The sequence below is a fragment of the Theobroma cacao genome, chromosome 3 (assembly GCF_053813885.1).
Source record: "Theobroma cacao isolate CCN51 chromosome 3, ASM5381388v1, whole genome shotgun sequence".
Classification (NCBI taxonomy): Eukaryota; Viridiplantae; Streptophyta; class Magnoliopsida; order Malvales; family Malvaceae; genus Theobroma; species Theobroma cacao.
The window spans coordinates 20489864-20634042 of NC_142641.1; positions in this window are offsets into that span (position 1 = coordinate 20489864).

Consider the following 144179-nt stretch of genomic DNA (forward strand, 5'->3'; position numbering starts at 1 on the left):
GGCTTCTCTAGGCATGAGTGACTATAAATGAACTTTTCTTGACAATGGATGGCTTTTGCTCCACGTTTCCCGAGCCAAACAATCAATTACAATATGTTTTAATCAAAAAATGTAAAAACAATTCAAAATAAATTCAATAATGGGATTATAAAGGCATTTAAATCGAGTAATAAGGCTTTTCTAGGCATGAGTGACTATAAATGAACTTTTCTTGACAATGGATGGCTTTTTGCTCCACGTTTCCCGAGGTAAACAATCAATTACAATCTGTTTTAATCAAAAAATGTAAAAATAATTCAAAATAAATTCAATAATGGGATTATAAGGGCATTTAAACCGAGTAATAAGGCTTTTCTAGGCATGAGTGACTATAAATGATCTTTTCTTGACAATGGATGGCTTTCGTTCCATGTTTCCCGAGATAAATAATCTATTACAACCTGTTTTAATCAAAAAATGTAAAAAAAATTCAAAATAAATTCAATAATGGGATTGTAAAGGCATTTAAACCGAGTAATAAGGCTTTTCTAGGCATGAGTGACTATAAATGAACTTTTCTTGACAATGGATGGCTTTTGCTCCACGTTTCCCGAGCCAAACAATCAATTACAATATGTTTTAATCAAAAAATGTAAAAACAATTCAAAATAAATTCAATAATGGGATTATAAAGGCATTTAAATCGAGTAATAAGGCTTTTCCAGGCATGAGTGACTATAAATGAACTTTTCTTGACAATGGATGGCTTTTGCTCCACGTTTCCCGAGGCAAACAATCAATTACAATCTGTTTTAAAAAAAAAATGTAAAAACAATTCAAAATAATTTCAATAATGGGATTATAAAGGCATTTAAATCGAGTAATAAGGCTTCTGTAGGCATGAGTGACTATAAATGATCTTTTCTTGGCAATGGATGGCTTTCGTTCCATGTTTCCCGAGATAAACAATCTATTACAACCTGCTTTAATCAAAAAATGTAAAAACAATTCAAAATAAATTCAATAATGGGATTATAAAGGCATTTAAATCGAGTAATAAGGCTTTTCTAGGCATGAGTGACTATAAATGATCTTTTCTTGACAATGGATGGCTTTCGTTCCATGTTTCCCAAGATAAACAATCTATTACAATCTGATTTAATGAAAAACTGTAAAAAAAAATCAAAATAAATTCAATAATGGGATTATAAAGGCATTTAAACCGAGTAATAAGGCTTCTCTAGGCATGAGTGACTATAAATGAACTTTTCTTGACAATGGATGGCTTTTGCTCCACGTTTCCCGAGCCAAACAATCAATTACAATATGTTTTAATCAAAAAATGTAAAAACAATTCAAAATAAATTCAATAATGGGATTATAAAGGCATTTAAATCGAGTAATAAGGCTTTTCCAGGCATGAGTGACTATAAATGAACTTTTCTTGACAATGGATGGCTTTTGCTCCACGTTTCCCGAGGCAAACAATCAATTACAATCTGTTTTAAACAAAAAATGTAAAAACAATTCAAAATAAATTCAATAATGGGATTATAAAGGCATTTAAATCGAGTAATAAGGCTTCTGTAGGCATGAGTGACTATAAATGATCTTTTCTTGGCAATGGATGGCTTTCGTTCCATGTTTCCCGAGATAAACAATCTATTACAACCTGCTTTAATCAAAAAATGTAAAAACAATTCAAAATAAATTCAATAATGGGATTATAAAGGCATTTAAATCGAGTAATAAGGCTTTTCTAGGCATGAGTGACTATAAATGATCTTTTCTTGACAATGGATGGCTTTCGTTCCATGTTTCCCAAGATAAACAATCTATTACAATCTGATTTAATGAAAAACTGTAAAAAAAAATCAAAATAAATTCAATAATGGGATTATAAAGGCATTTAAACCGAGTAATAAGGCTTCTCGAGGCATGAGTGACTATAAATGAACTTTTCTTGACAATGGATGGCTTTTGCTCCACGTTTCCCGAGCCAAACAATCAATTACAATATGTTTTAATCAAAAAATGTAAAAACAATTCAAAATAAATTCAATAATGGGATTATAAAGGCATTTAAATCGAGTAATAAGGCTTTTCTAGGCATGAGTGACTATAAATGAACTTTTCTTGACAATGGATGGCTTTTTGCTCCACGTTTCCCGAGGTAAACAATCAATTACAATCTGTTTTAATCAAAAAATGTAAAAATAATTCAAAATAAATTCAATAATGGGATTATAAGGGCATTTAAACCGAGTAATAAGGCTTTTCTAGGCATGAGTGACTATAAATGATCTTTTCTTGACAATGGATGGCTTTCGTTCCATGTTTCCCGAGATAAATAATCTATTACAACCTGTTTTAATCAAAAAATGTAAAAAAAATTCAAAATAAATTCAATAATGGGATTGTAAAGGCATTTAAACCGAGTAATAAGGCTTTTCTAGGCATGAGTGACTATAAATGAACTTTTCTTGACAATGGATGGCTTTTGCTCCACGTTTCCCGAGCCAAACAATCAATTACAATATGTTTTAATCAAAAAATGTAAAAACAATTCAAAATAAATTCAATAATGGGATTATAAAGGCATTTAAATCGAGTAATAAGGCTTTTCCAGGCATGAGTGACTATAAATGAACTTTTCTTGACAATGGATGGCTTTTGCTCCACGTTTCCCGAGGCAAACAATCAATTACAATCTGTTTTAAACAAAAAATGTAAAAACAATTCAAAATAAATTCAATAATGGGATTATAAAGGCATTTAAATCGAGTAATAAGGCTTCTGTAGGCATGAGTGACTATAAATGATCTTTTCTTGGCAATGGATGGCTTTCGTTCCATGTTTCCCGAGATAAACAATCTATTACAACCTGCTTTAATCAAAAAATGTAAAAACAATTCAAAATAAATTCAATAATGGGATTATAAAGGCATTTAAATCGAGTAATAAGGCTTTTCTAGGCATGAGTGACTATAAATGATCTTTTCTTGACAATGGATGGCTTTCGTTCCATGTTTCCCAAGATAAACAATCTATTACAATCTGATTTAATGAAAAACTGTAAAAAAAAATCAAAATAAATTCAATAATGGGATTATAAAGGCATTTAAACCGAGTAATAAGGCTTCTCTAGGCATGAGTGACTATAAATGAACTTTTCTTGACAATGGATGGCTTTTGCTCCACGTTTCCCGAGCCAAACAATCAATTACAATATGTTTTAATCAAAAAATGTAAAAACAATTCAAAATAAATTCAATAATGGGATTATAAAGGCATTTAAATCGAGTAATAAGGCTTTTCTAGGCATGAGTGACTATAAATGAACTTTTCTTGACAATGGATGGCTTTTTGCTCCACGTTTCCCGAGGTAAACAATCAATTACAATCTGTTTTAATCAAAAAATGTAAAAATAATTCAAAATAAATTCAATAATGGGATTATAAGGGCATTTAAACCGAGTAATAAGGCTTTTCTAGGCATGAGTGACTATAAATGATCTTTTCTTGACAATGGATGGCTTTCGTTCCATGTTTCCCGAGATAAATAATCTATTACAACCTGTTTTAATCAAAAAATGTAAAAAAAATTCAAAATAAATTCAATAATGGGATTGTAAAGGCATTTAAACCGAGTAATAAGGCTTTTCTAGGCATGAGTGACTATAAATGAACTTTTCTTGACAATGGATGGCTTTTGCTCCACGTTTCCCGAGGCAAACAATCAATTACAATATGTTTTAATCAAAAAATGTAAAAACAATTCAAAATAAATTCAATAATGGGATTATAAAGGCATTTAAATCGAGTAATAAGGCTTTTCCAGGCATGAGTGACTATAAATGAACTTTTCTTGACAATGGATGGCTTTTGCTCCACGTTTCCCGAGGCAAACAATCAATTACAATCTGTTTTAAACAAAAAATGTAAAAACAATTCAAAATAATTTCAATAATGGGATTATAAAGGCATTTAAATCGAGTAATAAGGCTTCTGTAGGCATGAGTGACTATAAATGATCTTTTCTTGGCAATGGATGGCTTTCGTTCCATGTTTCCCGAGATAAACAATCTATTACAACCTGCTTTAATCAAAAAATGTAAAAACAATTCAAAATAAATTCAATAATGGGATTATAAAGGCATTTAAATCGAGTAATAAGGCTTTTCTAGGCATGAGTGACTATAAATGATCTTTTCTTGACAATGGATGGCTTTCGTTCCATGTTTCCCAAGATAAACAATCTATTACAATCTGATTTAATGAAAAACTGTAAAAAAAAATCAAAATAAATTCAATAATGGGATTATAAAGGCATTTAAACCGAGTAATAAGGCTTCTCTAGGCATGAGTGACTATAAATGAACTTTTCTTGACAATGGATGGCTTTTGCTCCACGTTTCCCGAGCCAAACAATCAATTACAATATGTTTTAATCAAAAAATGTAAAAACAATTCAAAATAAATTCAATAATGGGATTATAAAGGCATTTAAATCGAGTAATAAGGCTTTTCTAGGCATGAGTGACTATAAATGAACTTTTCTTGACAATGGATGGCTTTTTGCTCCACGTTTCCCGAGGTAAACAATCAATTACAATCTGTTTTAATCAAAAAATGTAAAAATAATTCAAAATAAATTCAATAATGGGATTATAAGGGCATTTAAACCGAGTAATAAGGCTTTTCTAGGCATGAGTGACTATAAATGATCTTTTCTTGACAATGGATGGCTTTCGTTCCATGTTTCCCGAGATAAATAATCTATTACAACCTGTTTTAATCAAAAAATGTAAAAAAAATTCAAAATAAATTCAATAATGGGATTGTAAAGGCATTTAAACCGAGTAATAAGGCTTTTCTAGGCATGAGTGACTATAAATGAACTTTTCTTGACAATGGATGGCTTTTGCTCCACGTTTCCCGAGCCAAACAATCAATTACAATATGTTTTAATCAAAAAATGTAAAAACAATTCAAAATAAATTCAATAATGGGATTATAAAGGCATTTAAATCGAGTAATAAGGCTTTTCCAGGCATGAGTGACTATAAATGAACTTTTCTTGACAATGGATGGCTTTTGCTCCACGTTTCCCGAGGCAAACAATCAATTACAATCTGTTTTAAAAAAAAAAATGTAAAAACAATTCAAAATAATTTCAATAATGGGATTATAAAGGCATTTAAATCGAGTAATAAGGCTTCTGTAGGCATGAGTGACTATAAATGATCTTTTCTTGGCAATGGATGGCTTTCGTTCCATGTTTCCCGAGATAAACAATCTATTACAACCTGCTTTAATCAAAAAATGTAAAAACAATTCAAAATAAATTCAATAATGGGATTATAAAGGCATTTAAATCGAGTAATAAGGCTTTTCTAGGCATGAGTGACTATAAATGATCTTTTCTTGACAATGGATGGCTTTCGTTCCATGTTTCCCAAGATAAACAATCTATTACAATCTGATTTAATGAAAAACTGTAAAAAAAAATCAAAATAAATTCAATAATGGGATTATAAAGGCATTTAAACCGAGTAATAAGGCTTCTCTAGGCATGAGTGACTATAAATGAACTTTTCTTGACAATGGATGGCTTTTGCTCCACGTTTCCCGAGCCAAACAATCAATTACAATATGTTTTAATCAAAAAATGTAAAAACAATTCAAAATAAATTCAATAATGGGATTATAAAGGCATTTAAATCGAGTAATAAGGCTTTTCCAGGCATGAGTGACTATAAATGAACTTTTCTTGACAATGGATGGCTTTTGCTCCACGTTTCCCGAGGCAAACAATCAATTACAATCTGTTTTAAACAAAAAATGTAAAAACAATTCAAAATAAATTCAATAATGGGATTATAAAGGCATTTAAATCGAGTAATAAGGCTTCTGTAGGCATGAGTGACTATAAATGATCTTTTCTTGGCAATGGATGGCTTTCGTTCCATGTTTCCCGAGATAAACAATCTATTACAACCTGCTTTAATCAAAAAATGTAAAAACAATTCAAAATAAATTCAATAATGGGATTATAAAGGCATTTAAATCGAGTAATAAGGCTTTTCTAGGCATGAGTGACTATAAATGATCTTTTCTTGACAATGGATGGCTTTCGTTCCATGTTTCCCAAGATAAACAATCTATTACAATCTGATTTAATGAAAAACTGTAAAAAAAAATCAAAATAAATTCAATAATGGGATTATAAAGGCATTTAAACCGAGTAATAAGGCTTCTCTAGGCATGAGTGACTATAAATGAACTTTTCTTGACAATGGATGGCTTTTGCTCCACGTTTCCCGAGCCAAACAATCAATTACAATATGTTTTAATCAAAAAATGTAAAAACAATTCAAAATAAATTCAATAATGGGATTATAAAGGCATTTAAATCGAGTAATAAGGCTTTTCTAGGCATGAGTGACTATAAATGAACTTTTCTTGACAATGGATGGCTTTTTGCTCCACGTTTCCCGAGGTAAACAATCAATTACAATCTGTTTTAATCAAAAAATGTAAAAATAATTCAAAATAAATTCAATAATGGGATTATAAGGGCATTTAAACCGAGTAATAAGGCTTTTCTAGGCATGAGTGACTATAAATGATCTTTTCTTGACAATGGATGGCTTTCGTTCCATGTTTCCCGAGATAAATAATCTATTACAACCTGTTTTAATCAAAAAATGTAAAAAAAATTCAAAATAAATTCAATAATGGGATTGTAAAGGCATTTAAACCGAGTAATAAGGCTTTTCTAGGCATGAGTGACTATAAATGAACTTTTCTTGACAATGGATGGCTTTTGCTCCACGTTTCCCGAGCCAAACAATCAATTACAATATGTTTTAATCAAAAAATGTAAAAACAATTCAAAATAAATTCAATAATGGGATTATAAAGGCATTTAAATCGAGTAATAAGGCTTTTCCAGGCATGAGTGACTATAAATGAACTTTTCTTGACAATGGATGGCTTTTGCTCCACGTTTCCCGAGGCAAACAATCAATTACAATCTGTTTTAAACAAAAAATGTAAAAACAATTCAAAATAAATTCAATAATGGGATTATAAAGGCATTTAAATCGAGTAATAAGGCTTCTGTAGGCATGAGTGACTATAAATGATCTTTTCTTGGCAATGGATGGCTTTCGTTCCATGTTTCCCGAGATAAACAATCTATTACAACCTGCTTTAATCAAAAAATGTAAAAACAATTCAAAATAAATTCAATAATGGGATTATAAAGGCATTTAAATCGAGTAATAAGGCTTTTCTAGGCATGAGTGACTATAAATGATCTTTTCTTGACAATGGATGGCTTTCGTTCCATGTTTCCCAAGATAAACAATCTATTACAATCTGATTTAATGAAAAACTGTAAAAAAAAATCAAAATAAATTCAATAATGGGATTATAAAGGCATTTAAACCGAGTAATAAGGCTTCTCTAGGCATGAGTGACTATAAATGAACTTTTCTTGACAATGGATGGCTTTTGCTCCACGTTTCCCGAGCCAAACAATCAATTACAATATGTTTTAATCAAAAAATGTAAAAACAATTCAAAATAAATTCAATAATGGGATTATAAAGGCATTTAAATCGAGTAATAAGGCTTTTCTAGGCATGAGTGACTATAAATGAACTTTTCTTGACAATGGATGGCTTTTTGCTCCACGTTTCCCGAGGTAAACAATCAATTACAATCTGTTTTAATCAAAAAATGTAAAAATAATTCAAAATAAATTCAATAATGGGATTATAAGGGCATTTAAACCGAGTAATAAGGCTTTTCTAGGCATGAGTGACTATAAATGATCTTTTCTTGACAATGGATGGCTTTCGTTCCATGTTTCCCGAGATAAATAATCTATTACAACCTGTTTTAATCAAAAAATGTAAAAAAAATTCAAAATAAATTCAATAATGGGATTGTAAAGGCATTTAAACCGAGTAATAAGGCTTTTCTAGGCATGAGTGACTATAAATGAACTTTTCTTGACAATGGATGGCTTTTGCTCCACGTTTCCCGAGGCAAACAATCAATTACAATATGTTTTAATCAAAAAATGTAAAAACAATTCAAAATAAATTCAATAATGGGATTATAAAGGCATTTAAATCGAGTAATAAGGCTTTTCCAGGCATGAGTGACTATAAATGAACTTTTCTTGACAATGGATGGCTTTTGCTCCACGTTTCCCGAGGCAAACAATCAATTACAATCTGTTTTAAACAAAAAATGTAAAAACAATTCAAAATAATTTCAATAATGGGATTATAAAGGCATTTAAATCGAGTAATAAGGCTTCTGTAGGCATGAGTGACTATAAATGATCTTTTCTTGGCAATGGATGGCTTTCGTTCCATGTTTCCCGAGATAAACAATCTATTACAACCTGCTTTAATCAAAAAATGTAAAAACAATTCAAAATAAATTCAATAATGGGATTATAAAGGCATTTAAATCGAGTAATAAGGCTTTTCTAGGCATGAGTGACTATAAATGATCTTTTCTTGACAATGGATGGCTTTCGTTCCATGTTTCCCAAGATAAACAATCTATTACAATCTGATTTAATGAAAAACTGTAAAAAAAAATCAAAATAAATTCAATAATGGGATTATAAAGGCATTTAAACCGAGTAATAAGGCTTCTCTAGGCATGAGTGACTATAAATGAACTTTTCTTGACAATGGATGGCTTTTGCTCCACGTTTCCCGAGCCAAACAATCAATTACAATATGTTTTAATCAAAAAATGTAAAAACAATTCAAAATAAATTCAATAATGGGATTATAAAGGCATTTAAATCGAGTAATAAGGCTTTTCTAGGCATGAGTGACTATAAATGAACTTTTCTTGACAATGGATGGCTTTTTGCTCCACGTTTCCCGAGGTAAACAATCAATTACAATCTGTTTTAATCAAAAAATGTAAAAATAATTCAAAATAAATTCAATAATGGGATTATAAGGGCATTTAAACCGAGTAATAAGGCTTTTCTAGGCATGAGTGACTATAAATGATCTTTTCTTGACAATGGATGGCTTTCGTTCCATGTTTCCCGAGATAAATAATCTATTACAACCTGTTTTAATCAAAAAATGTAAAAAAAATTCAAAATAAATTCAATAATGGGATTGTAAAGGCATTTAAACCGAGTAATAAGGCTTTTCTAGGCATGAGTGACTATAAATGAACTTTTCTTGACAATGGATGGCTTTTGCTCCACGTTTCCCGAGGCAAACAATCAATTACAATCTGTTTTAATCAAAAAATGTAAAAACAATTCAAAATAAATTCAATAATGGGATTATAAAGGCATTTAAATCGAGTAATAAGGCTTTTCCAGGCATGAGTGACTATAAATGAACTTTTCTTGACAATGGATGGCTTTTGCTCCACGTTTCCCGAGGCAAACAATCAATTACAATCTGTTTTAAACAAAAAATGTAAAAACAATTCAAAATAATTTCAATAATGGGATTATAAAGGCATTTAAATCGAGTAATAAGGCTTCTGTAGGCATGAGTGACTATAAATGATCTTTTCTTGGCAATGGATGGCTTTCGTTCCATGTTTCCCGAGATAAACAATCTATTACAACCTGCTTTAATCAAAAAATGTAAAAACAATTCAAAATAAATTCAATAATGGGATTATAAAGGCATTTAAATCGAGTAATAAGGCTTTTCTAGGCATGAGTGACTATAAATGATCTTTTCTTGACAATGGATGGCTTTCGTTCCATGTTTCCCAAGATAAACAATCTATTACAATCTGATTTAATGAAAAACTGTAAAAAAAAATCAAAATAAATTCAATAATGGGATTATAAAGGCATTTAAACCGAGTAATAAGGCTTCTCTAGGCATGAGTGACTATAAATGAACTTTTCTTGACAATGGATGGCTTTTGCTCCACGTTTCCCGAGCCAAACAATCAATTACAATATGTTTTAATCAAAAAATGTAAAAACAATTCAAAATAAATTCAATAATGGGATTATAAAGGCATTTAAATCGAGTAATAAGGCTTTTCTAGGCATGAGTGACTATAAATGAACTTTTCTTGACAATGGATGGCTTTTTGCTCCACGTTTCCCGAGGTAAACAATCAATTACAATCTGTTTTAATCAAAAAATGTAAAAATAATTCAAAATAAATTCAATAATGGGATTATAAGGGCATTTAAACCGAGTAATAAGGCTTTTCGAGGCATGAGTGACTATAAATGATCTTTTCTTGACAATGGATGGCTTTCGTTCCATGTTTCCCGAGATAAATAATCTATTACAACCTGTTTTAATCAAAAAATGTAAAAAAAATTCAAAATAAATTCAATAATGGGATTGTAAAGGCATTTAAACCGAGTAATAAGGCTTTTCTAGGCATGAGTGACTATAAATGAACTTTTCTTGACAATGGATGGCTTTTGCTCCACGTTTCCCGAGGCAAACAATCAATTACAATCTGTTTTAATAAAAAAATGTAAAAACAATTCAAAATAAATTCAATAATGGGATTATAAAGGCATTTAAATCGAGTAATAAGGCTTTTCCAGGCATGAGTGACTATAAATGAACTTTTCTTGACAATGGATGGCTTTTGCTCCACGTTTCCCGAGGCAAACAATCAATTACAATCTGTTTTAAACAAAAAATGTAAAAACAATTCAAAATAATTTCAATAATGGGATTATAAAGGCATTTAAATCGAGTAATAAGGCTTCTGTAGGCATGAGTGACTATAAATGATCTTTTCTTGGCAATGGATGGCTTTCGTTCCATGTTTCCCGAGATAAACAATCTATTACAACCTGCTTTAATCAAAAAATGTAAAAACAATTCAAAATAAATTCAATAATGGGATTATAAAGGCATTTAAATCGAGTAATAAGGCTTTTCTAGGCATGAGTGACTATAAATGATCTTTTCTTGACAATGGATGGCTTTCGTTCCATGTTTCCCAAGATAAACAATCTATTACAATCTGATTTAATGAAAAACTGTAAAAAAAAATCAAAATAAATTCAATAATGGGATTATAAAGGCATTTAAACCGAGTAATAAGGCTTCTCTAGGCATGAGTGACTATAAATGAACTTTTCTTGACAATGGATGGCTTTTGCTCCACGTTTCCCGAGCCAAACAATCAATTACAATATGTTTTAATCAAAAAATGTAAAAACAATTCAAAATAAATTCAATAATGGGATTATAAAGGCATTTAAATCGAGTAATAAGGCTTTTCTAGGCATGAGTGACTATAAATGAACTTTTCTTGACAATGGATGGCTTTTTGCTCCACGTTTCCCGAGGTAAACAATCAATTACAATCTGTTTTAATCAAAAAATGTAAAAATAATTCAAAATAAATTCAATAATGGGATTATAAGGGCATTTAAACCGAGTAATAAGGCTTTTCTAGGCATGAGTGACTATAAATGATCTTTTCTTGACAATGGATGGCTTTCGTTCCATGTTTCCCGAGATAAATAATCTATTACAACCTGTTTTAATCAAAAAATGTAAAAAAAATTCAAAATAAATTCAATAATGGGATTGTAAAGGCATTTAAACCGAGTAATAAGGCTTTTCTAGGCATGAGTGACTATAAATGAACTTTTCTTGACAATGGATGGCTTTTGCTCCACGTTTCCCGAGCCAAACAATCAATTACAATATGTTTTAATCAAAAAATGTAAAAACAATTCAAAATAAATTCAATAATGGGATTATAAAGGCATTTAAATCGAGTAATAAGGCTTTTCCAGGCATGAGTGACTATAAATGAACTTTTCTTGACAATGGATGGCTTTTGCTCCACGTTTCCCGAGGCAAACAATCAATTACAATCTGTTTTAAACAAAAAATGTAAAAACAATTCAAAATAATTTCAATAATGGGATTATAAAGGCATTTAAATCGAGTAATAAGGCTTCTGTAGGCATGAGTGACTATAAATGATCTTTTCTTGGCAATGGATGGCTTTCGTTCCATGTTTCCCGAGATAAACAATCTATTACAACCTGCTTTAATCAAAAAATGTAAAAAAAATTCAAAATAAATTCAATAATGGGATTATAAAAGCATTTAAACCGAGTAATAAGGCTTTTCTAGGCATGAGTGACTATAAATGGTCTTTCTTGACAATGGATGGCTTTCGTTCCATGTTTCCCGAGATAAACAATCTATTACAATCTGTTTTAATCAAAAAATGTAAAAACAATTCAAAATAAATTCAATAATGGGATTATAAAGGCATTTAAATCGAGTAATAAGGCTTTTCTAGGCATGAGTGACTATAAATGAACTTTTCTTGACAATGGATGGCTTTTGCTCCACGTTTCCCGAGGCAAACAATCAATTACAATATGTTTTAATCAAAAAATGTAAAAACAATTCAAAATAAATTCAATAATGGGATTATAAGGGCATTTAAATCGAGTAATAAGGCTTTTCTAGGCATGAGTGACTATAAATGATCTTTTCTTGACAATGGATGGCTTTCGTTCCATGTTTCTCGAGATAAACAGTCTATTACAATCTGATTTAATGAAAAACTATAAAAAAAATCAAAATAAATTCAATAATGGGATTATAAAGGCATTTAAACCGAGTAATAAGGCTTCTCTAGGCATGAGTGACTGTAAATGAACTTTTCTTGACAATGGATGGCTTTTGCTCCACGCTTCCCGAGGCAAACATTCAATTACAATCTGTTTAATCAAAAAATGTCAAAAAAGTTCAAAATAAATTCAATAATGGGATTATAAAGGCATTTAAACGGAGTAATAAGGCTTCCCTAGGCATGAGTGACTATAAATGAACTTTTCTTGACAATGGATGGCTTTTGCTCCACGTTTCCCGAGGCAAACAATCAATTAAAATATGTTTTAATCAAAAAATGTAAAAACAATTCAAAATAAATTCAATAATGGGATTATAAAGGCATTTAAATCGAGTAATAAGGCTTTTCTAGGCATGAGTGACTATAAATGATCTTTTCTTGACAATGGATGGCTTTCGTTCCATGTTTCCCAAGATAAACAATCTATTACAATCTGATTTAATGAAAAACTGTAAAAAAAAATCAAAATAAATTCAATAATGGGATTATAAAGGCATTTAAACCGAGTAATAAGGCTTCTCTAGGCATGAGTGACTATAAATGAACTTTTCTTGACAATGGATGGCTTTTGCTCCACGTTTCCCGAGCCAAACAATCAATTACAATATGTTTTAATCAAAAAATGTAAAAACAATTCAAAATAAATTCAATAATGGGATTATAAAGGCATTTAAATCGAGTAATAAGGCTTTTCTAGGCATGAGTGACTATAAATGAACTTTTCTTGACAATGGATGGCTTTTTGCTCCACGTTTCCCGAGGTAAACAATCAATTACAATCTGTTTTAATCAAAAAATGTAAAAATAATTCAAAATAAATTCAATAATGGGATTATAAGGGCATTTAAACCGAGTAATAAGGCTTTTCTAGGCATGAGTGACTATAAATGATCTTTTCTTGACAATGGATGGCTTTCGTTCCATGTTTCCCGAGATAAATAATCTATTACAACCTGTTTTAATCAAAAAATGTAAAAAAAATTCAAAATAAATTCAATAATGGGATTGTAAAGGCATTTAAACCGAGTAATAAGGCTTTTCTAGGCATGAGTGACTATAAATGAACTTTTCTTGACAATGGATGGCTTTTGCTCCACGTTTCCCGAGGCAAACAATCAATTACAATATGTTTTAATCAAAAAATGTAAAAACAATTCAAAATAAATTCAATAATGGGATTATAAAGGCATTTAAATCGAGTAATAAGGCTTTTCCAGGCATGAGTGACTATAAATGAACTTTTCTTGACAATGGATGGCTTTTGCTCCACGTTTCCCGAGGCAAACAATCAATTACAATCTGTTTTAAACAAAAAATGTAAAAACAATTCAAAATAATTTCAATAATGGGATTATAAAGGCATTTAAATCGAGTAATAAGGCTTCTGTAGGCATGAGTGACTATAAATGATCTTTTCTTGGCAATGGATGGCTTTCGTTCCATGTTTCCCGAGATAAACAATCTATTACAACCTGCTTTAATCAAAAAATGTAAAAAAAATTCAAAATAAATTCAATAATGGGATTATAAAAGCATTTAAACCGAGTAATAAGGCTTTTCTAGGCATGAGTGACTATAAATGGTCTTTCTTGACAATGGATGGCTTTCGTTCCATGTTTCCCGAGATAAACAATCTATTACAATCTGTTTTAATCAAAAAATGTAAAAACAATTCAAAATAAATTCAATAATGGGATTATAAAGGCATTTAAATCGAGTAATAAGGCTTTTCTAGGCATGAGTGACTATAAATGAACTTTTCTTGACAATGGATGGCTTTTGCTCCACGTTTCCCGAGGCAAACAATCAATTACAATATGTTTTAATCAAAAAATGTAAAAACAATTCAAAATAAATTCAATAATGGGATTATAAAGGCATTTAAATCGAGTAATAAGGCTTTTCTAGGCATGAGTGACTATAAATGAACTTTTCTTGACAATGGATGGCTTTTGCTCCACGTTTCCCGAGGCAAACAATCAATTACAATATGTTTTAATCAAAAAATGTAAAAACAATTCAAAATAAATTCAATAATGGGATTATAAAGGCATTTAAACCGAGTAATAAGGCTTTTCTAGGCATGAGTGACTATAAATGATGTTTTCTTGACAATGGATGGCTTTCGTTCCATGTTTCCCGAGATAAACAATCTATTATAATCTGTTTTAATCAAAAAATGTAAAAAAAATTCAAAATAAATTCAATAATGGGATTATAAAAGCATTTAAACCGAGTAATAAGGCTTTTCTAGGCATGAGTGACTATAAATGAACTTTTCTTGACAATGGATGGCTTTCGCTCTATGTTTCCCGAGGCAAACAATCAATTACAATATGTTTTAATCAAAAAATTTCAAAAAAGTTCAAAATAAATTCAATAATGGGATTATAAAGGCATTTAAACCGAGTAATAAGGCTTTTCTAGGCATGAGTGACTATAAATGATGTTTTCTTGACAATGGATGGCTTTCGTTCCATGTTTCCCGAGATAAACAATGTATTAGAATCTGTTTTAATAAAAAAATGTAAAAATAATTCAAAATAAATTCGATAATGGGATTATAAGGGCATTTAAATCGAGTAATAAGGCTTTTCTAGGCATGAGTGACTATAAATGATCTTTTCTTGACAATGGATGGCTTTCGTTCCATGTTTCTCGAGATAAACAGTCTATTACAATCTGATTTAATGAAAAACTATAAAAAAAATCAAAATAAATTCAATAATGGGATTATAAAGGCATTTAAACCGAGTAATAAGGCTTCTCTAGGCATGAGTGACTGTAAATGAACTTTTCTTGACAATGGATGGCTTTTGCTCCACGCTTCCCGAGGCAAACATTCAATTACAATCTGTTTAATCAAAAAATGTCAAAAAAGTTCAAAATAAATTCAATAATGGGATTATAAAGGCATTTAAACGGAGTAATAAGGCTTCCCTAGGCATGAGTGACTATAAATGAACTTTTCTTGACAATGGATGGCTTTTGCTCCACGTTTCCCGAGGCAAACAATCAATTAAAATATGTTTTAATCAAAAAATGTAAAAACAATTCAAAATAAATTCAATAATGGGATGATAAAGGCATTTAAATCGAGTAATAAGGCTTTTCTAGGCATGAGTGACTATAAATGATCTTTTCTTGACAATGGATGGCTTTCGTTCCATGTTTCCCAAGATAAACAATCTATTACAATCTGATTTAATGAAAAACTGTAAAAAAAAATCAAAATAAATTCAATAATGGGATTATAAAGGCATTTAAACCGAGTAATAAGGCTTCTCTAGGCATGAGTGACTATAAATGAACTTTTCTTGACAATGGATGGCTTTTGCTACACGTTTCCCGAGGCAAACAATCAATTACAATATGTTTTAATCAAAAAATGTAAAAACAATTCAAAATAAATTCAATAATGGGATTATAAAGGCGTTTAAATCGAGTAATAAGGCTTTTCTAGGCATGAGTGACTATAAATGAACTTTTCTTAACAATGGATGGCTTTTTGCTCCACGTTTCCCGAGGTAAACAATCAATTACAATCTGTTTTAATCAAAAAATGTAAAAATAATTCAAAATAAATTCAATAATGGGATTATAAGGGCATTTAAACCGAGTAATAAGGCTTTTCTAGGCATGAGTGACTATAAATGATCTTTTCTTGACAATGGATGGCTTTCGTTCCATGTTTCCCGAGATAAATAATCTATTACAACCTGTTTTAATCAAAAAATGTAAAAAAAATTCAAAATAAATTCAATAATGGGATTGTAAAGGCATTTAAACCGAGTAATAAGTCTTTTCTAGGCATGAGTGACTATAAATGAACTTTTCTTGACAATGGATGGCTTTTGCTCCACGTTTCCCGAGGCAAACAATCAATTACAATATGTTTTAATCAAAAAATGTAAAAACAATTCAAAATAAATTCAATAATGGGATTATAAAGGCATTTAAATCGAGTAATAAGGCTTTTCCAGGCATGAGTGACTATAAATGAACTTTTCTTGACAATGGATGGCTTTTGCTCCACGTTTCCCGAGGCAAACAATCAATTACAATCTGTTTTAAACAAAAAATGTAAAAACAATTCAAAATAAATTCAATAATGGGATTATAAAGGCATTTAAATCGAGTAATAAGGCTTCTGTAGGCATGAGTGACTATAAATGATCTTTTCTTGGCAATGGATGGCTTTCGTTCCATGTTTCCCGAGATAAACAATCTATTACAACCTGTTTTAATCAAAAAATGTAAAAAAAATTCAAAATAAATTCAATAATGGGATTATAAAAGCATTTAAACCGAGTAATAAGGCTTTTCTAGGCATGAGTGACTATAAATGATCTTTTCTTGACAATGGATGGCTTTCGTTCCATGTTTCCCGAGATAAACAATCTATTACAATCTGTTTTAATCAAAAACTGTAAAAAAAATCAAAATAAATTCAATAATGGGATTATAGAGGCATTTACACCGAGTAATAAGGCTTCTCTAGGCATGAGTGACTATAAATGAACTTTTCTTGACAATGGATGGCTTTTGCTCCACGTTTCCCGATGCAAACAATCAATTACAATATGTTTTAATCAAAAAATGTAAAAACAATTCAAAATAAATTCAATAATGGGATTATAAAGGCATTTAAATCGAGTAATAAGGCTTTTCTAGGCATGAGTGACTATAAATGAACTTTTCTTGACAATGGATGGCTTTTGCTCCACGTTTCCCGAGGCAAACAATCAATTACAATATGTTTTAATCAAAAAATGTAAAAACAATTCAAAATAAATTCAATAATGGGATTATAAAGGCATTTAAACCGAGTAATAAGGCTTTTCTAGGCTTGAGTGACTATAAATGATGTTTTCTTGACAATGGATGGCTTTCGTTCCATGTTTCCCGAGATAAACAATCTATTATAATCTGTTTTAATCAAAAAATGTAAAAAAAATTCAAAATAAATTCAATAATGGGATTATAAAAGCATTTAAACCGAGTAATAAGGCTTTTCTAGGCATGAGTGACTATAAATGAACTTTTCTTGACAATGGATGGCTTTCGCTCTATGTTTCCCGAGGCAAACAATCAATTACAATATGTTTTAATCAAAAAATTTCAAAAAAGTTCAAAATAAATTCAATAATGGGATTATAAAAGGCATTTAAACCGAGTAATAAGGCTTTTCTAGGCATGAGTGACTATAAATGATGTTTTCTTGACAATGGATGGCTTTCGTTCCATGTTTCCCGAGATAAACAATGTATTAGAATCTGTTTTAATAAAAAAATGTAAAAATAATTCAAAATAAATTCGATAATGGGATTATAAGGGCATTTAAATCGAGTAATAAGGCTTTTCTAGGCATGAGTGACTATAAATGATCTTTTCTTGACAATGGATGGCTTTCGTTCCATGTTTCTCGAGATAAACAATCTATTACAATCTGATTTAATGAAAAACTATAAAAAAAATCAAAATAAATTCAATAATGGGATTATAAAGGCATTTAAACCGAGTAATAAGGCTTCTCTAGGCATGAGTGACTGTAAATGAACTTTTCTTGACAATGGATGGCTTTTGCTCCACGCTTCCCGAGGCAAACATTCAATTACAATCTGTTTAATCAAAAAATGTCAAAAAAGTTCAAAATAAATTCAATAATGGGATTATAAAGGCATTTAAACGGAGTAATAAGGCTTCCCTAGGCATGAGTGACTATAAATGAACTTTTCTTGACAATGGATGGCTTTTGCTCCACGTTTCCCGAGGCAAACAATCAATTAAAATATGTTTTAATCAAAAAATGTAAAAACAATTCAAAATAAATTCAATAATGGGATTATAAAGGCATTTAAATCGAGTAATAAGGCTTTTCTAGGCATGAGTGACTATAAATGATCTTTTCTTGACAATGGATGGCTTTCGTTCCATGTTTCCCAAGATAAACAATCTATTACAATCTGATTTAATGAAAAACTGTAAAAAAAAATCAAAATAAATTCAATAATGGGATTATAAAGGCATTTAAACCGAGTAATAAGGCTTCTCTAGGCATGAGTGACTATAAATGAACTTTTCTTGACAATGGATGGCTTTTGCTACACGTTTCCCGAGCCAAACAATCAATTACAATATGTTTTAATCAAAAAATGTAAAAACAATTCAAAATAAATTCAATAATTGGATTATAAAGGCATTTAAATCGAGTAATAAGGCTTTTCTAGGCATGAGTGACTATAAATGAACTTTTCTTAACAATGGATGGCTTTTTGCTCCACGTTTCCCGAGGTAAACAATCAATTACAATCTGTTTTAATCAAAAAATGTAAAAATAATTCAAAATAAATTCAATAATGGGATTATAAGGGCAATTAAACTGAGTAATAAGGCTTTTCTAGGCATGAGTGACTATAAATGATCTTTTCTTGACAATGGATGGCTTTCGTTCCATGTTTCCCGAGATAAATAATCTATTACTACCTGTTTTAATCAAAAAATGTAAAAAAAATTCAAAATAAATTCAATAATGGGATTGTAAAGGCATTTAAACCGAGTAATAAGTCTTTTCTAGGCATGAGTGACTATAAATGAACTTTTCTTGACAATGGATGGCTTTTGCTCCACGTTTCCCGAGGCAAACAATCAATTACAATATGTTTTAATCAAAAAATGTAAAAACAATTCAAAATAAATTCAATAATGGGATTATAAAGGCATTTAAATCGAGTAATAAGGCTTTTCTAGGCATGAGTGACTATAAATGAACTTTTCTTGACAATGGATGGCTTTTGCTCCACGTTTCCCGAGGCAAACAATCAATTACAATATGTTTTAATCAAAAAATGTAAAAACAATTCAAAATAAATTCAATAATGGGATTATAAAGGCATTTAAACCGAGTAATAAGGCTTTTCTAGGCATGAGTGACTATAAATGATGTTTTCTTGACAATGGATGGCTTTCGTTCCATGTTTCCCGAGATAAACAATCTATTATAATCTGTTTTAATCAAAAAATGTAAAAAAAATTCAAAATAAATTCAATAATGGGATTATAAAAGCATTTAAACCGAGTAATAAGGCTTTTCTAGGCATGAGTGACTATAAATGAACTTTTCTTGACAATGGATGGCTTTCGCTCTATGTTTCCCGAGGCAAACAATCAATTACAATATGTTTTAATCAAAAAATTTCAAAAAAGTTCAAAATAAATTCAATAATGGGATTATAAAGGCATTTAAACCGAGTAATAAGGCTTTTCTAGGCATGAGTGACTATAAATGATGTTTTCTTGACAATGGATGGCTTTCGTTCCATGTTTCCCGAGATAAACAATGTATTAGAATCTGTTTTAATAAAAAAATGTAAAAATAATTCAAAATAAATTCGATAATGGGATTATAAGGGCATTTAAATCGAGTAATAAGGCTTTTCTAGGCATGAGTGACTATAAATGATCTTTTCTTGACAATGGATGGCTTTCGTTCCATGTTTCTCGAGATAAACAGTCTATTACAATCTGATTTAATGAAAAACTATAAAAAAAATCAAAATAAATTCAATAATGGGATTATAAAGGCATTTAAACCGAGTAATAAGGCTTCTCTAGGCATGAGTGACTGTAAATGAACTTTTCTTGACAATGGATGGCTTTTGCTCCACGCTTCCCGAGGCAAACATTCAATTACAATCTGTTTAATCAAAAAATGTCAAAAAAGTTCAAAATAAATTCAATAATGGGATTATAAAGGCATTTAAACGGAGTAATAAGGCTTCCCTAGGCATGAGTGACTATAAATGAACTTTTCTTGACAATGGATGGCTTTTGCTCCACGTTTCCCGAGGCAAACAATCAATTAAAATATGTTTTAATCAAAAAATGTAAAAACAATTCAAAATAAATTCAATAATGGGATTATAAAGGCATTTAAATCGAGTAATAAGGCTTTTCTAGGCATGAGTGACTATAAATGATCTTTTCTTGACAATGGATGGCTTTCGTTCCATGTTTCCCAAGATAAACAATCTATTACAATCTGATTTAATGAAAAACTGTAAAAAAAAATCAAAATAAATTCAATAATGGGATTATAAAGGCATTTAAACCGAGTAATAAGGCTTCTCTAGGCATGAGTGACTATAAATGAACTTTTCTTGACAATGGATGGCTTTTGCTACACGTTTCCCGAGGCAAACAATCAATTACAATATGTTTTAATCAAAAAATGTAAAAACAATTCAAAATAAATTCAATAATGGGATTATAAAGGCGTTTAAATCGAGTAATAAGGCTTTTCTAGGCATGAGTGACTATAAATGAACTTTTCTTAACAATGGATGGCTTTTTGCTCCACGTTTCCCGAGGTAAACAATCAATTACAATCTGTTTTAATCAAAAAATGTAAAAATAATTCAAAATAAATTCAATAATGGGATTATAAGGGCATTTAAACCGAGTAATAAGGCTTTTCTAGGCATGAGTGACTATAAATGATCTTTTCTTGACAATGGATGGCTTTCGTTCCATGTTTCCCGAGATAAATAATCTATTACAACCTGTTTTAATCAAAAAATGTAAAAAAAATTCAAAATAAATTCAATAATGGGATTGTAAAGGCATTTAAACCGAGTAATAAGTCTTTTCTAGGCATGAGTGACTATAAATGAACTTTTCTTGACAATGGATGGCTTTTGCTCCACGTTTCCCGAGGCAAACAATCAATTACAATATGTTTTAATCAAAAAATGTAAAAACAATTCAAAATAAATTCAATAATGGGATTATAAAGGCATTTAAATCGAGTAATAAGGCTTTTCCAGGCATGAGTGACTATAAATGAACTTTTCTTGACAATGGATGGCTTTTGCTCCACGTTTCCCGAGGCAAACAATCAATTACAATCTGTTTTAAACAAAAAATGTAAAAACAATTCAAAATAAATTCAATAATGGGATTATAAAGGCATTTAAATCGAGTAATAAGGCTTCTGTAGGCATGAGTGACTATAAATGATCTTTTCTTGGCAATGGATGGCTTTCGTTCCATGTTTCCCGAGATAAACAATCTATTACAACCTGTTTTAATCAAAAAATGTAAAAAAAATTCAAAATAAATTCAATAATGGGATTATAAAAGCATTTAAACCGAGTAATAAGGCTTTTCTAGGCATGAGTGACTATAAATGATCTTTTCTTGACAATGGATGGCTTTCGTTCCATGTTTCCCGAGATAAACAATCTATTACAATCTGTTTTAATCAAAAACTGTAAAAAAAATCAAAATAAATTCAATAATGGGATTATAGAGGCATTTACACCGAGTAATAAGGCTTCTCTAGGCATGAGTGACTATAAATGAACTTTTCTTGACAATGGATGGCTTTTGCTCCACGTTTCCCGATGCAAACAATCAATTACAATATGTTTTAATCAAAAAATGTAAAAACAATTCAAAATAAATTCAATAATGGGATTATAAAGGCATTTAAATCGAGTAATAAGGCTTTTCTAGGCATGAGTGACTATAAATGAACTTTTCTTGACAATGGATGGCTTTTGCTCCACGTTTCCCGAGGCAAACAATCAATTACAATATGTTTTAATCAAAAAATGTAAAAACAATTCAAAATAAATTCAATAATGGGATTATAAAGGCATTTAAACCGAGTAATAAGGCTTTTCTAGGCTTGAGTGACTATAAATGATGTTTTCTTGACAATGGATGGCTTTCGTTCCATGTTTCCCGAGATAAACAATCTATTATAATCTGTTTTAATCAAAAAATGTAAAAAAAATTCAAAATAAATTCAATAATGGGATTATAAAAGCATTTAAACCGAGTAATAAGGCTTTTCTAGGCATGAGTGACTATAAATGAACTTTTCTTGACAATGGATGGCTTTCGCTCTATGTTTCCCGAGGCAAACAATCAATTACAATATGTTTTAATCAAAAAATTTCAAAAAAGTTCAAAATAAATTCAATAATGGGATTATAAAAGGCATTTAAACCGAGTAATAAGGCTTTTCTAGGCATGAGTGACTATAAATGATGTTTTCTTGACAATGGATGGCTTTCGTTCCATGTTTCCCGAGATAAACAATGTATTAGAATCTGTTTTAATAAAAAAATGTAAAAATAATTCAAAATAAATTCGATAATGGGATTATAAGGGCATTTAAATCGAGTAATAAGGCTTTTCTAGGCATGAGTGACTATAAATGATCTTTTCTTGACAATGGATGGCTTTCGTTCCATGTTTCTCGAGATAAACAATCTATTACAATCTGATTTAATGAAAAACTATAAAAAAAATCAAAATAAATTCAATAATGGGATTATAAAGGCATTTAAACCGAGTAATAAGGCTTCTCTAGGCATGAGTGACTGTAAATGAACTTTTCTTGACAATGGATGGCTTTTGCTCCACGCTTCCCGAGGCAAACATTCAATTACAATCTGTTTAATCAAAAAATGTCAAAAAAGTTCAAAATAAATTCAATAATGGGATTATAAAGGCATTTAAACGGAGTAATAAGGCTTCCCTAGGCATGAGTGACTATAAATGAACTTTTCTTGACAATGGATGGCTTTTGCTCCACGTTTCCCGAGGCAAACAATCAATTAAAATATGTTTTAATCAAAAAATGTAAAAACAATTCAAAATAAATTCAATAATGGGATTATAAAGGCATTTAAATCGAGTAATAAGGCTTTTCTAGGCATGAGTGACTATAAATGATCTTTTCTTGACAATGGATGGCTTTCGTTCCATGTTTCCCAAGATAAACAATCTATTACAATCTGATTTAATGAAAAACTGTAAAAAAAAATCAAAATAAATTCAATAATGGGATTATAAAGGCATTTAAACCGAGTAATAAGGCTTCTCTAGGCATGAGTGACTATAAATGAACTTTTCTTGACAATGGATGGCTTTTGCTACACGTTTCCCGAGCCAAACAATCAATTACAATATGTTTTAATCAAAAAATGTAAAAACAATTCAAAATAAATTCAATAATTGGATTATAAAGGCATTTAAATCGAGTAATAAGGCTTTTCTAGGCATGAGTGACTATAAATGAACTTTTCTTAACAATGGATGGCTTTTTGCTCCACGTTTCCCGAGGTAAACAATCAATTACAATCTGTTTTAATCAAAAAATGTAAAAATAATTCAAAATAAATTCAATAATGGGATTATAAGGGCAATTAAACTGAGTAATAAGGCTTTTCTAGGCATGAGTGACTATAAATGATCTTTTCTTGACAATGGATGGCTTTCGTTCCATGTTTCCCGAGATAAATAATCTATTACTACCTGTTTTAATCAAAAAATGTAAAAAAAATTCAAAATAAATTCAATAATGGGATTGTAAAGGCATTTAAACCGAGTAATAAGTCTTTTCTAGGCATGAGTGACTATAAATGAACTTTTCTTGACAATGGATGGCTTTTGCTCCACGTTTCCCGAGGCAAACAATCAATTACAATATGTTTTAATCAAAAAATGTAAAAACAATTCAAAATAAATTCAATAATGGGATTATAAAGGCATTTAAATCGAGTAATAAGGCTTTTCCAGGCATGAGTGACTATAAATGAACTTTTCTTGACAATGGATGGCTTTTGCTCCACGTTTCCCGAGGCAAACAATCAATTACAATCTGTTTTAAACAAAAAATGTAAAAACAATTCAAAATAAATTCAATAATGGGATTATAAAGGCATTTAAATCGAGTAATAAGGCTTCTGTAGGCATGAGTGACTATAAATGATCTTTTCTTGGCAATGGATGGCTTTCGTTCCATGTTTCCCGAGATAAACAATCTATTACAACCTGTTTTAATCAAAAAATGTAAAAAAAATTCAAAATAAATTCAATAATGGGATTATAAAAGCATTTAAACCGAGTAATAAGGCTTTTCTAGGCATGAGTGACTATAAATGGTCTTTCTTGACAATGGATGGCTTTCGTTCCATGTTTCCCGAGATAAACAATCTATTACAATCTGTTTTAATCAAAAAATGTAAAAACAATTCAAAATAAATTCAATAATGGGATTATAAAGGCATTTAAATCGAGTAATAAGGCTTTTCTAGGCATGAGTGACTATAAATGAACTTTTCTTGACAATGGATGGCTTTTGCTCCACGTTTCCCGGGGCAAACAATCAATTACAATATGTTTTAATCAAAAAATGTAAAAACAATTCAAAATAAATTCAATAATGGGATTATAAAGGCATTTAAATCGAGTAATAAGGCTTTTCTAGGCATGAGTGACTATAAATGAACTTTTCTTGACAATGGATGGCTTTTGCTCCACGTTTCCCGAGGCAAACAATCAATTACAATATGTTTTAATCAAAAAATGTAAAAACAATTCAAAATAAATTCAATAATGGGATTATAAAGGCATTTAAACCGAGTAATAAGGCTTTTCTAGGCATGAGTGACTATAAATGATGTTTTCTTGACAATGGATGGCTTTCGTTCCATGTTTCCCGAGATAAACAATCTATTATAATCTGTTTTAATCAAAAAATGTAAAAAAAATTCAAAATAAATTCAATAATGGGATTATAAAAGCATTTAAACCGAGTAATAAGGCTTTTCTAGGCATGAGTGACTATAAATGTTATTTTCTTGACAATGGATGGCTTTCGTTCCATGTTTCCCGAGATAAACAATCTGTTACAATCTGTTTTAATCAAAAAATGTAAAAACAATTCAAAATAAATTCAATAATGGGATTATAAGGGCATTTAAATCGAGTAATAAGGCTTTTCTAGGCATGAGTGACTATAAATGAACTTTTCTTGACAATGGATGGCTTTTGCTCCACGTTTCCCGAGGCAAACAATCAATTACAATCTGTTTTAATAAAAAAATGTAAAAATAATTCAAAATAAATTAAATAATGGGATTATAAAGGCATTTAAACCGAGTAATAAGGCTTTTCTAGGCATGAGTGACTATAAATGATGTTTTCTTGACAATGGATGGCTTTCGTTCCATGTTTCCCGAGATAAACAATCTATTACAATCTGTTTTAATCAAAAAATGTAAAAAAAATTCAAAATAAATTCAATAATGGGATTATAAAAGCATTTAAACCGAGTAATAAGGCTTTTCTAGGCATGAGTGACTATAAATGATCTTTTCTTGACAATGGATGGCTTTCGTTCCATGTTTCCCGAGATAAACAATCTATTACAATCTGTTTTAATCAAAAACTGTAAAAAAAATCAAAATAAATTCAATAATGGGATTATAAAGGCATTTAAACCGAGTAATAAGGCTTCTGTAGGCATGGTGACTATAAATGAACTTTTCTTGACAATGGATGGCTTTTGCTCCACGTTTCCCGAGGCAAACAATCAATTACAATATGTTTTAATAAAAAAATGTAAAAATAATTCAAAATAAATTCAATAATGGGATTATAAGGGCATTTAAACCGAGTAATAAGGCTTTTCTAGACATGAGTGACTATAAATGATCTTTTCTTGACAATGGATGGCTTTCGTTCCATTTTTCCCGAGATAAACAATCTATTACAATCTGTTTTAATCAAAAAATGTAAAAAAAATTCAAAATTAATTCAATAATGGGATTATAAAAGCATTTAAACCGAGTAATAAGGCTTTTCTAGGAATGAGTGACTATAAATGAACTTTTCTTGACAATGGATGGCTTTTGCTGCACGTTTCCCGAGGCAAACAATCAATTACAATCTGTTTTAATAAAAAAATGTAAAAATAATTCAAATTAAATTCAATAATGGGATTATAAAGGCATTTAAACCGAGTAATAAGGCTTTTCTAGGCATGAGTGACTATAAATGATGTTTTCTTGACAATGGATGGCTTTCGTTCCATGTTTCCCGAGATAAACAATCTATTACAATCTGTTTTAATCAAAAAATGTAAAAAAAATTCAAAATAAATTCAATAATGGGATTATAAAAGCATTTAAACCGAGTAATAAGGCTTTTCTAGGCATGAGTGACTATAAATGATCTTTTCTTGACAATGGATGGCTTTCGTTCCATGTTTCCCGGGATAAACAATCTATTACAATCTGTTTTAATCAAAAACTGTAAAAAAAATGAAAATAAATTCAATAATGGGATTATAAAGGCATTTAAACCGAGTAATAAGGCTTCTCTAGGCATGAGTGACTATAAATGAACTTTTCTTGACAATGGATGGCTTTTGCTCCACGCTTCCCGAGGCAAACAATCAATTACAATATGTTTTAATCAAAAAATGTAAAAACAATTCAAAATAAATTCAATAATGGGATTATAAAGGCATTTAAACCGAGTAATAAGGCTTTTCTAGGCATGAGTGACTATAAATGAACTTTTCTTGACAATGGATGGCTTTTGCTCCACGTTTCCCGAGGCAAACAATCAATTACAATCTGTTTTAATCAAAAAATGTAAAAATAATTCAAAATAAATTCAATAATGGGATTATAAGGGCATTTAAACCGAGTTATAAGGCTTTTCTAGGCATGAGTGACTATAAATGAACTTTTCTTGACAATGGATGGCTTTCGCTCTATGTTTCCCGAGGCAAACAATCAATTATAATCTGTTTTAATCAAAAAATGTCAAAAAAGTTCAAAATAAATTCAATAATGGGATTATAAAGGCATTTAAACCGAGTAATAAGGCTTTTCTAGGCATGAGTGACTATAAATGATGTTTTCTTGACAATTGATGGCTTTCGTTCCATGTTTCCCGAGATAAACAATGTATTAGAATCTGTTTTAATAAAAAAATGTAAAAATAATTCAAAATAAATTCGATAATGGGATTATAAGGGCATTTAAATCGAGTAATAAGGCTTTTCTAGGCATGAGTGACTATAAATGTTCTTTTCTTGACAATGGATGGCTTTCGTTCCATGTTTCTCGAGATAAACAATCTATTACAATCTGATTTAATGAAAAACTGTAAAAAAAAATCAAAATAAATTCAATAATGGGATTATAAAGGCATTTAAACCGAGTAATAAGGCTTCTCTAGGCATGAGTGACTGTAAATGAACTTTTCTTGACAATGGATGGCTTTTGCTCCACGCTTCCCGAGGCAAACAATCAATTACAATCTGTTTAATCAAAAAATATCAAAAAAGTTAAAAATAAATTCAATAATGGGATTATAAAGGCATTTAAACCGAGTAATAAGGCTTTTCTAGGCATGAGTGACTATAAATGATGTTTTCTTGACAATGGATGGTTTTCGTTCCATGTTTCCCGAGATAAACAATGTATTAGAATCTTTTTTAATAAAAAAATGTAAAAATAATTCAAAATAAATTCAATAATGGGATTATAACGGCATTTAAATCGAGTAATAAGGCTTTTCTAGGCATGAGTGACTATAAATGATCTTTTCTTGACAATGGATGGCTTTCCTTCCATGTTTCCCGAGATAAACAATCTATTACAATCTGATTAAATGAAAAACTGATAAAAAAAATCAAAATAAATTCAATAATGGGATTATAAAGGCATTTAAACCGAGTAATAAGGCTTCTCTAGGCATGAGTGACTGTAAATGAACTTTTCTTGACAATGGATGGCTTTTGCTCCACGCTTCCCGAGGCAAACAATCAATTACAATCTGTTTATTCAAAAAATGTCAAAAAAGTTCAAAATAAATTCAATAATGGGATTATAAAGGCATTTAAACCGAGTAATAAGGCTTTTCTAGGCATGAGTGACTATAAATGATGTTTTCTTGACAATGGATGGCTTTCGTTACATGTTTCCCGAGATAAACAATGTATTAGAATCTGTTTTAATAAAAAAATGTAAAAATAATTCAAAATAAATTCAATAATGGGATTATAAGGGCATTTAAACCGAGTAATAAGGCTTCTCTAGGCATGAGTGACTATAAATGACCTTTTCTTGACAATGGATGGCTTTTGCTCCATGTTTCCCAAGGCAAACAATCAATTACAATCTAATTTAATCAAAAAATGTAAAAACAATTCAAAATAAATTCAATAATGGGATTATAAAGGCATTTAAACCGAGTAATAAGGCTTTTCTAGGCATGAGTGACTATAAATGATGTTTTCTTGACAATGGATGGCTTTCGTTCCATGTTTCCCAAGATAAACAATGTATTAGAATCTGTTTTAATCAAAAAATGTAAAAAAACTTCAAAATAAATTCAATAATGGGATTATAAAGGCATTTAAACCGAGTAATAAGGCTTCTCTAGGCATGAGTGACTATAAATGAACTTTTCTTGACAATGGATGGCTTTTGCTCCACGCTTCCCGAGGCAAACAATCAATTACAATATGTTTTAATCAAAAAATGTAAAAACAATTCAAAATAAATTCAATAATGGGATGATAAAGGCATTTAAATCGAGTAATAAGGCTTTTCTAGGCATGAGTGACTATAAATGAACTTTTCTTAACAATGGATGGCTTTTGCTCCACGTTTCCCGAGGCAAACAATCAATTACAATCTGTTTTAATCAAAAAATGTAAAAACAATTCAAAATAAATTCAATAATGGGATTATAAGGGCATTTAAACCGAGTTATAAGGCTTTTCTAGGCATGAGTGACTATAAATGAACTTTTCTTGACAATGGATGGCTTTCGCTCTATGTTTCCCGAGGCAAACAATCAATTACAATCTGTTTTAATCAAAAAATGTCAAAAAAGTTCAAAATAAATTCAATAATGGGATTATAAAGGCATTTAAACCGAGTAATAAGGCTTTTCTACGCATGAGTGACTATAAATGATGTTTTCTTGACAATGGATGGCTTTCGTTCCATGTTTCCCGAGATAAACAATGTATTAGAATCTGTTTTAATAAAAAAATGTAAAAATAATTCAAAATAAATTCAATAATGGGATTATAAGGGCATTTAAATCGAGTAATAAGGCTTTTCTAGGCATGAGTGTTTATAAATGATCTTTTCTTGACAATGGATGGCTTTCGTTCCATGTTTCTCGAGATAAACAATCTATTACAATCTGATTTAATGAAAAACTATAAAAAAAAATCAAAATAAATTCAATAATGGGATTATAAAGGCATTTAAACCGAGTAATAAGGCTTCTCTAGGCATGAGTGACTGTAAATGAACTTTTCTTGACAATGGATGGCTTTTGCTCCATGCTTCCCGAGGCAAACAATCAATTACAATCTGTTTAATCAAAAAATGTCAAAAAAGTTCAAAATAAATTCAATAATGGGATTATAAAGGCATTTAAACCGAGTAATAAGGCTTTTCTAGGCATGAGTGACTATAAATGATGTTTTCTTGACAACGGATGGCTTTCGTTCCATGTTTCCCGAGATAAACAATGTATTAGAATCTGTTTTAATAAAAAAATGTAAAAATAATTCAAAATAAATTCAATAATGGGATTATAAGGGCATTTAAATCGAGTAATAAGGCTTTTCTAGGCATGAGTGACTATAAATGATCTTTTCTTGACAATGGATGGCTTTCGTTCCATGTTTCCCGAGATAAACAATCTATTACAATCTGATTTAATGAAAAACTGTAAAAAAAAATCAAAATAAATTCAATAATGGGATTATAAAGGCATTTAAACCGAGTAATAAGGCTTCTCTAGGCATGAGTGACTATAAATGAACTTTTCTTGACAATGGATGGCTTTTGCTCCACGCTTCCCGAGGCAAACAATCAATTACAATCTGTTTAATCAAAAAATGTCAAAAAAGTTCAAAATAAATTCAATAATGGGATTATAAAGGAATTTAAACCGAGTAATAAGGCTTTTCTAGGCATGAGTGACTATAAATGATGTTTTCTTGACAATGGATGGCTTTCGTTCCATGTTTCCCAAGATAAACAATGTATTAGAATCTGTTTTAATCAAAAAATGTAAAAAAACTTCAAAATAAATTCAATAATGGGATTATAAAGGCATTTAAACCGAGTAATAAGGCTTTTCTAGGCATGAGTGACTATAAATGAACTTTTCTTGACAATGGATGGCTTTTGCTCCACGTTTCCCGAGGCAAACAATCAATTACAATATGTTTTAATCAAAAAATGTAAAAACAATTCAAAATAAATTCAATAGTGGGATTATAAAGGCATTTAAATCGAGTAATAAGGCTTTTCTAGGCATGAGTGACTATAAATGATCTTTTCTTGACAATGGATGGTTTTCTTTCCATGTTTCCCGAGATAAACAATCTATTACAATCTGATTTAATGAAAAACTGTAAAAAAAAATCAAAATAAATTCAATAATGGGATTATAAAGGCATTTAAACCGAGTAATAAGGCTTCTCTAGGCATGAGTGACTACAAATGAACTTTTCTTGACAATGGATGGCTTTTGCTCCACGTTTCCCGAGGCAAACAATCAATTACAATATGTTTTAATAAAAAAATGTAAAAACAATTCAAAATAAATTCAATAATGGGATTATAAAGGCATTTAAACCGAGTAATAAGGCTTCTCTAGGCATGAGTGACTATAAATGAACTTTTCTTGACAATAGATGGCTTTTGCTCCACGTTTCCCGAGGCAAACAATCAATTACAATATGTTTTAATCAAAAAATGTAAAAACAGTTCAAAATAAATTCAATAATGGGATTATAAAGGCATTTAAATCGAGTAATAAGGCTTTTCTAGGCATGAGTGACTATAAATGAACCTTTCTTGACAATGGATGGCTTTTGCTCCACGTTTCCCGAGGCAAACAATTAATTACAATCTGTTTTAATCAGAAAATGTAAAAACAATTCAAAATAAATTCAATAATGGGATTATAAAGGCATTTAAACCGAGTTATAAGGCTTTTCTAGGCATGAGTGACTATAAATGAACTTTTCTTGACAATGGATGGCTTTTGCTCCACGTTTCCCGAGGCAAACAATCAATTACAATATGTTTTAATCAGAAAATGTAAAAACAATTCAAAATAAATTCAATAATGGGATTATAAAGGCATTTAAACCGAGTAATAAGGCTTTTCTAGGCATGAGTGACTATAAATGATCTTTTCTTGACAATGGATGGCTTTCGTTCCATGTTTCTCGAGATAAACAATCTATTACAATCTGATTTAATGAAAAACTGTAAAAAAAAATCAAAATAAATTCAATAATGGGATTATAAAGGCATTTAAACCGAGTAATAAGGCTTCTCTAGGCATGAGTGACTATAAATGAACTTTTCTTGACAATGGATGGCTTTTGCTCCACGTTTCCCGAGGCAAACAATCAATTACAATATGTTTTAATAAAAAAATGTAAAAACAATTCAAAATAAATTCAATAATGGGATTATAAAGGCATTTAAACCGAGTAATAAGGCTTCTCTAGGCATGAGTGACTATAAATGAACTTTTCTTGACAATAGATGGCTTTTGCTCCACGTTTCCCGAGGCAAACAATCAATTACAATATGTTTTAATCAAAAAATGTAAAAACAGTTCAAAATAAATTCAATAATGGGATTATAAAGGCATTTAAATCGAGTAATAAGGCTTTTCTAGGCATGAGTGACTATAAATGAACTTTTCTTGACAATGGATGGCTTTTGCTCCACGTTTCCCGAGGCAAACAATCAATTACAATCTGTTTTAATCAGAAAATGTAAAAACAATTCAAAATAAATTCAATAATGGGATTATAAAGGCATTTAAACCGAGTTATAAGGCTTTTCTAGGCATGAGTGACTATAAATGAACTTTTCTTGACAATGGATGGCTTTTGCTCCACGTTTCCCGAGGCAAACAATCAAATACAATCTGTTTTAATCAAAAAATGTAAAAACAATTCAAAATAAATTCGATAATGGGATTATAAAAGCATTTAAACTGACTAATAAGGCTTTTCTAGGCATGAGTGACTATAAATGGACTTTTCTTGACAATGGATGGCTTTCGCTCCATGTTTCCCGAGGCAAACAATCAAATACAATCTGTTTAATCAAAAAATGTCAAAAAAGTTCAAAATAAATTCAATAATGGGATTATAAAGGCATTTAAACCGAGTAATAAGGCTTTTCTAGGCATGAGTGTATATAAATGATGTTTTCTTGACAATGGATGGCTTTCGTTCCATGTTTCCCGAGATAAACAATGTATTAGAATCTGTTTTAATCAAAAAATGTAAAAAAAATTCAAAATAAATTCAATAATGGGATTATAAAGGCATTTAAATCGAGTAATAAGGCTTTTCTAGGCATGAGTGACTATAAATGAACTTTTCTTGACAATGGATGGCTTTTGCTCCACGTTTCCCGAGGCAAACAATCAATTACAGTATGTTTTAATAAAAAAATGTAAAAATAATTCAAAATAAATTCAATAATGGGATTATAAGGGCATTTAAACCGAGTAATAAGGCTTTTCTAGGCATGACTGACTATAAATGATCTTTTCTTGACAATGGATGGCTTTCGTTCCATGTTTCCCGAGATAAATAATCTATTACAACCTGTTTTAATCAAAAAATGTAAAAAAAATTCAAAATAAATTCAATAATGGGATTGTAAAGGCATTTAAACCGAGTAATAAGGCTTTTCTAGGCATGAGTGACTATAAATGAACTTTTCTTGACAATGGATGGCTTTTGCTCCACGTTTCCCGAGGCAAACAATCAATTACAATATGTTTTAATCAAAAAATGTAAAAACAATTCAAAATAAATTCAATAATGGGATTATAAAGGCATTTAAATCGAGTAATAAGGCTTTTCTAGGCATGAGTGACTATAAATGATCTTTTCTTGACAATGGATGGCTTTCGTTCCATGTTTCCCGAGATAAACAATCTATTACAATCTGATTTAATGAAAAACTGTAAAAAAAAAAATCAAAATAAATTCAATAATGGGATTATAAAGGCATTTAAACCGAGTAATAAGGCTTCTCTAGGCATGAGTGACTATAAATGAACTTTTCTTGACAATGGATGGCTTTTGCTCCACGCTTCCCGAGGCAAACAATCAATTACAATCTGTTTAATCAAAAAATGTCAAAAAAGTTCAAAATAAATTCAATAATGGGATTATAAAGGCATTTAAACCGAGTAATAAGGCTTTTCTAGGCATGAGTGACTATAAATGATGTTTTCTTGACAATGGATGGCTTTCGTTCCATGTTTCCCAAGATAAACAATGTATTAGAATCTGTTTTAATCAAAAAATGTAAAAAAACTTCAAAATAAATTCAATAATGGGATTATAAAGGCATTTAAATCGAGTAATAAGGCTTTTCTAGGCATGGGTGACTATAAATGAACTTTTCTTGACAATGGATGGCTTTTGCTCCACGTTTCCCGAGGCAAACAATCAATTACAATATGTTTTAATCAAAAAATGTAAAAACAATTCAAAATAAATTCAATAGTGGGATTATAAAGGCATTTAAATCGAGTAATAAGGCTTTTCTAGGCATGAGTGACTATAAATGATCTTTTCTTGACAATGGATGGTTTTCTTTCCATGTTTCCCGAGATAAACAATCTATTACAATCTGATTTAATGAAAAACTGTAAAAAAAAATCAAAATAAATTCAATAATGGGATTATAAAGGCATTTAAACCGAGTAATAAGGCTTCTCTAGGCATGAGTGACTACAAATGAACTTTTCTTGACAATGGATGGCTTTTGCTCCACGTTTCCCGAGGCAAACAATCAATTACAATATGTTTTAATAAAAAAATGTAAAAACAATTCAAAATAAATTCAATAATGGGATTATAAAGGCATTTAAACCGAGTAATAAGGCTTCTCTAGGCATGAGTGACTATAAATGAACTTTTCTTGACAATAGATGGCTTTTGCTCCACGTTTCCCGAGGCAAACAATCAATTACAATATGTTTTAATCAAAAAATGTAAAAACAGTTCAAAATAAATTCAATAATGGGATTATAAAGGCATTTAAATCGAGTAATAAGGCTTTTCTAGGCATGAGTGACTATAAATGAACCTTTCTTGACAATGGATGGCTTTTGCTCCACGTTTCCCGAGGCAAACAATTAATTACAATCTGTTTTAATCAGAAAATGTAAAAACAATTCAAAATAAATTCAATAATGGGATTATAAAGGCATTTAAACCGAGTTATAAGGCTTTTCTAGGCATGAGTGACTATAAATGAACTTTTCTTGACAATGGATGGCTTTTGCTCCACGTTTCCCGAGGCAAACAATCAATTACAATATGTTTTAATCAGAAAATGTAAAAACAATTCAAAATAAATTCAATAATGGGATTATAAAGGCATTTAAACCGAGTAATAAGGCTTTTCTAGGCATGAGTGACTATAAATGATCTTTTCTTGACAATGGATGGCTTTCGTTCCATGTTTCTCGAGATAAACAATCTATTACAATCTGATTTAATGAAAAACTGTAAAAAAAAATCAAAATAAATTCAATAATGGGATTATAAAGGCATTTAAACCGAGTAATAAGGCTTCTCTAGGCATGAGTGACTATAAATGAACTTTTCTTGACAATGGATGGCTTTTGCTCCACGTTTCCCGAGGCAAACAATCAATTACAATATGTTTTAATAAAAAAATGTAAAAACAATTCAAAATAAATTCAATAATGGGATTATAAAGGCATTTAAACCGAGTAATAAGGCTTCTCTAGGCATGAGTGACTATAAATGAACTTTTCTTGACAATAGATGGCTTTTGCTCCACGTTTCCCGAGGCAAACAATCAATTACAATATGTTTTAATCAAAAAATGTAAAAACAGTTCAAAATAAATTCAATAATGGGATTATAAAGGCATTTAAATCGAGTAATAAGGCTTTTCTAGGCATGAGTGACTATAAATGAACTTTTCTTGACAATGGATGGCTTTTGCTCCACGTTTCCCGAGGCAAACAATCAATTACAATCTGTTTTAATCAGAAAATGTAAAAACAATTCAAAATAAATTCAATAATGGGATTATAAAGGCATTTAAACCGAGTTATAAGGCTTTTCTAGGCATGAGTGACTATAAATGAACTTTTCTTGACAATGGATGGCTTTTGCTCCACGTTTCCCGAGGCAAACAATCAAATACAATCTGTTTTAATCAAAAAATGTAAAAACAATTCAAAATAAATTCGATAATGGGATTATAAAAGCATTTAAACTGACTAATAAGGCTTTTCTAGGCATGAGTGACTATAAATGGACTTTTCTTGACAATGGATGGCTTTCGCTCCATGTTTCCCGAGGCAAACAATCAAATACAATCTGTTTAATCAAAAAATGTCAAAAAAGTTCAAAATAAATTCAATAATGGGATTATAAAGGCATTTAAACCGAGTAATAAGGCTTTTCTAGGCATGAGTGTATATAAATGATGTTTTCTTGACAATGGATGGCTTTCGTTCCATGTTTCCCGAGATAAACAATGTATTAGAATCTGTTTTAATCAAAAAATGTAAAAAAAATTCAAAATAAATTCAATAATGGGATTATAAAGGCATTTAAATCGAGTAATAAGGCTTTTCTAGGCATGAGTGACTATAAATGAACTTTTCTTGACAATGGATGGCTTTTGCTCCACGTTTCCCGAGGCAAACAATCAATTACAGTATGTTTTAATAAAAAAATGTAAAAATAATTCAAAATAAATTCAATAATGGGATTATAAGGGCATTTAAACCGAGTAATAAGGCTTTTCTAGGCATGACTGACTATAAATGATCTTTTCTTGACAATGGATGGCTTTCGTTCCATGTTTCCCGAGATAAATAATCTATTACAACCTGTTTTAATCAAAAAATGTAAAAAAAATTCAAAATAAATTCAATAATGGGATTGTAAAGGCATTTAAACCGAGTAATAAGGCTTTTCTAGGCATGAGTGACTATAAATGAACTTTTCTTGACAATGGATGGCTTTTGCTCCACGTTTCCCGAGGCAAACAATCAATTACAATATGTTTTAATCAAAAAATGTAAAAACAATTCAAAATAAATTCAATAATGGGATTATAAAGGCATTTAAATCGAGTAATAAGGCTTTTCTAGGCATGAGTGACTATAAATGATCTTTTCTTGACAATGGATGGCTTTCGTTCCATGTTTCCCGAGATAAACAATCTATTACAATCTGATTTAATGAAAAACTGTAAGAAAAAATCAAAATAAATTCAATAATGGGATTATAAAGGCATTTAAACCGAGTAATAAGGCTTCTCTAGGCATGAGTGACTATAAATGAACTTTTCTTGACAATGGATGGCTTTTGCTCCACGTTTCCCGAGCCAAACAATCAATTACAATATGTTTTAATCAAAAAATGTAAAAACAATTCAAAATAAATTCAATAATGGGATTATAAAGGCATTTAAATCGAGTAATAAGGCTTTTCTAGGCATGAGTGACTATAAATGAACTTTTCTTGACAATGGATGGCTTTTGCTCCACGTTTCCCGAGGCAAACAATCAATTACAATCTGTTTTAATCAAAAAATTTAAAAACAATTCAAAATAAATTCAATAATGGGATTATAAAGGCATTTAAACCGAGTTATAAGGCTTTTCTAGGCATGAGTGACTATAAATGAACTTTTCTTGACAATGGATGGCTTTTGCTCCACGTTTCCCGAGGCAAACAATGAAATACAATCTGTTTTAATCAAAAAATGTAAAAACAATTCAAAATAAATTTGATAATGGGATTATAAAAGCATTTAAACCGACTAATAAGGCGTTTCTAGGCATGAGTGACTATAAATGAACTTTTCTTGATAATGGATGGCTTTCGCTCCATGTTTCCCGAGGCAAGCAATCAAATACAATCTGTTTAATCAAAAAATGTCAAAAAAGTTCAAAATAAATTCAATAATGGGATTATAAAGGCATTTAAACCGAGTAATAAGGCTTTTCTAGGCATGAGTGTATATAAATGATGTTTTCTTGACAATGGATGGCTTTCGTTCCATGTTTCCCGAGATAAACAATGTATTAGAATCTGTTTTAATCAAAAAATGTAAAAAAAATTCAAAATAAATTCAATAATGGGATTATAAAGGCATTTAAATCGAGTAATAAGGCTTTTCTAGGCATGAGTGACTATAAATGAACTTTTCTTGACAATGGATGGCTTTTGCTCCACGTTTCCCGAGGCAAACAATCAATTACAGTATGTTTTAATAAAAAAATGTAAAAATAATTCAAAATAAATTCAATAATGGGATTATAAGGGCATTTAAACCGAGTAATAAGGCTTTTCTAGGCATGAGTGACTATAAATGATCTTTTCTTGACAATGGATGGCTTTCGTTCCATGTTTCCCGAGATAAATAATCTATTACAACCTGTTTTAATCAAAAAATGTAAAAAAAATTCAAAATAAATTCAATAATGGGATTGTAAAGGCATTTAAACCGAGTAATAAGGCTTTTCTAGCCATGAGTGACTATAAATGAACTTTTCTTGACAATGGATGTCTTTTGCTCCACGTTTCCCGAGGCAAACAATCAATTACAATATGTTTTAATCAAAAAATATAAAAACAATTCAAAATAAATTCAATAATGGGATTATAAAGGCATTTAAATCGAGTAATAAGGCTTTTCTAGGCATGAGTGACTATAAATGATCTTTTCTTGACAATGGATGGCTTTCGTTCCATGTTTCCCGAGATAAACAATCTATTACAATCTGATTTAATGAAAAACTGTAAAAAAAAATCAAAATAAATTCAATAATGGGATCATAAAGGCATTTAAACCGAGTAATAAGGCTTCTCTAGGCATGAGTGACTATAAATGAACTTTTCTTGACAATGGATGGCTTTTGCTCCACGCTTCCCGAGGCAAACAATCAATTACAATCTGTTTAATCAAAAAATGTCAAAAAAGTTCAAAATAAATTCAATAATGGGATTATAAAGGCATTGAAACCGAGTAATAAGGCTTTTCTAGGCATGAGTCACTATAAATGATGTTTTCTTGACAATGGATGGCTTTCGTTCCATGTTTCCCAAGATAAACAATGTATTAGAATCTGTTTTAATCAAAAAATGTAAAAAAACTTCAAAATAAATTCAATAATGGGATTATAAAGGCATTTAAACCGAGTAATAAGGCTTTTCTAGGCATGAGTGACTATAAATGAACTTTTCTTGACAATGGATGGCTTTTGCTCCACGTTTCCCGAGGCAAACGACCAATTACAATATGTTTTAATTAAAAAATGTAAAAACAATTCAAAATAAATTCAATAATGGGATTATAAAGACATTTAAATCGAGTAATAAGGCTTTTCTAGGCATGAGTGACTATAAATGAACTTTTCTTGACAATGGATGGCTTTTGCTCAACGTTTCCCGAGCCAAACAATCAATTACAATATGTTTTAATCAAAAAATGTAAAAACAATTCAAAATAAATTCAATAATGGGATTATAAAGGCATTTAAACCGAGTAATAAGGCTTCTCTAGGCATGAGTGACTATAAATGAACTTTTCTTGACAATGGATGGCTTTTGCTCCACGTTTCCCGAGGCAAACAATCAATTACAATATGTTTTAATCAAAAAATGTAAAAACAATTCAAAATAAATTCAATAATGGGATTATAAAGGCATTTAAACCGAGTAATAAGGCTTCTCTAGGCATGAGTGACTATAAATGAACTTTTCTTGACAATGGATGGCTTTTGCTCCACGTTTCCCGAGGCAAACAATCAATTACAATATGTTTTAATAAAAAAATGTAAAAACAGTTCAAAATAAATTCAATAATGGGATTATAAAGGCATTTAAATCGAGTAATAAGGCTTTTCTAGGCATGAGTGACTATAAATGAACTTTTCTTGACAATGGATGGCTTTTGCTCCACGTTTCCCGAGGCAAACAATCAATTACAATCTGTTTTAATCAAAAAATGTAAAAACAATTCAAAATAAATTCAATAATGGGATTATAAAGGCATATAAACCGAGTTATAAGGCTTTTCTAGGCATGAGTGACTATAAATGAACTTTTCTTGACAATGGATGGCTTTTGCTCCACGTTTCCCGAGGCAAACAATCAAATACAATCTGTTTTAATCAAAAAATGTAAAAACAATTCAAAATAAATTCGATAATGGGATTATAAAAGCATTTAAACCGACTAATAAGGCTTTTCTAGGCATGAGTGACTATAAATGAACTTTTCTTGACAATGGATGGCTTTCACTCCATGTTTCCCGAGGCAAACAATCAAATACAATCTGTTTAATCAAAAAATGTCAAAAAAGTTCAAAATAAATTCAATAATGGGATTATAAAGGCATTTAAACCGAGTAATAAGGCTTTTCTAGGCATGAGTGTATATAAATGATGTTTTCTTGACAATTGATGGCTTTCGTTCCATGTTTCCCGAGATAAACAATGTATTAGAATCTGTTTTAATCAAAAAATGTAAAAAAAATTCAAAATAAATTCAATAATGGGATTATAAAGGCACTTAAATCGAGTAATAAGGCTTTTCTAGGCATGAGTGACTATAAATGAACTTTTCTTGACAATGGATGGCTTTTGCTCCACGTTTCCCGAGGGAAACAATCAATTACAGTATGTTTTAATCAAAAAATGTAAAAATAATTCAAAATAAATTCAATAATGGGATTATAAGGGCATTTAAACCGAGTAATAAGGCTTTTCAAGGCATGAGTGACTATAAATGATCTTTTCTTGACAATGGATGGCTTTCGTTCCATGTTTCCCGAGATAAATAATCTATTACAACCTGTTTTAATCAAAAAATGTAAAAAAAATTCAAAATAAATTCAATAATGGGATTGTAAAGGCATTTAAACCGAGTAATAAGGCTTTTCTAGCCATGAGTGACTATAAATGAACTTTTCTTGACAATGGATGTCTTTTGCTCCACGTTTCCTGAGGCAAACAATCAATTACAATATGTTTTAATCAAAAAATATAAAAACAATTCAAAATAAATTCAATAATGGGATTATAAAGGCATTTAAATCGAGTAATAAGGCTTTTCTAGGCATGAGTGACTATAAATGATCTTTTCTTGACAATGGATGGCTTTCGTTCCATGTTTCCCGAGATAAACAATCTATTACAATCTGATTTAATGAAAAACTGTAAAAAAAAATCAAAATAAATTCAATAATGGGATTATAAAGGCATTTAAACCGAGTAATAAGGCTTCTCTAGGCATGAGTGACTATAAATGAACTTTTCTTGACAATGGATGGCTTTTGCTCCACGCTTCCCGAGGCAAACAATCAATTACAATCTGTTTAATCAAAAAATGTCAAAAAAGTTCAAAATAAATTCAATAATGGGATTATAAAGGCATTGAAACCGAGTAATAAGGCTTTTCTAGGCATGAGTCACTATAAATGATGTTTTCTTGACAATGGATGGCTTTCGTTCCATGTTTCCCAAGATAAACAATGTATTAGAATCTGTTTTAATCAAAAAATGTAAAAAAACTTCAAAATAAATTCAATAATGGGATTATAAAGGCATTTAAACCGAGTAATAAGGCTTTTCTAGGCATGAGTGACTATAAATGAACTTTTCTTGACAATGGATGGCTTTTGCTCCACGTTTCCCGAGGCAAACAATCAATTACAATATGTTTTAATTAAAAAATGTAAAAACAATTCAAAATAAATTCAATAATGGGATTATAAAGACATTTAAATCGAGTAATAAGGCTTTTCTAGGCATGAGTGACTATAAATGAACTTTTCTTGACAATGGATGGCTTTTGCTCAACGTTTCCCGAGCCAAACAATCAATTACAATATGTTTTAATCAAAAAATGTAAAAACAATTCAAAATAAATTCAATAATGGGATTATAAAGGCATTTAAACCGAGTAATAAGGCTTCTCTAGGCATGAGTGACTATAAATGAACTTTTCTTGACAATGGATGGCTTTTGCTCCACGTTTCCCGAGACAAACAATCAATTACAATATGTTTTAATCAAAAAATGTAAAAACAATTCAAAATAAATTCAATAATGGGATTATAAAGGCATTTAAACCGAGTAATAAGGCTTCTCTAGGCATGAGTGACTATAAATGAACTTTTCTTGACAATGGATGGCTTTTGCTCCACGTTTCCCGAGGCAAACAATCAACTACAATATGTTTTAATAAAAAAATGTAAAAACAGTTCAAAATAAATTCAATAATGGGATTATAAAGGCATTTAAATCGAGTAATAAGGCTTTTCTAGGCATGAGTGACTATAAATGAACTTTTCTTGACAATGGATGGCTTTTGCTCCACGTTTCCCGAGGCAAACAATCAATTACAATCTGTTTTAATCAAAAAATGTAAAAACAATTCAAAATAAATTCAATAATGGGATTATAAAGGCATATAAACCGAGTTATAAGGCTTTTCTAGGCATGAGTGACTATAAATGAACTTTTCTTGACAATGGATGGCTTTTGCTCCACGTTTCCCGAGGCAAACAATCAAATACAATCTGTTTTAATCAAAAAATGTAAAAACAATTCAAAATAAATTCGATAATGGGATTATAAAAGCATTTAAACCGACTAATAAGGCTTTTCTAGGCATGAGTGACTATAAATGAACTTTTCTTGACAATGGATGGCTTTCGCTCCATGTTTCCCGAGGCAAACAATCAAATACAATCTGTTTAATCAAAAAATGTCAAAAAAGTTCAAAATAAATTCAATAATGGGATTATAAAGGCATTTAAACCGAGTAATAAGGCTTTTCTAGGCATGAGTGTATATAAATGATGTTTTCTTGACAATTGATGGCTTTCGTTCCATGTTTCCCGAGATAAACAATGTATTAGAATCTGTTTTAATCAAAAAATGTAAAAAAAATTCAAAATAAATTCAATAATGGGATTATAAAGGCACTTAAATCGAGTAATAAGGCTTTTCTAGGCATGAGTGACTATAAATGAACTTTTCTTGACAATGGATGGCTTTTGCTCCACGTTTCCCGAGGCAAACAATCAATTACAGTATGTCTTAATAAAAAAATGTAAAAATAATTCAAAATAAATTCAATAATGGGATTATAAGGGCATTTAAACCGAGTAATAAGGCTTTTCTAGGCATGAGTGACTATAAATGATCTTTTCTTGACAATGGATGGCTTTCGTTCCATGTTTCCCGAGATAAACAATATATTACAATCTGATTTAATGAAAAACTGTAAAAAAAAATCAAAATAAATTCAATAATGGGATTATAAAGGCATTTAAACCGAGTAATAAGGCTTCTCTAGGCATGAGTGACTATAAATGAACTTTTCTTGACAATGGATGGCTTTTGCTCCACGCTTCCCGAGGCAAACAATCAATTACAATCTGTTTAATCAAAAAATGTCAAAAAAGTTCAAAATAAATTCATTAATGGGATTATAAAGGCATTTAAACCGAGTAATAAGGCTTTTCTAGGCATGAGTGACTATAAATGAACTTTTCTTGACAATGGATGGCTTTTGCTCCACGTTTCCCGAGGCAAACAATCAAATACATCTTGTTTTAATCAAAAAATGTAAAAACAATTCAAAATAAATTCGATAATGGGATTATAAAAGCATTTAAACCGAGTAATAAGGCTTCTCTAGGCATGAGTGACTATAAATGAACTTTTCTTGACAATGGATGGCTTTTGCTCCACGTTTCCCGAGGCAAACAATCAATTACAGTATGTTTTAATAAAAAAATGTAAAAATAATTCAAAATAAATTCAATAATGGGATTATAAGGGCATTTAAACCGAGTAATAAGGCTTTTCTAGGCATGAGTGACTATAAATGATCTTTTCTTGACAATGGATGGCTTTCGTTCCATGTTTCCCGAGATAAATAATCTATTACAACCTGTTTTAATCAAAAAATGTAAAAAAAATTCAAAATAAATTCAATAATGGGATTGTAAAGGCATTTAAACCGAGTAATAAGGCTTTTCTAGCCATGAGTGACTATAAATGAACTTTTCTTGACAATGGATGTCTTTTGCTCCACGTTTCCCGAGGCAAACAATCAATTACAGTATGTTTTAATAAAAAAATGTAAAAATAATTCAAAATAAATTCAATAATGGGATTATAAGGGCATTTAAACCGAGTAATAAGGCTTTTCTAGGCATGAGTGACTATAAATGATCTTTTCTTGACAATGGATGGCTTTCGTTCCATGTTTCCCGAGATAAATAATCTATTACAACCTGTTTTAATCAAAAAATGTAAAAAAAATTCAAAATAAATTCAATAATGGGATTGTAAAGGCATTTAAACCGAGTAATAAGGCTTTTCTAGGCATGAGTGACTATAAATGAACTTTTCTTGACAATGGATGGCTTTTGCTCCACGTTTCCCGAGGCAAACAATCAATTACAATATGTTTTAATCAAAAAATGTAAAAACAATTCAAAATAAATTCAATAATGGGATTATAAAGGCATTTAAATCGAGTAATAAGGCTTTTCTAGGCATGAGTGACTATAAATGATCTTTTCTTGACAATGGATGGCTTTCGTTCCATGTTTCCCGAGATAAACAATCTATTACAATCTGATTTAATGAAAAACTGTAAAAAAAAATCAAAATAAATTCAATAATGGGATTATAAAGGCATTTAAACCGAGTAATAAGGCTTCTCTAGGCATGAGTGACTATAAATGAACTTTTCTTGACAATGGATGGCTTTTGCTCCACGCTTCCCGAGGCAAACAATCAATTACAATCTGTTTAATCAAAAAATGTCAAAAAAGTTCAAAATAAATTCAATAATGGGATTATAAAGGCATTTAACCCGAGTAATAAGGCTTTTCTAGGCATGAGTGACTATAAATGATGTTTTCTTGACAATGGATGGCTTTCGTTCCATGTTTCCCAAGATAAACAATGTATTAGAATCTGTTTTAATCAAAAAATGTAAAAAAACTTCAAAATAAATTCAATAAGGGGATTATAAAGGCATTTAAATCGAGTAATAAGGCTTTTCTAGGCATGGGTGACTATAAATGAACTTTTCTTGACAATGGATGGCTTTTGCTCCACGTTTCCCGAGGCAAACAATCAATTACAATATGTTTTAATCAAAAAATGTAAAAACAATTCAAAATAAATTCAATGGTGGGATTATAAAGGCATTTAAATCGAGTAATAAGGCTTTTCTAGGCATGAGTGACTATAAATGATCTTTTCTTGACAATGGATTGGTTTCGTTCCATGTTTCCCGAGATAAACAATCTATTACAATCTGATTTAATGAAAAACTGTAAAAAAAAATCAAAATAAATTCAATAATGGGATTATAAAGGATTTAAACCGAGTAATAAGGCTTCTCTAGGCATGAGTGACTATAAATGAACTTTTCTTGACAATGGATGGCTTTTGCTCCACGTTTCCCGAGGCAAACAATCAATTACAATATGTTTTAATCAAAAAATGTAAAAACAATTCAAAATAAATTCAATAATGGGATTATAAAGGCATTTAAATCGAGTAATAAGGCTTTTCTAGGCATGAGTGACTATAAATGAACTTTTCTTGACAATGGATGGCTTTTGCTCCACGTTTCCCGAGGCAAACAATCAATTACAATATGTTTTAATCAAAAAATGTAAAAACAATTCAAAATAAATTCAATAATGGGATTATAAAGGCATTTAAATCGAGTAATAAGGCTTTTCTAGGCATGAGTGACTATAAATGAACTTTTCTTGACAATGGATGGCTTTTGCTCCACGTTTCCCGAGGCAAACAATCAATTACAATCTGTTTTAATCAAAAAATGTAAAAACAATTCAAAATAAATTCAATAATGGGATTATAAAGGCATTTAAACCGAGTTATAAGGCTTTTCTAGGCATGAGTGACTATAAATGAACTTTTCTTGACAATGGATGGCTTTTGCTCCACGTTTCCCGAGGCAAACAATCAAATACAATCTGTTTTAATCAAAAAATGTAAAAACAATTCAAAATAAATTCGATAATGGGATTATAAAAGCATTTAAACCGACTAATAAGGCGTTTCTAGGCATGAGTGACTATAAATGAACTTTTCTTGATAATGGATGGCTTTCGCTCCATGTTTCCCGAGGCAAGCAATCAAATACAATCTGTTTAATCAAAAAATGTCAAAAAAGTTCAAAATAAATTCAATAATGGGATTATAAAGGCATTTAAACCGAGTAATAAGGCTTTTCTAGGCATGAGTGTATATAAATGATGTTTTCTTGACAATGGATGGCTTTCGTTCCATGTTTCCCGAGATAAACAATGTATTAGAATCTGTTTTAATCAAAAAATGTAAAAAAAATTCAAAAAAAATTCAATAATGGGATTATAAAGGCATTTAAATCGAGTAATAAGGCTTTTCTAGGCATGAGTGACTATAAATGAACTTTTCTTGACAATGGATGGCTTTTGCTCCACGTTTCCCGAGGCAAACAATCAATTACAGTATGTTTTAATAAAAAAATGTAAAAATAATTCAAAATAAATTCAATAATGGGATTATAAGGGCATTTAAACCGAGTAATAAGGCTTTTCTAGGCATGAGTGACTATAAATGATCTTTTCTTGACAATGGATGGCTTTCGTTCCATGTTTCCCGAGATAAATAATCTATTACAACCTGTTTTAATCAAAAAATGTAAAAAAAATTCAAAATAAATTCAATAATGGGATCGTAAAGGCATTTAAACCGAGTAATAAGGCTTTTCTAGCCATGAGTGACTATAAATGAACTTTTCTTGACAATGGATGGCTTTTGCTCCACGTTTCCCGAGGCAAACAATCAATTACAATATGTTTTAATCAAAAAATATAAAAACAATTCAAAATAAATTCAATAATGGGATTATAAAGGCATTTAAATCGAGTAATAAGGCTTTTCTAGGCATGAGTGACTATAAATGATCTTTTCTTGACAATGGATGGCTTTCATTCCATGTTTCCCGAGATAAACAATCTATTACAATCTGATTTAATGAAAAACTGTAAAAAAAAATCAAAATAAATTCAATAATGGGATTATAAAGGCATTTAAACCGAGTAATAAGGCTTCTCTAGGCATGAGTGACTATAAATGAACTTTTCTTGACAATGGATGGCTTTTGCTCCACGCTTCCCGAGGCAAACAATCAATCACAATCTGTTTAATCAAAAAATGTCAAAAAAGTTCAAAATAAATTCAATAATGGGATTATAAAGGCATTTAAACCGAGTAATAAGGCTTTTCTAGGCATGAGTCACTATAAATGATGTTTTCTTGACAATGGATGGCTTTCGTTCCATGTTTCCCAAGATAAACAATGTATTAGAATCTGTTTTAATCAAAAAATGTAAAAAAACTTCAAAATAACTTCAATAATGGGATTATAAAGGCATTTAAACCGAGTAATAAGGCTTTTCTAGGCATGAGTGACTATAAATGAACTTTTCTTGACAATGGATGGCTTTTGCTCCACGTTTCCCGAGGCAAACAACCAATTACAATATGTTTTAATTAAAAAATGTAAAAACAATTCAAAATAAATTCAATAATGGGATTATAAAGACATTTAAATCGAGTAATAAGGCTTTTCTAGGCATGAGTGACTATAAATGAACTTTTCTTGACAATGGATGGCTTTTGCTCCACGTTTCCCGAGGCAAACAATCAATTACAATATGTTTTAATCAAAAAATGTAAAAACAATTCAAAATAAATTCAATAATGGGATTATAAAGGCATTTAAACCGAGTAATAAGGCTTCTCTAGGCATGAGTGACTATAAATGAACTTTTCTTGACAATGGATGGCTTTTGCTCCACGTTTCCCGAGGCAAACAATCAATTACAATATGTTTTAATCAAAAAATGTAAAAACAATTCAAAATAAATTCAATAATGGGATTATAAAGGCATTTAAATCGAGTAATAAGGCTTTTCTAGGCATGAGTGACTATAAATGAACTTTTCTTGACAATGGATGGCTTTTGCTCCACGTTTCCCGAGGCAAACAATCAATTACAGTATGTTTTAATAAAAAAATGTAAAAATAATTCAAAATAAATTCAATAATGGGATTATAAGGGCATTTAAACCGAGTAATAAGGCTTTTCTAGGCATGAGTGACTATAAATGATCTTTTCTTGACAATGGATGGCTTTCGTTCCATGTTTCCCGAGATAAATAATCTATTACAACCTGTTTTAATCAAAAAATGTAAAAAAAATTCAAAATAAATTCAATAATGGGATCGTAAAGGCATTTAAACCGAGTAATAAGGCTTTTCTAGCCATGAGTGACTATAAATGAACTTTTCTTGACAATGGATGGCTTTTGCTCCACGTTTCCCGAGGCAAACAATCAATTACAATATGTTTTAATCAAAAAATGTAAAAACAATTCAAAATAAATTCAATAATGGGATTATAAAGGCATTTAAATCGAGTAATAAGGCTTTTCTAGGCATGAGTGACTATAAATGAACTTTTCTTGATAATGGATGGCTTTTGCTCCACGTTTCCCGAGGCAAACAATCAATTACAATCTGTTTTAATCAAAAAATGTAAAAACAATTCAAAATAAATTCAATAATGGGATTATAAAGGCATTTAAACCGAGTTATAAGGCTTTTCTAGGCATGAGTGACTATAAATGAACTTTTCTTGACAATGGATGGCTTTTGCTCCACGTTTCCCGAGGCAAACAATCAATTACAGTATGTTTTAATAAAAAAATGTAAAAATAATTCAAAATAAATTCAATAATGGGATTATAAGGGCATTTAAACCGAGTAATAAGGCTTTTCTAGGCATGAGTGACTATAAATGATCTTTTCTTGACAATGGATGGCTTTCGTTCCATGTTTCCCGAGATAAATAATCTATTACAACCTGTTTTAATCAAAAAATGTAAAAAAAATTCAAAATAAATTCAATAATGGGATCGTAAAGGCATTTAAACCGAGTAATAAGGCTTTTCTAGCCATGAGTGACTATAAATGAACTTTTCTTGACAATGGATGGCTTTTGCTCCACGTTTCCCGAGGCAAACAATCAATTACAATATGTTTTAATCAAAAAATATAAAAACAATTCAAAATAAATTCAATAATGGGATTATAAAGGCATTTAAATCGAGTAATAAGGCTTTTCTAGGCATGAGTGACTATAAATGATCTTTTCTTGACAATGGATGGCTTTCATTCCATGTTTCCCGAGATAAACAATCTATTACAATCTGATTTAATGAAAAACTGTAAAAAAAAATCAAAATAAATTCAATAATGGGATTATAAAGGCATTTAAACCGAGTAATAAGGCTTCTCTAGGCATGAGTGACTATAAATGAACTTTTCTTGACAATGGATGGCTTTTGCTCCACGCTTCCCGAGGCAAACAATCAATCACAATCTGTTTAATCAAAAAATGTCAAAAAAGTTCAAAATAAATTCAATAATGGGATTATAAAGGCATTTAAACCGAGTAATAAGGCTTTTCTAGGCATGAGTCACTATAAATGATGTTTTCTTGACAATGGATGGCTTTCGTTCCATGTTTCCCAAGATAAACAATGTATTAGAATCTGTTTTAATCAAAAAATGTAAAAAAACTTCAAAATAACTTCAATAATGGGATTATAAAGGCATTTAAACCGAGTAATAAGGCTTTTCTAGGCATGAGTGACTATAAATGAACTTTTCTTGACAATGGATGGCTTTTGCTCCACGTTTCCCGAGGCAAACAACCAATTACAATATGTTTTAATTAAAAAATGTAAAAACAATTCAAAATAAATTCAATAATGGGATTATAAAGACATTTAAATCGAGTAATAAGGCTTTTCTAGGCATGAGTGACTATAAATGAACTTTTCTTGACAATGGATGGCTTTTGCTCCACGTTTCCCGAGGCAAACAATCAATTACAATATGTTTTAATCAAAAAATGTAAAAACAATTCAAAATAAATTCAATAATGGGATTATAAAGGCATTTAAACCGAGTAATAAGGCTTCTCTAGGCATGAGTGACTATAAATGAACTTTTCTTGACAATGGATGGCTTTTGCTCCACGTTTCCCGAGGCAAACAATCAATTACAATATGTTTTAATCAAAAAATGTAAAAACAATTCAAAATAAATTCAATAATGGGATTATAAAGGCATTTAAATCGAGTAATAAGGCTTTTCTAGGCATGAGTGACTATAAATGAACTTTTCTTGACAATGGATGGCTTTTACTCCACGTTTCCCGAGGCAAACAATCAATTACAATATGTTTTAATCAAAAAATGTAAAAACAATTCAAAATAAATTCAATAATGGGATTATAAAGGCATTTAAATCGAGTAATAAGGCTTTTCTAGGCATGAGTGACTATAAATGAACTTTTCTTGACAATGGATGGCTTTTGCTCCACGTTTCCCGAGGCAAACAATCAATTACAATCTGTTTTAATCAAAAAATGTAAAAACAATTCAAAATAAATTCAATAATGGGATTATAAAGGCATTTAAACCGAGTTATAAGGCTTTTCTAGGCATGAGTGACTATAAATGAACTTTTCTTGACAATGGATGGCTTTTGCTCCACGTTTCCCGAGGCAAACGATCAAATACAATCTGTTTTAATCAAAAAATGTAAAAACAATTCAAAATAAATTCGATAATGGGATTATAAAAGCATTTAAACCGACTAATAAGGCTTTTCTAGGCATGAGTGACTATAAATGAACTTTTCTTGATAATGGATGGCTTTCGCTCCATGTTTCCCGAGGCAAGCAATCAAATACAATCTGTTTAATCAAAAAATGTCAAAAAAGTTCAAAATAAATTCAATAATGGGATTATAAAGGCATTTAAACCGAGTAATAAGGCTTTTCTAGGCATGAGTGTATATAAATGATGTTTTCTTGACAATGGATGGCTTTCGTTCCATGTTTCCCGAGATAAACAATGTATTAGAATCTGTTTTAATCAAAAAATGTAAAAAAAATTCAAAATAAATTCAATAATGGGATTATAAAGGCATTTAAATCGAGTAATAAGGCTTTTCTAGGCATGAGTGACTATAAATGAACTTTTCTTGACAATGGATGGCTTTTGCTCCACGTTTCCCGAGGCAAACAATCAATTACAGTATGTTTTAATAAAAAAATGTAAAAATAATTCAAAATAAATTCAATAATGGGATTATAAGGGCATTTAAACCGAGTAATAAGGCTTTTCTAGGCATGAGTGACTATAAATGATCTTTTCTTGACAATGGATGGCTTTCGTTCCATGTTTCCCGAGATAAATAATCTATTACAACCTGTTTTAATCAAAAAATGTAAAAAAAATTCAAAATAAATTCAATAATGGGATTGTAAAGGCATTTAAACCGAGTAATAAGGCTTTTCTAGGCATGAGTGACTATAAATGAACTTTTCTTGACAATGGATGGCTTTTGCTCCACGTTTCCCGAGGCAAACAATCAATTACAATATGTTTTAATCAAAAAATGTAAAAACAATTCAAAATAAATTCAATAATGGGATTATAAAGGCATTTAAATCGAGTAATAAGGCTTTTCTAGGCATGAGTGACTATAAATGATCTTTTCTTGACAATGGATGGCTTTCGTTCCATGTTTCCCGAGATAAACAATCTATTACAATCTGATTTAATGAAAAACTGTAAAAAAAAATCAAAATAAATTCAATAATGGGATTATAAAGGCATTTAAACCGAGTAATAAGGCTTCTCTAGGCATGAGTGACTATAAATGAACTTTTCTTGACAATGGATGGCTTTTGCTCCACGCTTCCCGAGGCAAACAATCAATTACAATCTGTTTAATCAAAAAATGTCAAAAAAGTTCAAAATAAATTCAATAATGGGATTATAAAGGCATTTAAACCGAGTAATAAGGCTTTTCTAGGCATGAGTGACTATAAATGATGTTTTCTTGACAATGGATGGCTTTCGTTCCATGTTTCCCAAGATAAACAATGTATTAGAATCTGTTTTAATCAAAAAATGTAAAAAAACTTCAAAATAAATTCAATAATGGGATTATAAAGGCATTTAAATCGAGTAATAAGGCTTTTCTAGGCATGGGTGACTATAAATGAACTTTTCTTGACAATGGATGGCTTTTGCTCCACGTTTCCCGAGGCAAACAATCAATTACAATATGTTTTAATCAAAAAATGTAAAAACAATTCAAAATAAATTCAATGGTGGGATTATAAAGGCATTTAAATCGAGTAATAAGGCTTTTCTAGGCATGAGTGACTATAAATGATGTTTTCTTGACAATGGATGGCTTTCGTTCCATGTTTCCCGAGATAAACAATGTATTAGAATCTGTTTTAATCAAAAAATGTAAAAAAAATTCAAAATAAATTCAATAATGGGATTATAAAGGCATTTAAATCGAGTAATAAGGCTTTTCTAGGCATGAGTGACTATAAATGAACTTTTCTTGACAATGGATGGCTTTTGCTCCACGTTTCCCGAGGCAAACAATCAATTACAGTATGTTTTAATAAAAAAATGTAAAAATAATTCAAAATAAATTCAATAATGGGATTATAAGGGCATTTAAACCGAGTAATAAGGCTTTTCTAGGCATGAGTGACTATAAATGATCTTTTCTTGACAATGGATGGCTTTCGTTCCATGTTTCCCGAGATAAATAATCTATTACAACCTGTTTTAATCAAAAAATGTAAAAAAAATTCAAAATAAATTCAATAATGGGATTGTAAAGGCATTTAAACCGAGTAATAAGGCTTTTCTAGGCATGAGTGACTATAAATGAACTTTTCTTGACAATGGATGGCTTTTGCTCCACGTTTCCCGAGGCAAACAATCAATTACAATATGTTTTAATCAAAAAATGTAAAAACAATTCAAAATAAATTCAATAATGGGATTATAAAGGCATTTAAATCGAGTAATAAGGCTTTTCTAGGCATGAGTGACTATAAATGATCTTTTCTTGACAATGGATGGCTTTCGTTCCATGTTTCCCGAGATAAACAATCTATTACAATTTGATTTAATGAAAAACTGTAAAAAAAAATCAAAATAAATTCAATAATGGGATTATAAAGGCATTTAAACCGAGTAATAAGGCTTCTCTAGGCATGAGTGACTATAAATGAACTTTTCTTGACAATGGATGGCTTTTGCTCCACGCTTCCCGAGGCAAACAATCAATTACAATCTGTTTAATCAAAAAATGTCAAAAAAGTTCAAAATAAATTCAATAATGGGATTATAAAGGCATTTAAACCGAGTAATAAGGCTTTTCTAGGCATGAGTGACTATAAATGATGTTTTCTTGACAATGGATGGCTTTCGTTCCATGTTTCCCAAGATAAACAATGTATTAGAATCTGTTTTAATCAAAAAATGTAAAAAAACTTCAAAATAAATTCAATAATGGGATTATAAAGGCATTTAAATCGAGTAATAAGGCTTTTCTAGGCATGGGTGACTATAAATGAACTTTTCTTGACAATGGATGGCTTTTGCTCCACGTTTCCCGAGGCAAACAATCAATTACAATATGTTTTAATCAAAAAATGTAAAAACAATTCAAAATAAATTCAATGGTGGGATTATAAAGGCATTTAAATCGAGTAATAAGGCTTTTCTAGGCATGAGTGACTATAAATGATCTTTTCTTGACAATGGATTGGTTTCGTTCCATGTTTCCCGAGATAAACAATCTATTACAATCTGATTTAATGAAAAACTGTAAAAAAAAATCAAAATAAATTCAATAATGGGATTATAAAGGATTTAAACCGAGTAATAAGGCTTCTCTAGGCATGAGTGACTATAAATGAACTTTTCTTGACAATGGATGGCTTTTGCTCCACGTTTCCCGAGGCAAACAATCAATTACAATATGTTTTAATCAAAAAATGTAAAAACAATTCAAAATAAATTCAATAATGGGATTATAAAGGCATTTAAATCGAGTAATAAGGCTTTTCTAGGCATGAGTGACTATAAATGAACTTTTCTTGACAATGGATGGCTTTTGCTCCACGTTTCCCGAGGCAAACAATCAATTACAATATGTTTTAATCAAAAAATGTAAAAACAATTCAAAATAAATTCAATAATGGGATTATAAAGGCATTTAAATCGAGTAATAAGGCTTTTCTAGGCATGAGTGACTATAAATGAACTTTTCTTGACAATGGATGGCTTTTGCTCCACGTTTCCCGAGGCAAACAATCAAATACAATCTGTTTTAATCAAAAAATGTAAAAACAATTCAAAATAAATTCGATAATGGGATTATAAAAGCATTTAAACCGACTAATAAGGCGTTTCTAGGCATGAGTGACTATAAATGAACTTTTCTTGATAATGGATGGCTTTCGCTCCATGTTTCCCGAGGCAAGCAATCAAATACAATCTGTTTAATCAAAAAATGTCAAAAAAGTTCAAAATAAATTCAATAATGGGATTATAAAGGCATTTAAACCGAGTAATAAGGCTTTTCTAGGCATGAGTGTATATAAATGATGTTTTCTTGACAATGGATGGCTTTCGTTCCATGTTTCCCGAGATAAACAATGTATTAGAATCTGTTTTAATCAAAAAATGTAAAAAAAATTCAAAATAAATTCAATAATGGGATTATAAAGGCATTTAAATCGAGTAATAAGGCTTTTCTAGGCATGAGTGACTATAAATGAACTTTTCTTGACAATGGATGGCTTTTGCTCCACGTTTCCCGAGGCAAACAATCAATTACAGTATGTTTTAATAAAAAAATGTAAAAATAATTCAAAATAAATTCAATAATGGGATTATAAGGGCATTTAAACCGAGTAATAAGGCTTTTCTAGGCATGAGTGACTATAAATGATCTTTTCTTGACAATGGATGGCTTTCGTTCCATGTTTCCCGAGATAAATAATCTATTACAACCTGTTTTAATCAAAAAATGTAAAAAAAATTCAAAATAAATTCAATAATGGGATCGTAAAGGCATTTAAACCGAGTAATAAGGCTTTTCTAGCCATGAGTGACTATAAATGAACTTTTCTTGACAATGGATGGCTTTTGCTCCACGTTTCCCGAGGCAAACAATCAATTACAATATGTTTTAATCAAAAAATATAAAAACAATTCAAAATAAATTCAATAATGGGATTATAAAGGCATTTAAATCGAGTAATAAGGCTTTTCTAGGCATGAGTGACTATAAATGATCTTTTCTTGACAATGGATGGCTTTCATTCCATGTTTCCCGAGATAAACAATCTATTACAATCTGATTTAATGAAAAACTGTAAAAAAAAATCAAAATAAATTCAATAATGGGATTATAAAGGCATTTAAACCGAGTAATAAGGCTTCTCTAGGCATGAGTGACTATAAATGAACTTTTCTTGACAATGGATGGCTTTTGCTCCACGCTTCCCGAGGCAAACAATCAATCACAATCTGTTTAATCAAAAAATGTCAAAAAAGTTCAAAATAAATTCAATAATGGGATTATAAAGGCATTTAAACCGAGTAATAAGGCTTTTCTAGGCATGAGTCACTATAAATGATGTTTTCTTGACAATGGATGGCTTTCGTTCCATGTTTCCCAAGATAAACAATGTATTAGAATCTGTTTTAATCAAAAAATGTAAAAAAACTTCAAAATAACTTCAATAATGGGATTATAAAGGCATTTAAACCGAGTAATAAGGCTTTTCTAGGCATGAGTGACTATAAATGAACTTTTCTTGACAATGGATGGCTTTTGCTCCACGTTTCCCGAGGCAAACAACCAATTACAATATGTTTTAATTAAAAAATGTAAAAACAATTCAAAATAAATTCAATAATGGGATTATAAAGACATTTAAATCGAGTAATAAGGCTTTTCTAGGCATGAGTGACTATAAATGAACTTTTCTTGACAATGGATGGCTTTTGCTCCACGTTTCCCGAGGCAAACAATCAATTACAATATGTTTTAATCAAAAAATGTAAAAACAATTCAAAATAAATTCAATAATGGGATTATAAAGGCATTTAAACCGAGTAATAAGGCTTCTCTAGGCATGAGTGACTATAAATGAACTTTTCTTGACAATGGATGGCTTTTGCTCCACGTTTCCCGAGGCAAACAATCAATTACAATATGTTTTAATCAAAAAATGTAAAAACAATTCAAAATAAATTCAATGGTGGGATTATAAAGGCATTTAAATCGAGTAATAAGGCTTTTCTAGGCATGAGTGACTATAAATGATCTTTTCTTGACAATGGATTGGTTTCGTTCCATGTTTCCCGAGATAAACAATCTATTACAATCTGATTTAATGAAAAACTGTAAAAAAAAATCAAAATAAATTCAATAATGGGATTATAAAGGATTTAAACCGAGTAATAAGGCTTCTCTAGGCATGAGTGACTATAAATGAACTTTTCTTGACAATGGATGGCTTTTGCTCCACGTTTCCCGAGGCAAACAATCAATTACAATATGTTTTAATCAAAAAATGTAAAAACAATTCAAAATAAATTCAATAATGGGATTATAAAGGCATTTAAATCGAGTAATAAGGCTTTTCTAGGCATGAGTGACTATAAATGAACTTTTCTTGACAATGGATGGCTTTTGCTCCACGTTTCCCGAGGCAAACAATCAATTACAATATGTTTTAATCAAAAAATGTAAAAACAATTCAAAATAAATTCAATAATGGGATTATAAAGGCATTTAAATCGAGTAATAAGGCTTTTCTAGGCATGAGTGACTATAAATGAACTTTTCTTGACAATGGATGGCTTTTGCTCCACGTTTCCCGAGGCAAACAATCAATTACAATCTGTTTTAATCAAAAAATGTAAAAACAATTCAAAATAAATTCAATAATGGGATTATAAAGGCATTTAAACCGAGTTATAAGGCTTTTCTAGGCATGAGTGACTATAAATGAACTTTTCTTGACAATGGATGGCTTTTGCTCCACGTTTCCCGAGGCAAACAATCAAATACAATCTGTTTTAATCAAAAAATGTAAAAACAATTCAAAATAAATTCGATAATGGGATTATAAAAGCTCTTAAACCGACTAATAAGGCGTTTCTAGGCATGAGTGACTATAAATGAACTTTTCTTGATAATGGATGGCTTTCGCTCCATGTTTCCCGAGGCAAGCAATCAAATACAATCTGTTTAATCAAAAAATGTCAAAAAAGTTCAAAATAAATTCAATAATGGGATTATAAAGGCATTTAAACCGAGTAATAAGGCTTTTCTAGGCATGAGTGTATATAAATGATGTTTTCTTGACAATGGATGGCTTTCGTTCCATGTTTCCCGAGATAAACAATGTATTAGAATCTGTTTTAATCAAAAAATGTAAAAAAAATTCAAAATAAATTCAATAATGGGATTATAAAGGCATTTAAATCGAGTAATAAGGCTTTTCTAGGCATGAGTGACTATAAATGAACTTTTCTTGACAATGGATGGCTTTTGCTCCACGTTTCCCGAGGCAAACAATCAATTACAGTATGTTTTAATAAAAAAATGTAAAAATAATTCAAAATAAATTCAATAATGGGATTATAAGGGCATTTAAACCGAGTAATAAGGCTTTTCTAGGCATGAGTGACTATAAATGATCTTTTCTTGACAATGGATGGCTTTCGTTCCATGTTTCCCGAGATAAATAATCTATTACAACCTGTTTTAATCAAAAAATGTAAAAAAAATTCAAAATAAATTCAATAATGGGATCGTAAAGGCATTTAAACCGAGTAATAAGGCTTTTCTAGCCATGAGTGACTATAAATGAACTTTTCTTGACAATGGATGGCTTTTGCTCCACGTTTCCCGAGGCAAACAATCAATTACAATATGTTTTAATCAAAAAATATAAAAACAATTCAAAATAAATTCAATAATGGGATTATAAAGGCATTTAAATCGAGTAATAAGGCTTTTCTAGGCATGAGTGACTATAAATGATCTTTTCTTGACAATGGATGGCTTTCATTCCATGTTTCCCGAGATAAACAATCTATTACAATCTGATTTAATGAAAAACTGTAAAAAAAAATCAAAATAAATTCAATAATGGGATTATAAAGGCATTTAAACCGAGTAATAAGGCTTCTCTAGGCATGAGTGACTATAAATGAACTTTTCTTGACAATGGATGGCTTTTGCTCCACGCTTCCCGAGGCAAACAATCAATCACAATCTGTTTAATCAAAAAATGTCAAAAAAGTTCAAAATAAATTCAATAATGGGATTATAAAGGCATTTAAACCGAGTAATAAGGCTTTTCTAGGCATGAGTCACTATAAATGATGTTTTCTTGACAATGGATGGCTTTCGTTCCATGTTTCCCAAGATAAACAATGTATTAGAATCTGTTTTAATCAAAAAATGTAAAAAAACTTCAAAATAACTTCAATAATGGGATTATAAAGGCATTTAAACCGAGTAATAAGGCTTTTCTAGGCATGAGTGACTATAAATGAACTTTTCTTGACAATGGATGGCTTTTGCTCCACGTTTCCCGAGGCAAACAACCAATTACAATATGTTTTAATTAAAAAATGTAAAAACAATTCAAAATAAATTCAATAATGGGATTATAAAGACATTTAAATCGAGTAATAAGGCTTTTCTAGGCATGAGTGACTATAAATGAACTTTTCTTGACAATGGATGGCTTTTGCTCCACGTTTCCCGAGGCAAACAATCAATTACAATATGTTTTAATCAAAAAATGTAAAAACAATTCAAAATAAATTCAATAATGGGATTATAAAGGCATTTAAACCGAGTAATAAGGCTTCTCTAGGCATGAGTGACTATAAATGAACTTTTCTTGACAATGGATGGCTTTTGCTCCACGTTTCCCGAGGCAAACAATCAATTACAATATGTTTTAATCAAAAAATGTAAAAACAATTCAAAATAAATTCAATAATGGGATTATAAAGGCATTTAAATCGAGTAATAAGGCTTTTCTAGGCATGAGTGACTATAAATGAACTTTTCTTGACAATGGATGGCTTTTACTCCACGTTTCCCGAGGCAAACAATCAATTACAATATGTTTTAATCAAAAAATGTAAAAACAATTCAAAATAAATTCAATAATGGGATTATAAAGGCATTTAAATCGAGTAATAAGGCTTTTCTAGGCATGAGTGACTATAAATGAACTTTTCTTGACAATGGATGGCTTTTGCTCCACGTTTCCCGAGGCAAACAATCAATTACAATCTGTTTTAATCAAAAAATGTAAAAACAATTCAAAATAAATTCAATAATGGGATTATAAAGGCATTTAAACCGAGTTATAAGGCTTTTCTAGGCATGAGTGACTATAAATGAACTTTTCTTGACAATGGATGGCTTTTGCTCCACGTTTCCCGAGGCAAACAATCAAATACAATCTGTTTTAATCAAAAAATGTAAAAACAATTCAAAATAAATTCGATAATGGGATTATAAAAGCATTTAAACCGACTAATAAGGCTTTTCTAGGCATGAGTGACTATAAATGAACTTTTCTTGATAATGGATGGCTTTCGCTCCATGTTTCCCGAGGCAAGCAATCAAATACAATCTGTTTAATCAAAAAATGTCAAAAAAGTTCAAAATAAATTCAATAATGGGATTATAAAGGCATTTAAACCGAGTAATAAGGCTTTTCTAGGCATGAGTGTATATAAATGATGTTTTCTTGACAATGGATGGCTTTCGTTCCATGTTTCCCGAGATAAACAATGTATTAGAATCTGTTTTAATCAAAAAATGTAAAAAAAATTCAAAATAAATTCAATAATGGGATTATAAAGGCATTTAAATCGAGTAATAAGGCTTTTCTAGGCATGAGTGACTATAAATGAACTTTTCTTGACAATGGATGGCTTTTGCTCCACGTTTCCCGAGGCAAACAATCAATTACAGTATGTTTTAATAAAAAAATGTAAAAATAATTCAAAATAAATTCAATAATGGGATTATAAGGGCATTTAAACCGAGTAATAAGGCTTTTCTAGGCATGAGTGACTATAAATGATCTTTTCTTGACAATGGATGGCTTTCGTTCCATGTTTCCCGAGATAAATAATCTATTACAACCTGTTTTAATCAAAAAATGTAAAAAAAATTCAAAATAAATTCAATAATGGGATTGTAAAGGCATTTAAACCGAGTAATAAGGCTTTTCTAGGCATGAGTGACTATAAATGAACTTTTCTTGACAATGGATGGCTTTTGCTCCACGTTTCCCGAGGCAAACAATCAATTACAATATGTTTTAATCAAAAAATGTAAAAACAATTCAAAATAAATTCAATAATGGGATTATAAAGGCATTTAAATCGAGTAATAAGGCTTTTCTAGGCATGAGTGACTATAAATGATCTTTTCTTGACAATGGATGGCTTTCGTTTTATGTTTCCCGAGATAAACAATCTATTACAATCTGATTTAATGAAAAACTGTAAAAAAAAATCAAAATAAATTCAATAATGGGATTATAAAGGCATTTAAACCGAGTAATAAGGCTTCTCTAGGCATGAGTGACTATAAATGAACTTTTCTTGACAATGGATGGCTTTTGCTCCACGCTTCCCGAGGCAAACAATCAATTACAATCTGTTTAATCAAAAAATGTCAAAAAAGTTCAAAATAAATTCAATAATGGGATTATAAAGGCATTTAAACCGAGTAATAAGGCTTTTCTAGGCATGAGTGACTATAAATGATGTTTTCTTGACAATGGATGGCTTTCGTTCCATGTTTCCCAAGATAAACAATGTATTAGAATCTGTTTTAATCAAAAAATGTAAAAAAACTTCAAAATAAATTCAATAATGGGATTATAAAGGCATTTAAATCGAGTAATAAGGCTTTTCTAGGCATGGGTGACTATAAATGAACTTTTCTTGACAATGGATGGCTTTTGCTCCACGCTTCCCGAGGCAAACAATCAATTACAATCTGTTTAATCAAAAAATGTCAAAAAAGTTCAAAATAAATTCAATAATGGGATTATAAAGGCATTTAAACCGAGTAATAAGGCTTTTCTAGGCATGAGTGACTATAAATGATGTTTTCTTGACAATGGATGGCTTTCGTTCCATGTTTCCCAAGATAAACAATGTATTAGAATCTGTTTTAATCAAAAAATGTAAAAAAACTTCAAAATAAATTCAATAATGGGATTATAAAGGCATTTAAATCGAGTAATAAGGCTTTTCTAGGCATGGGTGACTATAAATGAACTTTTCTTGACAATGGATGGCTTTTGCTCCACGTTTCCCGAGGCAAACAATCAATTACAATATGTTTTAATCAAAAAATGTAAAAACAATTCAAAATAAATTCAATGGTGGGATTATAAAGGCATTTAAATCGAGTAATAAGGCTTTTCTAGGCATGAGTGACTATATATGAACTTTTCTTGACAATGGATGGCTTTTGCTCCACGTTTCCCGAGGCAAACAACCAATTACAATATGTTTTAATTAAAAAATGTAAAAACAATTCAAAATAAATTCAATAATGGGATTATAAAGACATTTAAATCGAGTAATAAGGCTTTTCTAGGCATGAGTGACTATAAATGAACTTTTCTTGACAATGGATGGCTTTTGCTCCACGTTTCCCGAGGCAAACAATCAATTACAATATGTTTTAATCAAAAAATGTAAAAACAATTCAAAATAAATTCAATAATGGGATTATAAAGGCATTTAAACCGAGTAATAAGGCTTCTCTAGGCATGAGTGACTATAAATGAACTTTTCTTGACAATGGATGGCTTTTGCTCCACGTTTCCCGAGGCAAACAATCAATTACAATATGTTTTAATCAAAAAATGTAAAAACAATTCAAAATAAATTCAATAATGGGATTATAAAGGCATTTAAATCGAGTAATAAGGCTTTTCTAGGCATGAGTGACTATAAATGAACTTTTCTTGACAATGGATGGCTTTTACTCCACGTTTCCCGAGGCAAACAATCAATTACAATATGTTTTAATCAAAAAATGTAAAAACAATTCAAAATAAATTCAATAATGGGATTATAAAGGCATTTAAATCGAGTAATAAGGCTTTTCTAGGCATGAGTGACTATAAATGAACTTTTCTTGACAATGGATGGCTTTTGCTCCACGTTTCCCGAGGCAAACAATCAATTACAATCTGTTTTAATCAAAAAATGTAAAAACAATTCAAAATAAATTCAATAATGGGATTATAAAGGCATTTAAACCGAGTTATAAGGCTTTTCTAGGCATGAGTGACTATAAATGAACTTTTCTTGACAATGGATGGCTTTTGCTCCACGTTTCCCGAGGCAAACAATCAAATACAATCTGTTTTAATCAAAAAATGTAAAAACAATTCAAAATAAATTCGATAATGGGATTATAAAAGCATTTAAACCGACTAATAAGGCTTTTCTAGGCATGAGTGACTATAAATGAACTTTTCTTGATAATGGATGGCTTTCGCTCCATGTTTCCCGAGGCAAGCAATCAAATACAATCTGTTTAATCAAAAAATGTCAAAAAAGTTCAAAATAAATTCAATAATGGGATTATAAAGGCATTTAAACCGAGTAATAAGGCTTTTCTAGGCATGAGTGTATATAAATGATGTTTTCTTGACAATGGATGGCTTTCGTTCCATGTTTCCCGAGATAAACAATGTATTAGAATCTGTTTTAATCAAAAAATGTAAAAAAAATTCAAAATAAATTCAATAATGGGATTATAAAGGCATTTAAATCGAGTAATAAGGCTTTTCTAGGCATGAGTGACTATAAATGAACTTTTCTTGACAATGGATGGCTTTTGCTCCACGTTTCCCGAGGCAAACAATCAATTACATTATGTTTTAATAAAAAAATGTAAAAATAATTCAAAATAAATTCAATAATGGGATTATAAGGGCATTTAAACCGAGTAATAAGGCTTTTCTAGGCATGAGTGACTATAAATGATCTTTTCTTGACAATGGATGGCTTTCGTTCCATGTTTCCCGAGATAAATAATCTATTACAACCTGTTTTAATCAAAAAATGTAAAAAAAATTCAAAATAAATTCAATAATGGGATTGTAAAGGCATTTAAACCGAGTAATAAGGCTTTTCTAGGCATGAGTGACTATAAATGAACTTTTCTTGACAATGGATGGCTTTTGCTCCACGTTTCCCGAGGCAAACAATCAATTACAATATGTTTTAATCAAAAAATGTAAAAACAATTCAAAATAAATTCAATAATGGGATTATAAAGGCATTTAAATCGAGTAATAAGGCTTTTCTAGGCATGAGTGACTATAAATGATCTTTTCTTGACAATGGATGGCTTTCGTTCCATGTTTCCCGAGATAAACAATCTATTACAATCTGATTTAATGAAAAACTGTAAAAAAAAATCAAAATAAATTCAATAATGGGATTATAAAGGCATTTAAACCGAGTAATAAGGCTTCTCTAGGCATGAGTGACTATAAATGAACTTTTCTTGACAATGGATGGCTTTTGCTCCACGCTTCCCGAGGCAAACAATCAATTACAATCTGTTTAATCAAAAAATGTCAAAAAAGTTCAAAATAAATTCAATAATGGGATTATAAAGGCATTTAAACCGAGTAATAAGGCTTTTCTAGGCATGAGTGACTATAAATGATGTTTTCTTGACAATGGATGGCTTTCGTTCCATGTTTCCCAAGATAAACAATGTATTAGAATCTGTTTTAATCAAAAAATGTAAAAAAACTTCAAAATAAATTCAATAATGGGATTATAAAGGCATTTAAATCGAGTAATAAGGCTTTTCTAGGCATGGGTGACTATAAATGAACTTTTCTTGACAATGGATGGCTTTTGCTCCACGTTTCCCGAGGTAAACAATCAATTACAATATGTTTTAATCAAAAAATGTAAAAACAATTCAAAATAAATTCAATGGTGGGATTATAAAGGCATTTAAATCGAGTAATAAGGCTTTTCTAGGCATGAGTGACTATAAATGATCTTTTCTTGACAATGGATTGGTTTCGTTCCATGTTTCCCGAGATAAACAATCTATTACAATCTGATTTAATGAAAAACTGTAAAAAAAAATCAAAATAAATTCAATAATGGGATTATAAAGGATTTAAACCGAGTAATAAGGCTTCTCTAGGCATGAGTGACTATAAATGAACTTTTCTTGACAATGGATGGCTTTTGCTCCACGTTTCCCGAGGCAAACAATCAATTACAATATGTTTTAATCAAAAAATGTAAAAACAATTCAAAATAAATTCAATAATGGGATTATAAAGGCATTTAAATCGAGTAATAAGGCTTTTCTAGGCATGAGTGACTATAAATGAACTTTTCTTGACAATGGATGGCTTTTGCTCCACGTTTCCCGAGGCAAACAATCAATTACAATATGTTTTAATCAAAAAATGTAAAAACAATTCAAAATAAATTCAATAATGGGATTATAAAGGCATTTAAATCGAGTAATAAGGCTTTTCTAGGCATGAGTGACTATAAATGAACTTTTCTTGACAATGGATGGCTTTTGCTCCACGTTTCCCGAGGCAAACAATCAATTACAATCTGTTTTAATCAAAAAATGTAAAAACAATTCAAAATAAATTCAATAATGGGATTATAAAGGCATTTAAACCGAGTTATAAGGCTTTTCTAGGCATGAGTGACTATAAATGAACTTTTCTTGACAATGGATGGCTTTTGCTCCACGTTTCCCGAGGCAAACAATCAAATACAATCTGTTTTAATCAAAAAATGTAAAAACAATTCAAAATAAATTCGATAATGGGATTATAAAAGCATTTAAACCGACTAATAAGGCGTTTCTAGGCATGAGTGACTATAAATGAACTTTTCTTGATAATGGATGGCTTTCGCTCCATGTTTCCCGAGGCAAGCAATCAAATACAATCTGTTTAATCAAAAAATGTCAAAAAAGTTCAAAATAAATTCAATAATGGGATTATAAAGGCATTTAAACCGAGTAATAAGGCTTTTCTAGGCATGAGTGTATATAAATGATGTTTTCTTGACAATGGATGGCTTTCGTTCCATGTTTCCCGAGATAAACAATGTATTAGAATCTGTTTTAATCAAAAAATGTAAAAAAAATTCAAAATAAATTCAATAATGGGATTATAAAGGCATTTAAATCGAGTAATAAGGCTTTTCTAGGCATGAGTGACTATAAATGAACTTTTCTTGACAATGGATGGCTTTTGCTCCACGTTTCCCGAGGCAAACAATCAATTACAGTATGTTTTAATAAAAAAATGTAAAAATAATTCAAAATAAATTCAATAATGGGATTATAAGGGCATTTAAACCGAGTAATAAGGCTTTTCTAGGCATGAGTGACTATAAATGATCTTTTCTTGACAATGGATGGCTTTCGTTCCATGTTTCCCGAGATAAATAATCTATTACAACCTGTTTTAATCAAAAAATGTAAAAAAAATTCAAAATAAATTCAATAATGGGATTGTAAAGGCATTTAAACCGAGTAATAAGGCTTTTCTAGGCATGAGTGACTATAAATGAACTTTTCTTGACAATGGATGGCTTTTGCTCCACGTTTCCCGAGGCAAACAATCAATTACAATATGTTTTAATCAAAAAATGTAAAAACAATTCAAAATAAATTCAATAATGGGATTATAAAGGCATTTAAATCGAGTAATAAGGCTTTTCTAGGCATGAGTGACTATAAATGATCTTTTCTTGACAATGGATGGCTTTCGTTCCATGTTTCCCGAGATAAACAATCTATTACAATCTGATTTAATGAAAAACTGTAAAAAAAAATCAAAATAAATTCAATAATGGGATTATAAAGGCATTTAAACCGAGTAATAAGGCTTCTCTAGGCATGAGTGACTATAAATGAACTTTTCTTGACAATGGATGGCTTTTGCTCCACGCTTCCCGAGGCAAACAATCAATTACAATCTGTTTAATCAAAAAATGTCAAAAAAGTTCAAAATAAATTCAATAATGGGATTATAAAGGCATTTAAACCGAGTAATAAGGCTTTTCTAGGCATGAGTGACTATAAATGATGTTTTCTTGACAATGGATGGCTTTCGTTCCATGTTTCCCAAGATAAACAATGTATTAGAATCTGTTTTAATCAAAAAATGTAAAAAAACTTCAAAATAAATTCAATAATGGGATTATAAAGGCATTTAAATCGAGTAATAAGGCTTTTCTAGGCATGGGTGACTATAAATGAACTTTTCTTGACAATGGATGGCTTTTGCTCCACGTTTCCCGAGGCAAACAATCAATTACAATATGTTTTAATCAAAAAATGTAAAAACAATTCAAAATAAATTCAATGGTGGGATTATAAAGGCATTTAAATCGAGTAATAAGGCTTTTCTAGGCATGAGTGACTATAAATGATCTTTTCTTGACAATGGATTGGTTTCGTTCCATGTTTCCCGAGATAAACAATCTATTACAATCTGATTTAATGAAAAACTGTAAAAAAAAATCAAAATAAATTCAATAATGGGATTATAAAGGATTTAAACCGAGTAATAAGGCTTCTCTAGGCATGAGTGACTATAAATGAACTTTTCTTGACAATGGATGGCTTTTGCTCCACGCTTCCCGAGGCAAACAATCAATTACAATCTGTTTAATCAAAAAATGTCAAAAAAGTTCAAAATAAATTCAATAATGGGATTATAAAGGCATTTAAACCGAGTAATAAGGCTTTTCTAGGCATGAGTGTATATAAATGATGTTTTCTTGACAATGGATGGCTTTTGCTCCACGTTTCCCGAGGCAAACAATCAATTACAGTATGTCTTAATAAAAAAATGTAAAAATAATTCAAAATAAATTCAATAATGGGATTATAAGGGCATTTAAACCGAGTAATAAGGCTTTTCTAGGCATGAGTGACTATAAATGATCTTTTCTTGACAATGGATGTCTTTCGTTCCATGTTTCCCGAGATAAACAATATATTACAATATGATTTAATGAAAAACTATAAAAAAAAATCAAAATAAATTCAATAATGGGATTATAAAGGCATTTAAACCGAGTAATAAGGCTTCTCTAGGCATGAGTGACTATAAATGATGTTTTCTTGACAACGGATGGCTTTCGTTCCATGTTTCCCGAGATAAACAATGTATTAGAATCTGTTTTAATAAAAAAATGTAAAAATAATTCAAAATAAATTCAATAATGGGATTATAAGGGCATTTAAATCGAGTAATAAGGCTTTTCTAGGCATGAGTGACTATAAATGATCTTTTCTTGACAATGGATGGCTTTCGTTCCATGTTTCCCGAGATAAACAATCTATTACAATCTGATTTAATGAAAAACTGTAAAAAAAAATCAAAATAAATTCAATAATGGGATTATAAAGGCATTTAAACCGAGTAATAAGGCTTCTCTAGGCATGAGTGACTATAAATGAACTTTTCTTGACAATGGATGGCTTTTGCTCCACGCTTCCCGAGGCAAACAATCAATTACAATCTGTTTAATCAAAAAATGTCAAAAAAGTTCAAAATAAATTCAATAATGGGATTATAAAGGAATTTAAACCGAGTAATAAGGCTTTTCTAGGCATGAGTGACTATAAATGATGTTTTCTTGAGAATGGATGGCTTTCGTTCCATGTTTCCCAAGATAAACAATGTATTAGAATCTGTTTTAATCAAAAAATGTAAAAAAACTTCAAAATAAATTCAATAATGGGATTATAAAGGCATTTAAACCGAGTAATAAGGCTTTTCTAGGCATGAGTGACTATAAATGAACTTTTCTTGACAATGGATGGCTTTTGCTCCACGTTTCCCGAGGCAAACAATCAATTACAATATGTTTTAATCAAAAAATGTAAAAACAATTCAAAATAAATTCAATAGTGGGATTATAAAGGCATTTAAATCGAGTAATAAGGCTTTTCTAGGCATGAGTGACTATAAATGATCTTTTCTTGACAATGGATGGTTTTCGTTCCATGTTTCCCGAGATAAACAATCTATTACAATCTGATTTAATGAAAAACTGTAAAAAAAAATCAAAATAAATTCAATAATGGGATTATAAAGGCATTTAAACCGAGTAATAAGGCTTCTCTAGGCATGAGTGACTACAAATGAACTTTTCTTGACAATGGATGGCTTTTGCTCCACGTTTCCCGAGGCAAACAATCAATTACAATATGTTTTAATAAAAAAATGTAAAAACAATTCAAAATAAATTCAATAATGGGATTATAAAGGCATTTAAACCGAGTAATAAGGCTTCTCTAGGCATGAGTGACTATAAATGAACTTTTCTTGACAATAGATGGCTTTTGCTCCACGTTTCCCGAGGCAAACAATCAATTACAATATGTTTTAATCAAAAAATGTAAAAACAGTTCAAAATAAATTCAATAATGGGATTATAAAGGCATTTAAATCGAGTAATAAGGCTTTTCTAGGCATGAGTGACTATAAATGAACCTTTCTTGACAATGGATGGCTTTTGCTCCACGTTTCCCGAGGCAAACAATCAATTACAATCTGTTTTAATCAGAAAATGTAAAAACAATTCAAAATAAATTCAATAATGGGATTATAAAGGCATTTAAACCGAGTTATAAGGCTTTTCTAGGCATGAGTGACTATAAATGAACTTTTCTTGACAATGGATGGCTTTTGCTCCACGTTTCCCGAGGCAAACAATCAATTACAATATGTTTTAATCAGAAAATGTAAAAACAATTCAAAATAAATTCAATAATGGGATTATAAAGGCATTTAAACCGAGTAATAAGGCTTTTCTAGGCATGAGTGACTATAAATGACCTTTTCTTGACAATGGATGGCTTTCGTTCCATGTTTCTCGAGATAAACAATCTATTACAATCTGATTTAATGAAAAACTGTAAAAAAAAATCAAAATAAATTCAATAATGGGATTATAAAGGCATTTAAACCGAGTAATAAGGCTTCTCTAGGCATGAGTGACTATAAATGAACTTTTCTTGACAATGGATGGCTTTTGCTCCACGTTTCCCGAGGCAAACAATCAATTACAATATGTTTTAATAAAAAAATGTAAAAACAATTCAAAATAAATTCAATAATGGGATTATAAAGGCATTTAAACCGAGTAATAAGGCTTCTCTAGGCATGAGTGACTATAAATGAACTTTTCTTGACAATAGATGGCTTTTGCTCCACGTTTCCCGAGGCAAACAATCAATTACAATATGTTTTAATCAAAAAATGTAAAAACAGTTCAAAATAAATTCAATAATGGGATTATAAAGGCATTTAAATCGAGTAATAAGGCTTTTCTAGGCATGAGTGACTATAAATGAACTTTTCTTGACAATGGATGGCTTTTGCTCCACGTTTCCCGAGGCAAACAATCAATTACAATCTGTTTTAATCAGAAAATGTAAAAACAATTCAAAATAAATTCAATAATGGGATTATAAAGGCATTTAAACCGAGTTATAAGGCTTTTCTAGGCATGAGTGACTATAAATGAACTTTTCTTGACAATGGATGGCTTTTGCTCCACGTTTCCCGAGGCAAACAATCAAATACAATCTGTTTTAATCAAAAAATGTAAAAACAATTCAAAATAAATTCGATAATGGGATTATAAAAGCATTTAAACTGACTAATAAGGCTTTTCTAGGCATGAGTGACTATAAATGAACTTTTCTTGACAATGGATGGCTTTCGCTCCATGTTTCCCGAGGCAAACAATCAAATACAATCTGTTTAATCAAAAAATGTCAAAAAAGTTCAAAATAAATTCAATAATGGGATTATAAAGGCATTTAAACCGAGTAATAAGGCTTCTCTAGGCATGAGTGACTATAAATGAACTTTTCTTGACAATAGATGGCTTTTGCTCCACGTTTCCCGAGGCAAACAATCAATTACAATATGTTTTAATCAAAAAATGTAAAAACAGTTCAAAATAAATTCAATAATGAGATTATAAAGGCATTTAAATCGAGTAATAAGGCTTTTCTAGGCATGAGTGACTATAAATGATCTTTTCTTGACAATGGATGGCTTTTGCTCCACGTTTCCCGAGGCAAACAATCAATTACAATATGTTTTAATAAAAAAATGTAAAAACAATTCAAAATAAATTCAATAATGGGATTATAAAGGCATTTAAACCGAGTAATAAGGCTTCTCTAGGCATGAGTGACTATAAATGAACTTTTCTTGACAATAGATGGCTTTTGCTCCACGTTTCCCGAGGCAAACAATCAATTACAATATGTTTTAATCAAAAAATGTAAAAACAGTTCAAAATAAATTCAATAATGGGATTATAAAGGCATTTAAATCGAGTAATAAGGCTTTTCTAGGCATGAGTGACTATAAATGAACCTTTCTTGACAATGGATGGCTTTTGCTCCACGTTTCCCGAGGCAAACAATCAATTACAATCTGTTTTAATCAGAAAATGTAAAAACAATTCAAAATAAATTCAATAATGGGATTATAAAGGCATTTAAACCGAGTTATAAGGCTTTTCTAGGCATGAGTGACTATAAATGAACTTTTCTTGACAATGGATGGCTTTTGCTCCACGTTTCCCGAGGCAAACAATCAATTACAATATGTTTTAATCAGAAAATGTAAAAACAATTCAAAATAAATTCAATAATGGGATTATAAAGGCATTTAAACCGAGTAATAAGGCTTTTCTAGGCATGAGTGACTATAAATGACCTTTTCTTGACAATGGATGGCTTTCGTTCCATGTTTCTCGAGATAAACAATCTATTACAATCTGATTTAATGAAAAACTGTAAAAAAAAATCAAAATAAATTCAATAATGGGATTATAAAGGCATTTAAACCGAGTAATAAGGCTTCTCTAGGCATGAGTGACTATAAATGAACTTTTCTTGACAATGGATGGCTTTTGCTCCACGTTTCCCGAGGCAAACAATCAATTACAATATGTTTTAATAAAAAAATGTAAAAACAATTCAAAATAAATTCAATAATGGGATTATAAAGGCATTTAAACCGAGTAATAAGGCTTCTCTAGGCATGAGTGACTATAAATGAACTTTTCTTGACAATAGATGGCTTTTGCTCCACGTTTCCCGAGGCAAACAATCAATTACAATATGTTTTAATCAAAAAATGTAAAAACAGTTCAAAATAAATTCAATAATGGGATTATAAAGGCATTTAAATCGAGTAATAAGGCTTTTCTAGGCATGAGTGACTATAAATGAACTTTTCTTAACAATGGATGGCTTTTGCTCCACGTTTCCCGAGGCAAACAATCAATTACAATATGTTTTAATCAAAAAATGTAAAAACAATTCAAAATAAATTCAATAATGGGATTATAAAGGCATTTAAATCGAGTAATAAGGCTTTTCTAGGCATGAGTGACTATAAATGAACTTTTCTTGATAATGGATGGCTTTTGCTCCACGTTTCCCGAGGCAAACAATCAATTACAATCTGTTTTAATCAAAAAATGTAAAAACAATTCAAAATAAATTCAATAATGGGATTATAAAGGCATTTAAACCGAGTTATAAGGCTTTTCTAGGCATGAGTGACTATAAATGAACTTTTCTTGACAATGGATGGCTTTTGCTCCACGTTTCCCGAGGCAAACAATCAAATACAATCTGTTTTAATCAAAAAATGTAAAAACAATTCAAAATAAATTCGATAATGGGATTATAAAAGCATTTAAACTGACTAATAAGGCTTTTCTAGGCATGAGTGACTATAAATGAACTTTTCTTGACAATGGATGGCTTTCGCTCCATGTTTCCCGAGGCAAACAATCAAATACAATCTGTTTAATCAAAAAATGTCAAAAAAGTTCAAAATAAATTCAATAATGGGATTATAAAGGCATTTAAACCGAGTAATAAGGCTTTTCTAGGCATGAGTGTATATAAATGATGTTTTCTTGACAATGGATGGCTTTCATTCCATGTTTCCCGAGATAAACAATGTATTAGAATCTGTTTTAATCAAAAATTGTAAAAAAAAATTCAAAATAAATTCAATAATGGGATTATAAAGGCATTTAAATCGAGTAATAAGGCTTTTCTAGGCATGAGTGACTATAAATGAACTTTTCTTGACAATGGATGGCTTTTGCTCCACGTTTCCCGAGGCAAACAATCAATTACAGTATGTTTTAATAAAAAAATGTAAAAATAATTCAAAATAAATTCAATAATGGGATTATAAGGGAATTTAAACCGAGTAATAAGGCTTTTCTAGGCATGAGTGACTATAAATGATCTTTTCTTGACAATGGATGGCTTTCGTTCCATGTTTCCCGAGATAAATAATCTATTACAACCTGTTTTAATCAAAAAATGTAAAAAAAATTCAAAATAAATTCAATAATGGGATTGTAAAGGCATTTAAACCGAGTAATAAGGCTTTTCTAGGCATGAGTGACTATAAATGATGTTTTCTTGACAATGGATGGCTTTCGTTCCATGTTTCCCAAGATAAACAATGTATTAGAATCTGTTTTAATCAAAAAATGTAAAAAAACTTCAAAATAAATTCAATAATGGGATTATAAAGGCATTTAAATCGAGTAATAAGGCTTTTCTAGGCATGGGTGACTATAAATGAACTTTTCTTGACAATGGATGGCTTTTGCTCCACGTTTCCCGAGGCAAACAATCAATTACAATATGTTTTAATCAAAAAATGTAAAAACAATTCAAAATAAATTCAATGGTGGGATTATAAAGGCATTTAAATCGAGTAATAAGGCTTTTCTAGGCATGAGTGACTATAAATGAACTTTTCTTGACAATGGATGGCTTTCGTTCCATGTTTCCCGAGATAAATAATCTATTACAACCTGTTTTAATCAAAAAATGTAAAAAAAATTCAAAATAAATTCAATAATGGGATTGTAAAGGCATTTAAACCGAGTAATAAGGCTTTTCTAGGCATGAGTGACTATAAATGAACTTTTCTTGACAATGGATGGCTTTTGCTCCACGTTTCCCGAGGCAAACAATCAATTACAATATGTTTTAATCAAAAAATGTAAAAACAATTCAAAATAAATTCAATAATGGGATTATAAAGGCATTTAAATCGAGTAATAAGGCTTTTCTAGGCATGAGTGACTATAAATGATCTTTTCTTGACAATGGATGGCTTTCGTTCCATGTTTCCCGAGATAAACAATCTATTACAATCTGATTTAATGAAAAACTGTAAAAAAAAATCAAAATAAATTCAATAATGGGATTATAAAGGCATTTAAACCGAGTAATAAGGCTTCTCTAGGCATGAGTGACTATAAATGAACTTTTCTTGACAATGGATGGCTTTTGCTCCACGCTTCCCGAGGCAAACAATCAATTACAATCTGTTTAATCAAAAAATGTCAAAAAAGTTCAAAATAAATTCAATAATGGGATTATAAAGGCATTTAAACCGAGTAATAAGGCTTTTCTAGGCATGAGTGACTATAAATGATGTTTTCTTGACAATGGATGGCTTTCGTTCCATGTTTCCCAAGATAAACAATGTATTAGAATCTGTTTTAATCAAAAAATGTAAAAAAACTTCAAAATAAATTCAATAATGGGATTATAAAGGCATTTAAATCGAGTAATAAGGCTTTTCTAGGCATGAGTGACTATAAATGATCTTTTCTTGACAATGGATGGCTTTTGCTCCACGTTTCCCGAGGCAAACAATCAATTACAATATGTTTTAATAAAAAAATGTAAAAACAATTCAAAATAAATTCAATAATGGGATTATAAAGGCATTTAAACCGAGTAATAAGGCTTCTCTAGGCATGAGTGACTATAAATGAACTTTTCTTGACAATAGATGGCTTTTGCTTCACGTTTCCCGAGGCAAACAATCAATTACAATATGTTTTAATCAAAAAATGTAAAAACAGTTCAAAATAAATTCAATAATGGGATTATAAAGGCATTTAAATCGAGTAATAAGGCTTTTCTAGGCATGAGTGACTATAAATGAACCTTTCTTGACAATGGATGGCTTTTGCTCCACGTTTCCCGAGGCAAACAATCAATTACAATCTGTTTTAATCAGAAAATGTAAAAACAATTCAAAATAAATTCAATAATGGGATTATAAAGGCATTTAAACCGAGTTATAAGGCTTTTCTAGGCATGAGTGACTATAAATGAACTTTTCTTGACAATGGATGGCTTTTGCTCCACGTTTCCCGAGGCAAACAATCAATTACAATATGTTTTAATCAGAAAATGTAAAAACAATTCAAAATAAATTCAATAATGGGATTATAAAGGCATTTAAACCGAGTAATAAGGCTTTTCTAGGCATGAGTGACTATAAATGACCTTTTCTTGACAATGGATGGCTTTCGTTCCATGTTTCTCGAGATAAACAATCTATTACAATCTGATTTAATGAAAAACTGTAAAAAAAAATCAAAATAAATTCAATAATGGGATTATAAAGGCATTTAAACCGAGTAATAAGGCTTCTCTAGGCATGAGTGACTATAAATGAACTTTTCTTGACAATGGATGGCTTTTGCTCCACGTTTCCCGAGGCAAACAATCAATTACAATATGTTTTAATAAAAAAATGTAAAAACAATTCAAAATAAATTCAATAATGGGATTATAAAGGCATTTAAACCGAGTAATAAGGCTTCTCTAGGCATGAGTGACTATAAATGAACTTTTCTTGACAATAGATGGCTTTTGCTCCACGTTTCCCGAGGCAAACAATCAATTACAATATGTTTTAATCAAAAAATGTAAAAACAGTTCAAAATAAATTCAATAATGGGATTATAAAGGCATTTAAATCGAGTAATAAGGCTTTTCTAGGCATGAGTGACTATAAATGAACTTTTCTTAACAATGGATGGCTTTTGCTCCACGTTTCCCGAGGCAAACAATCAATTACAATCTGTTTTAATCAGAAAATGTAAAAACAATTCAAAATAAATTCAATAATGGGATTATAAAGGCATTTAAACCGAGTTATAAGGCTTTTCTAGGCATGAGTGACTATAAATGAACTTTTCTTGACAATGGATGGCTTTTGCTCCACGTTTCCCGAGGCAAACAATCAAATACAATCTGTTTTAATCAAAAAATGTAAAAACAATTCAAAATAAATTCGATAATGGGATTATAAAAGCATTTAAACTGACTAATAAGGCTTTTCTAGGCATGAGTGACTATAAATGAACTTTTCTTGACAATGGATGGCTTTCGCTCCATGTTTCCCGAGGCAAACAATCAAATACAATCTGTTTAATCAAAAAATGTCAAAAAAGTTCAAAATAAATTCAATAATGGGATTATAAAGGCATTTAAACCGAGTAATAAGGCTTTTCTAGGCATGAGTGTATATAAATGATGTTTTCTTGACAATGGATGGCTTTCGTTCCATGTTTCCCGAGATAAACAATGTATTAGAATCTGTTTTAATCAAAAAATGTAAAAAAAAATTCAAAATAAATTCAATAATGGGATTATAAAGGCATTTAAATCGAGTAATAAGGCTTTTCTAGGCATGAGTGACTATAAATGAACTTTTCTTGACAATGGATGGCTTTTGCTCCACGTTTCCCGAGGCAAACAATCAATTACAGTATGTTTTAATAAAAAAATGTAAAAATAATTCAAAATAAATTCAATAATGGGATTATAAGGGCATTTAAACCGAGTAATAAGGCTTTTCTAGGCATGAGTGACTATAAATGATCTTTTCTTGACAATGGATGGCTTTCGTTCCATGTTTCCCGAGATAAATAATCTATTACAACCTGTTTTAATCAAAAAATGTAAAAAAAATTCAAAATAAATTCAATAATGGGATTGTAAAGGCATTTAAACCGAGTAATAAGGCTTTTCTAGGCATGAGTGACTATAAATGAACTTTTCTTGACAATGGATGGCTTTTGCTCCACGTTTCCCGAGGCAAACAATCAATTACAATATGTTTTAATCAAAAAATGTAAAAACAATTCAAAATAAATTCAATAATGGGATTATAAAGGCATTTAAATCGAGTAATAAGGCTTTTCTAGGCATGAGTGACTATAAATGATCTTTTCTTGACAATGGATGGCTTTCGTTCCATGTTTCCCGAGATAAACAATCTATTACAATCTGATTTAATGAAAAACTGTAAAAAAAAAATCAAAATAAATTCAATAATGGGATTATAAAGGCATTTAAACCGAGTAATAAGGCTTCTCTAGGCATGAGTGACTATAAATGAACTTTTCTTGACAATGGATGGCTTTTGCTCCACGCTTCCCGAGGCAAACAATCAATTACAATCTGTTTAATGAAAAAATGTCAAAAAAGTTCAAAATAAATTCAATAATGGGATTATAAAGGCATTTAAACCGAGTAATAAGGCTTTTCTAGGCATGAGTGACTATAAATGATGTTTTCTTGACAATGGATGGCTTTCGTTCCATGTTTCCCAAGATAAACAATGTATTAGAATCTGTTTTAATCAAAAAATGTAAAAAAACTTCAAAATAAATTCAATAATGGGATTATAAAGGCATTTAAATCGAGTAATAAGGCTTTTCTAGGCATGGGTGACTATAAATGAACTTTTCTTGACAATGGATGGCTTTTGCTCCACGTTTCCCGAGGCAAACAATCAATTACAATATGTTTTAATCAAAAAATGTAAAAACAATTCAAAATAAATTCAATAGTGGGATTATAAAGGCATTTAAATCGAGTAATAAGGCTTTTCTAGGCATGAGTGACTATAAATGATCTTTTCTTGACAATGGATGGCTTTCGTTCCATGTTTCCCGAGATAAACAATCTATTACAATCTGATTTAATGAAAAACTGTAAAAAAAAATCAAAATAAATTCAATAATGGGATTATAAAGGCATTTAAACCGAGTAATAAGGCTTCTCTAGGCATGAGTGACTATAAATGAACTTTTCTTGACAATGGATGGCTTTTGCTCCACGTTTCCCGAGGCAAACAATCAATTACAATATGTTTTAATCAAAAAATGTAAAAACAATTCAAAATAAATTCAATAATGGGATTATAAAGGCATTTAAATCGAGTAATAAGGCTTTTCTAGGCATGAGTGACTATAAATGAACTTTTCTTGACAATGGATGGCTTTTGCTCCACGTTTCCCGAGGCAAACAATCAATTACAATATGTTTTAATCAAAAAATGTAAAAACAATTCAAAATAAATTCAATAATGGGATTATAAAGGCATTTAAATCGAGTAATAAGGCTTTTCTAGGCATGAGTGACTATAAATGAACTTTTCTTGATAATGGATGGCTTTTGCTCCACGTTTCCCGAGGCAAACAATCAATTACAATCTGTTTTAATCAAAAAATGTAAAAACAATTCAAAATAAATTCAATAATGGGATTATAAAGGCATTTAAACCGAGTTATAAGGCTTTTCTAGGCATGAGTGACTATAAATGAACTTTTCTTGACAATGGATGGCTTTTCCTCCACGTTTCCCGAGGCAAACAATGAAATACAATCTGTTTTAATCAAAAAATGTAAAAACAATTCAAAATAAATTCGATAATGGGATTATAAAAGCATTTAAACCGACTAATAAGGCGTTTCTAGGCATGAGTGACTATAAATGAACTTTTCTTGATAATGGATGGCTTTCGCTCCATGTTTCCCGAGGCAAGCAATCAAATACAATCTGTTTAATCAAAAAATGTCAAAAAAGTTCAAAATAAATTCAATAATGGGATTATAAAGGCATTTAAACCGAGTAATAAGGCTTTTCTAGGCATGAGTGTATATAAATGATGTTTTCTTGACAATGGATGGCTTTCGTTCCATGTTTCCCGAGATAAACAATGTATTAGAATCTGTTTTAATCAAAAAATGTAAAAAAAATTCAAAATAAATTCAATAATGGGATTATAAAGGCATTTAAATCGAGTAATAAGGCTTTTCTAGGCATGAGTGACTATAAATGAACTTTTCTTGACAATGGATGGCTTTTGCTCCACGTTTCCCGAGGGAAACAATCAATTACAGTATGTTTTAATAAAAAAATGTAAAAATAATTCAAAATAAATTCAATAATGGGATTATAAGGGCATTTAAACCGAGTAATAAGGCTTTTCTAGGCATGAGTGACTATAAATGATCTTTTCTTGACAATGGATGGCTTTCGTTCCATGTTTCCCGAGATAAATAATCTATTACAACCTGTTTTAATCAAAAAATGTAAAAAAAATTCAAAATAAATTCAATAATGGGATTGTAAAGGCATTTAAACCGAGTAATAAGGCTTTTCTAGCCATGAGTGACTATAAATGAACTTTTCTTGACAATGGATGGCTTTTGCTCCACGTTTCCCGAGGCAAACAATCAATTACAATATGTTTTAATCAAAAAATATAAAAACAATTCAAAATAAATTCAATAATGGGATTATAAAGGCATTTAAATCGAGTAATAAGGCTTTTCTAGGCATGAGTGACTATAAATGATCTTTTCTTGACAATGGATGGCTTTCGTTCCATGTTTCCCGAGATAAACAATCTATTACAATCTGATTTAATGAAAAACTGTAAAAAAAAATCAAAATAAATTCAATAATGGGATTATAAAGGCATTTAAACCGAGTAATAAGGCTTCTCTAGGCATGAGTGACTATAAATGAACTTTTCTTGACAATGGATGGCTTTTGCTCCACGCTTCCCGAGGCAAACAATCAATTACAATCTGTTTAATCAAAAAATGTCAAAAAAGTTCAAAATAAATTCAATAATGGGATTATAAAGGCATTGAAACCGAGTAATAAGGCTTTTCTAGGCATGAGTCACTATAAATGATGTTTTCTTGACAATGGATGGCTTTCGTTCCATGTTTCCCAAGATAAACAATGTATTAGAATCTGTTTTAATCAAAAAATGTAAAAAAACTTCAAAATAAATTCAATAATGGGATTATAAAGGCATTTAAACCGAGTAATAAGGCTTTTCTAGGCATGAGTGACTATAAATGAACTTTTCTTGACAATGGATGGCTTTTGCTCCACGTTTCCCGAGGCAAACAACCAATTACAATATGTTTTAATTAAAAAATGTAAAAACAATTCAAAATAAATTCAATAATGGGATTATAAAGACATTTAAATCGAGTAATAAGGCTTTTCTAGGCATGAGTGACTATAAATGAACTTTTCTTGACAATGGATGGCTTTTGCTCAACGTTTCCCGAGCCAAACAATCAATTACAATATGTTTTAATCAAAAAATGTAAAAACAATTCAAAATAAATTCAATAATGGGATTATAAAGGCATTTAAACCGAGTAATAAGGCTTCTCTAGGCATGAGTGACTATAAATGAACTTTTCTTGACAATGGATGGCTTTTGCTCCACGTTTCCCGAGGCAAACAATGAAATACAATCTGTTTTAATCAAAAAATGTAAAAACAATTCAAAATAAATTCGATAATGGGATTATAAAAGCATTTAAACCGACTAATAAGGCGTTTCTAGGCATGAGTGACTATAAATGAACTTTTCTTGATAATGGATGGCTTTCGCTCCATGTTTCCCGAGGCAAGCAATCAAATACAATCTGTTTAATCAAAAAATGTCAAAAAAGTTCAAAATAAATTCAATAATGGGATTATAAAGGCATTTAAACCGAGTAATAAGGCTTTTCTAGGCATGAGTGACTATAAATGAACTTTTCTTGACAATGGATGGCTTTTGCTCCACGTTTCCCGAGGCAAACAATCAATTACAATATGTTTTAATCAAAAAATGTAAAAACAATTCAAAATAAATTCAATAATGGGATTATAAAGGCATTTAAATCGAGTAATAAGGCTTTTCTAGGCATGAGTGACTATAAATGATCTTTTCTTGACAATGGATGGCTTTCGTTCCATGTTTCCCGAGATAAACAATCTATTACAATCTGATTTAATGAAAAACTGTAAAAAAAAATCAAAATAAATTCAATAATGGGATTATAAAGGCATTTAAACCGAGTAATAAGGCTTCTCTAGGCATGAGTGACTATAAATGAACTTTTCTTGACAATGGATGGCTTTTGCTCCACGCTTCCCGAGGCAAACAATCAATTACAATCTGTTTAATCAAAAAATGTAAAAAAAGTTCAAAATAAATTCAATAATGGGATTATAAAGGCATTTAAACCGAGTAATAAGGCTTTTCTAGGCATGAGTGTATATAAATGATGTTTTCTTGACAATTGATGGCTTTCGTTCCATGTTTCCCGAGATAAACAATGTATTAGAATCTGTTTTAATCAAAAAATGTAAAAAAAATTCAAAATAAATTCAATAATGGGATTATAAAGGCACTTAAATCGAGTAATAAGGCTTTTCTAGGCATGAGTGACTATAAATGAACTTTTCTTGACAATGGATAGCTTTTGCTCCACGTTTCCCGAGGCAAACAATCAATTACAGTATGTCTTAATAAAAAAATGTAAAAATAATTCAAAATAAATTCAATAATGGGATTATAAGGGCATTTAAACCGAGTAATAAGGCTTTTCTAGGCATGAGTGACTATAAATGATCTTTTCTTGACAATGGATGGCTTTCGTTCCATGTTTCCCTAGATAAACAATCTATTACAATCTGATTTAATGAAAAACTGTAAAAAAAAATCAAAATAAATTCAATAATGGGATTATAAAGGCTTTTAAACCGAGTAATAAGGCTTCTCTAGGCATGAGTGACTATAAATGAACTTTTCTTGACAATGGATGGCTTTTGCTCCACGCTTCCCGAGGCAAACAATCAATTACAATCTGTTTAATCAAAAAATGTCAAAAAAGTTCAAAATAAATTCAATAATGGGATTATAAAGGCATTTAAACCGAGTAATAAGGCTTTTCTAGGCATGAGTGACTATAAATGATGTTTTCTTGACAATGGATGGCTTTCGTTCCATGTTTCTCAAGATAAACAATGTATTAGAATCTGTTTTAATCAAAAAATGTAAAAAAACTTCAAAATAAATTCAATAATGGGATTATAAAGGCATTTAAATCGAGTAATAAGGCTTTTCTAGGCATGGGTGACTATAAATGAACTTTTCTTGACAATGGATGGCTTTTGCTCCACGTTTCCCGAGGCAAACAATCAATTACAATATGTTTTAATCAAAAAATGTAAAAACAATTCAAAATAAATTCAATAATGGGATTATAAAGGCATTTAAATCGAGTAATAAGGCTTTTCTAGGCATGAGTGACTATAAATGAACTTTTCTTGACAATGGATGGCTTTTGCTCCACGTTTCCCGAGGCAAACAATCAATTACAATCTGTTTTAATCAAAAAATGTAAAAACAATTCAAAATAAATTCAATAATGGGATTATAAAGGCATTTAAACCGAGTTATAAGGCTTTTCTAGGCATGAGTGACTATAAATGAACTTTTCTTGACAATGGACGACTTTTGCTCCACGTTTCCCGAGGCAAACAATCAAATACAATCTGTTTTAATCAAAAAATGTAAAAACAATTCAAAATAAATTCGATAATGGGATTATAAAAGCATTTAAACCGACTAATAAGGCTTTTCTAGGCATGAGTGACTATAAATGAACTTTTCTTGATAATGGATGGCTTTCGCTCCATGTTTCCCGAGGCAAGCAATCAAATACAATCTGTTTAATCAAAAAATGTCAAAAAAGTTCAAAATAAATTCAATAATGGGATTATAAAGGCATTTAAACCGAGTAATAAGGCTTTTCTAGGCATGAGTGTATATAAATGATGTTTTCTTGACAATGGATGGCTTTCGTTCCATGTTTCCCGAGATAAACAATGTATTAGAATCTGTTTTAATCAAAAAATGTAAAAAAAATTCAAAATAAATTCAATAATGGGATTATAAAGGCATTTAAATCGAGTAATAAGGCTTTTCTAGGCATGAGTGACTATAAATGAACTTTTCTTGACAATGGATGGCTTTTGCTCCACGTTTCCCGAGGCAAACAATCAATTACAGTATGTTTTAATAAAAAAATGTAAAAATAATTTAAAATAAATTCAATAATGGGATTATAAGGGCATTTAAACCGAGTAATAAGGCTTTTCTAGACATGAGTGACTATAAATGATCTTTTCTTGACAATGGATGGCTTTCGTTCCATGTTTCCCGAGATAAATAATCTATTACAACCTGTTTTAAACAAAAAATGTAAAAAAAATTCAAAATAAATTCAATAATGGGATTGTAAAGGCATTTAAACCGAGTAATAAGGCTTTTCTAGGCATGAGTGACTATAAATGAACTTTTCTTGACAATGGATGGCTTTTGCTCCACGTTTCCCAAGGCAAACAATCAATTACAATATGTTTTAATCAAAAAATGTAAAAACAATTCAAAATAAATTCAATAATGGGATTATAAAGGCATTTAAATCGAGTAATAAGGCTTTTCTAGGCATGAGTGACTATAAATGATCTTTTCTTGACAATGGATGGCTTTCGTTCCATGTTTCCCGAGATAAACAATCTATTACAATCTGATTTAATGAAAAACTGTAAAAAAAAATCAAAATAAATTCAATAATGGGATTATAAAGGCATTTAAACCGAGTAATAAGGCTTCTCTAGGCATGAGTGACTATAAATGAACTTTTCTTGACAATGGATGGCTTTTGCTCCACGCTTCCCGAGGCAAACAATCAATTACAATCTGTTTAATCAAAAAATGTCAAAAAAGTTCAAAATAAATTCAATAATGGGATTATAAAGGCATTTAAACCGAGTAATAAGGCTTTTCTAGGCATGAGTGACTATAAATGATGTTTTCTTGACAATGGATGGCTTTCGTTCCATGTTTCCCAAGATAAACAATGTATTAGAATCTGTTTTAATCAAAAAATGTAAAAAAACTTCAAACTAAATTCAATAATGGGATTATAAAGGCATTTAAATCGAGTAATAAGGCTTTTCTAGGCATGGGTGACTATAAATGAACTTTTCTTGACAATGGATGGCTTTTGCTCCACGTTTCCCGAGGCAAACAATCAATTACAATATGTTTTAATCAAAAAATGTAAAAACAATTCAAAATAAATTCAATGGTGGGATTATAAAGGCATTTAAATCGAGTAATAAGGCTTTTCTAGGCATGAGTGACTATAAATGATCTTTTCTTGACAATGGATTGGTTTCGTTCCATGTTTCCCGAGATAAACAATCTATTACAATCTGATTTAATGAAAAACTGTAAAAAAAAATCAAAATAAATTCAATAATGGGATTATAAAGGCATTTAAACCGAGTAATAAGGCTTCTCTAGGCATGAGTGACTATAAATGAACTTTTCTTGACAATGGATGGCTTTTGCTCCACGTTTCCCGAGGCAAACAATCAATTACAATATGTTTTAATCAAAAAATGTAAAAACAATTCAAAATAAATTCAATAATGGGATTATAAAGGCATTTAAATCGAGTAATAAGGCTTTTCTAGGCATGAGTGACTATAAATGAACTTTTCTTGACAATGGATGGCTTTTGCTCCACGTTTCCCGAGGCAAACAATCAATTACAATATGTTTTAATCAAAAAATGTAAAAACAATTCAAAATAAATTCAATAATGGGATTATAAAGGCATTTAAATCGAGTAATAAGGCTTTTCTAGGCATGAGTGACTATAAATGAACTTTTCTTGACAATGGATGGCTTTTGCTCCACGTTTCCCGAGGCAAACAATCAATTACAATCTGTTTTAATCAAAAAATGTAAAAACAATTCAAAATAAATTCAATAATGGGATTATAAAGGCATTTAAACCGAGTTATAAGGCTTTTCTAGGCATGAGTGTCTATAAATGAACTTTTCTTGACAATGGATGGCTTTTGCTCCACGTTTCCCGAGGCAAACAATGAAATACAATCTGTTTTAATCAAAAAATGTAAAAACAATTCAAAATAAATTCGATAATGGGATTATAAAAGCATTTAAACCGACTAATAAGGCGTTTCTAGGCATGAGTGACTATAAATGAACTTTTCTTGATAATGGATGGCTTTCGCTCCATGTTTCCCGAGGCAAGCAATCAAATACAATCTGTTTAATCAAAAAATGTCAAAAAAGTTCAAAATAAATTCAATAATGGGATTATAAAGGCATTTAAACCGAGTAATAAGGCTTTTCTAGGCATGAGTGTATATAAATGATGTTTTCTTGACAATGGATGGCTTTCGTTCCATGTTTCCCGAGATAAACAATGTATTAGAATCTGTTTTAATCAAAAAATGTAAAAAAAATTCAAAATAAATTCAATAATGGGATTATAAAGGCATTTAAATCGAGTAATAAGGCTTTTCTAGGCATGAGTGACTATAAATGAACTTTTCTTGACAATGGATGGCTTTTGCTCCACGTTTCCCGAGGCAAACAATCAATTACAGTATGTTTTAATAAAAAAATGTAAAAATAATTCAAAATAAATTCAATAATGGGATTATAAGGGCATTTAAACCGAGTAATAAGGCTTTTCTAGGCATGAGTGACTATAAATGATCTTTTCTTGACAATGGATGGCTTTCGTTCCATGTTTCCCGAGATAAATAATCTATTACAACCTGTTTTAATCAAAAAATGTAAAAAAAATTCAAAATAAATTCAATAATGGGATCGTAAAGGCATTTAAACCGAGTAATAAGGCTTTTCTAGCCATGAGTGACTATAAATGAACTTTTCTTGACAATGGATGGCTTTTGCTCCACGTTTCCCGAGGCAAACAATCAATTACAATATGTTTTAATCAAAAAATATAAAAACAATTCAAAATAAATTCAATAATGGGATTATAAAGGCATTTAAATCGAGTAATAAGGCTTTTCTAGGCATGAGTGACTATAAATGATCTTTTCTTGACAATGGATGGCTTTCATTCCATGTTTCCCGAGATAAACAATCTATTACAATCTGATTTAATGAAAAACTGTAAAAAAAAATCAAAATAAATTCAATAATGGGATTATAAAGGCATTTAAACCGAGTAATAAGGCTTCTCTAGGCATGAGTGACTATAAATGAACTTTTCTTGACAATGGATGGCTTTTGCTCCACGCTTCCCGAGGCAAACAATCAATCACAATCTGTTTAATCAAAAAATGTCAAAAAAGTTCAAAATAAATTCAATAATGGGATTATAATGGCATTTAAACCGAGTAATAAGGCTTTTCTAGGCATGAGTCACTATAAATGATGTTTTCTTGACAATGGATGGCTTTCGTTCCATGTTTCCCAAGATAAACAATGTATTAGAATCTGTTTTAATCAAAAAATGTAAAAAAACTTCAAAATAACTTCAATAATGGGATTATAAAGGCATTTAAACCGAGTAATAAGGCTTTTCTAGGCATGAGTGACTATAAATGAACTTTTCTTGACAATGGATGGCTTTTGCTCCACGTTTCCCGAGGCAAACAACCAATTACAATATGTTTTAATTAAAAAATGTAAAAACAATTCAAAATAAATTCAATAATGGGATTATAAAGACATTTAAATCGAGTAATAAGGCTTTTCTAGGCATGAGTGACTATAAATGAACTTTTCTTGACAATGGATGGCTTTTGCTCCACGTTTCCCGAGGCAAACAATCAATTACAATATGTTTTAATCAAAAAATGTAAAAACAATTCAAAATAAATTCAATAATGGGATTATAAAGGCATTTAAACCGAGTAATAAGGCTTCTCTAGGCATGAGTGACTATAAATGAACTTTTCTTGACAATGGATGGCTTTTGCTCCACGTTTCCCGAGGCAAACAATCAATTACAATATGTTTTAATCAAAAAATGTAAAAACAATTCAAAATAAATTCAATAATGGGATTATAAAGGCATTTAAACCGAGTAATAAGGCTTCTCTACGCATGAGTGACTATAAATGAACTTTTCTTGACAATGGATGGCTTTTGCTCCACCTTTTTCGAGGCAAACAATCAATTACAATATGTTTTAATAAAAAAATGTAAAAACAGTTCAAAATAAATTCAATAATGGGATTATAAAGGCATTTAAATCGAGTAATAAGGCTTTTCTAGGCATGAGTGACAATAAATGAACTTTTCTTGACAATGGATGGCTTTTGCTCCACGTTTCCCGAGGCAAACAATCAAATACAATCTGTTTTAATCAAAAAATGTAAAAACAATTCAAAATAAATTCGATAATGGGATTATAAAAGCATTTAAACCGACTAATAAGGCTTTTCTAGGCATGAGTGACTATAAATGAACTTTTCTTGACAATGGATGGCTTTCGCTCCATGTTTCCCAAGGCAAACAATCAAATACAATCTGTTTAATCAAAAAATGTCAAAAAAGTTCAAAAAAAATTCCATAATGGGATTATAAAGGCATTTAAACCGAGTAATAAGGCTTTTCTAGGCATGAGTGTATATAAATGATGTTTTCTTGACAATGGATGGCTTTCGTTCCATGTTTCCCGAGATAAACAATGTATTAGAATCTGTTTTAATCAAAAAATGTAAAAAAAATTCAAAATAAATTCAATAATGGGATTATAAAGGCATTTAAATCGAGTAATAAGGCTTTTCTAGGCATGAGTGACTATAAATGAACTTTTCTTGACAATGGATGGCTTTTGCTCCACGTTTCCCGAGGCAAACAATCAATTACAGTATGTTTTAATAAAAAAATGTAAAAATAATTCAAAATAAATTCAATAATGGGATTATAAGGGCATTTAAACCGAGGAATAAGGCTTTTCTAGGCATGAGTGACTATAAATGATCTTTTCTTGACAATGGATGGCTTTCGTTCCATGTTTCCCGAGATAAATAATCTATTACAACCTGTTTTAATCAAAAAATGTAAAAAAAATTCAAAATAAATTCAATAATGGGATTGTAAAGGCATTTAAACCGAGTAATAAGGCTTTTCTAGGCATGAGTGACTATAAATGAACTTTTCTTGACAATGGATGGCTTTTGCTCTACGTTTCCCGAGGCAAACAAGCAATTACAATATGTTTTAATCAAAAAATGTAAAAACAATTCAAAATAAATTCAATAATGGGATTATAAAGGCATTTAAATCGAGTAATAAGGCTTTTCTAGGCATGAGTGACTATAAATGATCTTTTCTTGACAATGGATGGCTTTCGTTCCATGTTTCCCGAGATAAACAATCTATTACAATCTGATTTAATGAAAAACTGTAAAAAAAAATCAAAATAAATTCAATAATGGGATTATAAAGGCATTTAAACCGAGTAATAAGGCTTCTCTAGGCATGAGTGACTATAAATGAACTTTTCTTGACAATGGATGGCTTTTGCTCCACGCTTCCCGAGGCAAACAATCAATTACAATCTGTTTAATCAAAAAATGTCAAAAAAGTTCAAAATAAATTCAATAATGGGATTATAAAGGCATTTAAACCGAGTAATAAGGCTTTTCTAGGCATGAGTGACTATAAATGATGTTTTCTTGACAATGGATGGCTTTCGTTCCATGTTTCCCAAGATAAACAATGTATTAGAATCTGTTTTAATCAAAAAATGTAAAAAAACTTCAAAATAAATTCAATAATGGGATTATAAAGGCATTTAAATCGAGTAATAAGGCTTTTCTAGGCATGGGTGACTATAAATGAACTTTTCTTGACAATGGATGGCTTTTGCTCCACGTTTCCCGAGGCAAACAATCAATTACAATATGTTTTAATCAAAAAATGTAAAAACAATTCAAAATAAATTCAATAGTGGGATTATAAAGGCATTTAAATCGAGTAATAAGGCTTTTCTAGGCATGAGTGACTATAAATGATCTTTTCTTGACAATGGATGGCTTTCGTTCCATGTTTCCCGAGATAAACAATCTATTACAATCTGATTTAATGAAAAACTGTAAAAAAAAATCAAAATAAATTCAATAATGGGATTATAAAGGCATTTAAACCGAGTAATAAGGCTTCTCTAGGCATGAGTGACTATAAATGAACTTTTCTTGACAATGGATGGCTTTTGCTCCACGTTTCCCGAGGCAAAGAATCAATTACAATATGTTTTAATCAAAAAATGTAAAAACAATTCAAAATAAATTCAATAATGGGATTATAAAGGCATTTAAATCGAGTAATAAGGCTTTTCTAGGCATGAGTGACTATAAATGAACTTTTCTTGACAATGGATGGCTTTTGCTCCACGTTTCCCGAGGCAAACAATCAATTACAATATGTTTTAATCAAACAATGTAAAAACAATTCAAAATAAATTCAATAATGGGATTATAAAGGCATTTAAATCGAGTAATAAGGCTTTTCTAGGCATGAGTGACTATAAATGAACTTTTCTTGACAATGGATGGCTTTTGCTCCACGTTTCCCGAGGCAAACAATCAATTACAATCTGTTTTAATCAAAAAATGTAAAAACAATTCAAAATAAATTCAATAATGGGATTATAAAGGCATTTAAACCGAGTTATAAGGCTTTTCTAGGCATGAGTGACTATAAATGAACTTTTCTTGACAATGGATGGCTTTTGCTCCACGTTTCCCGAGGCAAACAATGAAATACAATCTGTTTTAATCAAAAAATGTAAAAACAATTCAAAATAAATTCGATAATGGGATTATAAAAGCATTTAAACCGACTAATAAGGCGTTTCTAGGCATGAGTGACTATAAATGAACTTTTCTTGATAATGGATGGCTTTCGCTCCATGTTTCCCGAGGCAAGCAATCAAATACAATCTGTTTAATCAAAAAATGTCAAAAAAGTTCAAAATAAATTCAATAATGGGATTATAAAGGCATTTAAACCGAGTAATAAGGCTTTTCTAGGCATGAGTGTATATAAATGATGTTTTCTTGACAATGGATGGCTTTCGTTCCATGTTTCCCGAGATAAACAATGTATTAGAATCTGTTTTAATCAAAAAATGTAAAAAAAATTCAAAATAAATTCAATAATGGGATTATAAAGGCATTTAAATCGAGTAATAAGGCTTTTCTAGGCATGAGTGACTATAAATGAACTTTTCTTGACAATGGATGGCTTTTGCTCCACGTTTCCCGAGGGAAACAATCAATTACAGTATGTTTTAATAAAAAAATGTAAAAATAATTCAAAATAAATTCAATAATGGGATTATAAGGGCATTTAAACCGAGTAATAAGGCTTTTCTAGGCATGAGTGACTATAAATGATCTTTTCTTGACAATGGATGGCTTTCGTTCCATGTTTCCCGAGATAAATAATCTATTACAACCTGTTTTAATCAAAAAATGTAAAAAAAATTCAAAATAAATTCAATAATGGGATTGTAAAGGCATTTAAACCGAGTAATAAGGCTTTTCTAGCCATGAGTGACTATAAATGAACTTTTCTTGACAATGGATGGCTTTTGCTCCACGTTTCCCGAGGCAAACAATCAATTACAATATGTTTTAATCAAAAAATATAAAAACAATTCAAAATAAATTCAATAATGGGATTATAAAGGCATTTAAATCGAGTAATAAGGCTTTTCTAGGCATGAGTGACTATAAATGATCTTTTCTTGACAATGGATGGCTTTCGTTCCATGTTTCCCGAGATAAACAATCTATTACAATCTGATTTAATGAAAAACTGTAAAAAAAAATCAAAATAAATTCAATAATGGGATTATAAAGGCATTTAAACCGAGTAATAAGGCTTCTCTAGGCATGAGTGACTATAAATGAACTTTTCTTGACAATGGATGGCTTTTGCTCCACGCTTCCCGAGGCAAACAATCAATTACAATCTGTTTAATCAAAAAATGTCAAAAAAGTTCAAAATAAATTCAATAATGGGATTATAAAGGCATTGAAACCGAGTAATAAGGCTTTTCTAGGCATGAGTCACTATAAATGATGTTTTCTTGACAATGGATGGCTTTCGTTCCATGTTTCCCAAGATAAACAATGTATTAGAATCTGTTTTAATCAAAAAATGTAAAAAAACTTCAAAATAAATTCAATAATGGGATTATAAAGGCATTTAAACCGAATAATAAGGCTTTTCTAGGCATGAGTGACTATAAATGAACTTTTCTTGACAATGGATGGCTTTTGCTCCACGTTTCCCGAGGCAAACAACCAATTACAATATGTTTTAATTCAAAAATGTAAAAACAATTCAAAATAAATTCAATAATGGGATTATAAAGACATTTAAATCGAGTAATAAGGCTTTTCTAGGCATGAGTGACTATAAATGAACTTTTCTTAACAATGGATGGCTTTTGCTCAACGTTTCCCGAGCCAAACAATCAATTACAATATGTTTTAATCAAAAAATGTAAAAACAATTCAAAATAAATTCAATAATGGGATTATAAAGGCATTTAAACCGAGTAATAAGGCTTCTCTAGGCATGAGTGACTATAAATGAACTTTTCTTGACAATGGATGGCTTTTGCTCCACGTTTCCCGAGGCAAACAATCAATTACAATATGTTTTAATCAAAAAATGTAAAAACAATTCAAAATAAATTCAATAATGGGATTATAAAGGCATTTAAACCGAGTAATAAGGCTTCTCTAGGCATGAGTGACTATAAATGAACTTTTCTTGACAATGGATGGCTTTTGCTCCACGTTTCCCGAGGCAAACAATGAATTACAATATGTTTTAATAAAAAAATGTAAAAACAGTTCAAAATAAATTCAATAATGGGATTATAAAGGCATTTAAATCGAGTAATAAGGCTTTTCTAGGCATGAGTGACTATAAATGAACTTTTCTTGACAATGGATGGCTTTTGCTCCACGTTTCCCGAGGCAAACAATCAATTACAATCTGTTTTAATCAAAAAATGTAAAAACAATTCAAAATAAATTCAATAATGGGATTATAAAGGCATATAAACCGAGTTATAAGGCTTTTCTAGGCATGAGTGACTATAAATGAACTTTTCTTGACAATGGATGGCTTTTGCTCCACGTTTCCCGAGGCAAACAATGAAATACAATCTGTTTTAATCAAAAAATGTAAAAACAATTCAAAATAAATTCGATAATGGGATTATAAAAGCATTTAAACCGACTAATAAGGCTTTTCTAGGCATGAGTGACTATAAATGAACTTTTCTTGACAATGGATGGCTTTCGCTCCATGTTTCCCGAGGCAAACAATCAAATACAATCTGTTTAATCAAAAAATGTCAAAAAAGTTCAAAATAAATTCAATAATGGGATTATAAAGGCATTTAAACCGAGTAATAAGGCTTTTCTAGGCATGAGTGTATATAAATGATGTTTTCTTGACAATGGATGGCTTTCGTTCCATGTTTCCCGAGATAAACAATGTATTAGAATCTGTTTTAATCAAAAAATGTAAAAAAAATTCAAAATAAATTCAATAATGGGATTATAAAGGCATTTAAATCGAGTAATAAGGCTTTTCTAGGCATGAGTGACTATAAATGAACTTTTCTTGACAATGGATGGCTTTTGCTCCACGTTTCCCGAGGCAAACAATCAATTACAGTATGTTTTAATAAAAAAATGTAAAAATAATTCAAAATAAATTCAATAATGGGATTATAAGGGCATTTAAACCGAGGAATAAGGCTTTTCTAGGCATGAGTGACTATAAATGATCTTTTCTTGACAATGGATGGCTTTCGTTCCATGTTTCCCGAGATAAATAATCTATTACAACCTGTTTTAATCAAAAAATGTAAAAAAAATTCAAAATAAATTCAATAATGGGATTGTAAAGGCATTTAAACCGAGTAATAAGGCTTTTCTAGGCATGAGTGACTATAAATGAACTTTTCTTGACAATGGATGGCTTTTGCTCTACGTTTCCCGAGGCAAACAAGCAATTACAATATGTTTTAATCAAAAAATGTAAAAACAATTCAAAATAAATTCAATAATGGGATTATAAAGGCATTTAAATCGAGTAATAAGGCTTTTCTAGGCATGAGTGACTATAAATGATCTTTTCTTGACAATGGATGGCTTTCGTTCCATGTTTCCCGAGATAAACAATCTATTACAATCTGATTTAATGAAAAACTGTAAAAAAAAATCAAAATAAATTCAATAATGGGATTATAAAGGCATTTAAACCGAGTAATAAGGCTTCTCTAGGCATGAGTGACTATAAATGAACTTTTCTTGACAATGGATGGCTTTTGCTCCACGCTTCCCGAGGCAAACAATCAATTACAATCTGTTTAATCAAAAAATGTCAAAAAAGTTCAAAATAAATTCAATAATGGGATTATAAAGGCATTTAAACCGAGTAATAAGGCTTTTCTAGGCATGAGTGACTATAAATGATGTTTTCTTGACAATGGATGGCTTTCGTTCCATGTTTCCCAAGATAAACAATGTATTAGAATCTGTTTTAATCAAAAAATGTAAAAAAACTTCAAAATAAATTCAATAATGGGATTATAAAGGCATTTAAATCGAGTAATAAGGCTTTTCTAGGCATGGGTGACTATAAATGAACTTTTCTTGACAATGGATGGCTTTTGCTCCACGTTTCCCGAGGCAAACAATCAATTACAATATGTTTTAATCAAAAAATATAAAAACAATTCAAAATAAATTCAATAGTGGGATTATAAAGGCATTTAAATCGAGTAATAAGGCTTTTCTAGGCATGAGTGACTATAAATGATCTTTTCTTGACAATGGATGGCTTTCGTTCCATGTTTCCCGAGATAAACAATCTATTACAATCTGATTTAATGAAAAACTGTAAAAAAAAATCAAAATAAATTCAATAATGGGATTATAAAGGCATTTAAACCGAGTAATAAGGCTTCTCTAGGCATGAGTGACTATAAATGAACTTTTCTTGACAATGGATGGCTTTTGCTCCACGTTTCCCGAGGCAAACAATCAATTACAATATGTTTTAATCAAAAAATGTAAAAACAATTCAAAATAAATTCAATAATGGGATTATAAAGGCATTTAAATCGAGTAATAAGGCTTTTCTAGGCATGAGTGACTATAAATGAACTTTTCTTGACAATGGATGGCTTTTGCTCCACGTTTCCCGAGGCAAACAATCAATTACAATATGTTTTAATCAAACAATGTAAAAACAATTCAAAATAAATTCAATAATGGGATTATAAAGGCATTTAAATCGAGTAATAAGGCTTTTCTAGGCATGAGTGACTATAAATGAACTTTTCTTGACAATGGATGGCTTTTGCTCCACGTTTCCCGAGGCAAACAATCAATTACAATCTGTTTTAATCAAAAAATGTAAAAACAATTCAAAATAAATTCAATAATGGGATTATAAAGGCATTTAAACCGAGTTATAAGGCTTTTCTAGGCATGAGTGACTATAAATGAACTTTTCTTGACAATGGATGGCTTTTGCTCCACGTTTCCCGAGGCAAACAATGAAATACAATCTGTTTTAATCAAAAAATGTAAAAACAATTCAAAATAAATTCGATAATGGGATTATAAAAGCATTTAAACCGACTAATAAGGCGTTTCTAGGCATGAGTGACTATAAATGAACTTTTCTTGATAATGGATGGCTTTCGCTCCATGTTTCCCGAGGCAAGCAATCAAATACAATCTGTTTAATCAAAAAATGTCAAAAAAGTTCAAAATAAATTCAATAATGGGATTATAAAGGCATTTAAACCGAGTAATAAGGCTTTTCTAGGCATGAGTGTATATAAATGATGTTTTCTTGACAATGGATGGCTTTCGTTCCATGTTTCCCGAGATAAACAATGTATTAGAATCTGTTTTAATCAAAAAATGTAAAAAAAATTCAAAATAAATTCAATAATGGGATTATAAAGGCATTTAAATCGAGTAATAAGGCTTTTCTAGGCATGAGTGACTATAAATGAACTTTTCTTGACAATGGATGGCTTTTGCTCCACGTTTCCCGAGGGAAACAATCAATTACAGTATGTTTTAATAAAAAAATGTAAAAATAATTCAAAATAAATTCAATAATGGGATTATAAGGGCATTTAAACCGAGTAATAAGGCTTTTCTAGGCATGAGTGACTATAAATGATCTTTTCTTGACAATGGATGGCTTTCGTTCCATGTTTCCCGAGATAAATAATCTATTACAACCTGTTTTAATCAAAAAATGTAAAAAAAATTCAAAATAAATTCAATAATGGGATTGTAAAGGCATTTAAACCGAGTAATAAGGCTTTTCTAGCCATGAGTGACTATAAATGAACTTTTCTTGACAATGGATGGCTTTTGCTCCACGTTTCCCGAGGCAAACAATCAATTACAATATGTTTTAATCAAAAAATATAAAAACAATTCAAAATAAATTCAATAATGGGATTATAAAGGCATTTAAATCGAGTAATAAGGCTTTTCTAGGCATGAGTGACTATAAATGATCTTTTCTTGACAATGGATGGCTTTCGTTCCATGTTTCCCGAGATAAACAATCTATTACAATCTGATTTAATGAAAAACTGTAAAAAAAAATCAAAATAAATTCAATAATGGGATTATAAAGGCATTTAAACCGAGTAATAAGGCTTCTCTAGGCATGAGTGACTATAAATGAACTTTTCTTGACAATGGATGGCTTTTGCTCCACGCTTCCCGAGGCAAACAATCAATTACAATCTGTTTAATAAAAAAATGTCAAAAAAGTTCAAAATAAATTCAATAATGGGATTATAAAGGCATTGAAACCGAGTAATAAGGCTTTTCTAGGCATGAGTCACTATAAATGATGTTTTCTTAACAATGGATGGCTTTCGTTCCATGTTTCCCAAGATAAACAATGTATTAGAATCTGTTTTAATCAAAAAATGTAAAAAAACTTCAAAATAAATTCAATAATGGGATTATAAAGGCATTTAAATCGAGTAATAAGGCTTTTCTAGGCATGGGTGACTATAAATGAACTTTTCTTGACAATGGATGGCTTTTGCTCCACGTTTCCCGAGGCAAACAATCAATTACAATATGTTTTAATCAAAAAATATAAAAACAATTCAAAATAAATTCAATAGTGGGATTATAAAGGCATTTAAATCGAGTAATAAGGCTTTTCTAGGCATGAGTGACTATAAATGAACTTTTCTTGACAATGGATGGCTTTCGTTCCATGTTTCCCGAGATAAACAATCTATTACAATCTGATTTAATGAAAAACTGTAAAAAAAAATCAAAATAAATTCAATAATGGGATTATAAAGGCATTTAAACCGAGTAATAAGGCTTCTCTAGGCATGAGTGACTATAAATGAACTTTTCTTGACAATGGATGGCTTTTGCTCCACGTTTCCCGAGGCAAACAATCAATTACAATATGTTTTAATCAAAAAATGTAAAAACAATTCAAAATAAATTCAATAATGGGATTATAAAGGCATTTAAACCGAGTAATAAGGCTTCTCTAGGCATGAGTGACTATAAATGAACTTTTCTTGACAATGGATGGCTTTTGCTCCACGTTTCCCGAGGCAAACAATCAATTACAATATGTTTTAATCAAACAATGTAAAAACAATTCAAAATAAATTCAATAATGGGATTATAAAGGCATTTAAATCGAGTAATAAGGCTTTTCTAGGCATGAGTGACTATAAATGAACTTTTCTTGACAATGGATGGCTTTTGCTCCACGTTTCCCGAGGCAAACAATCAATTACAATCTGTTTTAATCAAAAAATGTAAAAACAATTCAAAATAAATTCAATAATGGGATTATAAAGGCATTTAAACCGAGTTATAAGGCTTTTCTAGGCATGAGTGACTATAAATGAACTTTTCTTGACAATGGATGGCTTTTGCTCCACGTTTCCCGAGGCAAACAATGAAATACAATCTGTTTTAATCAAAAAATGTAAAAACAATTCAAAATAAATTCGATAATGGGATTATAAAAGCATTTAAACCGACTAATAAGGCGTTTCTAGGCATGAGTGACTATAAATGAACTTTTCTTGATAATGGATGGCTTTCGCTCCATGTTTCCCGAGGCAAGCAATCAAATACAATCTGTTTAATCAAAAAATGTCAAAAAAGTTCAAAATAAATTCAATAATGGGATTATAAAGGCATTTAAACCGAGTAATAAGGCTTTTCTAGGCATGAGTGTATATAAATGATGTTTTCTTGACAATGGATGGCTTTCGTTCCATGTTTCCCGAGATAAACAATGTATTAGAATCTGTTTTAATCAAAAAATGTAAAAAAAATTCAAAATAAATTCAATAATGGGATTATAAAGGCATTTAAATCGAGTAATAAGGCTTTTCTAGGCATGAGTGACTATAAATGAACTTTTCTTGACAATGGATGGCTTTTGCTCCACGTTTCCCGAGGGAAACAATCAATTACAGTATGTTTTAATAAAAAAATGTAAAAATAATTCAAAATAAATTCAATAATGGGATTATAAGGGCATTTAAACCGAGTAATAAGGCTTTTCTAGGCATGAGTGACTATAAATGATCTTTTCTTGACAATGGATGGCTTTCGTTCCATGTTTCCCGAGATAAATAATCTATTACAACCTGTTTTAATCAAAAAATGTAAAAAAAATTCAAAATAAATTCAATAATGGGATTGTAAAGGCATTTAAACCGAGTAATAAGGCTTTTCTAGCCATGAGTGACTATAAATGAACTTTTCTTGACAATGGATGGCTTTTGCTCCACGTTTCCCGAGGCAAACAATCAATTACAATATGTTTTAATCAAAAAATATAAAAACAATTCAAAATAAATTCAATAATGGGATTATAAAGGCATTTAAATCGAGTAATAAGGCTTTTCTAGGCATGAGTGACTATAAATGATCTTTTCTTGACAATGGATGGCTTTCGTTCCATGTTTCCCGAGATAAACAATCTATTACAATCTGATTTAATGAAAAACTGTAAAAAAAAATCAAAATAAATTCAATAATGGGATTATAAAGGCATTTAAACCGAGTAATAAGGCTTCTCTAGGCATGAGTGACTATAAATGAACTTTTCTTGACAATGGATGGCTTTTGCTCCACGCTTCCCGAGGCAAACAATCAATTACAATCTGTTTAATAAAAAAATGTCAAAAAAGTTCAAAATAAATTCAATAATGGGATTATAAAGGCATTGAAACCGAGTAATAAGGCTTTTCTAGGCATGAGTCACTATAAATGATGTTTTCTTAACAATGGATGGCTTTCGTTCCATGTTTCCCAAGATAAACAATGTATTAGAATCTGTTTTAATCAAAAAATGTAAAAAAACTTCAAAATAAATTCAATAATGGGATTATAAAGGCATTTAAACCGAGTAATAAGGCTTTTCTAGGCATGAGTGACTATAAATGAACTTTTCTTGACAATGGATGGCTTTTGCTCCACGTTTCCCGAGGCAAACAACCAATTACAATATGTTTTAATTAAAAAATGTAAAAACAATTCAAAATAAATTCAATAATGGGATTATAAAGACATTTAAATCGAGTAATAAGGCTTTTCTAGGCATGAGTGACTATAAATGAACTTTTCTTGACAATGGATGGCTTTTGCTCAACGTTTCCCGAGCCAAACAATCAATTACAATATGTTTTAATCAAAAAATATAAAAACAATTCAAAACAAATTCAATAATGGGATTATAAAGGCATTTAAACCGAGTAATAAGGCTTCCCTAGGCATGAGTGACTATAAATGAACTTTTCTTGACAATGGATGGCTTTTGCTCCACGTTTCCCGAGGCAAACAATCAATTACAATATGTTTTAATCAAAAAATGTAAAAACAATTCAAAATAAATTCAATAATGGGATTATAAAGGCATTTAAACCGAGTAATAAGGCTTCTCTAGGCATGAGTGACTATAAATGAACTTTTCTTGACAATGGATGGCTTTTGCTCCACGTTTCCCGAGGCAAACAATCAATTACAATATGTTTTAATAAAAAAATGTAAAAACAGTTCAAAATAAATTCAATAATGGGATTATAAAGGCATTTAAATCGAGTAATAAGGCTTTTCTAGGCATGAGTGACTATAAATGAACTTTTCTTGACAATGGATGGCTTTTGCTCCACGTTTCCCGAGGCAAACAATCAATTACAATCTGTTTTAATCAAAAAATGTAAAAACAATTCAAAATAAATTCAATAATGGGATTATAAAGGCATATAAACCGAGTTATAAGGCTTTTCTAGGCATGAGTGACTATAAATGAACTTTTCTTGACAATGGATGGCTTTTGCTCCACGTTTCCCGAGGCAAACAATCAAATACAATCTGTTTTAATCAAAAAATGTAAAAACAATTCAAAATAAATTCGATAATGGGATTATAAAAGCATTTAAACCGACTAATAAGGCTTTTCTAGGCATGAGTGACTATAAATGAACTTTTCTTGACAATGGATGGCTTTCGCTCCATGTTTCCCGAGGCAAACAATCAAATACAATCTGTTTAATCAAAAAATGTCAAAAAAGTTCAAAATAAATTCAATAATGGGATTATAAAGGCATTTAAACCGAGTAATAAGGCTTTTCTAGGCATGAGTGTATATAAATGATGTTTTCTTGACAATTGATGGCTTTCGTTCCAAGTTTCCCGAGATAAACAATGTATTAGAATCTGTTTTAATCAAAAAATGTAAAAAAAATTCAAAATAAATTCAATAATGGGATTATAAAGGCACTTAAATCGAGTAATAAGGCTTTTCTAGGCATGAGTGACTATAAATGAACTTTTCTTGACAATGGATGGCTTTTGCTCCACGTTTCCCGAGGCAAACAATCAATTACAGTATGTCTTAATAAAAAAATGTAAAAATAATTCAAAATAAATTCAATAATGGGATTATAAGGGCATTTAAACCGAGTAATAAGGCTTTTCTAGGCATGAGTGACTATAAATGATCTTTTCTTGACAATGGATGGCTTTCGTTCCATGTTTCCCGAGATAAACAATATATTACAATCTGATTTAATGAAAAACTGTAAAAAAAAATCAAAATAAATTCAATAATGGGATTATAAAGGCATTTAAACCGAGTAATAAGGCTTCTCTAGGCATGAGTGACTATAAATGAACTTTTCTTGACAATGGATGGCTTTTGCTCCACGCTTCCCGAGGCAAACAATCAATTACAATCTGTTTAATCAAAAAATGTCAAAAAAGTTCAAAATAAATTCATTAATGGGATTATAAAGGCATTTAAACCGAGTAATAAGGCTTTTCTAGGCATGAGTGACTATAAATGATGTTTTCTTGACAATGGATGGCTTTCGTTCCATGTTTCCAAAGATAAACAATGTATTAGAATCTGTTTTAATCAAAAAATGTAAAAAAACTTCAAAATAAATTCAATAATGGGATTATAAAGGCATTTAAACCGAGTAATAAGGCTTTTCTAGGCATGAGTGACTATAAATGAACTTTTCTTGACAATGGATGGCTTTTGCTCCACGTTTCCCGAGGCAAACAATCAATTACAATATGTTTTAATCAAAAAATGTAAAAACAATTCAAAATAAATTCAATAGTGGGATTATAAAGGCATTTAAATCGAGTAATAAGGCTTTTCTAGGCATGAGTGACTATAAATGATCTTTTCTTGACAATGCATGGCTTTCGTTCCATGTTTCCCGAGATAAACAATCTATTACAATCTGATTTAATGAAAAACTGTAAAAAAAAATCAAAATAAATTCAATAATGGGATTATAAAGGCATTTAAACCGAGTAATAAGGCTTCTCTAGGCATGAGTGACTATAAATGAACTTTTCTTGACAATGGATGGCTTTTGCTCCACGTTTCCCGAGGCAAACAATCAATTACAATATGTTTTAATAAAAAAATGTAAAAACAATTCAAAATAAATTCAATAATGGGATTATAAAGGCATTTAAACCGAGTAATAAGGCTTCTCTAGGCATGGGTGACTATAAATGAACTTTTCTTGACAATAGATGGCTTTTGCTCCATGTTTCCCGAGGCAAACAATCAATTACAATATGTTTTAATCAAAAAATGTAAAAACAGTTCAAAATAAATTCAATAATGGGATTATAAAGGCATTTAAATCGAGTAATAAGGCTTTTCTAGGCATGAGTGACTATAAATGAACTTTTCTTGACAATGGATGGCTTTTGCTCCACGTTTCCCGAGGCAAACAATCAATTACAATATGTTTTAATCAAAAAATGTAAAAACAATTCAAAATAAATTCAATAATGGGATTATAAAGGCATTTAAACCGAGTAATAAGGCTTCTCTAGGCATGAGTGACTATAAATGAACTTTTCTTGACAATGGATGGCTTTTGCTCCACGCTTCCCGAGGCAAACAATCAATTACAATCTGTTTAATCAAAAAATGTCAAAAAAGTTCAAAATAAATTCAATAATGGGATTATAAAGGCATTTAAACCGAGTAATAAGGCTTTTCTAGGCATGAGTGACTATAAATGATGTTTTCTTGACAATGGATGGCTTTCGTTCCATGTTTCCCAAGATAAACAATGTATTAGAATCTGTTTTAATCAAAAAATGTAAAAAAACTTCAAAATAAATTCAATAATGGGATTATAAAGGCATTTAAATCGAGTAATAAGGCTTTTCTAGGCATGGGTGACTATAAATGAACTTTTCTTGACAATGGATGGCTTTTGCTCCACGTTTCCCGAGGCAAACAATCAATTACAATATGTTTTAATCAAAAAATATAAAAACAATTCAAAATAAATTCAATAGTGGGATTATAAAGGCATTTAAATCGAGTAATAAGGCTTTTCTAGGCATGAGTGACTATAAATGATCTTTTCTTGACAATGGATGGCTTTCGTTCCATGTTTCCCGAGATAAACAATCTATTACAATCTGATTTAATGAAAAACTGTAAAAAAAAATCAAAATAAATTCAATAATGGGATTATAAAGGCATTTAAACCGAGTAATAAGGCTTCTCTAGGCATGAGTGACTATAAATGAACTTTTCTTGACAATGGATGGCTTTTGCTCCACGTTTCCCGAGGCAAACAATCAATTACAATATGTTTTAATCAAAAAATGTAAAAACAATTCAAAATAAATTCAATAATGGGATTATAAAGGCATTTAAATCGAGTAATAAGGCTTTTCTAGGCATGAGTGACTATAAATGAACTTTTCTTGACAATGGATGGCTTTTGCTCCACGTTTCCCGAGGCAAACAATCAATTACAATATGTTTTAATCAAACAATGTAAAAACAATTCAAAATAAATTCAATAATGGGATTATAAAGGCATTTAAATCGAGTAATAAGGCTTTTCTAGGCATGAGTGACTATAAATGAACTTTTCTTGACAATGGATGGCTTTTGCTCCACGTTTCCCGAGGCAAACAATCAATTACAATCTGTTTTAATCAAAAAATGTAAAAACAATTCAAAATAAATTCAATAATGGGATTATAAAGGCATTTAAACCGAGTTATAAGGCTTTTCTAGGCATGAGTGACTATAAATGAACTTTTCTTGACAATGGATGGCTTTTGCTCCACGTTTCCCGAGGCAAACAATGAAATACAATCTGTTTTAATCAAAAAATGTAAAAACAATTCAAAATAAATTCGATAATGGGATTATAAAAGCATTTAAACCGACTAATAAGGCGTTTCTAGGCATGAGTGACTATAAATGAACTTTTCTTGATAATGGATGGCTTTCGCTCCATGTTTCCCGAGGCAAGCAATCAAATACAATCTGTTTAATCAAAAAATGTCAAAAAAGTTCAAAATAAATTCAATAATGGGATTATAAAGGCATTTAAACCGAGTAATAAGGCTTTTCTAGGCATGAGTGTATATAAATGATGTTTTCTTGACAATGGATGGCTTTCGTTCCATGTTTCCCGAGATAAACAATGTATTAGAATCTGTTTTAATCAAAAAATGTAAAAAAAATTCAAAATAAATTCAATAATGGGATTATAAAGGCATTTAAATCGAGTAATAAGGCTTTTCTAGGCATGAGTGACTATAAATGAACTTTTCTTGACAATGGATGGCTTTTGCTCCACGTTTCCCGAGGGAAACAATCAATTACAGTATGTTTTAATAAAAAAATGTAAAAATAATTCAAAATAAATTCAATAATGGGATTATAAGGGCATTTAAACCGAGTAATAAGGCTTTTCTAGGCATGAGTGACTATAAATGATCTTTTCTTGACAATGGATGGCTTTCGTTCCATGTTTCCCGAGATAAATAATCTATTACAACCTGTTTTAATCAAAAAATGTAAAAAAAATTCAAAATAAATTCAATAATGGGATTGTAAAGGCATTTAAACCGAGTAATAAGGCTTTTCTAGCCATGAGTGACTATAAATGAACTTTTCTTGACAATGGATGGCTTTTGCTCCACGTTTCCCGAGGCAAACAATCAATTACAATATGTTTTAATCAAAAAATATAAAAACAATTCAAAATAAATTCAATAATGGGATTATAAAGGCATTTAAATCGAGTAATAAGGCTTTTCTAGGCATGAGTGACTATAAATGATCTTTTCTTGACAATGGATGGCTTTCGTTCCATGTTTCCCGAGATAAACAATCTATTACAATCTGATTTAATGAAAAACTGTAAAAAAAAATCAAAATAAATTCAATAATGGGATTATAAAGGCATTTAAACCGAGTAATAAGGCTTCTCTAGGCATGAGTGACTATAAATGAACTTTTCTTGACAATGGATGGCTTTTGCTCCACGCTTCCCGAGGCAAACAATCAATTACAATCTGTTTAATAAAAAAATGTCAAAAAAGTTCAAAATAAATTCAATAATGGGATTATAAAGGCATTGAAACCGAGTAATAAGGCTTTTCTAGGCATGAGTCACTATAAATGATGTTTTCTTAACAATGGATGGCTTTCGTTCCATGTTTCCCAAGATAAACAATGTATTAGAATCTGTTTTAATCAAAAAATGTAAAAAAACTTCAAAATAAATTCAATAATGGGATTATAAAGGCATTTAAACCGAGTAATAAGGCTTTTCTAGGCATGAGTGACTATAAATGAACTTTTCTTGACAATGGATGGCTTTTGCTCCACGTTTCCCGAGGCAAACAACCAATTACAATATGTTTTAATTAAAAAATGTAAAAACAATTCAAAATAAATTCAATAATGGGATTATAAAGACATTTAAATCGAGTAATAAGGCTTTTCTAGGCATGAGTGACTATAAATGAACTTTTCTTGACAATGGATGGCTTTTGCTCAACGTTTCCCGAGCCAAACAATCAATTACAATATGTTTTAATCAAAAAATATAAAAACAATTCAAAACAAATTCAATAATGGGATTATAAAGGCATTTAAACCGAGTAATAAGGCTTCCCTAGGCATGAGTGACTATAAATGAACTTTTCTTGACAATGGATGGCTTTTGCTCCACGTTTCCCGAGGCAAACAATCAATTACAATATGTTTTAATCAAAAAATGTAAAAACAATTCAAAATAAATTCAATAATGGGATTATAAAGGCATTTAAACCGAGTAATAAGGCTTCTCTAGGCATGAGTGACTATAAATGAACTTTTCTTGACAATGGATGGCTTTTGCTCCACGTTTCCCGAGGCAAACAATCAATTACAATATGTTTTAATAAAAAAATGTAAAAACAGTTCAAAATAAATTCAATAATGGGATTATAAAGGCATTTAAATCGAGTAATAAGGCTTTTCTAGGCATGAGTGACTATAAATGAACTTTTCTTGACAATGGATGGCTTTTGCTCCACGTTTCCCGAGGCAAACAATCAATTACAATCTGTTTTAATCAAAAAATGTAAAAACAATTCAAAATAAATTCAATAATGGGATTATAAAGGCATATAAACCGAGTTATAAGGCTTTTCTAGGCATGAGTGACTATAAATGAACTTTTCTTGACAATGGATGGCTTTTGCTCCACGTTTCCCGAGGCAAACAATCAAATACAATCTGTTTTAATCAAAAAATGTAAAAACAATTCAAAATAAATTCGATAATGGGATTATAAAAGCATTTAAACCGACTAATAAGGCTTTTCTAGGCATGAGTGACTATAAATGAACTTTTCTTGACAATGGATGGCTTTCGCTCCATGTTTCCCGAGGCAAACAATCAAATACAATCTGTTTAATCAAAAAATGTCAAAAAAGTTCAAAATAAATTCAATAATGGGATTATAAAGGCATTTAAACCGAGTAATAAGGCTTTTCTAGGCATGAGTGTATATAAATGATGTTTTCTTGACAATTGATGGCTTTCGTTCCAAGTTTCCCGAGATAAACAATGTATTAGAATCTGTTTTAATCAAAAAATGTAAAAAAAATTCAAAATAAATTCAATAATGGGATTATAAAGGCACTTAAATCGAGTAATAAGGCTTTTCTAGGCATGAGTGACTATAAATGAACTTTTCTTGACAATGGATGGCTTTTGCTCCACGTTTCCCGAGGCAAACAATCAATTACAGTATGTCTTAATAAAAAAATGTAAAAATAATTCAAAATAAATTCAATAATGGGATTATAAGGGCATTTAAACCGAGTAATAAGGCTTTTCTAGGCATGAGTGACTATAAATGATCTTTTCTTGACAATGGATGGCTTTCGTTCCATGTTTCCCGAGATAAACAATATATTACAATCTGATTTAATGAAAAACTGTAAAAAAAAATCAAAATAAATTCAATAATGGGATTATAAAGGCATTTAAACCGAGTAATAAGGCTTCTCTAGGCATGAGTGACTATAAATGAACTTTTCTTGACAATGGATGGCTTTTGCTCCACGCTTCCCGAGGCAAACAATCAATTACAATCTGTTTAATCAAAAAATGTCAAAAAAGTTCAAAATAAATTCATTAATGGGATTATAAAGGCATTTAAACCGAGTAATAAGGCTTTTCTAGGCATGAGTGACAATAAATGATGTTTTCTTGACAATGGATGGCTTTCGTTCCATGTTTCCAAAGATAAACAATGTATTAGAATCTGTTTTAATCAAAAAATGTAAAAAAACTTCAAAATAAATACAATAATGGGATTATAAAGGCATTTAAACCGAGTAATAAGGCTTTTCTAGGCATGAGTGACTATAAATGAACTTTTCTTGACAATGGATGGCTTTTGCTCCACGTTTCCCGAGGCAAACAATCAATTACAATATGTTTTAATCAAAAAATGTAAAAACAATTCAAAATAAATTCAATAGTGGGATTATAAAGGCATTTAAATCGAGTAATAAGGCTTTTCTAGGCATGAGTGACTATAAATGATCTTTTCTTGACAATGCATGGCTTTCGTTCCATGTTTCCCGAGATAAACAATCTATTACAATCTGATTTAATGAAAAACTGTAAAAAAAAATCAAAATAAATTCAATAATGGGATTATAAAGGCATTTAAACCGAGTAATAAGGCTTCTCTAGGCATGAGTGACTATAAATGAACTTTTCTTGACAATGGATGGCTTTTGCTCCACGTTTCCCGAGGCAAACAATCAATTACAATATGTTTTAATAAAAAAATGTAAAAACAATTCAAAATAAATTCAATAATGGGATTATAAAGGCATTTAAACCGAGTAATAAGGCTTCTCTAGGCATGGGTGACTATAAATGAACTTTTCTTGACAATAGATGGCTTTTGCTCCATGTTTCCCGAGGCAAACAATCAATTACAATATGTTTTAATCAAAAAATGTAAAAACAGTTCAAAATAAATTCAATAATGGGATTATAAAGGCATTTAAATCGAGTAATAAGGCTTTTCTAGGCATGAGTGACTATAAATGAACTTTTCTTGACAATGGATGGCTTTTGCTCCACGTTTCCCGAGGCAAACAATCAATTACAATCTGTTTTAATCAGAAAATGTAAAAACAATTCAAAATAAATTCAATAATGGGATTATAAAGGCATTTAAACCGAGTTATAAGGCTTTTCTAGGCATGAGTGACTATAAATGAACTTTTCTTGACAATGGATGGCTTTTGCTCCACGTTTCCCGAGGCAAACAATCAAATACAATCTGTTTTAATCAAAAAATGTAAAAACAATTCAAAATAAATTCGATAATGGGATTATAAAAGCATTTAAACTGACTAATAAGGCTTTTCTAGGCATGAGTGACTATAAATGAACTTTTCTTGACAATGGATGGCTTTCGCTCCATGTTTCCCGAGGCAAACAATCAAATACAATCTGTTTAATCAAAAAATGTCAAAAAAGTTCAAAATAAATTCAATAATGGGATTATAAAGGCATTTAAACCGAGTAATAAGGCTTTTCTAGGCATGAGTGTATATAAATGATGTTTTCTTGACAATGGATGGCTTTCGTTCCATGTTTCCCGAGATAAACAATGTATTAGAATCTGTTTTAATCAAAAAATGTAAAAAAAATTCAAAATAAATTCAATAATGGGATTATAAAGGCATTTAAATCGAGTAATAAGGCTTTTCTAGGCATGAGTGACTATAAATGAACTTTTCTTGACAATGGATGGCTTTTGCTCCACGTTTCCCGAGGCAAACAATCAATTACAGTATGTTTTAATAAAAAAATGTAAAAATAATTCAAAATAAATTCAATAATGGGATTATAAGGGCATTTAAACCGAGTAATAAGGCTTTTCTAGGCATGAGTGACTATAAATGATCTTTTCTTGACAATGGATGGCTTTCGTTCCATGTTTCCCGAGAAAAATAATCTATTACAACCTGTTTTAATCAAAAAATGTAAAAAAAATTCAAAATAAATTCAATAATGGGATTGTAAAGGCATTTAAACCGAGTAATAAGGCTTTTCTAGGCATGAGTGACTATAAATGAACTTTTCTTGACAATGGATGGCTTTTTCTCCACGTTTCCCGAGGCAAACAATCAATTACAATATGTTTTAATCAAAAAATGTAAAAACAATTCAAAATAAATTCAATAATGGGATTATAAAGGCATTTAAATCGAGTAATAAGGCTTTTCTAGGCATGAGTGACTATAAATGATCTTTTCTTGACAATGGATGGCTTTCGTTCCATGTTTCCCTAGATAAACAATCTATTACAATCTGATTTAATGAAAAACTGTAAAAAAAAATCAAAATAAATTCAATAATGGGATTATAAAGGCTTTTAAACCGAGTAATAAGGCTTCTCTAGGCATGAGTGACTATAAATGAACTTTTCTTGACAATGGATGGCTTTTGCTCCACGCTTCCCGAGGCAAACAATCAATTACAATCTGTTTAATCAAAAAATGTCAAAAAAGTTCAAAATAAATTCAATAATGGGATTATAAAGGCATTTAAACCGAGTAATAAGGCTTTTCTAGGCATGAGTGACTATAAATGATGTTTTCTTGACAATGGATGGCTTTCGTTCCATGTTTCCCAAGATAAACAATGTATTAGAATCTGTTTTAATCAAAAAATGTAAAAAAACTTCAAAATAAATTCAATAATGGGATTATAAAGGCATTTAAATCGAGTAATAAGGCTTTTCTAGGCATGGGTGACTATAAATGAACTTTTCTTGACAATGGATGGCTTTTGCTCCACGTTTCCCGAGGCAAACAATCAATTACAATATGTTTTAATCAAAAAATGTAAAAACAATTCAAAATAAATTCAATAGTGGGATTATAAAGGCATTTAAATCGAGTAATAAGGCTTTTCTAGGCATGAGTGACTATAAATGATCTTTTCTTGACAATGGATGGCTTTCGTTCCATGTTTCCCGAGATAAACAATCTATTACAATCTGATTTAATGAAAAACTGTAAAAAAAAATCAAAATAAATTCAATAATGGGATTATAAAGGCATTTAAACCGAGTAATAAGGCTTCTCTAGGCATGAGTGACTATAAATGAACTTTTCTTGACAATGGATGGCTTTTGCTCCACGTTTCCCGAGGCAAACAATCAATTACAATATGTTTTAATCAAAAAATGTAAAAACAATTCAAAATAAATTCAATAATGGGATTATAAAGGCATTTAAATCGAGTAATAAGGCTTTTCTAGGCATGAGTGACTATAAATGAACTTTTCTTGACAATGGATGGCTTTTACTCCACGTTTCCCGAGGCAAACAATCAATTACAATATGTTTTAATCAAAAAATGTAAAAACAATTCAAAATAAATTCAATAATGGGATTATAAAGGCATTTAAATCGAGTAATAAGGCTTTTCTAGGCATGAGTGACTATAAATGAACTTTTCTTGACAATGGATGGCTTTTGCTCCACGTTTCCCGAGGCAAACAATCAATTACAATCTGTTTTAATCAAAAAATGTAAAAACAATTCAAAATAAATTCAATAATGGGATTATAAAGGCATTTAAACCGAGTTATAAGGCTTTTCTAGGCATGAGTGACTATAAATGAACTTTTCTTGACAATGGATGGCTTTTGCTCCACGTTTCCCGAGGCAAACAATCAAATACAATCTGTTTTAATCAAAAAATGTAAAAACAATTCAAAATAAATTCGATAATGGGATTATAAAAGCATTTAAACCGACTAATAAGGCTTTTCTAGGCATGAGTGACTATAAATGAACTTTTCTTGATAATGGATGGCTTTCGCTCCATGTTTCCCGAGGCAAGCAATCAAATACAATCTGTTTAATCAAAAAATGTCAAAAAAGTTCAAAATAAATTCAATAATGGGATTATAAAGGCATTTAAACCGAGTAATAAGGCTTTTCTAGGCATGAGTGTATATAAATGATTTTTTCTTGACAATGGATGGCTTTCGTTCCATGTTTCCCGAGATAAACAATGTATTGGAATCTGTTTTAATCAAAAAATGTAAAAAAAATTCAAAATAAATTCAATAATGGGATTATAAAGGCATTTAAATCGAGTAATAAGGCTTTTCTAGGCATGAGTGACTATAAATGAACTTTTCTTGACAATGGATGGCTTTTGCTCCACGTTTCCCGAGGCAAACAATCAATTACAGTATGTTTTAATAAAAAAATGTAAAAATAATTCAAAATAAATTCAATAATGGGATTATAAGGGCATTTAAACCGAGTAATAAGGCTTTTCTAGGCATGAGTGACTATAAATGATCTTTTCTTGACAATGGATGGCTTTCGTTCCATGTTTCCCGAGATAAATAATCTATTACAACCTGTTTTAATCAAAAAATGTAAAAAAAATTCAAAATAAATTCAATAATGGGATTGTAAAGGCATTTAAACCGAGTAATAAGGCTTTTCTAGGCATGAGTGACTATAAATGAACTTTTCTTGACAATGGATGGCTTTTGCTCCACGTTTCCCGAGGCAAACAATCAATTACAATATGTTTTAATCAAAAAATGTAAAAACAATTCAAAATAAATTCAATAATGGGATTATAAAGGCATTTAAATCGAGTAATAAGGCTTTTCTAGGCATGAGTGACTATAAATGATCTTTTCTTGACAATGGATGGCTTTCGTTCCATGTTTCCCGAGATAAACAATCTATTACAATCTGATTTAATGAAAAACTGTAAAAAAAAATCAAAATAAATTCAATAATGGGATTATAAAGGCATTTAAACCGAGTAATAAGGCTTCTCTAGGCATGAGTGACTATAAATGAACTTTTCTTGACAATGGATGGCTTTTGCTCCACGCTTCCCGAGGCAAACAATCAATTACAATCTGTTTAATCAAAAAATGTCAAAAAAGTTCAAAATAAATTCAATAATGGGATTATAAAGGCATTTAAACCGAGTAATAAGGCTTTTCTAGGCATGAGTGACTATAAATGATGTTTTCTTGACAATGGATGGCTTTCGTTCCATGTTTCCCAAGATAAACAATGTATTAGAATCTGTTTTAATCAAAAAATGTAAAAAAACTTCAAAATAAATTCAATAATGGGATTATAAAGGCATTTAAATCGAGTAATAAGGCTTTTCTAGGCATGGGTGACTATAAATGAACTTTTCTTGACAATGGATGGCTTTTGCTCCACGTTTCCCGAGGCAAACAATCAATTACAATATGTTTTAATCAAAAAATGTAAAAAGAATTCAAAATAAATTCAATGGTGGGATTATAAAGGCATTTAAATCGAGTAATAAGGCTTTTCTAGGCATGAGTGACTATAAATGATCTTTTCTTGACAATGGATTGGTTTCGTTCCATGTTTCCCGAGATAAACAATCTATTACAATCTGATTTAATGAAAAACTGTAAAAAAAAATCAAAATAAATTCAATAATGGGATTATAAAGGCATTTAAACCGAGTAATAAGGCTTCTCTAGGCATGAGTGACTATAAATGAACTTTTCTTGACAATGGATGGCTTTTGCTCCACGTTTCCCGAGGCAAACAATCAATTACAATATGTTTTAATCAAAAAATGTAAAAACAATTCAAAATAAATTCAATAATGGGATTATAAAGGCATTTAAATCGAGTAATAAGGCTTTTCTAGGCATGAGTGACTATAAATGAACTTTTCTTGACAATGGATGGCTTTTGCTCCACGTTTCCCGAGGCAAACAATCAATTACAATATGTTTTAATCAAAAAATGTAAAAACAATTCAAAATAAATTCAATAATGGGATTATAAAGGCATTTAAATCGAGTAGTAAGGCTTTTCTAGGCATGAGTGACTATAAATGAACTTTTCTTGACAATGGATGGCTTTTGCTCCACGTTTCCCGAGGCAAACAATCAATTACAATCTGTTTTAATCAAAAAATGTAAAAACAATTCAAAATAAATTCAATAATGGGATTATAAAGGCATTTAAACCGAGTTATAAGGCTTTTCTAGGCATGAGTGACTATAAATGAACTTTTCTTGACAATGGATGGCTTTTGCTCCACGTTTCCCGAGGCAAACAATCAAATACAATCTGTTTTAATCAAAAAATGTAAAAACAATTCAAAATAAATTCGATAATGGGATTATAAAAGCATTTAAATTGACTAATAAGGCTTTTCTAGGCATGAGTGACTATAAATGAACTTTTCTTGACAATGGATGGCTTTCGCTCCATGTTTCCCGAGGCAAACAATCAAATACAATCTGTTTAATCAAAAAATGTCAAAAAAGTTCAAAATAAATTCAATAATGGGATTATAAAGGCATTTAAACCGAGTAATAAGGCTTTTCTAGGCATGAGTGTATATAAATGATGTTTTCTTGACAATGGATGGCTTTCGTTCCATGTTTCCCGAGATAAACAATGTATTAGAATCTGTTTTAATCAAAAAATGTAAAAAAAATTCAAAATAAATTCAACAATGGGATTATAAAGGCATTTAAATCGAGTAATAAGGCTTTTCTAGGCATGAGTGACTATAAATGAACTTTTCTTGACAATGGATGGCTTTTGCTCCACGTTTCCCGAGGCAAACAATCAATTACAGTATGTTTTAATAAAAAAATGTAAAAATAATTCAAAATAAATTCAATAATGGGATTATAAGGGCATTTAAACCGAGTAATAAGGCTTTTCTAGGCATGAGTGACTATAAATGATCTTTTCTTGACAATGGATGGCTTTCGTTCCATGTTTCCCGAGATAAATAATCTATTACAACCTGTTTTAATCAAAAAATGTAAAAAAAATTCAAAATAAATTCAATAATGGGATCGTAAAGGCATTTAAACCGAGTAATAAGGCTTTTCTAGCCATGAGTGACTATAAATGAACTTTTCTTGACAATGGATGGCTTTTGCTCCACGTTTCCCGAGGCAAACAATCAATTACAATATGTTTTAATCAAAAAATATAAAAACAATTCAAAATAAATTCAATAATGGGATTATAAAGGCATTTAAATCGAGTAATAAGGCTTTTCTAGGCATGAGTGACTATAAATGATCTTTTCTTGACAATGGATGGCTTTCATTCCATGTTTCCCGAGATAAACAATCTATTACAATCTGATTTAATGAAAAACTGTAAAAAAAAATCAAAATAAATTGAATAATGGGATTATAAAGGCATTTAAACCGAGTAATAAGGCTTCTCTAGGCATGAGTGACTATAAATGAACTTTTCTTGACAATGGATGGCTTTTGCTCCACGCTTCCCGAGGCAAACAATCAATCACAATCTGTTTAATCAAAAAATGTCAAAAAAGTTCAAAATAAATTCAATAATGGGATTATAAAGGCATTTAAACCGAGTAATAAGGCTTTTCTAGGCATGAGTCACTATAAATGATGTTTTCTTGACAATGGATGGCTTTCGTTCCATGTTTCCCAAGATAAACAATGTATTAGAATCTGTTTTAATCAAAAAATGTAAAAAAACTTCAAAATAACTTCAATAATGGGATTATAAAGGCATTTAAACCGAGTAATAAGGCTTTTCTAGGCATGAGTGACTATAAATGAACTTTTCTTGACAATGGATGGCTTTTGCTCCACGTTTCCCGAGGCAAACAACCAATTACAATATGTTTTAATTAAAAAATGTAAAAACAATTCAAAATAAATTCAATAATGGGATTATAAAGACATTTAAATCGAGTAATAAGGCTTTTCTAGGCATGAGTGACTATAAATGAACTTTTCTTGACAATGGATGGCTTTTGCTCCACGTTTCCCGAGGCAAACAATCAATTACAATATGTTTTAATCAAAAAATGTAAAAACAATTCAAAATAAATTCAATAATGGGATTATAAAGGCATTTAAACCGAGTAATAAGGCTTCTCTAGGCATGAGTGACTATAAATGAACTTTTCTTGACAATGGATGGCTTTTGCTCCACGTTTCCCGAGGCAAACAATCAATTACAATATGTTTTAATCAAAAAATGTAAAAACAATTCAAAATAAATTCAATAATGGGATTATAAAGGCATTTAAACCGAGTAATAAGGCTTCTCTAGGCATGAGTGACTATAAATGAACTTTTCTTGACAATGGATGGCTTTTGCTCCACGTTTCCCGAGGCAAACAATCAAATACAATCTGTTTTAATCAAAAAATGTAAAAACAATTCAAAATAAATTCGATAATGGGATTATAAAAGCATTTAAACCGACTAATAAGGCTTTTCTAGGCATGAGTGACTATAAATGAACTTTTCTTGACAATGGATGGCTTTCGCTCCATGTTTCCCAAGGCAAACAATCAAATACAATCTGTTTAATCAAAAAATGTCAAAAAAGTTCAAAATAAATTCAATAATGGGATTATAAAGGCATTTAAACCGAGTAATAAGGCTTTTCTAGGCATGAGTGTATATAAATGATGTTTTCTTGACAATGGATGGCTTTCGTTCCATGTTTCCCAAGATAAACAATGTATTAGAATCTGTTTTAATCAAAAAATGTAAAAAAAAATCAAAATAAATTCAATAATGGGATTATAAAGGCATTTAAATCGAGTAATAAGGCTTTTCTAGGCATGAGTGACTATAAATGAACTTTTCTTGACAATGGATGGCTTTTGCTCCACGTTTCCCGAGGCAAACAATCAATTACAGTATGTCTTAATAAAAAAACGTAAAAATAATTCAAAATAAATTCAATAATGGGATTATAAGGGCATTTAAACCGAGTAATAAGGCTTTTCTAGGCATGAGTGACTATAAATGATCTTTTCTTGACAATGGATGGCTTTCGTTCCATGTTTCCCGAGATAAACAATATATTACAATCTGATTTAATGAAAAACTGTGAAAAAAAATCAAAATAAATTCAATAATGGGATTATAAAGGCATTTAAACCGAGTAATAAGGCTTCTCTAGGCATGAGTGACTATAAATGAACTTTTCTTGACAATGGATGGCTTTTGCTCCACGCTTCCCGAGGCAAACAATCAATTACAATCTGTTTAATCAAAAAATGTCAAAAAAGTTCAAAATAAATTCAATAATGGGATTATAAAGGCATTTAAACCGAGTAATAAGGCTTTTCTAGGCATGAGTGTATATAAATGATGTTTTCTTGACAATGGATGGCTTTCGTTCCATGTTTCCCGAGATAAACAATGTATTAGAATCTGTTTTAATCAAAAAATGTAAAAAAAATTCAAAAGAAATTCAATAATGGGATTATAAAGGCATTTAAACCGAGTAATAAGGCTTTTCTAGGCATGAGTGACTATAAATGAACTTTTCTTGACAATGGATGGCTTTTGCTCCACGTTTCCCGAGGCAAACAATCAATTACAGTATGTCTTAATAAAAAAATGTAAAAATAATTCAAAATAAATTCAATAATGGGATTATAAGGGCATTTAAACCGAGTAATAAGGCTTTTCTAGGCATGAGTGACTATAAATGATCTTTTCTTGACAATGGATGGCTTTCGTTCCATGTTTCCCGAGATAAACAATATATGACAATCTGATTTAATGAAAAACTGTAAAAAAAAATCAAAATAAATTCAATAATGGGATTATAAAGGCATTTAAACCGAGTAATAAGGCTTGTCTAGGCATGAGTGACTATAAATGAACTTTTCTTGACAATGGATGGCTTTTGCTCCACGCTTCCCGAGGCAAACAATCAATTACAATCTGTTTAATCAAAAAATGTCAAAAAAGTTCAAAATAAATTCAATAATGGGATTATAAAGGCAATTAAACCGAGTAATAAGGCTTTTCTAGGCATGAGTGACTATAAATGATGTTTTCTTGACAATGGATGGCTTTCGTTCCATGTTTCCCAAGATAAACAATGTATTAGAATCTGTTTTAATCAAAAAATGTAAAAAAACTTCAAAATAAATTCAATAATGGGATTATAAAGGCATTTAAACCGAGTAATAAGGCTTTTCTAGGCATGAGTGACTATAAATGAACTTTTCTTGACAATGGATGGCTTTTGCTCCACGTTTCCCGAGGCAAACAATCAATTACAATATGTTTTAATCAAAAAATGTAAAAACAATTCAAAATAAATTCAATAGTGGGATTATAAAGGCATTTAAATCGAGTAATAAGGCTTTTCTAGGCATGAGTGACTATAAATGATCTTTTCTTGACAATGGATGGCTTTCGTTCCATGTTTCCCGAGATAAACAATCTATTACAATCTGATTTAATGAAAAACTGTAAAAAAAAATCAAAATAAATTCAATAATGGGATTATAAAGGCATTTAAACCGAGTAATAAGGCTTCTCTAGGCATGAGTGACTATAAATGAACTTTTCTTGACAATGGATGGCTTTTGCTCCACGTTTCCCGAGGCAAACAATCAATTACAATATGTTTTAATAAAAAAATGTAAAAACAATTCAAAATAAATTCAATAATGGGATTATAAAGGCATTTAAACCGAGTAATAAGGCTTCTCTAGGCATGAGTGACTATAAATGAACTTTTCTTGACAATAGATGGCTTTTGCTCCACGTTTCCCGAGGCAAACAATCAATTACAATATGTTTTAATCAAAAAATGTAAAAACAGTTCAAAATAAATTCAATAATGGGATTATAAAGGCATTTAAATCGAGTAATAAGGCTTTTCTAGGCATGAGTGACTATAAATGAACTTTTCTTGACAATGGATGGCTTTTGCTCCACGTTTCCCGAGGCAAACAATCAATTACAATCTGTTTTAATCAAAAAATGTAAAAACAATTCAAAATAAATTCAATAATGGGATTATAAAGGCATTTAAACCGAGTTATAAGGCTTTTCTAGGCATGAGTGACTATAAATGAACTTTTCTTGACAATGGTGGCTTTTGCTCCACGTTTCCCGAGGCAAACAATCAAATACAATCTGTTTTAATCAAAAAATGTAAAAACAATTCAAAATAAATTCGATAATGGGATTATAAAAGCATTTAAATTGACTAATAAGGCTTTTCTAGGCATGAGTGACTATAAATGAACTTTTCTTGACAATGGATGGCTTTCGCTCCATGTTTCCCGAGGCAAACAATCAAATACAATCTGTTTAATCAAAAAATGTCAAAAAAGTTCAAAATAAATTCAATAATGGGATTATAAAGGCATTTAAACCGAGTAATAAGGCTTTTCTAGGCATGAGTGTATATAAATGATGTTTTCTTGACAATGGATGGCTTTCGTTCCATGTTTCCCGAGATAAACAATGTATTAGAATCTGTTTTAATCAAAAAATGTAAAAAAAATTCAAAATAAATTCAATAATGGGATTATAAAGGCATTTAAATCGAGTAATAAGGCTTTTCTAGGCATGAGTGACTATAAATGAACTTTTCTTGACAATGGATGGCTTTTGCTCCACGTTTCCCGAGGCAAACAATCAATTACAGTATGTTTTAATAAAAAAATGTAAAAATAATTCAAAATAAATTCAATAATGGGATTATAAGGGCATTTAAACCGAGTAATAAGGCTTTTCTAGGCATGAGTGACTATAAATGATCTTTTCTTGACAATGGATGGCTTTCGTTCCATGTTTCCCGAGATAAATAATCTATTACAACCTGTTTTAATCAAAAAATGTAAAAAAAATTCAAAATAAATTCAATAATGGGATCGTAAAGGCATTTAAACCGAGTAATAAGGCTTTTCTAGCCATGAGTGACTATAAATGAACTTTTCTTGACAATGGATGGCTTTTGCTCCACGTTTCCCGAGGCAAACAATCAATTACAATATGTTTTAATCAAAAAATATAAAAACAATTCAAAATAAATTCAATAATGGGATTATAAAGGCATTTAAATCGAGTAATAAGGCTTTTCTAGGCATGAGTGACTATAAATGATCTTTTCTTGACAATGGATGGCTTTCATTCCATGTTTCCCGAGATAAACAATCTATTACAATCTGATTTAATGAAAAACTGTAAAAAAAATCAAAATAAATTCAATAATGGGATTATAAAGGCATTTAAACCGAGTAATAAGGCTTCTCTAGGCATGAGTGACTATAAATGAACTTTTCTTGACAATGGATGGCTTTTGCTCCACGCTTCCCGAGGCAAACAATCAATCACAATCTGTTTAATCAAAAAATGTCAAAAAAGTTCAAAATAAATTCAATAATGGGATTATAAAGGCATTTAAACCGAGTAATAAGGCTTTTCTAGGCATGAGTCACTATAAATGATGTTTTCTTGACAATGGATGGCTTTCGTTCCATGTTTCCCAAGATAAACAATGTATTAGAATCTGTTTTAATCAAAAAATGTAAAAAAACTTCAAAATAACTTCAATAATGGGATTATAAAGGCATTTAAACCGAGTAATAAGGCTTTTCTAGGCATGAGTGACTATAAATGAACTTTTCTTGACAATGGATGGCTTTTGCTCCACGTTTCCCGAGGCAAACAACCAATTACAATATGTTTTAATTAAAAAATGTAAAAACAATTCAAAATAAATTCAATAATGGGATTATAAAGACATTTAAATCGAGTAATAAGGCTTTTCTAGGCATGAGTGACTATAAATGAACTTTTCTTGACAATGGATGGCTTTTGCTCCACGTTTCCCGAGGCAAACAATCAATTACAATATGTTTTAATCAAAAAATGTAAAAACAATTCAAAATAAATTCAATAATGGGATTATAAAGGCATTTAAACCGAGTAATAAGGCTTCTCTAGGCATGAGTGACTATAAATGAACTTTTCTTGACAATGGATGGCTTTTGCTCCACGTTTCCCGAGGCAAACAATCAATTACAATATGTTTTAATAAAAAAATGTAAAAACAATTCAAAATAAATTCAATAATGGGATTATAAAGGCATTTAAACCGAGTAATAAGGCTTCTCTAGGCATGAGTGACTATAAATGAACTTTTCTTGACAATGGATGGCTTTTGCTCCACGTTTCCCGAGGCAAACAATCAAATACAATCTGTTTTAATCAAAAAATGTAAAAACAATTCAAAATAAATTCGATAATGGGATTATAAAAGCATTTAAACCGACTAATAAGGCTTTTCTAGGCATGAGTGACTATAAATGAACTTTTCTTGACAATGGATGGCTTTCGCTCCATGTTTCCCAAGGCAAACAATCAAATACAATCTGTTTAATCAAAAAATGTCAAAAAAGTTCAAAATAAATTCAATAATGGGATTATAAAGGCATTTAAACCGAGTAATAAGGCTTTTCTAGGCATGAGTGTATATAAATGATGTTTTCTTGACAATGGATGGCTTTCGTTCCATGTTTCCCAAGATAAACAATGTATTAGAATCTGTTTTAATCAAAAAATGTAAAAAAAAATCAAAATAAATTCAATAATGGGATTATAAAGGCATTTAAATCGAGTAATAAGGCTTTTCTAGGCATGAGTGACTATAAATGAACTTTTCTTGACAATGGATGGCTTTTGCTCCACGTTTCCCGAGGCAAACAATCAATTACAGTATGTCTTAATAAAAAAATGTAAAAATAATTCAAAATAAATTCAATAATGGGATTATAAGGGCATTTAAACCGAGTAATAAGGCTTTTCTAGGCATGAGTGACTATAAATGATCTTTTCTTGACAATGGATGGCTTTCGTTCCATGTTTCCCGAGATAAACAATATATTACAATCTGATTTAATGAAAAACTGTAAAAAAAAATCAAAATAAATTCAATAATGGGATTATAAAGGCATTTAAACCGAGTAATAAGGCTTCTCTAGGCATGAGTGACTATAAATGAACTTTTCTTGACAATGGATGGCTTTTGCTCCACGCTTCCCGAGGCAAACAATCAATTACAATCTGTTTAATCAAAAAATGTCAAAAAAGTTCAAAATAAATTCAATAATGGGATTATAAAGGCATTTAAACCGAGTAATAAGGCTTTTCTAGGCATGAGTGTATATAAATGATGTTTTCTTGACAATGGATGGCTTTCGTTCCATGTTTCCCGAGATAAACAATGTATTAGAATCTGTTTTAATCAAAAAATGTAAAAAAAATTCAAAAGAGATTCAATAATGGGATTATAAAGGCATTTAAACCGAGTAATAAGGCTTTTCTAGGCATGAGTGACTATAAATGAACTTTTCTTGACAATGGATGGCTTTTGCTCCACGTTTCCCGAGGCAAACAATCAATTACAATATGTTTTAATCAAAAAATGTAAAAACAATTCAAAATAAATTCAATAATGGGATTATAAAGGCATTTAAATCGAGTAATAAGGCTTTTCTAGGCATGAGTGACTATAAATGATCTTTTCTTGACAATGGATGGCTTTCGTTCCATGTTTCCCGAGATAAACAATCTATTACAATCTGATTTAATGAAAAACTGTAAAAAAAAATCAAAATAAATTCAATAATGGGATTATAAAGGCATTTAAACCGAGTAATAAGGCTTCTCTAGGCATGAGTGACTATAAATGAACTTTTCTTGACAATGGATGGCTTTTGCTCCACGTTTCCCGAGGCAAACAATCAATTACAGTATGTCTTAATAAAAAAATGTAAAAATAATTCAAAATAAATTCAATAATGGGATTATAAGGGCATTTAAACCGAGTAATAAGGCTTTTCTAGGCATGAGTGACTATAAATGATCTTTTCTTGACAATGGATGGCTTTCGTTCCATGTTTCCCGAGATAAACAATATATTACAATCTGATTTAATGAAAAACTGTAAAAAAAAATCAAAATAAATTCAATAATGGGATTATAAAGGCATTTAAACCGAGTAATAAGGCTTGTCTAGGCATGAGTGACTATAAATGAACTTTTCTTGACAATGGATGGCTTTTGCTCCACGCTTCCCGAGGCAAACAATCAATTACAATCTGTTTAATCAAAAACTGTCAAAAAAGTTCAAAATAAATTCAATAATGGGATTATAAAGGCAATTAAACCGAGTAATAAGGCTTTTCTAGGCATGAGTGACTATAAATGATGTTTTCTTGACAATGGATGGCTTTCGTTCCATGTTTCCCAAGATAAACAATGTATTAGAATCTGTTTTAATCAAAAAATGTAAAAAAACTTCAAAATAAATTCAATAATGGGATTATAAAGGCATTTAAACCGAGTAATAAGGCTTTTCTAGGCATGAGTGACTATAAATGAACTTTTCTTGACAATGGATGGCTTTTGCTCCACGTTTCCCGAGGCAAACAATCAATTACAATATGTTTTAATCAAAAAATGTAAAAACAATTCAAAATAAATTCAATAGTGGGATTATAAAGGCATTTAAATCGAGTAATAAGGCTTTTCTAGGCATGAGTGACTATAAATGATCTTTTCTTGACAATGGATGGCTTTCGTTCCATGTTTCCCGAGATAAACAATCTATTACAATCTGATTTAATGAAAAACTGTAAAAAAAAATCAAAATAAATTCAATAATGGGATTATAAAGGCATTTAAACCGAGTAATAAGGCTTCTCTAGGCATGAGTGACTATAAATGAACTTTTCTTGACAATGGATGGCTTTTGCTCCACGTTTCCCGAGGCAAACAATCAATTACAATATGTTTTAATAAAAAAATGTAAAAACAATTCAAAATAAATTCAATAATGGGATTATAAAGGCATTTAAACCGAGTAATAAGGCTTCTCTAGGCATGAGTGACTATAAATGAACTTTTCTTGACAATAGATGGCTTTTGCTCCACGTTTCCCGAGGCAAACAATCAATTACAATATGTTTTAATCAAAAAATGTAAAAACAGTTCAAAATAAATTCAATAATGGGATTATAAGGGCATTTAAACCGAGTAATAAGGCTTTTCTAGGCATGAGTGACTATAAATGATCTTTTCTTGACAATGGATGGCTTTCGTTCCATGTTTCCCGAGATAAATAATCTATTACAACCTGTTCTAATCAAAAAATGTAAAAAAAATTCAAAATAAATTCAATAATGGGATTGTAAAGGCATTTAAACCGAGTAATAAGGCTTTTCTAGGCATGAGTGACTATAAATGAACTTTTCTTGACAATGGATGGCTTTTTCTCCACGTTTCCCGAGGCAAACAATCAATTACAATATGTTTTAATCAAAAAATGTAAAAACAATTCAAAATAAATTCAATAATGGGATTATAAAGGCATTTAAATCGAGTAATAAGGCTTCTCTAGGCATGAGTGACTATAAATGATCTTTTCTTGACAATGGATGGCTTTCGTTCCATGTTTCCCGAGATAAACAATCTATTACAATCTGATTTAATGAAAAACTGTAAAAAAAAATCAAAATAAATTCAATAATGGGATTATAAAGGCTTTTAAACCGAGTAATAAGGCTTCTCTAGGCATGAGTGACTATAAATGAACTTTTCTTGACAATGGATGGCTTTTGCTCCACGCTTCCCGAGGCAAACAATCAATTACAATCTGTTTAATCAAAAAATGTAAAAAAACTTCAAAATAAATTCAATAATGGGATTATAAAGACATTTAAATCGAGTAATAAGGCTTTTCTAGGCATGGGTGACTATAAATGAACTTTTCTTGACAATGGATGGCTTTTGCTCCACGTTTCCCGAGGCAAACAATCAATTACAATATGTTTTAATCAAAAAATGTAAAAACAATTCAAAATAAATTCAATAGTGGGATTATAAAGGCATTTAAATCGAGTAATAAGGCTTTTCTAGGCATGAGTGACTATAAATGAACTTTTCTTGACAATGGATGGCTTTTGCTCCACGTTTCCCGAGGCAAACAATCAATTACAATCTGTTTTAATCAGAAAATGTAAAAACAATTCAAAATAAATTCAATAATGGGATTATAAAGGCATTTAAACCGAGTTATAAGGCTTTTCTAGGCATGAGTGACTATAAATGAACTTTTCTTGACAATGGATGGCTTTTGCTCCACGTTTCCCGAGGCAAACAATCAAATACAATCTGTTTTAATCAAAAAATGTAAAAACAATTCAAAATAAATTCGATAATGGGATTATAAAAGCATTTAAACTGACTAATAAGGCTTTTCTAGGCATGAGTGACTATAAATGAACTTTTCTTGACAATGGATGGCTTTCGCTCCATGTTTCCCGAGGCAAACAATCAAATACAATCTGTTTAATCAAAAAATGTCAAAAAAGTTCAAAATAAATTCAATAATGGGATTATAAAGGCATTTAAACCGAGTAATAAGGCTTTTCTAGGCATGAGTGTATATAAATGATGTTTTCTTGACAATGGATGGCTTTCGTTCCATGTTTCCCGAGATAAACAATGTATTAGAATCTGTTTTAATCAAAAAATGTAAAAAAAAATCAAAATAAATTCAATAATGGGATTATAAAGGCATTTAAATCGAGTAATAAGGCTTTTCTAGGCATGAGTGACTATAAATGAACTTTTCTTGACAATGGACGGCTTTTGCTCCACGTTTCCCGAGGCAAACAATCAATTACAGTATGTTTTAATAAAAAAATGTAAAAATAATTCAAAATAAATTCAATAATGGGATTATAAGGGCATTTAAACCGAGTAATAAGGCTTTTCTAGGCATGAGTGACTATAAATGATCTTTTCTTGACAATGGATGGCTTTCGTTCCATGTTTCCCGAGAAAAATAATCTATTACAACCTGTTTTAATCAAAAAATGTAAAAAAAATTCAAAATAAATTCAATAATGGGATTGTAAAGGCATTTAAACCGAGTAATAAGGCTTTTCTAGGCATGAGTGACTATAAATGAACTTTTCTTGACAATGGATGGCTTTTTCTCCACGTTTCCCGAGGCAAACAATCAATTACAATATGTTTTAATCAAAAAATGTAAAAACAATTCAAAATAAATTCAATAATGGGATTATAAAGGCATTTAAATCGAGTAATAAGGCTTTTCTAGGCATGAGTGACTATAAATGATCTTTTCTTGACAATGGATGGCTTTCGTTCCATGTTTCCCTAGATAAACAATCTATTACAATCTGATTTAATGAAAAACTGTAAAAAAAAATCAAAATAAATTCAATAATGGGATTATAAAGGCTTTTAAACCGAGTAATAAGGCTTCTCTAGGCATGAGTGACTATAAATGAACTTTTCTTGACAATGGATGGCTTTTGCTCCACGCTTCCCGAGGCAAACAATCAATTACAATCTGTTTAATCAAAAAATGTCAAAAAAGTTCAAAATAAATTCAATAATGGGATTATAAAGGCATTTAAACCGAGTAATAAGGCTTTTCTAGGCATGAGTGACTATAAATGATGTTTTCTTGACAATGGATGGCTTTCGTTCCATGTTTCCCAAGATAAACAATGTATTAGAATCTGTTTTAATCAAAAAATGTAAAAAAACTTCAAAATAAATTCAATAATGGGATTATAAAGGCATTTAAATCGAGTAATAAGGCTTTTCTAGGCATGGGTGACTATAAATGAACTTTTCTTGACAATGGATGGCTTTTGCTCCACGTTTCCCGAGGCAAACAATCAATTACAATATGTTTTAATCAAAAAATGTAAAAACAATTCAAAATAAATTCAATGGTGGGATTATAAAGGCATTTAAATCGAGTAATAAGGCTTTTCTAGGCATGAGTGACTATAAATGATCTTTTCTTGACAATGGATTGGTTTCGTTCCATGTTTCCCGAGATAAACAATCTATTACAATCTGATTTAATGAAAAACTGTAAAAAAAAATCAAAATAAATTCAATAATGGGATTATAAAGGCATTTAAACCGAGTAATAAGGCTTCTCTAGGCATGAGTGACTATAAATGAACTTTTCTTGACAATGGATGGCTTTTGCTCCACGTTTCCCGAGGCAAACAATCAATTACAATATGTTTTAATCAAAAAATGTAAAAACAATTCAAAATAAATTCAATAATGGGATTATAAAGGCATTTAAATCGAGTAATAAGGCTTTTCTAGGCATGAGTGACTATAAATGAACTTTTCTTGACAATGGATGGCTTTTGCTCCACGTTTCCCGAGGCAAACAATCAATTACAATATGTTTTAATCAAAAAATGTAAAAACAATTCAAAATAAATTCAATAATGGGATTATAAAGGCATTTAAATCGAGTAATAAGGCTTTTCTAGGCATGAGTGACTATAAATGAACTTTTCTTGACAATGGATGGCTTTTGCTCCACGTTTCCCGAGGCAAACAATCAATTACAATCTGTTTTAATCAAAAAATGTAAAAACAATTCAAAATAAATTCAATAATGGGATTATAAAGGCATTTAAACCGAGTTATAAGGCTTTTCTAGGCATGAGTGACTATAAATGAACTTTTCTTGACAATGGATGGCTTTTGCTCCACGTTTCCCGAGGCAAACAATGAAATACAATCTGTTTTAATCAAAAAATGTAAAAACAATTCAAAATAAATTCGATAATGGGATTATAAAAGCATTTAAACCGACTAATAAGGCGTTTCTAGGCATGAGTGACTATAAATGAACTTTTCTTGATAATGGATGGCTTTCGCTCCATGTTTCCCGAGGCAAGCAATCAAATACAGTCTGTTTAATCAAAAAATGTCAAAAAAGTTCAAAATAAATTCAATAATGGGATTATAAAGGCATTTAAACCGAGTAATAAGGCTTTTCTAGGCATGAGTGTATATAAATGATGTTTTCTTGACAATGGATGGCTTTCGTTCCATGTTTCCCGAGATAAACAATGTATTAGAATCTGTTTTAATCAAAAAATGTAAAAAAAATTCAAAATAAATTCAATAATGGGATTATAAAGGCATTTAAATCGAGTAATAAGGCTTTTCTAGGCATGAGTGACTATAAATGAACTTTTCTTGACAATGGATGGCTTTTGCTCCACGTTTCCCGAGGCAAACAATCAATTACAGTATGTTTTAATAAAAAAATGTAAAAATAATTCAAAATAAATTCAATAATGGGATTATAAGGGCATTTAAACCGAGTAATAAGGCTTTTCTAGGCATGAGTGACTATAAATGATCTTTTCTTGACAATGGATGGCTTTCGTTCCATGTTTCCCGAGATAAATAATCTATTACAACCTGTTTTAATCAAAAAATGTAAAAAAAATTCAAAATAAATTCAATAATGGGATCGTAAAGGCATTTAAACCGAGTAATAAGGCTTTTCTAGCCATGAGTGACTATAAATGAACTTTTCTTGACAATGGATGGCTTTTGCTCCACGTTTCCCGAGGCAAACAATCAATTACAATATGTTTTAATCAAAAAATATAAAAACAATTCAAAATAAATTCAATAATGGGATTATAAAGGCATTTAAATCGAGTAATAAGGCTTTTCTAGGCATGAGTGACTATAAATGATCTTTTCTTGACAATGGATGGCTTTCATTCCATGTTTCCCGAGATAAACAATCTATTACAATCTGATTTAATGAAAAACTGTAAAAAAAAATCAAAATAAATTCAATAATGGGATTATAAAGGCATTTAAACCGAGTAATAAGGCTTCTCTAGGCATGAGTGACTATAAATGAACTTTTCTTGACAATGGATGGCTTTTGCTCCACGCTTCCCGAGGCAAACAATCAATCACAATCTGTTTAATCAAAAAATGTCAAAAAAGTTTAAAATAAATTCAATAATGGGATTATAAAGGCATTTAAACCGAGTAATAAGGCTTTTCTAGGCATGAGTCACTATAAATGATGTTTTCTTGACAATGGATGGCTTTCGTTCCATGTTTCCCAAGATAAACAATGTATTAGAATCTGTTTTAATCAAAAAATGTAAAAAAACTTCAAAATAACTTCAATAATGGGATTATAAAGGCATTTAAACCGAGTAATAAGGCTTTTCTAGGCATGAGTGACTATAAATGAACTTTTCTTGACAATGGATGGCTTTTGCTCCACGTTTCCCGAGGCAAACAACCAATTACAATATGTTTTAATTAAAAAATGTAAAAACAATTCAAAATAAATTCAATAATGGGATTATAAAGACATTTAAATCGAGTAATAAGGCTTTTCTAGGCATGAGTGACTATAAATGAACTTTTCTTGACAATGGATGGCTTTTGCTCCACGTTTCCCGAGGCAAACAATCAATTACAATATGTTTTAATCAAAAAATGTAAAAATAATTCAAAATAAATTCAATAATGGGATTATAAAGGCATTTAAACCGAGTAATAAGGCTTCTCTAGGCATGAGTGACTATAAATGAACTTTTCTTGACAATGGATGGCTTTTGCTCCACGTTTCCCGAGGCAAACAATCAATTACAATATGTTTTAATCAAAAAATGTAAAAACAATTCAAAATAAATTCAATAATGGGATTATAAAGGCATTTAAACCGAGTAATAAGGCTTCTCTAGGCATGAGTGACTATAAATGAACTTTTCTTGACAATGGATGGCTTTTGCTCCACGTTTCCCGAGGCAAACAATCAAATACAATCTGTTTTAATCAAAAAATGTAAAAACAATTCAAAATAAATTCGATAATGGGATTATAAAAGCATTTAAACCGACTAATAAGGCTTTTCTAGGCATGAGTGACTATAAATGAACTTTTCTTGACAATGGATGGCTTTCGCTCCATGTTTCCCAAGGCAAACAATCAAATACAATCTGTTTAATCAAAAAATGTCAAAAAAGTTCAAAATAAATTCAATAATGGGATTATAAAGGCATTTAAACCGAGTAATAAGGCTTTTCTAGGCATGAGTGTATATAAATGATGTTTTCTTGACAATGGATGGCTTTCGTTCCATGTTTCCCAAGATAAACAATGTATTAGAATCTGTTTTAATCAAAAAATGTAAAAAAAATTCAAAATAAATTCAATAATGGGATTATAAAGGCATTTAAATCGAGTAATAAGGCTTTTCTAGGCATGAGTGACTATAAATGAACTTTTCTTGACAATGGATGGCTTTTGCTCCACGTTTCCCGAGGCAAACAATCAATTACAGTATGTCTTAATAAAAAAATGTAAAAATAATTCAAAATAAATTCAATAATGGGATTATAAGGGCATTTAAACCGAGTAATAAGGCTTTTCTAGGCATGAGTGACTATAAATGATCTTTTCTTGACAATGGATGGCTTTCGTTCCATGTTTCCCGAGATAAACAATATATTACAATCTGATTTAATGAAAAACTGTAAAAAAAAATCAAAATAAATTCAATAATGGGATTATAAAGGCATTTAAACCGAGTAATAAGGCTTCTCTAGGCATGAGTGACTATAAATGAACTTTTCTTGACAATGGATGGCTTTTGCTCCACGCTTCCCGAGGCAAACAATCAATTACAATCTGTTTAATCAAAAAATGTCAAAAAAGTTCAAAATAAATTCAATAATGGGATTATAAAGGCATTTAAACCGAGTAATAAGGCTTTTCTAGGCATGAGTGTATATAAATGATGTTTTCTTGACAATGGATGGCTTTCGTTCCATGTTTCCCGAGATAAACAATGTATTAGAATCTGTTTTAATCAAAAAATGTAAAAAAAATTCAAAAGAGATTCAATAATGGGATTATAAAGGCATTTAAACCGAGTAATAAGGCTTTTCTAGGCATGAGTGACTATAAATGAACTTTTCTTGACAATGGATGGCTTTTGCTCCACGTTTCCCGAGGCAAACAATCAATTACAGTATGTCTTAATAAAAAAATGTAAAAATAATTCAAAATAAATTCAATAATGGGATTATAAGGGCATTTAAACCGAGTAATAAGGCTTTTCTAGGCATGAGTGACTATAAATGATCTTTTCTTGACAATGGATGGCTTTCGTTCCATGTTTCCCGAGATAAACAATATATTACAATCTGATTTAATGAAAAACTGTAAAAAAAAATCAAAATAAATTCAATAATGGGATTATAAAGGCATTTAAACCGAGTAATAAGGCTTGTCTAGGCATGAGTGACTATAAATGAACTTTTCTTGACAATGGATGGCTTTTGCTCCACGCTTCCCGAGGCAAACAATCAATTACAATCTGTTTAATCAAAAACTGTCAAAAAAGTTCAAAATAAATTCAATAATGGGATTATAAAGGCAATTAAACCGAGTAATAAGGCTTTTCTAGGCATGAGTGACTATAAATGATGTTTTCTTGACAATGGATGGCTTTCGTTCCATGTTTCCCAAGATAAACAATGTATTAGAATCTGTTTTAATCAAAAAATGTAAAAAAACTTCAAAATAAATTCAATAATGGGATTATAAAGGCATTTAAACCGAGTAATAAGGCTTTTCTAGGCATGAGTGACTATAAATGAACTTTTCTTGACAATGGATGGCTTTTGCTCCACGTTTCCCGAGGCAAACAATCAATTACAATATGTTTTAATCAAAAAATGTAAAAACAATTCAAAATAAATTCAATAGTGGGATTATAAAGGCATTTAAATCGAGTAATAAGGCTTTTCTAGGCATGAGTGACTATAAATGATCTTTTCTTGACAATGGATGGCTTTCGTTCCATGTTTCCCGAGATAAACAATCTATTACAATCTGATTTAATGAAAAACTGTAAAAAAAAATCAAAATAAATTCAATAATGGGATTATAAAGGCATTTAAACCGAGTAATAAGGCTTCTCTAGGCATGAGTGACTATAAATGAACTTTTCTTGACAATGGATGGCTTTTGCTCCACGTTTCCCGAGGCAAACAATCAATTACAATATGTTTTAATAAAAAAATGTAAAAACAATTCAAAATAAATTCAATAATGGGATTATAAAGGCATTTAAACCGAGTAATAAGGCTTCTCTAGGCATGAGTGACTATAAATGAACTTTTCTTGACAATAGATGGCTTTTGCTCCACGTTTCCCGAGGCAAACAATCAATTACAATATGTTTTAATCAAAAAATGTAAAAACAGTTCAAAATAAATTCAATAATGGGATTATAAGGGCATTTAAACCGAGTAATAAGGCTTTTCTAGGCATGAGTGACTATAAATGATCTTTTCTTGACAATGGATGGCTTTCGTTCCATGTTTCCCGAGATAAATAATCTATTACAACCTGTTCTAATCAAAAAATGTAAAAAAAATTCAAAATAAATTCAATAATGGGATTGTAAAGGCATTTAAACCGAGTAATAAGGCTTTTCTAGGCATGAGTGACTATAAATGAACTTTTCTTGACAATGGATGGCTTTTTCTCCACGTTTCCCGAGGCAAACAATCAATTACAATATGTTTTAATCAAAAAATGTAAAAACAATTCAAAATAAATTCAATAATGGGATTATAAAGGCATTTAAATCGAGTAATAAGGCTTCTCTAGGCATGAGTGACTATAAATGATCTTTTCTTGACAATGGATGGCTTTCGTTCCATGTTTCCCGAGATAAACAATCTATTACAATCTGATTTAATGAAAAACTGTAAAAAAAAATCAAAATAAATTCAATAATGGGATTATAAAGGCTTTTAAACCGAGTAATAAGGCTTCTCTAGGCATGAGTGACTATAAATGAACTTTTCTTGACAATCGATGGCTTTTGCTCCACGCTTCCCGAGGCAAACAATCAATTACAATCTGTTTAATCAAAAAATGTAAAAAAACTTCAAAATAAATTCAATAATGGGATTATAAAGACATTTAAATCGAGTAATAAGGCTTTTCTAGGCATGGGTGACTATAAATGAACTTTTCTTGACAATGGATGGCTTTTGCTCCACGTTTCCCGAGGCAAACAATCAATTACAATATGTTTTAATCAAAAAATGTAAAAACAATTCAAAATAAATTCAATAGTGGGATTATAAAGGCATTTAAATCGAGTAATAAGGCTTTTCTAGGCATGAGTGACTATAAATGAACTTTTCTTGACAATGGATGGCTTTTGCTCCACGTTTCCCGAGGCAAACAATCAATTACAATCTGTTTTAATCAGAAAATGTAAAAACAATTCAAAATAAATTCAATAATGGGATTATAAAGGCATTTAAACCGAGTTATAAGGCTTTTCTAGGCATGAGTGACTATAAATGAACTTTTCTTGACAATGGATGGCTTTTGCTCCACGTTTCCCGAGGCAAACAATCAAATACAATCTGTTTTAATCAAAAAATGTAAAAACAATTCAAAATAAATTCGATAATGGGATTATAAAAGCATTTAAACTGACTAATAAGGCTTTTCTAGGCATGAGTGACTATAAATGAACTTTTCTTGACAATGGATGGCTTTCGCTCCATGTTTCCCGAGGCAAACAATCAAATACAATCTGTTTAATCAAAAAATGTCAAAAAAGTTCAAAATAAATTCAATAATGGGATTATAAAGGCATTTAAACCGAGTAATAAGGCTTTTCTAGGCATGAGTGTATATAAATGATGTTTTCTTGACAATGGATGGCTTTCGTTCCATGTTTCCCGAGATAAACAATGTATTAGAATCTGTTTTAATCAAAAAATGTAAAAAAAAATCAAAATAAATTCAATAATGGGATTATAAAGGCATTTAAATCGAGTAATAAGGCTTTTCTAGGCATGAGTGACTATAAATGAACTTTTCTTGACAATGGATGGCTTTTGCTCCACGTTTCCCGAGGCAAACAATCAATTACAATATGTTTTAATCAAAAAATGTAAAAACAATTCAAAATAAATTCAATAATGGGATTATAAAGGCATTTAAATCGAGTAATAAGGCTTTTCTAGGCATGAGTGACTATAAATGAACTTTTCTTGACAATGGATGGCTTTTGCTCCACGTTTCCCGAGGCAAACAATCAATTACAATCTGTTTTAATCAAAAAATGTAAAAACAATTCAAAATAAATTCAATAATGGGATTATAAAGGCATTTAAACCGAGTTATAAGGCTTTTCTAGGCATGAGTGACTATAAATGAACTTTTCTTGACAATGGATGGCTTTTGCTCCACGTTTCCCGAGGCAAACAATGAAATACAATCTGTTTTAATCAAAAAATGTAAAAACAATTCAAAATAAATTCGATAATGGGATTATAAAAGCATTTAAACCGACTAATAAGGCGTTTCTAGGCATGAGTGACTATAAATGAACTTTTCTTGATAATGGATGGCTTTCGCTCCATGTTTCCCGAGGCAAGCAATCAAATACAGTCTGTTTAATCAAAAAATGTCAAAAAAGTTCAAAATAAATTCAATAATGGGATTATAAAGGCATTTAAACCGAGTAATAAGGCTTTTCTAGGCATGAGTGTATATAAATGATGTTTTCTTGACAATGGATGGCTTTCGTTCCATGTTTCCCGAGATAAACAATGTATTAGAATCTGTTTTAATCAAAAAATGTAAAAACAATTCAAAATAAATTCAATAATGGGATTATAAAGGCATTTAAATCGAGTAATAAGGCTTTTCTAGGCATGAGTGACTATAAATGATCTTTTCTTGACAATGGATGGCTTTTGCTCCACGTTTCCCGAGGCAAACAATCAATTACAATATGTTTTAATCAAAAAATGTAAAAACAATTCAAAATAAATTCAATAATGGGATTATAAAGGCATTTAAATCGAGTAATAAGGCTTTTCTAGGCATGAGTGACTATAAATGAACTTTTCTTGACAATGGATGGCTTTTGCTCCACGTTTCCCAAGGCAAACAATCAATTACAATCTGTTTTAATCAAAAAATGTAAAAACAATTCAAAATAAATTCAATAATGGGATTATAAAGGCATTTAAACCGAGTAATAAGGCTTTTCTAGGCATGAGTGACTATAAATGATCTTTTCTTGACAATGGATGGCTTTCGTTCCATGTTTCCCGAGATAAACAATCAATTACAATCTGTTTTAATCAAAAAATGTCAAAAAAGTTCAAAATAAATTCAATAATGGGATTATAAAGGCATTTAAATCGAGTAATAAGGCTTTTCTAGGCATGAGTGACTATAAATGATCTTTTCTTGACAATGGATGGCTTTCGTTCCATGTTTCCCGAGATAAACAATCTATTACAATCTGATTTAATGAAAAACTGTAAAAAAAAATCAAAATAAATTCAATAATGGGATTATAAAGGCATTTAAACCGAGTAATAAGGCTTCTCTAAGCATGAGTGACTATAAATGAACTTTTCTTGACAATGGATGGCTTTTGCTCCACGTTTCCCGAGGCAAACAATCAATTACAATATGTTTTAATCAAAAAATGTAAAAACAATTCAAAATAAATTCAATAATGGGATTATAAAGGCATTTAAATCGAGTAATCAGGCTTTTCTAGGCATGAGTGACTATAAATGAACTTTTCTTGACAATGGATGGCTTTTGCTCCATGTTTCCCGAGGCAAACAATCAATTACAATCTGTTTTAATCAAAAAATGTAAAAATAATTCAAAATAAATTCAATAATGGGATTATAAGGGCATTTAAACCGAGTAATAAGGCTTTTCTAGGCATTAGTGACTATAAATGATCTTTTCTTGACAATGGATGGCTTTCGTTCCATGTTTCCCGAGATAAATAATCTATTACAACCTGTTTTAATCAAAAAATGTAAAAAAAATTTAAAATAAATTCAATAATGGGATTATAAAGGCATTTAAACCGAGTAATAAGGCTTCTCTAGGCATGAGTCACTATAAATGACCTTTTCTTGACAATGGATGGCTTTTGCTCCATGTTTCCCAAGGCAAACAATCAATTACAATCTGTTTTAATCAAAAAATGTAAAAACAATTCAAAATAAATTCAATAATGGGATTATAAAGGCATTTAAATCGAGTAATAAGGCTTTTCTAGGCATGAGTGACTATAAATGAACTTTTCTTGACAATGGATGGCTTTTGCTCCACGTTTCCCAAGGCAAACAATCAATTACAATCTGTTTTAATCAAAAAATGTAAAAACAATTCAAAATAAATTCAATAATGGGATTATAAAGGCATTTAAACCGAGTAATAAGGCTTTTCTAGGCATGAGTGACTATAAATGATCTTTTCTTGACAATGGATGGCTTTCGTTCCATGTTTCCCGAGATAAACAATCAATTACAATCTGTTTTAATCAAAAAATGTCAAAAAAGTTCAAAATAAATTCAATAATGGGATTATAAAGGCATTTAAATCGAGTAATAAGGCTTTTCTAGGCATGAGTGACTATAAATGATCTTTTCTTGACAATGGATGGCTTTCGTTCCATGTTTCCCGAGATAAACAATCTATTACAATCTGATTTAATGAAAAACTGTAAAAAAAAATCAAAATAAATTCAATAATGGGATTATAAAGGCATTTAAACCGAGTAATAAGGCTTCTCTAAGCATGAGTGACTATAAATGAACTTTTCTTGACAATGGATGGCTTTTGCTCCACGTTTCCCGAGGCAAACAATCAATTACAATATGTTTTAATCAAAAAATGTAAAAACAATTCAAAATAAATTCAATAATGGGATTATAAAGGCATTTAAATCGAGTAATAAGGCTTTTCTAGGCATGAGTGACTATAAATGAACTTTTCTTGACAATGGATGGCTTTTGCTCCACGTTTCCCGAGGCAAACAATCAATTACAATCTGTTTTAATCAAAAAATGTAAAAATAATTCAAAACAAATTCAATAATGGGATTATAAGGGCATTTAAACCGAGTAATAAGGCTTTTCTAGGCATTAGTGACTATAAATGATCTTTTCTTGACAATGGATGGCTTTCGTTCCATGTTTCCCGAGATAAATAATCTATTACAACCTGTTTTAATCAAAAAATGTAAAAAAAATTCAAAATAAATTCAATAATGGGATTGTAAAGGCATTTAAACCGAGTAATAAGGCTTTTCTAGGCATGAGTGACTATAAATGAATTTTTCTTGACAATGGATGGCTTTTGCTCCACGTTTCCCGAGGCAAACAATCAATTACAATATGTTTTAATCAAAAAATGTAAAAACAATTCAAAATAAATTCAATAATGGGATTAGAAAGGCATTTAAACCGAGTAATAAGGCTTCTCTAGGCATGAGTGACTATAAATGAACTTTTCTTAACAATGGATGGATTTTGCTCCACGCTTCACGAGGCAAACAATCAATTACAATCTGTTTAATCAAAAAATGTCAAAAAAGTTCAAAATGAATTCAATAATGGGATTATAAAGGCATTTAAACCGAGTAATAAGGCTTTTCTAGGCATGAGTGACTATAAATGATGTTTTCTTGACAATGGATGGCTTTCGTTCCATGTTTCCCAAGATAAACAATGTATTAGAATCTGTTTTAATCAAAAAATGTAAAAAAACTTCAAAATAAATTCAAGAATGGGATTATAGAGGCATTTAAACCGAGTAATATGGCTTTTCTAGGCATGAGTGACTATAAATGAACTTTTCTTGACAATGGTTGGCTTTTGCTCCACGTTTCCCAAGGCAAACAATCAATTACAATATGTTTTAATCAAAAAAGGTAAAAACAATTCAAAATAAATTCAATAATGGGATTATAAAGGCATTTAAATCGAGTAATAAGGCTTTTCTAGGCATGAGTGACTATAAATGATCTTTTCTTGACAATGGATGGCTTTCGTTCCATGTTTCCCGAGATAAACAATCTATTACAATCTGATTTAATGAAAAACTGTAAAAAAAAATCAAAATAAATTCAATAATGGGATTATAAAGGCATTTAAACCGAGTAATAAGGCTTCTCTAGGCATGAGTGACTATAAATGATCTTTTCTTGACAATGGATGGCTTTCGTTCCATGTTTCCCGAGATAAACAATCAATTACAATCTGTTTTAATCAAAAAATGTCAAAAAAGTTCAAAATAAATTCAATAATGGGATTATAAAGGCATTTAAATCGAGTAATAAGGCTTTTCTAGGCATGAGTGACTATAAATGATCTTTTCTTGACAATGGATGGCTTTCGTTCCATGTTTCCCGAGATAAACAATCTATTACAATCTGATTTAATGAAAAACTGTAAAAAAAAATCAAAATAAATTCAATAATGGGATTATAAAGGCATTTAAACCGAGTAATAAGGCTTCTCTAAGCATGAGTGACTATAAATGAACTTTTCTTGACAATGGATGGCTTTTGCTCCACGTTTCCCGAGGCAAACAATCAATTACAATATGTTTTAATCAAAAAATGTAAAAACAATTCAAAATAAATTCAATAATGGGATTATAAAGGCATTTAAATCGAGTAATCAGGCTTTTCTAGGCATGAGTGACTATAAATGAACTTTTCTTGACAATGGATGGCTTTTGCTCCATGTTTCCCGAGGCAAACAATCAATTACAATCTGTTTTAATCAAAAAATGTAAAAATAATTCAAAATAAATTCAATAATGGGATTATAAGGGCATTTAAACCGAGTAATAAGGCTTTTCTAGGCATTAGTGACTATAAATGATCTTTTCTTGACAATGGATGGCTTTCGTTCCATGTTTCCCGAGATAAATAATCTATTACAACCTGTTTTAATCAAAAAATGTAAAAAAAATTTAAAATAAATTCAATAATGGGATTATAAAGGCATTTAAACCGAGTAATAAGGCTTCTCTAGGCATGAGTCACTATAAATGACCTTTTCTTGACAATGGATGGCTTTTGCTCCATGTTTCCCAAGGCAAACAATCAATTACAATCTGTTTTAATCAAAAAATGTAAAAACAATTCAAAATAAATTCAATAATGGGATTATAAAGGCATTTAAATCGAGTAATAAGGCTTTTCTAGGCATGAGTGACTATAAATGAACTTTTCTTGACAATGGATGGCTTTTGCTCCACGTTTCCCGAGGCAAACAATCAATTACAATATGTTTTAATCAAAAAATGTAAAAACAATTCAAAATAAATTCAATAATGGGATTATAAAGGCATTTAAACCGAGTAATAAGGCTTTTCTAGGCATGAGTGACTATAAATGATCTTTTCTTGACAATGGATGGCTTTCGTTCCATGTTTCCCGAGATAAACAATCAATTACAATCTGTTTTAATCAAAAAATGTCAAAAAAGTTCAAAATAAATTCAATAATGGGATTATAAAGGCATTTAAATCGAGTAATAAGGCTTTTCTAGGCATGAGTGACTATAAATGATCTTTTCTTGACAATGGATGGCTTTCGTTCCATGTTTCCCGAGATAAACAATCTATTACAATCTGATTTAATGAAAAACTGTAAAAAAAAATCAAAATAAATTCAATAATGGGATTATAAAGGCATTTAAACCGAGTAATAAGGCTTCTCTAAGCATGAGTGACTATAAATGAACTTTTCTTGACAATGGATGGCTTTTGCTCCACGTTTCCCGAGGCAAACAATCAATTACAATATGTTTTAATCAAAAAATGTAAAAACAATTCAAAATAAATTCAATAATGGGATTATAAAGGCATTTAAATCGAGTAATCAGGCTTTTCTAGGCATGAGTGACTATAAATGAACTTTTCTTGACAATGGATGGCTTTTGCTCCATGTTTCCCGAGGCAAACAATCAATTACAATCTGTTTTAATCAAAAAATGTAAAAATAATTCAAAATAAATTCAATAATGGGATTATAAGGGCATTTAAACCGAGTAATAAGGCTTTTCTAGGCATTAGTGACTATAAATGATCTTTTCTTGACAATGGATGGCTTTCGTTCCATGTTTCCCGAGATAAATAATCTATTACAACCTGTTTTAATCAAAAAATGTAAAAAAAATTTAAAATAAATTCAATAATGGGATTATAAAGGCATTTAAACCGAGTAATAAGGCTTCTCTAGGCATGAGTCACTATAAATGACCTTTTCTTGACAATGGATGGCTTTTGCTCCATGTTTCCCAAGGCAAACAATCAATTACAATCTGTTTTAATCAAAAAATGTAAAAACAATTCAAAATAAATTCAATAATGGGATTATAAAGGCATTTAAATCGAGTAATAAGGCTTTTCTAGGCATGAGTGACTATAAATGAACTTTTCTTGACAATGGATGGCTTTTGCTCCACGTTTCCCAAGGCAAACAATCAATTACAATCTGTTTTAATCAAAAAATGTAAAAACAATTCAAAATAAATTCAATAATGGGATTATAAAGGCATTTAAACCGAGTAATAAGGCTTTTCTAGGCATGAGTGACTATAAATGATCTTTTCTTGACAATGGATGGCTTTCGTTCCATGTTTCCCGAGATAAACAATCAATTACAATCTGTTTTAATCAAAAAATGTCAAAAAAGTTCAAAATAAATTCAATAATGGGATTATAAAGGCATTTAAATCGAGTAATAAGGCTTTTCTAGGCATGAGTGACTATAAATGATCTTTTCTTGACAATGGATGGCTTTCGTTCCATGTTTCCCGAGATAAACAATCTATTACAATCTGATTTAATGAAAAACTGTAAAAAAAAATCAAAATAAATTCAATAATGGGATTATAAAGGCATTTAAACCGAGTAATAAGGCTTCTCTAAGCATGAGTGACTATAAATGAACTTTTCTTGACAATGGATGGCTTTTGCTCCACGTTTCCCGAGGCAAACAATCAATTACAATATGTTTTAATCAAAAAATGTAAAAACAATTCAAAATAAATTCAATAATGGGATTATAAAGGCATTTAAATCGAGTAATAAGGCTTTTCTAGGCATGAGTGACTATAAATGAACTTTTCTTGACAATGGATGGCTTTTGCTCCACGTTTCCCGAGGCAAACAATCAATTACAATCTGTTTTAATCAAAAAATGTAAAAATAATTCAAAACAAATTCAATAATGGGATTATAAGGGCATTTAAACCGAGTAATAAGGCTTTTCTAGGCATTAGTGACTATAAATGATCTTTTCTTGACAATGGATGGCTTTCGTTCCATGTTTCCCGAGATAAATAATCTATTACAACCTGTTTTAATCAAAAAATGTAAAAAAAAATTCAAAATAAATTCAATAATGGGATTGTAAAGGCATTTAAACCGAGTAATAAGGCTTTTCTAGGCATGAGTGACTATAAATGAATTTTTCTTGACAATGGATGGCTTTTGCTCCACGTTTCCCGAGGCAAACAATCAATTACAATATGTTTTAATCAAAAAATGTAAAAACAATTCAAAATAAATTCAATAATGGGATTAGAAAGGCATTTAAACCGAGTAATAAGGCTTCTCTAGGCATGAGTGACTATAAATGAACTTTTCTTAACAATGGATGGATTTTGCTCCACGCTTCACGAGGCAAACAATCAATTACAATCTGTTTAATCAAAAAATGTCAAAAAAGTTCAAAATGAATTCAATAATGGGATTATAAAGGCATTTAAACCGAGTAATAAGGCTTTTCTAGGCATGAGTGACTATAAATGATGTTTTCTTGACAATGGATGGCTTTCGTTCCATGTTTCCCAAGATAAACAATGTATTAGAATCTGTTTTAATCAAAAAATGTAAAAAAACTTCAAAATAAATTCAAGAATGGGATTATAGAGGCATTTAAACCGAGTAATATGGCTTTTCTAGGCATGAGTGACTATAAATGAACTTTTCTTGACAATGGTTGGCTTTTGCTCCACGTTTCCCAAGGCAAACAATCAATTACAATATGTTTTAATCAAAAAAGGTAAAAACAATTCAAAATAAATTCAATAATGGGATTATAAAGGCATTTAAATCGAGTAATAAGGCTTTTCTAGGCATGAGTGACTATAAATGATCTTTTCTTGACAATGGATGGCTTTCGTTCCATGTTTCCCGAGATAAACAATCTATTACAATCTGATTTAATGAAAAACTGTAAAAAAAAATCAAAATAAATTCAATAATGGGATTATAAAGGCATTTAAACCGAGTAATAAGGCTTCTCTAGGCATGAGTGACTATAAATGAACTTTTCTTGACAATGGATGGCTTTTGCTCCACGTTTCCCGAGGCAAACAATCAATTACAATATGTTTTAATCAAAAAATGTAAAAACAATTCAAAATAAATTCAATAATGGGATTATAAAGGCATTTAAATCGAGTAATAAGGCTTTTCTAGGCATGAGTGACTATAAATGAACTTTTCTTGACAATGGATGGCTTTTGCTCCACGTTTCCCGAGGCAAACAATCAATTACAATCTGTTTTAATAAAAAAATGTAAAAATAATTCAAAATAAATTCAATAATGGGATTATAAGGGCATTTAAACCGAGTAATAAGGCTTTTCTAGGCATGAGTGACTATAAATGAACTTTTCTTGATAATGGATGGCTTTTGCTCCACGTTTCCCGAGGCAAACAATCAATTACAATCTGTTTTAATAAAAAAATGTAAAAATAATTCAAAATAAATTCAATAATGGGATTATAAAGGCATTTAAACCGAGTAATAAGGCTTTTCTAGGCATGAGTGACTATAAATGATGTTTTCTTGACAATGGATGGCTTTCGTTTCATGTTTCCCGAGATAAACAATCTATTACAATCTGTTTTAATCAAAAAATGTAAAAAAAATTCAAAATAAATTCAATAATGGGATTATAAAAGCATTTAAACCGAGTAATAAGGCTTTTCTAGGCATGAGTGACTATAAATGATCTTTTCTAGACAATGGATGGCTTTCGTTCCATGTTTCCCGAGATAAACAATCTATTACAATCTGTTTTAATCAAAAACTGTAAAAAAAATCAAAATAAATTCAATAATGGGATTATAAAGGCATTTAAACCGAGTAATAAGGCTTCTCTAGGCATGAGTGACTATAAATGAACTTTTCTTGACAATGGATGGCTTTTGCTCCACGCTTCCCGAGGCAAACAATCAATTACAATATGTTTTAATCAAAAAATGTAAAAACAATTCAAAATAAATTCAATAATGGGATGATAAATGCATTTAAACCGAGTAATAAGGCTTTTCTAGGCATGAGTGACTATAAATGAACTTTTCTTAACAATGGATGGCTTTTGCTCCACGTTTCCCGAGGCAAACAATCAATTACAATCTGTTTTAATCAAAAAATGTAAAAACAATTCAAAATAAATTCAATAATGGGATTATAAGGGCATTTAAACCGAGTAATAAGGCTTTTCTAGGCATGAGTGACTATAAATGAACTTTTCTTGACAATGGATGGCTTTTGCTCCACGTTTCCCGAGGCAAACAATCAATTACAATATGTTTTAATCAAAAAATGTAAAAACAATTCAAAATAAATTCAATAATGGGATTATAAAGGCATTTAAATCGAGTAATAAGGCTTTTCTAGGCATGAGTGACTATAAATGAACTTTTCTTGACAATGGATGGCTTTTGCTCCACGTTTCCCGAGGCAAACAATCAATTACAATCTGTTTTAATCAAAAAATGTAAAAATAATTCAAAACAAATTCAATAATGGGATTATAAGGGCATTTAAACCGAGTAATAAGGCTTTTCTAGGCATTAGTGACTATAAATGATCTTTTCTTGACAATGGATGGCTTTCGTTCCATGTTTCCCGAGATAAATAATCTATTACAACCTGTTTTAATCAAAAAATGTAAAAAAAATTCAAAATAAATTCAATAATGGGATTGTAAAGGCATTTAAACCGAGTAATAAGGCTTTTCTAGGCATGAGTGACTATAAATGAATTTTTCTTGACAATGGATGGCTTTTGCTCCACGTTTCCCGAGGCAAACAATCAATTACAATATGTTTTAATCAAAAAATGTAAAAACAATTCAAAATAAATTCAATAATGGGATTAGAAAGGCATTTAAACCGAGTAATAAGGCTTCTCTAGGCATGAGTGACTATAAATGAACTTTTCTTAACAATGGATGGATTTTGCTCCACGCTTCACGAGGCAAACAATCAATTACAATCTGTTTAATCAAAAAATGTCAAAAAAGTTCAAAATGAATTCAATAATGGGATTATAAAGGCATTTAAACCGAGTAATAAGGCTTTTCTAGGCATGAGTGACTATAAATGATGTTTTCTTGACAATGGATGGCTTTCGTTCCATGTTTCCCAAGATAAACAATGTATTAGAATTTGTTTTAATCAAAAAATGTAAAAAAACTTCAAAATAAATTCAAGAATGGGATTATAGAGGCATTTAAACCGAGTAATATGGCTTTTCTAGGCATGAGTGACTATAAATGAACTTTTCTTGACAATGGTTGGCTTTTGCTCCACGTTTCCCAAGGCAAACAATCAATTACAATATGTTTTAATCAAAAAAGGTAAAAACAATTCAAAATAAATTCAATAATGGGATTATAAAGGCATTTAAATCGAGTAATAAGGCTTTTCTAGGCATGAGTGACTATAAATGATCTTTTCTTGACAATGGATGGCTTTCGTTCCATGTTTCCCGAGATAAACAATCTATTACAATCTGATTTAATGAAAAACTGTAAAAAAAAATCAAAATAAATTCAATAATGGGATTATAAAGGCATTTAAACCGAGTAATAAGGCTTCTCTAGGCATGAGTGACTATAAATGAACTTTTCTTGACAATGGATGGCTTTTGCTCCACGTTTCCCGAGGCAAACAATCAATTACAATATGTTTTAATCAAAAAATGTAAAAACAATTCAAAATAAATTCAATAATGGGATTATAAAGGCATTTAAATCGAGTAATAAGGCTTTTCTAGGCATGAGTGACTATAAATGAACTTTTCTTGACAATGGATGGCTTTTGCTCCACGTTTCCCGAGGCAAACAATCAATTACAATCTGTTTTAATAAAAAAATGTAAAAATAATTCAAAATAAATTCAATAATGGGATTATAAGGGCATTTAAACCGAGTAATAAGGCTTTTCTAGGCATGAGTGACTATAAATGAACTTTTCTTGATAATGGATGGCTTTTGCTCCACGTTTCCCGAGGCAAACAATCAATTACAATCTGTTTTAATAAAAAAATGTAAAAATAATTCAAAATAAATTCAATAATGGGATTATAAAGGCATTTAAACCGAGTAATAAGGCTTTTCTAGGCATGAGTGACTATAAATGATGTTTTCTTGACAATGGATGGCTTTCGTTTCATGTTTCCCGAGATAAACAATCTATTACAATCTGTTTTAATCAAAAAATGTAAAAAAAATTCAAAATAAATTCAATAATGGGATTATAAAAGCATTTAAACCGAGTAATAAGGCTTTTCTAGGCATGAGTGACTATAAATGATCTTTTCTAGACAATGGATGGCTTTCGTTCCATGTTTCCCGAGATAAACAATCTATTACAATCTGTTTTAATCAAAAACTGTAAAAAAAATCAAAATAAATTCAATAATGGGATTATAAAGGCATTTAAACCGAGTAATAAGGCTTCTCTAGGCATGAGTGACTATAAATGAACTTTTCTTGACAATGGATGGCTTTTGCTCCACGCTTCCCGAGGCAAACAATCAATTACAATATGTTTTAATCAAAAAATGTAAAAACAATTCAAAATAAATTCAATAATGGGATGATAAATGCATTTAAACCGAGTAATAAGGCTTTTCTAGGCATGAGTGACTATAAATGAACTTTTCTTAACAATGGATGGCTTTTGCTCCACGTTTCCCGAGGCAAACAATCAATTACAATCTGTTTTAATCAAAAAATGTAAAAACAATTCAAAATAAATTCAATAATGGGATTATAAGGGCATTTAAACCGAGTAATAAGGCTTTTCTAGGCATGAGTGACTATAAATGAACTTTTCTTGACAATGGATGGCTTTTGCTCCACGTTTCCCGAGGCAAACAATCAATTACAATATGTTTTAATCAAAAAATGTAAAAACAATTCAAAATAAATTCAATAATGGGATTATAAAGGCATTTAAATCGAGTAATAAGGCTTTTCTAGGCATGAGTGACTATAAATGATCTTTTCTTGACAATGGATGGCTTTTGCTCCACGTTTGCCGAGGCAAACAATCAATTACAATATGTTTTAATCAAAAAATGTAAAAACAATTCAAAATAAATTCAATAATGGGATTATAAAGGCATTTAAATCGAGTAATAAGGCTTTTCTAGGCATGAGTGACTATAAATGAACTTTTCTTGACAATGGATGGCTTTTGCTCCACGTTTCCCAAGGCAAACAATCAATTACAATCTGTTTTAATCAAAAAATGTAAAAACAATTCAAAATAAATTCAATAATGGGATTATAAAGGCATTTAAACCGAGTAATAAGGCTTTTCTAGGCATGAGTGACTATAAATGATTTTTTCTTGACAATGGATGGCTTTCGTTCCATGTTTCCCGAGATAAACAATCAATTACAATCTGTTTTAATCAAAAAATGTCAAAAAAGTTCAAAATAAATTCAATAATGGGATTATAAAGGCATTTAAATCGAGTAATAAGGCTTTTCTAGGCATGAGTGACTATAAATGATCTTTTCTTGACAATGGATGGCTTTCGTTCCATGTTTCCCGAGATAAACAATCTATTACAATCTGATTTAATGAAAAACTGTAAAAAAAAATCAAAATAAATTCAATAATGGGATTATAAAGGCATTTAAACCGAGTAATAAGGCTTCTCTAAGCATGAGTGACTATAAATGAACTTTTCTTGACAATGGATGGCTTTTGCTCCACGTTTCCCGAGGCAAACAATCAATTACAATATGTTTTAATCAAAAAATGTAAAAACAATTCAAAATAAATTCAATAATGGGATTATAAAGGCATTTAAATCGAGTAATAAGGCTTTTCTAGGCATGAGTGACTATAAATGAACTTTTCTTGACAGTGGATGGCTTTTGCTCCACGTTTCCCGAGGCAAACAATCAATTACAATCTGTTTTAATCAAAAAATGTAAAAATAATTCAAAATAAATTCAATAATGGGATTATAAGGGCATTTAAACCGAGTAATAAGGCTTTTCTAGGCATTAGTGACTATAAATGATCTTTTCTTGACAATGGATGGCTTTCGTTCCATGTTTCCCGAGATAAATAATCTATTACAACCTGTTTTAATCAAAAAATGTAAAAAAAATTCAAAATAAATTCAATAATGGGATTATAAAGGCATTTAAACCGAGTAATAAGGCTTCTCTAGGCATGAGTCACTATAAATGACCTTTTCTTGACAATGGATGGCTTTTGCTCCATGTTTCCCAAGGCAAACAATCAATTACAATCTGTTTTAATCAAAAAATGTAAAAACAATTCAAAATAAATTCAATAATGGGATTATAAAGGCATTTAAATCGAGTAATAAGGCTTTTCTAGACATGAGTGACTATAAATGAACTTTTCTTGACAATGGATGGCTTTTGCTCCACGTTTCCCAAAGCAAACAATCAATTAGAATCTGTTTTAATCAAAAAATGTAAAAACAATTCAAAATAAATTCAATAATGGGATTATAAAGGCATTTAAACCGAGTAATAAGGCTTTTCTAGGCATGAGTGACTATAAATGATGTTTTCTTGACAATGGATGGCTTTCGTTCCATGTTTCCCAAGATAAACAATCTATTACAATATGTTTTAATCAAAAAATGTAAAAACAATTCAAAATAAATTCAATAATGGGATTATAAAGGCATTTAAACCGAGTAATAAGGCTTTTCTAGGCATGAGTGACTATAAATGATCTTTTCTTGACAATGGATGGCTTTTGCTCCACGTTTGCCGAGGCAAACAATCAATTACAATATGTTTTAATCAAAAAATGTAAAAACAATTCAAAATAAATTCAATAATGGGATTATAAAGGCATTTAAATCGA